Source organism: Schistocerca nitens, chromosome 4 (genome assembly GCF_023898315.1).
Source record: "Schistocerca nitens isolate TAMUIC-IGC-003100 chromosome 4, iqSchNite1.1, whole genome shotgun sequence".
NCBI classification, from domain to species: Eukaryota; Metazoa; Arthropoda; class Insecta; order Orthoptera; family Acrididae; genus Schistocerca; species Schistocerca nitens.
Genome location: NC_064617.1, coordinates 976,543,322 through 976,687,500, shown reverse-complemented (window position 1 = coordinate 976,687,500; position 144,179 = coordinate 976,543,322). Strand labels below are relative to the sequence as shown.

The 144,179-nt window shown below is 42.3% G+C and overlaps 1 protein-coding gene across 1 annotated transcript; it reads right to left on the bottom strand.

Moving 5' to 3' along the window:
* Nucleotides 1–48,311: 48,311 nt before the first annotated feature.
* LOC126252737 (solute carrier family 22 member 7-like) lies at nucleotides 48,312–139,044 on the bottom strand. The gene is made up of 9 exons (XM_049953640.1): nucleotides 139,036–139,044; nucleotides 138,656–138,915; nucleotides 107,852–108,094; nucleotides 93,834–93,991; nucleotides 92,387–92,555; nucleotides 86,546–86,767; nucleotides 68,157–68,371; nucleotides 61,046–61,233; nucleotides 48,312–48,500 (listed from the first exon to the last, which is right to left on the bottom strand). Exons 1-9 carry the CDS (start codon nucleotides 139,042–139,044, stop codon nucleotides 48,312–48,314), a joined length of 1,653 nt encoding a protein of 550 aa, XP_049809597.1.
* Nucleotides 139,045–144,179: the final 5,135 nt, after the last annotated feature.

The window sequence follows — 144,179 nt, the reverse complement described above, 5'->3', positions numbered from 1 at the left end:
GAGCAGCCATCTTGATTCATAACCACACATCCATCACCCATAACTCTCCCTGATTGGTCAGAACTGAGCCCAAAGCTGGAAAACCTCACACAGCGGCGTGACTAACAGGATTAAAGTCAGGGTCATGTGACCTCAGGAGCCACGCAAGCAATGTTCATGAAATGATCCTCAAAACAGTCTGACAGAAGTTGGTGATTTCTTTCGTTTGAGGTGGACGTCACCAAACCTATGAATGAGATTCGCGCCCAATACCTGCTCCCTTTGTGTCGCGCTTACCCGCGCCCGGGCCGTCCTAATGACACTAAACCACCTGCTCCTCGAACACAGGGATCTGCCCCCTCCCCCCCCCCCCTCCCCCCGGTACTAGGCACAGCCGCCCACTGTCTGATACACAAACACAGCCTTAGTGCCACTCCACTCTGGCTGTCGAAGAGTTCACATAGCGCGATTCGTGTATTTTTGACACAGTAGTTCAGATGTGGAATTTTCAACCACTAATCAGGGTAAGCCATGTTGCCACTACGAAGGTTATTCTTACATAGTGAAGAGAACTAAAGAAGGTGGGACAGTAGCGTGGCGCTGTTCAAGACAGAGAGCAAACCACTGCCGAGGAGTGCTGAAAACGAAGGATTCGGCAGTGCTTTTTTCAATCGGGCATCAATGTGGACCTCTGGATGTCGTTCGGTTGGAAGTAAGGAAGACTTTGAACTACGCAAAGAAGAGGGCAAGAGACGAAGAGACGTCTATTTCAAAAATATATTCAGAGGAGCTGGGTTGCCTGCATAATCGAGGCTATGGTTTTGTCACTGAAATGCCAGAGCAACAAACAACGAAGAGAGCTTTGTACTACCAGCAGGCAAAATCACAGGGAAATGAGAGAGGTCCATCGACAAGAGAAGAAATTGACCTAAAGGCAGATTTACTAGCTATGAACGATTGTAGCAGTTTTCTGTTAAGCGACGACAAACTAGGAGAGAGGATAATAGTTTTTAGCAGAAGGGCAGGAAGAGAGGCTCTAAGGACTAAACAAGACTTTTTTATGGATGGTACATTCAAGTGCTGCAGCAAACAGTTTTCGCAAATATACACCATTCACGCCGAATTTGGGAGTACAAATAATGAGACAAACATCTATGCAGTTGCCTTCACACTACTGTCAAACAAAAGAAAAGAGACGTACATCCGTCTTTTGCGAAATTTGATGGAAAAAATTCAAGAATGTAAACCTGCAATCGTGACCGTTGACTTCGAATCAGCTGCGATTTCAGCAATTAAACCGAGCGAGGTGGCGCAGTGGTTAGCACACTGGACTCACATTCGCGAGGACGACGGTTCAATCCCGTGTCCGGCCATCCTGATTTAGGTTTTCCGTGATTTCCCTAGATCACTCCAGGCAAATGCTGGGATGGTTCCTTTTAAAGGGCACGGCCGACTTCCTTCCCCATCCTTCCCTAATCAGAGCTTGTGCTCCGTCTCTAATGACCTCGCTGTCGATGGGACGTTAAACACCAATATCCTCCCCCTTCAGCAATTAAAGTTGTATTTCCGACAGCTGAAGTTCATGGATGTTATTTCCATTTGAAAAAGTGTCTCTGGAGAAAAGTGCAAGAGCTAGGACTTACACGTGAATACAAAGGAAACGAAGAAGTGACACAACATGTTCGCTTGTGTACTGTGCTGGCGCTTCTACTGCCTGAAGATGTATGTGATGGTTGGCTGGAGATACATTCACATACACCAGATATCCCCAAATTTTCTGAATTTTTGACTACTTGGTAGATAGATGGTTGGAAAATGAAGAAACCCTTATCAACCTTTGGAGTTGCTACAAACGGCGCCAGCAAACAACCAACTCTGTAGAAGGTTGGCACCACAAAATTAATAACATGCTTGCTAAACCAAATTCGAAAATTAATGACTTTATTAGGTGTCTGAAAAGAGAAGCAGGAAATTCAGCGTGCACCTTAATGAGGGCAGAACTGAGTATGGAAGATAAACGAAAAAAAAAAAAAAACAGTCTACATGAAACGTGATGAAAGGTTGGGAAAAATAGTAAAAAAATATGAAGAGGATGATGAGATCAAGGATTGCTTCAAGCCATATCCTACCTACAGAAACTTGACTGAATTTATCAGAAGATGTATATTGATACAATAGTGTTCCAATGTACATAGCAACGTATATAAAAAATAATAAAAATTAAAAAAATATTGATAATGGTTATAAGCTGATTTTAAACATGACTCAATGACTTTCGCTCTTTAGCCAGTCCAAAGCCTGGATAAAGTGTGATGGAAGTCAGATTATTTTTAAAATACAGTATATGTGTTTTACAATACACCAAAACAAAAGTGAACCCTTTTCAGAGTCACCCTTTACAATTATACTTCTCATTCAAGAGTTAAAATTAAGTGACATTACTAATCGCCAAGTATAGAGTCACTTGATATTTCTGAGTATTCAAGAAGAGTAGTTGTTATAATGAAAATGATGTTGATAATGACTGCTGAATGATACTGCAAGTGAAGCAAAAGAATGTAATCTCTTGTATTTACTACAGTTTGAAGTGGTGTGTGGTAGAAACTTAATTCTCTCTCTCTGTCTGACGGCTGAAAACCCCAACTCAGAAACCTCCAGGTAGCGTCCCTCAACTCTTTTGTCTGCCGGGCAAGGGGATTAGCGTACCCGTCCTCGTCCCTTTCTGGGCGCGAATCTCACTGGGCGCGTTTTTCACACACCGGAGGTCACCTGCGATGTGCTGTACACGATGAGACAGACGTTTATTATCGAACAGCACGTCTCCGTATCGTAGGCTGGAGAAAGAAAACTGCAGAGATACCAGGGACCCCTTGCCCTCCTACGTAAGCATCCGTTGTATAATAATTTCTCCAACATGCACCTAAACGGGGCCAAGTCAACGAGCAGAATGCACCTTCTCGTTTCCGACTCACTCTTGCACGGTAGACGGTGTAGAACTGTTACATTGGCATGACAAGACTCTCCACCACTGGCATACGTCACGGCAGTAAAGTGGTGTGTATATGTTACAGCCGGTTGACTGCAAACAACGCAGTAGAATGGATCGACGTGGGTACGTGACGTATTGAAATGTAGAAGCTATCGTCTTCGGACGTGCACATGACCGCACCTTGAATAGCCCTCCCGGCTAGCCGCGCGGTCTAACGCGCTGCTTCCCGAGTCGGAAGGCGCGCCAGTGCCCGGCACAAATCCGCCCGGCGGATTAGTATCGAGGTCCGGTGTGCCGGCCAACCTGTGGATAGTTTTTAAGGAGGTTTTCCATCTGCGTCGGCGAATGTGAGCTTGATCCCCTTATTCCGCCTCAGATATGATGATGTCAGCGATTGTTGCAGAAAGACTGTCTCCTCGTAGGCGTACACCATCATTACTCTACCGTGCAAACATTGGGGCTACACTCGTCGTTCCCAAGGGGGAGCACTGGGGGCCCAACTCTCACAATAACCCTGGGTTCGGTGTGGGGCGGCGGTGAAGTGGGTGTGGACTGCTGCGGCCTGTTGTGGGGTTGTGAACCATGGTGGGACGAAGCCTCTCCATCGTTTCTAGGTCCCCAGTTCAATACCCACACACACAGCTTGAATAAGTTACCCGATTTGTTTACGTGTCTCTGCTGATTGCCCCATATCTCTTATCAAGGAATGGTGTACTGTAACACCGGGAATGCGTATCCTCCAATTTCCATCTATTGTACTATAAAATTTTTTCCTTATTTTGTTACCTGAAGATATGACATTTCTGTGTCTTTATATATTGTAATTGTTTTGCTATATATATATATATATATATATATATATATATATATATATAAGCATTTATGTCGATGTATAATTGGTTTGTTTTGTAAATATTATTTGTATTTTTACACTGGGTCTGGCCTAGGGAAAACTATGCTATCGAACGATTACATCGATAGGTCGATTGGAGAACCAAAGTGTTTAGGATCTTTGCTAGTGTTAACTCTGCCGCATGGAGCGCGGGCAGAGAGGGTCTGGCTGGAGTAGGGTGGCGGAGCAGGTGTGTGGTGTGACGCTCCCGCGAGTTGCCCCGCTTTCGGGGTTTGGCAGCATGTAATTGCGCTCGACTTGCTATGATAGTTTCTGGTACGGTGTCGCGGACGGGAAGCCTTAGCTGGCGCACATCAAGAGCCTGTTTCACCTGGTGACAGTGTCGAGAAGAAGGCGCGGCAACATCCAGCTTCCATAACAGCGACAGCCGACAGTAAGTGACTGTCGTCACCTCCTCGATCGATGACTTCAAACCTTCAATCAACCGACAAGGAAGACTGGAAGCACGTAAAGTTTTAGAACTGTATGGCAGACCTCAGATTTTAAAATTGTTCCATTTTCCTCACAAAATTACAGCAACTTAGCATGAACCTTTCTTGCTCGTTGTCCCAATTGCATTACCATCAGGGTCCCTTCCTTTTCCGGAATGAACCCGAGTGTCGTTGAAATTCAAACGCCAGCATTAAAGTAAGATCATTCGATTTCACTGCTTTAATTTCAAAGTTCAGTTAAGGTATTCATAGCTGGCTACAATATTTAGATTACACAAGCACAAATTAAGAGTGCGAGTTTTGTTACCATATTTTTGCTTACCTGTGACTGCAGCTCAGCTTGGTACGTACTAAATTTTACTGTTGTTAATTGTTCAGAATCATTTAATTCAAGTTCAAAATTAAATCTCTTATTTTTAAATTGCGTAGATTCAAGTAGCTTTTGAAATGATTGTTGAGGTAGCCCAAGACTAACCTTATATTATTGAATTTCGTAGTGCTTCAGAAACAAAGCTAACTATTAATTTCAGTCACAAAATTAAATTTCAATTTTCCGGTTTTATTAATTCTTTTGCTAAATTAAGTCAGAGTGTAGCTAAATTTATTACTTCTGACAAACATTCAGTTTTCACATAACACGTGTCAACCTTCAGTTGCCACGCTTTTAGTGCTAATTATATGTGCAATAACCTTTCTTTTTCAGTTATTATAGTAGTTGTCCTAGGACTGGCGACTGTAAGTTTCCCCAAATCTCAAATATCTAATTAACGCCAGTTAATTGTTAACGTAACGACCGAACATTTACTTTGTTTATTAACTTTACCCTTTTCAAAATTAATTTCCACTAATTTCATTTGCATTTTTCCTTTTCATTTAGATGTAACCCTTCCTCCCTCTTTACTGACAGATTAGCTTCGGTGTCGATTGCTTTTCCCAAATTTCCATTAGGTACACGTGGTTTAATTTTTCACTGTCATTAAGGTCGATAAGTGAGTGGGAGGTTACAGTACCACACACAACTATGTAACGCGGTGTATGAGCAGTGGTCGCAAAAATATCCTAGTGGACAGGCATTTAGAAAGTGCAGCTAATCAAATTTTTACTGACATTAATAAGTGGTTCATAGCCAATTCACTGCCATTAAACTTTGAAAAGACCCACTATATGCAGTTCAGAACTTCCAAGAGATTTCTTTCTGGTGTGTGTATAAAATATGATGACATGGAAATAGGAGAAGTTGAGAGTGTAAAATTCTTGGGATTACAACTTGATAATAAATTCAGTTGGGAGCAACATACTAACGAACTGCTAAAGCGCCTAAACAAGTCTGTGTTTGCATTGCGAATGATGTCAGACATAGCAGATATAAATATAAAAAAACTGGCATATTTTGCTTATTTTCACTCCATTATGTCATATGGTATCATATTTTGGGGTAACTCCACAAACAGAGAAAAAATTTTTAGAGTACAGAAGCGTATAATAAGAGTAATGAGTAGTGTAAATCCAAGAAGATCATGTCGAAACCAATTCAAAGAACTGGGCATACTAACCACAGCTTCTCAGTATCTTTATTCCTTAATGAAGTTTGTTGTAAATTGTGGTGTCACCGCTAGACACCACACTTGCTAGGTGGTAACTTAAATCGGCCGCGGTCCTGTAGTACATGTCGGACCCGCGTGTCGCCACTGTGTAATCGCAATCCTAGCGCCACCACATGGCAGGTCACAATACACGGACTAGACCTCGCCCCAGTTGTACGGACGACATAGCTTGCGACCAGACCTACCAAGTCTTCCTCTCATTTGCCGAGAGACTGATAGAATAGCCTTCAGCTTATTCCATAGCTACTACCTAGCAAGGCGCCATTTGTATCAGTGCTTATAGCTTACTACTATTCAAGAGATGTATTCTAACAAGAGAATAAAGTTAAGTATATTATTCCAGCTACGTACTGTTCTTCTTATTCATTAATAAGTCTCATGTTCCAGTACTTCACGCCCGTCTGCGTTAGTTTAGCGTGCACTTTCAGCCACTTCATTCTACAAGGTGTTGGCCCAGCTGCCGACACATCATAAATAATACATCTCTTTTTCCAACTAACTGCTTAGTACACAGTATCAATACTAGGAATAAGAACAATATACATAAAGATTTAAAACCACTTACTCTTGCCCAGAAAGGAGTCCACTATTTAGCAACACATATTTTCAATAAGTTACCAGCAACCATTAAGAGTTTAGTTTCAGACAAGGCACAATTTAAACATAATGTAAAAGAATTTTTGGTGGCCAACTTCGTCTATTACTTTAATTTTTGACAATACTTGGGTGTAACAGCCAAGTAACTACCTACTGTGTGAATGATGGATTTATGGAAAGCAGATGCAAGTCTTAAGTCTGTAAATAGTGGAAGTATAATTTTAAATCTTGTACACAATCTGACTGTTCTTAACCGAGGATCACTGAAATGAATAATTTACTTTAATTTTTGACAATACTTGGTTGTAATAACCAAGAAACTAGCAAATGTCTGAATGATGGATTTATTGAAATCATATGTAGGTATTAAACCTGCAAATATTAGAAGTTTAAATTTAATTCATGTACATAATTTTACTGTTTATTGACTGAGGATCATTAAAATTAATGAAACTCAAGTTTTTCTAATTGCATTTTTGTAATTTGTTTATCTGACATGTTCCACACCCAGGAGGATTCCCTCTTTTATGGGTCTGTGGAATGAATAATTAATCTAATCTAATCTCTATATACGAAGACAGTAACTTGTTCTCGAAAGAACAATTACTGTTGATGACCGTGCAGCTTTTCCCTGGAATAAATGATGACTAACTGACAACCTCAGCTGCCGACAGGTGTTGTTGATATACCTGGATGTGGACAGCTGAATATGTGTGCCCCGATCGGGACTCGAACCCGGGATCTCCTGCTTACATGGCAGACGCTCTATCCATCTGAGCCACCGAGGAAGAATTTTTGGTGGCCAACTCCGTCTGTTACTTTAATTTTTGACAATACTTGGTTGTAACAGTCAAGTAACTACCTACTGTGTGAATGATGGATTTATGGAAAGCAGATGCAAGTCTTAAGTCTGTAAATAGTGGAAGTATAATTTTAAATCTTGTACACAATCTGACTGTTCTTAACCGAGGATAAGTCCCTGCAGTCGCGCTATTCATCTGTGTCCTCGGTGGCTCAGATGGATAGAGCGTCTGCCATGTAAGCAGGAGATCCCGGGTTCGAGTCCCGGTCGGGGCACACATTTTCAGCTGTCCACATCGAGGTATATCAACAACACCTTCGCAGACTGAGGCTTACGCCTTGCCCGTGAAAACGGTTTCAAGCCCAACAATAACTGCTGCTGTCGGTGAATACAGGTCTGTCTCAATCAGTCTCCGAGCGAACATTGTGAACGGAACAGCATGCGATGGACACTGGGTCGGGTAGCTTGCAAAAGGCTAGTGCTCATAGAGGCAGATAAAACGACACGTCTTCAGTTAGTCAAAGAACGCAGTAACCGGACAGCAATTGACTGACACCGATCTATACTGGTGTTAGAGACAAGACTGAAACCTTCCCGTCTCCTCTATACCTCTTTTGTTACGGGACCTTCCCTTCTACAATAACCTATGAAACCTTCCCTTAGGATTTCTATCTCTTGCTTAATGATAACAAATGAAATCTTCCCTTTGAAATTAATTCTCTTTCCCAATCTTCGCATAACAAATTTAAATGCTGATTATTAAAAGTTATTTTCTGATTATTTCGACGAAACATAGAATGTGTCGTCGTCGTGGCCCTCAGTCGTTACCTGCAATAACCCAAAACTGTTCCTTACCTTTTTTACTGTTACTGGATCGCCATCTGACTGCTACATCGAACTGCGACATGTGTATACTTACTCTGTTTTACTATACTCTATTAGCTGCTGGTGGGCTGTCATAATAAGTGGCTGTATTTATTACGAAAGCCGACGTTATTCTTTAATAGCAAAGCTGACGTTGTTCTTTAATTAATTTGACTGAAGTTACGTAATTCATAGTTAAACTTTTTCTTGACAACAATAAAATTTTGCAAAGTTTTACGTTGAAGGTTTTTGGGATGGACTATAATCAGTAATGCAATATTGCTGGAAAAAATTAATTATATTCTGAATGAAATGATTTTAAACGTTCAAATGGGACTTACTTTTTACAATAATCTTACAACTAGCAATGCGCAAACATACCTTGAGTAGTCTTGAGTTTCTCAAAAAAAAAAAAAAAAAATCAATAATATTAGTTCCTCTTATGATAATAGTTAGCTGATGTCTCTGTACATCCGTTTATAATCTCTTGTAAATCATAGCTGATGGCTGGCAGGCACACCGCTCCTCTCAACCTCTCGCTTCAGACGTGCTACCGACTCGCTTCACATCTCGCGTACGACTGACTTATTTATTTATTTATTTATTTATTGTTCCGTGGGACCAAATTAAGGAGAAGTCTCCATGGTCATGGAACGAGTCAATACATGAAATTATAACACGATATTAGAAACAGATAAAATGAAATATAAAAAAAAAACATATTCAGGTGACAAGTCGTATGTTTAAATGAAGAAAATCAACAATGTAACACTGGAATTTGCTTAATCTTTTAACTCTTCCAGGAGCTCCTCGACAGAATAGAAGGAGTGAGCCATGAGGAAACTCTTCAGTTTAGACTTAAAAGAGTTTGGGCTACTGCTAAGATTTTTGAGTTCCTGTGGTAGCTTATTGAAAATGGGTGCAGCAGAATACTGCACTCCTTTCTGCACAAGAGTCAAGGAAGTGCATTCTGCATGAAGATTTGATTTCTGCCTAGTATTAACTGAGTGAAAGCTGCTAACTCTTGGGAGTAGGCTAATACTGCTGACAACAAACGACATTAAAGAAAATATATACTGCGAGGGCAATGTCAGAATTCCCAGATTATTGAATAGGGGTCGACAAGAGGTTCTCGAACTTACACTACATATAGCTCGAACAGCCCGTTTTTGAGCCAAAAATACCCTTTTTGAATCAGAAGAATTACCCCAAAAAATAATACCATACGACATAAGCGTATGAAAATATGCGAAGTAGACTACTTTTCGTGTTGAAGTGTCACTTATTTCAGATACTGTTCTAATGGTAAATAAAGCAGCATTTAGCTTCTGAACAAGATCCTGGACATGGGCTTTCCACAACAGCTTACTATCTATCCGAACGCCTAGGAACTTGAACTTCGTACGAAAGCTCAAGTTCGGTCTCTCCCGCCCACAATGCTTTCTGGTGCAGACGATCCCTGCCAACATTACAAAATGTATCAATGCGCGGTCTTTCCCGCTCTTTTCTTAAAATGTACCCTTACGCGGTCTTTCCCGCCCTTTTAAAAATTATATCAATGTGCGATCTCTTCTGCCAACAATACTTTGGTGCACACATTCCCTGCTACCGCAATTATTTCCAACATGACAAATATTAATTATTCCTACTTAATCCTATTGATAAAATATAAACATCTTTAATAAATTGTGGTTTGACAATAGACAATAGAAATATACACGTCTTACAGGATTTCCTGTGAAGCTATTCTGAACGTATTTTCTGTAAATTATTTCGAGGAGATACGGTGCGCAAAACGATTAGGACATGAATTTGGTCGAGCGTATGACGTATGTAGTCCGCGATTAAGATACAATGGCGGAAAAAAATCGCAAGAACCAAGGAGTTGTGCGAAATAAACGAAAGTCGGTAGGCGTGTTTCTACATCTGAAAGACGATGCCTGTTGAGAATATCACGCCAGTCGCATAAGGGTGGCGCTAGTAGCGCGACAATGACGATGCAAATCAGGTTCGCTCTAAACACACGCTATAACAAAAGGAAAAAAAAATGGTTCAAATGGCTCTGAGCTCTCTGGGACTTAACATCTGAGGTCATCGGTCCCCTAGTTCTCTGGGACTTAACATCTGAGGTCATCGGTCCCCTAGACATAGAACTTCTTAAACCTAACTAACCTAAGGACATCACACACATCCATGCCCGAGGCAGGATTCAAACCTGCGACCGTAGCAGTCGCGTGGTTCCGGACTGAAGCGCCTAGAACCGCTCGGCCACAGCGGTCGGCTCGCTATAACAGTCGAGAGCGTTAGATACCTATGAGATTAGACGTGGCGACTCGATGTTAGTCAAGAATGCGTTTAAGGCGACAAAGACGCCTTTATCAACACCACACTGAGTTCTAAGAGGTCGTATGGTAGAGCTACGAGAAGCTGAATGTTCCATTTGCGATACTGCACTTAGGTTGCTGGCAGCGGCGGTCACGGGAATGTACGGTCACAAAGGACCTACAACTGGAGTTATCGCCTGTAGGCTATATCGCACAGCAGCAGGAGCAATCTCGTGGTCATCCCACATACGCCAACTGCAAATTTGTTCGTCAATCTCATGAGTCGACCTGTTGTGCTATCACTCATGAGCTGCACTCTGGGGTGTATTTTCCAACAGGATAACGCTCACCCACATACCTCTGTTGTAACCCAACATGCTCTACAGAGTGTCGACATGTTGCCCTGGCCTGCTCGATCACCAGATCTGTCTCCAATCGAGCACATACGGGACACCATCGGACGAAAACTGCAGCGTCATCCACAAACAGTGCTAACAATCCCTGTATTGGCGGATCACGTGCAACAGGCATGAAACTCCATCCCACAAACTGACATCTGGCATCTGTACAACACAATGCAGGCGCGTTTCCTTGCTTTCACTCAACATTCTACATCTCCATCTACATCTACATCCATACTCCGCAAGCCACCTGACGGTGTGTGGCGGAGGGTACCTTGAGTACCTCTATCGGTTCTCCCTTCTGTTCCAATCTCGTGTTGTTCGTGGAAAAAAGGATTGTCGGTATGCCTCTGGTGTTTTTGCGAGATATATGTAGGAGGGAGCAATATACTGCTTGACTCCTCGGTGAAGGTATGTTCTCGAAACTTCAACAAAAACCCGTACCGAGCTACTGAGCGTCTCTCCTGCAGAGTCTTCCACTGGAGTTTTATCTATCATCTCCGTAACGCTTTCGCGATTACTAAATGATCCTGTAACGAAGCGCGCTGCTCTCCGTTGGATCTTCTCTATCTCTTCTATCAACCCTATCTGGTACGAATCCCACACTGGTGAGCAGTGTTCAAGCAGTGTGCGAACAAGCGTACTGTAACCTACTTCCTTTGTTTTCGGATTGCATTTCCTTAGGATTCTTCCAATGAATATGGCATCTGCTTTACCGACGATCAACTTTATATTATCATTCCATTTTAAATCACTCCTAACGCCTACTCCCAGATAATTTATGGAATTAACTGCTTCCAGTTGCTGACCTGCTACATTGTAGCTAAATGATAAGGGATCTTTCTTTCTATGTATTCGTAGCACATTACACTTGTCTACATTGAGATTCAGTTGCCATTCCCTGCACCATGCGTCAATTCGCTGCAGATCCTCCTGCATTTCAGTACAATTTTCCATTGTTACAACCTCATTCTGGCGGATACACCGATTATTACTGTACCAGCATGTCAAATTCGCAATGGCTTATCTCGCGCTTACATTAACCTGTGATCTTGCAATGTTTACCACATAAATATGTTACCCAGACAAACGTATTACAGAAATTCCATTGAAACTTGGGACACAGGGAAGGCAGGAGAAGCTGTGGACGGGTATTTTTTGTAAAATCACGTACACTTTATTTTGAACCAATGGCATATAACGTTGACAGTAAGCAACAATTATCAACTTTGACTGTTAACACAATATCTAATTAAAAATTCTTTAGACAAATTGCGTTCACAGCTGAAGGCCTTATTGACCAGAAATTCAAATTATTCGTTGGCTGAAGGCCCCAATAGTAATAACTCAAAAAATTATATGGTGACTGAAGGCCTAGATAGCAAATTCTTACTAAAATATTGTTAAAAGAAAAAGGACAATCATATTAAGAGACAATATCTAATTAAAATTCTTCAGACAAGTTGCATTCATGGCTGAAGGCCTTGTTGTTGTTGTTGTGGTCTTCAGTCCTGAGACTGGTTTGATGCAGCTTTCCATTCTAATCTATCCTGTGCAAGCTCCTTCATCTCCCAGTACCTACTGCAATCTACATCCTTCTGAATCTGCTTAGTGTATTCATCTCTTGGTCTCCGTCTACGATTTTTACCCCTCCACGCTGCCCTCCAATGCTAAATTTGTGATCCCTTGATGCCTCAGGACATGTCCTACCAACCGATCCCTTCTTCTAGTCAAGTTGTGCCACAAACTTCTCTTCTCCCCAATCCTATTCAATACCTCTTCAGTAGTTACCCATCTAATCTTCAACATTCTTCTGTAGCACCACATTTCGAAAGCTTCTATTCTCTTCTTGTCCAAACTATTTATTGTCCATGTTTCACTTCCGTACATGGCTACACTCCATACAAATACTTTCAGAAACGACTTCCTGACACTTAAATCTATACTCGATGTTAACAAATTTCTCTTCTTCAGAAACGCTCTGAAGGCCTTATTCACCAAAAATTCGAATTATTTGTCGGCTGAAGGCCCCAATAGTAATAACTCAAAAAACAGTATGATTGCTGAACACCCAGATAGCAAATTGTTACTGAAATATTATAAAGAAAGGACAACTATATTAAGACATAATACCTAATTAAAAATACAAACTGCATTCATGGCTGAAGGCCTTATTGACAAGAAATCCAAACCATTTGGCGGCTGAAGGCTCCAACAGTAATTACTCAAAAACAATTTGACAGCTGAAGGCCTAGATAGCAAAATTCTTACTAAAATGTTATAAGAAAGGACAATCATATTAAGAGACAATATCTAATTAAAAATTCTTAAGGCAAATTGTATTCACAGCAGAAGGCTGTGAATCTGACCAAATCAAGAGAAAAGTGGGCCTCAGACAGTGTCCCAAGGATCAAGTCGCTCAACTTCGTAAATGATGAGACAGGCAGCCAAGAGTTGTATTCACTTAACTGGATGGCAACTCAAGCTAATGACAGATTAAACGCCGGCCAACACTCTTGCAACATCTACCTAACGTCTGATAACCAACACAACGATGGAATAACCCAGGCAAGGCGGAACCGACGGACAGCACTGCATCTTCTGAATCCGCTGCTTAGAACATCCAGAAGCAGAAGGACCCACTACGACCAAAGTAGTTCAAAAGAAAGAATTATCCGAACCACAATCGAGGAGGCTGTCGAACTACACGACTCACTGGACAGCAGGGTCAAGGCGAGGAAAGGTAAATGCCGCGAAAATACGCTAACCTCCAGGGCAGGTAACTGGAGCCTTAGCGGCCACTAGGCAGAAAAATACCGCTGGTTGAACTTCATCAACAAACATAAGGAATTCAATGATTAATAATGAAAGGTGGAGGGCGGGTAATTAATTTCGCCAACTCCAAACTCTCCACTCGGCGCACTTCGCCTCAGCGACCCTGCGAGCAGCAATGCGCGAACAAATGGCGTGATCTCAAAATAGTGGAGGTTTCACTACTGGATTAATGCTCACTTAACTCAAACCTCCTGGGTCCGGTGGAGAACGAGGTTGTCGCCCTCGCAACTGCAGCCCCTCGATCCGGCAGTGCCTGCGTGCCGCCAGCGGCCCAGGCATGTCCGCGCACTGCTCCGTCCCAACCGAACTGCCAACACACCCGTCCCAGAAAACACTTCACGTCCTTCCAAAGATAGTACCACTGTACTAGATATAGATAACGCTGCTGCTGCCACTCGCGGACAGGCAACTCTAGCAAACATAGTGGCCCCAGTAACACAAGAAGAAAACGAGACGCCACTTTCCCTATTACACGATGCCAACCTACCAACGGCGCCAACGCAAGCTGCACATGGCTCATCCATTATTCTACATTAATTACACTCCTGGAAATGGAAAAAAGAACACATTGACACCGGTGTGTCAGACCCACCATACTTGCTCCGGACACTGCGAGAGGGCTGTACAAGCAATGATCACACGCACGGCACAGCGGACACACCAGGAACCGCGGTGTTGGCCGTCGAATGGCGCTAGCTGCGCAGCATTTGTGCACCGCCGCCGTCAGTGTCAGCCAGTTTGCCGTGGCATACGGAGCTCCATCGCAGTCTTCAACACTGGTAGCATGCCGCGACAGCGTGGACGTGAACCGTATGTGCAGTTGACGGACTTTGAGCGAGGGCGTATAGTGGGCATGCGGGAGGCCGGGTGGACGTACCGCCGAATTGCTCAACACGTGGGGCGTGAGGTCTCCACAGTACATCGATGTTGTCGCCAGTGGTCGGCGGAAGGTGCACGTGCCCGTCGACCTGGGACCGGACCGCAGCGACGCACGGATGCACGCCAAGACCGTAGGATCCTACGCAGTGCCGTAGGGGACCGCACCGCCACTTCCCAGCAAATTAGGGACACTGTTGCTCCTGGGGTATCGGCGAGGACCATTCGCAACCGTCTCCATGAAGCTGGGCTACGGTCCCGCACACCGTTAGGCCGTATTCCGCTCACGCCCCAACATCGTGCAGCCCGCCTCCAGTGGTGTCGCGACAGGCGTGAATGGAGGGACGAATGGAGACGTGTCGTCTTCAGCGATGAGAGTCGCTTCTGCCTTGGTGCCAATGATGGTCGTATGCGTGTTTGGCGCCGTGCAGGTGAGCGTCACAATCAGGACTGCATACGACCGAGGCACACAGGGCCAACACCCGGCATCATGGTGTGGGGAGCGATCTCCTACACTGGCCGTACACCACTGGTGATCGTCGAGGGGACACTGAATAGTGCACGGTACATCCAAACCGTCATCGAACCCATCGTTCTACCATTCCTAGACCGGCAAGGGAACTTGCTGTTCCAACAGGATAATGCACGACCGCATGTATCCCGTGCCACCCAACGTGCTCTAGAAGGTGTAAGTCAACTACCCTGGCCAACAAGATCTCCGGATCTGTCCCCCATTGAGCATGTTTGGGACTGGATGAAGCGTCGTCTCACGCGGTCTGCACGTCCAGCACGAACGCTGGTCCAACTGAGGCGCCAGGTGGAAATGGCATGGCAAGCCGTTCCACAGGACTACATCCAGCATCTCTGCGATCGTCTCCATGGGAGAATAGCAGCCTGCATTGCTGCGAAAGGTGGATATACACTGTACTAGTGCCGACATTGTGCATGCTCTGTTGCCTGTGTCTATGTGCCTGTGGTTCTGTCAGTGTGATCATGTGATGTATCTGACCCCAGGAATGTGTCAATAAAGATTCCCCTTCCTGGGACAATGAATTCACGGTGTTCTTATTTCAATTTCCAGGAGTGTATTTTTTGCTGTTGCCATTTTTTTCCGCCAGTGTGTACACTATTGTTCTTATTCTTTCGACATGCTTTAATAATGAGGACAGTTCCCCACAGCACGTTTGAAAGCAGTGGCTTAGCGGTGGTGCATCGTGCTATGTCCAAGAGTGAACTGGACGAGCATAGCGAGTGTAAGAAACGTGTGCGTCTCTTTACTCTTTGTGTACGTCTCATGAATCAAGATGAGGCGTCTGCGTGATGCAGAACGTGTCCGGCCACTGGCATTACTACAGCAAGGTTCGATCATTCATGTAGTGTCTACAGAGCTTAATGTTGTTCGGAGGGTTTAAAAACTATATCGTGAAACAATTGCATACGCAAGTAAGCTAGCGCAAGGCCGAACATCGGCCGGAGACGACCGATGTGTGTTGTTCTATCCGTCTGCCTGAGACCTACAATATGGTGTAAGGGCAGCAACTGGTTACAGTGTCAGCGACCAAACAATACGGAACAGACTCCGAGACGCCGGTGGAAGACAAGGAAGACCTCATCACGTCCCTCGATTAACTGCTCGACACATGAGAGATCGACTTCGATTTGCCGAGGGACATAGGCGCTGGCAGCTGCAGCACTGCCGCAGTGTTTTGTTTGTAGACGAGTCCCACTTTCGTCTAACAAGGTGCGAAGTGTATGTCGTCTCCGTGGTGAATGTTGTAATGAAGCAGCAGTCCAGGCAACGTACAGATTTGGCTACGGCTGTCATGGCGTGCGGTCGCATCACAGTTGATGACCAGTCAGACCTTTGGACACTCAGAAGTCGACTTGGTGCTCAGAGGTACATCGACGACATTGTACTGGATCTTGCTATGCCCATTGTATTTTAATGGGTCCCCATTTTTTTCTGTAACGAGCCAATGCGACAGCGCTTTGAGCAGCAGCCAGCACGGGAACATTACAGGACCTCGCGATTGAAACATTTGGGTCGGCTACCCTGAGTCCTGACTTCAGCCCCTTGAGCGTGTATGCGTTACACTGGACAGACAACTTCTGACCCGTCCTGTAGCACCTCAGCCTCTTGAACAACAGACGTCCTTCTACATCTACATCTGCATCTATGTGATTACTCTGCTATTCACAATAAAGTGCCTGGCAGAGGGTTCAACGAACCACCTTCATGCTGTCTCTCTACCGCTCCACTCTCGAACGGCACGCGCAAAAAACGAGCACTTAAATTTTTCCGTGCGAGCCCTGATTTTTCTTATTTTATCGTGATGATCATTTCTCCCTATGTAGGTGGGTGCCAACAGAATGTTTTCGCAATCGGAGGAGAAAACTGGTAACTGAAATTTTCTGAGAATATTCCGTCGCAACGAAAAACGCCTTTGTTTTAATGATTGTCACTCCAATTCACGTATTATGTCTGTGACACTATCTCCCCTACTTCGCTATAATACAAAACGAGCTGCCCTTCTTTGTACTTTTTCGATGTCTTCCGTCAGTTCCACCTGATGCGGATCCCACACCGCACAGCAGTACTCCAGAATAGGGCGGACAAGCGTGGTGTAAGCAGTCTCTTTGGTAGACCTGTTGCACCTTCTAAGTGTCCTGCCAATGAATCGCAGTCTTTGGATTGCTCTACCCACAATATTATCTATGTGATCGTTTCAATTTAGGTTATTTGTAATTGTAATCCCTAAGTATTTAGTTGCATTTACAGCCCTCAGATTTGCGTGACTAATCGCATAATCGAAATTTAGCTGATTTCTTTTATTACTCATGTGAATAACTTCGCACTTTTCTTTATTCAGGATCAATTGCCACTTTTCGCACCATACAGATATCTAATCTAAATCATTTTGCGAGTCGTTTTGATCATCTAATGACTTTACAAGCCGGTAAATGACAGCATCATCTGCAAACAATCTAAGACGGCTACTCAAACTGTCTCCTATGTCGTTAATATAGATCAGGAACAATAGAGGGCCCATAACACTACCTTGGGGAACGCCGGATATTACTTCTGTTTTACTCCATGACTTTCCGTCTATTGCTACTAATTGAAACCTTTCTGACAGGAAATCACGAATCCAGTTGCACAACTGACGCGATACTCCGTAGGCACGCAGTTTGGTTAGAAGACACTTCTGAGGAACGGTGTCGAAAGCCTTCCGGAAATCTAAAAATATGGAATCAATTTGACATCCCCTGTCGATAGCACATATTACTTCACGAGTATAAACAGCTAGTTGTGTTTCACAACAACGATATTTTCTGAATCCGTGCTGACTATATGTCAATAAATCGTTTTTTTTCCGAGGTACTTCATAATGTTCGAATATCGTATATGTTCTAAAACCCTACTGCAAATCGACGTTAGTGATATAGGCCTGTAATTCAGCGGATTACTCCTACTTCCCTTTTTGGGTATTGGTGTGACTTGAGCAATTTTCCAGTCTTTAGGTATGTATCTTTATGTGAGCGAGTGGTTGTAAAATAACTGCTAAATATGGAGCTATTTTATCAGCATACTCTGAGAGGAACCTGACTGGTATACAATCTGGCCCGGAGGCCTTGCCTTTATTAAGTGATTCAAGCTGCTTTGTTACACCGAGGATATCTACTTCAATGTTTCTCATCTTAGCAGTTGTTCTTGATTGGAATTCAGGAATATTTACTTCGTATTATTTGGTGAAGGAGTTTCGGAAAACCGTGTTTAATAACTGCTTTAGTGGCACTGTCATCAGTAACTTCACCGTTGTTATCGCGCAGTGAAGGTACTGATTGCGTCTTGCCACTGGTGTGCTTTTTGTATGACCAGAATCTCTTTGGGTTTTCTGCCAGATTTCGAGACAGAATTACGTTGTCGAAATTATTAAAAGCATCTCGCACTGAAGTACGCGCCATATTTCGAACTTCTGTAAAACTTTGCCAATCTTGGGGATTTAGCGTTCTTTTGAATTTGACATGCTTTTTTCGTTGCTTCTGCAACAACAATCTGCCCCGTTTTGTGTACCATGGGGGATCAGTACCATCACTTATTAATTTATGTGGTATACAGGGTGAGTCACCTAACATTACCGCTGGATATATTTCGTAAACCACAGCAAGTACTGACGAATCGATTCCACCGACCGAACGTGAGGAGAGGGGCTAGTGTAGTTGTTTAATACAAACCATACAAAAATGCACGGAAGTATGTTTTTTAACACAAACCTACGTTTTTTTTAAATGGAACCACGTTAGTTTTGCTAGCACATCTGAGTATATAAACAAATACGTAATCAGTGCCGTTTGTTGCATTGTAAAATGTTAATTACATCCGGAGATATTGTAACCTAAAGTTGACGCTTGAGTACCACTCCTCCGCTGTTCGATCGTGTGTATCGGAGAGCACCGAATTACGTAGGGATCCAAAGGGAACGGTGATGGACCTTAGGCACAGAAGAAACTGGAACAGCACATTACGTCCACATGCTAACACCTTTTTATTGGTCTTTTTCACTGACGCACATGTACATTACCATGAGGGGTGAGGTACACGTACACTCGTGGTTTCCGTTTTCAATTACGGAGTGGAATAGAGTGTGTCCCGACATGTCAGGCCAATAGATGTTCAATGTGGTGGCCATCATTTGCTGTACACAATTGCAATCTCTGGCGTAATGAATGTCGTACACGCCGCAATACATCTGGTGTAATGGCGCCGCAGGCTGCCACAATACGTTGTTTCATATCCTCTGGGGTTGTAGGCACACCACGGTACACATTCTCCTTTAACGTACCCCACAGAAAGAAGTCCAGAGGTGTAAGATCAGGAGAAAGGGGCTGGCCAGTTTATGCGTCCTCCACGTCCTATGAAACGCCCGTCGAACATCCTATCAAGGGTGAGCCTAGTGTTAATAGCGGAATGTGCAGGTGCACCATCATGCTGATACCACATACGTCGACGCGTTTCCAGTGGGACATTTTCGAGCAACGTTGGCAGATCACTCTGTAGAAACGCGATGTATGTTGCAGTGCTCTCCGATACACACGATCGAACAGAGGAGGAGTGGTACTCAAGCGTCAACTTTAGGTTACAATATCTCCGGATGTAATTAACATTTTACAATGCAACAAACGGCACTGATTACTTATTTGTTTATATGTTCAGATGTGCTAACAAAACTAACGTGGTTCCATTTAAAAAAACGTAGGTTTGTGTTAAAAAACATACTTCCGTACATTTTTGTATGGTTTGTATTAAACAACTACACTAGCCCCTCTCCTCACGTTCGGTCTGTGGAATCGGTTCGTCAGTATTTGATGTGGTTTACGAAATACACTCCTGGAAATTGAAATAAGAACACCGTGAATTCATTGTCCCAGGAAGGGGAAACTTTATTGACACATTCCTGGGGTCAGATACATCACATGATCACACTGACAGAACCACAGGCACATAGACACAGGCAACAGAGCATGCACAATGTCGGCACTAGTACAGTGTATATCCACCTTTCGCAGCAATGCAGGCTGCTATTCTCCCATGGAGACGATCGTAGAGATGCTGGATGTAGTCGTGTGGAACGGCTTGCCATGCCATTTCCACCTGGCGCCTCAGTTGGACCAGCGTTTGTGCTGGACGTGCAGACCGCGTGAGACGACGCTTCATCCAGTCCCAAACATGATCAATGGGGGACAGATCCGGAGATCTTGCTGGCCAGGGTAGTTGACTTACACCTTCTAGAGCACGTAGGGTGGCACGGGATACATGCGGACGTGCATTGTCCTGTTGGAACAGCAAATTCCCTTGCCGGTCTAGGAATGGTAGAACGATGGGTTCGATGACGGTTTGGATGTACCGTGCACTATTCAGTGTCCCCTCGACGATCACCAGTGGTGTACGGCCAGTGTAGGAGATCGCTCCCCACGCCATGATGCCGGGTGTTGGCCCTGTGTGCCTCGGTCGTATGCAGTCCTGATTGTGGCGCTCACCTGCACGGCGCCAAACACGCATACGACCATCATTGGCACCAAGGCAGAAGCGACTCTCATCGCTGAAGACGACACGTCTCCATTCGTCCCTCCATTCACGCCTGTCGCGACACCACTGGAGGCGGGCTGCACGATGTTGGGGCGTGAGCGGAAGACGGCCTAATGGTGTGCGGGACCGTAGCCCAGCTTCATGGAGACGGTTGCGAATGGTCCTCGCCGATACCCCAGGAGCAACAGTGTCCCTAATTTGCTGGGAAGTGGCGGTGCGGTCCCCTACGGCACTGCGTAGGATCCTACGGTCTTGGCGTGCATCCGTGCGTCGCTGCGGTCCGGTCCCAGGTCGACGGGCACATGCACCTTCCGCCGACCACTGGCGACAACATCGATGTACTGTGGAGACCTCACGCCCCACGTGTTGAGCAATTCGGCGGTACGTCCACCCGGCCTCCCGCATGCCCACTATACGCCCTCGCTCAAAGTCCGTCAACTGCACATACGGTTCACGTCCACGCTGTCGCGGCATACTACCAGTGTTGAAGACTGCGATGGAGCTCCGTATGCCACGGCAAACTGGCTGACACTGACGGCGGCGGTGCACAAATGCTGCGCAGCTAGCGCCATTCGACGGCCAACACCGCGGTTCCTGGTGTGTCCGCTGTGCCGTGCGTGTGATCATTGCTTGTACAGCCCTCTCGCAGTGTCCGGAGCAAGTATGGTGGGTCTGACACACCGGTGTCAATGTGTTCTTTTTTCCATTTCCAGGAGTGTAATTCCAATCCCAAAGAAAGCAGGTTTTGACAGATGTGAAAATTACCGAACTATCAGTTTAATAAGTTACACATGCAAATTACTAACTCGAATTCTTTACAGACGAATGGAAAAATTGATAGAAGCGATCTCGGGGAAGATCAGTTTGGATTCCGTAGAAATGTTGGAACACTTATCTTTGAAGCTAGATTAAGGAAAGGCAAACCTACCTTTCTAGCATTTGTAGACTTAGAGAAAGATTTTGACAATGTTGACTGGAATACTATCTTCAAATTCGGAAGATGGCATGGGTAAAATAGAGAGAGCGAAAGGCTATTTACAATTGGTACAGAAACCAGATGGCAGTCATAAGAGTCGAGGGACATGAAAGGAAAGCAGTGGTTGGGAAGGGAATGAGACAGGGTTGTAGCCTCTCCCCGATATTATTCAATCTGTATATTGAGCAAGCAGTAAAGGAAACAAAAGAAAAATTTGGAGAAGGTATTAAAATCCATGGAGAAGAAATAAAAACCTTGATGTTGAAAGGTGGCTACACTGAGCCACAGCGCCAGAGATCGCGCTAGAGAGTATTGTTTCGCCGCCTCCACTGGCAGTGATTATTGAGATGTCGTAGTGGGCGGTGCTTGGGGAGAGCTCGTGGTAGTCAGTGCTTGTTAAGAACTCGTAGCAGAGAGTGTTTGTTGAGATGTGCTAGTAGGGAGTGCTTGCTGAGATGTGATACTGAAAAGTTCTTGTTGAGATGTGGTAATAGCAAGTCGGTATGGAGATATATTGTAATGATTAGAGTGATTTTGGTCAATATATGAAGGTAACGAAACTTGATTTATTTTTCATTATTTAATGTCGTAAATAATGCTTCATTACAACTTCAGTCAACAAAGCATCTGGCTTGTGTTCTGGGATTAGAGTGTAATTCTGGTTTTCTTGAGTAATTATGGTATTTCTGTTTCCTTTAATTAATTCAGTATAAATGATATTTAAAATTTCTTGTGTTGTTGAAGAAGAACCGTGCCAGATGCGTACATTGAGTCATACTCCCACACACAGAACAGTTACACTTGTGCTTTGGTTTCGTAGGTTTTATAGTTGCTGGGGACTTAATTAATTAATTGTGTTAATGAAAATTTCCATTTCATTCTTTGTTGTTGTTCTATGCAGTCAGATTGCGTAATAATACTAGTCAGGGCCAACCGTTTACGAGATTTCGTAATCGAACAGACAGCTACTAAATCAAAAAATTAAAATTATTTGCATTCTATTTTAATTAAGCCCCCATGCACGTGGCGACCCTGCCAGGATCGTCCCTTGGAATTCTTCTGATTGTGGAAATAGTAGACAGTAGGATTGTTGTAGTAATTTGTAGTTTAGTAATTGTAGTCTATATTGCATGTGTAGATTTGGTAATTGTCATTCTTCTGATGGTATTTTTTTTGCAAAATTTCATTTCTGTTGTCTTGTCTACGGGTTTGACAATTAGTGCAATTATTTCAATTGTTCGATTAATCGTGTTTGAGGGAAACATTTCATGTGAATTGTATTGTTGGAGATAAAGAATCATTGTGTGTAATTTCCGTACAGTGACGAGTTTTGTATGCTCTGTAAATGATTACGCGATCGATGAAAAAGGCAAAAATGATAGTCAGAATGACGAAATTGTTGACATGGCGAACTCGCCAACACAGGAGAACAGTATAATGAATAATGAAGTGGAAAACAATTTAATAAGTCGGGAAAATAGTCTGGAACCATTTCAAAATTTTTCTCAATCAGGAAATTCACAGAATACGAGATTAACGATAGAAGATTCTGAAATAGTATCGAACACAGATAGCTTTACAGCTATGACGAAAGAAGTTGGTTTTGCGGGAAATGTTAGGGGCGAAAAGAATTTCGAACCGGCTATTATGGAGCAGTTGATGAGTGCTATATTAAATTTGGGATCACAAATGGGAACAATGGAAACACGGTTAGACTTACAAATAGGAACAATCAAAACAGAGATGGGAACTTTGAGATCTGAATTAAAAACAGATAGGGGAACAATGGAGCAGTTTCGATCTGAATTTAAAACAGAGATGGGAACCTTGGAAACACGGTTAGATTCACAAATAGGGACATGTTTCAAAAATATGAAAGATGAGTTAAAGAAAGAAATCAGAGGAGAAGTACAACCGATTTTGAATTCTCACAATAATAGAATAATTGCAGTAGAGATTAGACAAAGGGAACAAGATAGAGAACAGGAAGAAAGAGATCGCGTGATAGTACAAAAATTTTCAGAGTTAAATTTACAACGTGCACATGATAAGGAAGAAGTATTTGAAAGAATCGAGGAATCCGTACCAAATGACTTAACGCAACAGTGTGAACAGTTAACTACTAAATGTGACAATACTGAAACCCGAGTCGCGACACTTACGGAAGACGTAAACTTATTGGAAAGAGATGAGGAGATTTCAGATAAATTGACAAGTCTTAGTTTAAAGGGGGACAGAGATTCGGATGATACAGCTCCATTGCCATTTGCAAAAACTGAAGAGTACCAGAACATAAATAAACATGTTGAAAATCAGGGAAAATTTAATGAACGCGTTAAAAGGGAAGTTGAGGCATTACGAATGCAAGTCAAACATATTGAAGGCGAAATCGTAGGAAAAGACAGCAAAGGAAATTTAGAATCACAGATAGCAGAGGGCTTTGAAGAAAATAATTTGTTCCATTTACGGGATGCAACAAGAGAGCGCCAGGCGCGCGAACTTGACAATAATCAACATTGGGACTGGGACAGACGCGGTAGGTCTTTGTCGCCACGAGGCGAAAACTTTGACTATAAACACTTTTTGACTGTTCGGAAATTTAAGATCTTCCGCAATTCTAAGAATGACATACATCCATGTGCATGGTTAGATCAATTTATGTATGCACTCCCACCAAATTGGCCACTAAGTCACAAACTGAAATTTATGTGCAGCTATTAAAGTCCTCAGGGGATTCACTACACTAAGTGAATATGTGTCGTAGCGATCACAGGGCCCCGAGCTGTAGTGGTGCTATTTCCCTTTTAGTTTTCTGCACCGCTGCCTACTCTTATACTATTCTTTGCATCTATAAAAAACAACTCTTCGACTATCCATCTATCTAGACAGTAGGTAAAGATTAAACGGATATGACGATTTTACCCAAAAGTGACTTTGGAAATTACCGTTTGGACTTACTATATTTTCTGCAGCATTCATTCGTAGTTTAAATGAAATTTTACCTGTTTATCTTCGTGACAATATTACTTCATATGTTGACGATATTCTTATTGCTAAACGTTCCTGGAGTGAGCACAACAAAATTTTGGATTCATTATTACGTATTTTTGCAAGAGTTGGCATTACAGTGAACTTGGAAAAATCTGAATTTGGTCGTTCACAGGTGAAATTTCTCGGTCACATTATTTCTACAGAAGGTATTCTTCCTGATCCAGAGAAACTAGACGCTATTCGTAATTATGCTGTTACTACCACAGAACGTGATGTTCGTATTTTCCTTGGTGTCTGTAATTTTCTTAGACGCTTTGTTAGATTGGATGATTTGGCCACACCTCGTTTACACATTTCAGTTATGCGCACTTTGGTCCCAGAAAATGCTTTCATAAATTACGAGAAAATTGCTACTTCAGTAATATGGAAAAACGTATTCGATCTGTTCTTGCCAAATGCAAATTATGTCAAAAGGCTAAGCCGCCAACTGTTTCTCACAGAGCACCGTTGTTTCCTATCATTCCAGCGAAATTAAAGGACATGGCTGCAGTCGATTTGTTCGGTCCAGTGGTTCGTTCTACTAATGGTTTTGCGTACATTTTCGTAGCAGTGGAATTGACATCAAAATATGTGTGTTTTACACCTTTACGCAAAGCAACAGCTCGTTCAGTATCTAACGCTTTCATCAAACATTTTCTTAAAGAAGTTGGTCATGTTGATAAGGTTATATTAGATAATGGATCACAGTTTCGTTCTAAAATTTGGCTTCGTACTCTACGGCGTCGTAAGATTAAACCAATTTTCATTTCACTTTTTCACCCTCAATCTAATGCTTCAGAGAGATGGATGAAGGAAATCAATAAATTGTGCCGTCTTTATTGTCATCAGAATCACAGAACATGGGATCAGTATCTTCATATTTTTCAAAACATTCTGAATGAACTCCATAATGATTCAACTTCTTTACCGCCTCTATTGATATTAAAAAACAAAGTACCGTCAAATCGCATTTCTGAAATTGTTCCTTTTCCGCCTACATGGAAACTGTGGCATTCCGAAGTTGTCAACCTGGCTCAACGAAATATTGCATCTGCGGCTGCTAGAAGAGAGAAATCAGCTAAATGTCCTGGTTGTTTAAAAATTTTGTCAGTTGGTCAAAAGGTGTTAATTAAGTCTCATCGTTTGTCTCACAAAGGAAAAGGCTTATGTCGCACATTTTTTCTGCTTTATAACGGTCCATATAGAGTTCGCAAAATTATTCATGATAACACTATTGAAGTAGAAACTCTTAAATCTCGGCGCTCTAAGGGAATACATCATATATCAAACGTTAAAATTTTTGTGGAATGACATACTTTAGAGAAACCAACAGCTACATGTAAACATGCGGAGAATACAAGGATACCGCGCTGTGTTTTGGCGGCGGCACATACTCAAAGCAACAGTCAGTCTGCGCGCCGCACAAGGCTGTCGTTGACCGCAAACAATTACTTCCTACGTCACGCGCCTACAGCTGATCGAGCGCTCAGTGCGAATGCACTGACAGCCGTAAACAAATACACAGTCTTAATTTCTCCGATTAAATTCAGTATAAAGCTATGGTGACTTCATAAATTATGTTATTAACGTTCAGTATTTTTCAGGATACGGTTGTGTAAAATATTTATGACCTTCAGGTAAATTCTGTGTGTGTCCGACGTTAAGACGACTTGCTATGGAGAGAATTTCCGGAAGAATGTAATTTCGAAGAAAAAAAAAGTAATAAATTAAAAAGGGTAACTATTAATTGAGTTTATTTTTCAGGTAACATATTTCCACTTAGGTACGTACTTTAGACGTAATTTGCTGCTCGCGATTACGTGATTCATACTTTGTGCTAAATTTCATGTTCTATGAAATTACTTGTGAAGCGACGTGCTTGTGTACATTTGCTGATTTTGACAATTATTGATTAATGAACAGTGTTGTTACTTATGTATATTATGCATCGCTTGGCTGCTATGCTTTTTCACTGATGTTATATTTTTTTATTATGTGCCTGCTGTGCTTATTTATTTAAATTGTAATTGTCAACTGATTAATTGTGCTGACTGTGGTTATGTATGTAAGTTCTACTTTGTGATTTATCTGCTTGCGCCTTCATGTTTACTTATTAAGATTACATATGAACATTTATTTGCTTATGCTGATATGATGCTAATGACCTGTTTATTATGTAAGATATATATTTGCTGCTTTGCGTATGGATTGCATATTTATACACATTTCTGTTTTGTTGTCATAACTACTCTTTAATTTATAATATAGCAATGCTGATGTACAGTATACGAACATAGAGTTTAGGTTACAATATGGTATTAATTATAGATTGTTCGCTTGGCAGAGCCTCGTTGTAGGGATTGTGCTGCATCCACTTGTTGACATTCTGTTCTCTACTGGTATATTTACTCGCTATTGCATGTTTTGCTTACGCTCAGTGCCTGATATTTTTAAGATAAGAAAATGAACTGCTATAATGCTACGAACGACATTAGTACAAGAAACTTCATAGAAGTCACATGAGATGGAGGTTTTATGGAAGCTGTATAAATTTATGCTAATAGGAAGGAAGCTAACGACATGACATACCAACACTAGGTTAGACCATTGACAGTTATTACACTGCATTTTCGTGAGTAACTGAAATAGGAAGTGACACTTGACACAAGAAATACTCCACATGTTTGCTTCTGTTTGCCATAATTTTTGAAGTGGTGTACACACTGAAATATCACGCTCATGAACACTTCGTAATCGTACTTAATTACTGAGAGTTATTCGAACTAAGTCTGTTAGAGGTCATGTATGCATTTCTTTTATTTAATGATGGACAAGGAACCAAAATGTATCTTATAATTTATAATGAGTAGAAAATTTGGGTCAGATGGATTACACAGAGGTTGTGTGTGGACACTGTGTCTTCGGATTGTATGGGATGCTGAATTGAAGTTTGCACTAGGATTTTGTCTGTACTTGTTCGAGGAGACTGACTAGAGGAAAGAGTTGTTATGGAAGTGAAATGATATTGGCAATGAGGTTTATATATATCGACGTATTGAAGAGGTATGATTGAGGTATTGAGATTATGTGAAGTTGATGATTATTGGAGTTTTCGTGGACAAGAGGTAAGGTAAATGATATTGATGATCGACGTATTGAAGAGGTATTATTGAAGTATTGAGATTATGTGATGCTGATGATTATTGGAGTTTTGGTGGATAAGAGGTGAAGTAAGTGAGGAGCATATTTTTTTTTGTTGGTCTATATGGAACAAGGAGGATAAAGATGGCAGACTAGAACACTCAAGTAGAAGGAAGATTGTCTACACACACACTTTGTCAAATCACTAAGCAGTATATACTTTTTTTTGAGAGAGGAAGCATTTGCATATTTTGGCTCACTGACAGTTGTTCAGCAACCGTACATTTTGATCTGGCTTGGCAAACATTGGTCTTGACATGATGACTATGACGTTGACTAACTATTATTGACTGTTATACATTGCTGCCACTACTACTTTATACACATGATGAACATAAAATTTTGACAGAATTGCATTTACAGAGTTAACACTATTCAACTACACAGTAGCACTAAATGTGGATGAAAGATGAGTGAGTGTGTTTTGTGTGTTTTCCTTTTATAATCCCAGAGAAGTGATCCCAACCTATCTCCTAAATATTATTTTACTTGTTGTTGTGGCTTGCACTGACACCCATAAATATTATAGGTTTACTGTTACTGTGTACTGTAATAGTTAATATGACAATTATCTGATATCATTTGTGTGTTTATTATTATTTGTATGATGAACTGTCTAATTAGTGATAGGGAATATTTTGGACTGTTATTTGCACTTTTTCTACATGATTGGTGCCACTAGGACATGTTTAATTTCTGCTGATGAACTGTGTGATTAGTGATAGGGAATAGTATGGACTGTTATTTGCACTTTTTCTACATGATTGGTGCCACTAGGACATGTTTAATTTCTGCTGATGAACAGTGTGATTAGTGATAGTGAATTTTATGGACTGCGGTCAGCACCTGGTCAACATTACTGGGTGCCACTGATGGACTGCTTCTACCGAAATGATATCACTTGTTGGTGTCGGCACCTGTTCAACATTGCTGGTGCCACTAATGGAACTGCTTCTACTGAAAAGATGTCACCTGTTGATATCTGCACCTGTTCAACATTGCTGGTGCCACTAATGGAACTGCTTATACTGAAATGGTGTTACTTGTTGCTGTGTGCACCTGCTCAACATTGCTGGTGGCACTGATGGAACTGCTTATACTGACATGGTGTTACTTGTTGGTGTCTGCACCTATTCAACATTACTGGGTGACACTGATGGACTGTTTCTACTGAAAAAATGCCACTTGTTGGTTTTTGCACCTGTTGACCATTGCTGGGTGCTACTGCTGGAACTATCAACTACTTGTTTTTTCTAAATCAAAAGCGTTTATGTGAATATTTGTATAAACCGATTTTTGTGTATTACTGTTTGTGAAAAGTTATGAGACTCTTACCTGCACATATTCGTCATTGCTGACGCTATTGATTGAATTGTTTAACCACATAATACTTGTGTAAACTATTATGTAAAGTCACATGTATGAAAGAATTTGTATTGCTTACTGTATTCTATATAATAGGTTACTGAAAGGTCAGTGCAAAGCCAAAATTTTATCTAGTTATATGATATTTACGCATTAATATTATCTTTTATTTTTGTCTGTATTTTTTTTGACGAATTTGGTGGTATTTTCACCACCAATGCTGGCAAAAATACCATCAAATTCTAGCCTGTGGAGGAAGGGCATATGAAAGGTGGCTACACTGAGCCACAGCGCCAGAGATCGCGCTAGAGAGTATTGTTCCGCCGCCTCCACTGGCAGTGATTATTGAGATGTCGTAGTGGGCAGTGCTTGGGGAGAGCTCGTGGTAGTCAGTGCTTGTTAAGAACTCGTAGCAGAGAGTGTTTGTTGAGATGTGCTAGTAGGGAGTGCTTGCTGAGATGTGATACTGAAAAGTTCTTGTTGAGATGTGGTAATAGCGAGTCGGTGTGGAGATATATTGTAATGATTAGAGTGATTTTGGTCAATATATGAAGGTAACGAAACTTGATTTATTTTTCATTATTTAATGTCGTAAATAATGCTTCATTACAGCTTCAGTCAACAAAGCATCTGGCTTGTGTTCTGGGATTAGAGTGTAATTCTGGTTTTCTTGAGTAATTATGGTATTTCTGTTTCCTTTAATTAATTCAGTATAAATGATATTTAAAATTTCTTGTGTTGTTGAAGAAGAACCGTGCCAGATGCGTACGTTGAGTCATACTCCCACACACAGAACAGTTACACTTGTGCTTTGGTTTCGTAGGTTTTATAGTTGCTGGGGACTTAATTAATTAATTGTGTTAATGAAAATTTCCATTTCATTCTTTGTTGTTGTTCTATGCAGTCAGATTGCGTAATAATACTAGTCAGGGCCAACCGTTTACGAGACTTCGTAATCGAACAGACAGCTACTAAATCAAAAAATTAAAATTATTTGCATTCTATTTTAATTAAGCCCCCATGCAATGTTCGCCGATGACATTGTAATTCTGTCCGAGACAGCAAAGGACTTGGAAGAGCCGTTGAACGGAATGGACAATGTCTTGAAGGAGGGTACAAGGTGAACATCAGCAAAAGCAAAACGAAGATAATGGAATGTAGTCGAATTAAGTCGGGTGATGCTGAGAGAATTAGATTAGGAAATAAAACACTTAAAGTAGTAAAGGAGTTTTGCTATTTGGGGAGCAAAATAACTGATGATGGTTGAAGTAGAGAAGATATAAAATGTAGACTGGTAAGGGCAAGGAAAGTGTTTCTGAAGAAGAGAAATTTGTTAACATCGAGTAAAGATTTAAGTGTCAGGAAGTCGTTTCTGAAAGTATTTGTATGCAGTGTAGCCATGTATGGAAGTGAAACATGTACGATAAATAGTTTGGACAAGAAGAGAATAGAAGCTTTCGATATGTGGTGCTACAGAAAAATGCTGAAGATTAGATGGGTAGATTACATAACTAATGAGGAGGTATTGAATAGAATTAGGGAGATGAGGAGTTTGTGGTACAACTTGACAAGAAGACGGGACCGGTTGGTAGTACATGTTCTAGGGAACAAGAGATCACAAATTTAGCATTCGGGCCCAGCGTGGAGGGTAAAAATTGTAGAAGGAGACCAAGAGTGAATACAGTAATCAGATTCAGAAGATGTAGGTTGAAGTAAGTACTGGGAGATGAAGAAACTTGCACAGGATAGGGTAGCATGGAGAGCTGAATCAAACCAGTCTCAGGACTGAAGACCACCACAACAACAACAACAACAAGAATGACAGGATAGAAGCAGTAGAGTATCTGAGGAGTCAGAGTCAGATAGTCAGTCCTGAGGACGCAGATGTGGACACAAATGGATAAAATTCAAAGACATCGTCAATACGCCTTAGACAATTACGTTCCGAGCAAAGTTTTGCGGGATAAGAAAGACACTGTGATTGAATAGCCGTGTAAGCTGCTAGAAATCAAAGGAAGCTTCATTATATGTTTAAGAAAAGTCGAAGCCTAGCAGACAAACAAAAGCAGAGCGAAGGGAAAATGAGCGTAAGGAGAGCAGTGAGAGAAGCTTCAATGGAATTTAAAGAGAAAATTTTCCGATCGGGCTGACTAAAACCTGTAAGAATCTTTGGTCTTATGCGTCCAAAGTACCTATGTATTTGAGTCGCTGGCACTGAAACGGAAGATGACAGAGGAAAGGCCGCAATACTAATTTCGGTTTTTCGCAACTGCTTTTTGGCGCCGAAGTGGCAGATATTTAAATAAGAAAGCAACTACAGTCCCTTTATAGTGGAAAAGCATCTGTACCAGACGAAATACCTGTCAGGTTCCACAGAGACTATGAGAAATAACTTGCTTTTCTTGTAGCAGTAGTTCGTCGTATTTCGCTGGGGCAACGAAGAGAACCTAGAGACTGGAAAAAAGCGAAGACCATTCCCATTTTCAAGAAGGATCGTAGGACAGATGCACATAATAAACAGGCCTATACGGCTGATGTCAGTTTGTTGTGGAATTATGAAATATGTATAAAACTGACATATTATGTTGTTTTTGAAGGGAAAAAATCTATAAAAATCATTATGGGCGGAAACAAATATTTTGCGATCTCAGCTCATTTTCTAGGTCAGTAAGATCCAGAGCGCGTAGACATAGGCGCCCAGGTTGATACCGCGTCCATTGACTTCAGGAAGGTTTTCGACAGAGTTACTCTCTGTCGGTCAGAGAGAAAAATACGAGCTTACCCCGCATCGGATCAGATTTGTGACTCGGCTCAGGACTTTTCTTTCAGATAGAAGTCAACACGCCCTTCCTAGCGGAAAGAAACAAATAGCTATGAAGGTAATTTCAGGAGTACCCCAAGAAAGTCTGACACGACCGTTTAAAGGTACCAAACACCTGAAAATTTGCGAATTACCGGGAAGACTGAAGAGAATGAAAGATTCGTGCAGGGTCTAGCAGTTGACCATGAACTTAAAAAAGATATATTGTGCATAAAATGCAAAGAAATCCACGACTGTCCAATTACTCTATTGGAGACGTATCACTAGAAACATTAACCGCCGTAAAATGTGTATGAGTTGTGATGAATCCCTCTTACATATCTTTCTTCTTTTCTTGACTGTTTATTTGTTTTGCCACAAAAAGGACTGTTTGTGAAGGTAGTAAGCCTCTTGAAAGGAAGTGAATAATATTATTCTCTACATTTTCGTGATCAATACCCCTATGCCAAGCCAGTTAATACGGGCAACAGGTAATAAAACAGAGAAATTAATAAGGTGGACATAGGAAAATGCTTGCCCTTTTTGTATCCCGTGATGAAACGTGTCCACCAATTTCTGGCTGACTCGTTTGATGCAAATAAGTCTCCACATTAAATTTTCACCAGTAATTTCAATGTGGGAACAAGTAGATATCAGTTGGTACAGAAGTAATTGCTATCTGACAAGTACACAGCACCCTCATGTAAAAAAATAAATAAAATAAAAACTTTGAGGTTTGCAGATGACATTGTAATACTGTCTGAGACAACTAAGGACTTGGAAGAGCAGTTGACCGGAATGGACATTGTCTTGAAAAGGGATTATAAGATGAACATCAACAAAATCAAAACGAGGATGATGAAATGTAGTCGAACTAAATCGCGTGATGCTGAGGGAATGGCAGCAGAATAACTGATGACGCCCCAAGTAGAGGGGATATAAACAGTTGGCGCAATGGCAAGAAAAGCGTTTATGAAGAAAAGATATCTGTTAATATCGAACATAGATTGAAGTGTTAGGCAGTCCCATCTGAATATTTTTATGGAATGAAACCATGTATGGAAGTGAAACATGGGCGATAAATAGTTTAAACAAGAAGCGAATCGAAGCTTCTGAAATATGGTGTTGCAGAAGAAATCAGGAGATTCGTAACTAATGAGGAATTACTGAATAGAACTGGGGAGAAAAGAAATTCGTGGCACACCCTGCCCAGAAAAAGGAATCGATTGACAGGACACATTCTGAGACATCAAAGGATCACGAGTTTAGTACTGGAAAGAAGTGTGTGTGTGTGTGTGTGTGGGGGGGGGGGTTAAAAATTGTAGAGGGAGACCAAGAAATGAATACAGTGAGCAGATACAAAATGATGTCAGTTGCAGTAGTTATTTGGAGGTGAAGAGGTTTGCACGGGGTTAGACTTGGCCACTGTTTCTATGTTTCGATACAGTGTGTCGATACGTGGAACTGTTTCAGTGTTTCGGGAAACTTCCGGAACGGCTGTGGTTCACTGTTTCGAAACAGTGGTGTTTCATTCCGCCGCTGTCTCGGATAACCGGACCAGATTCGATCTCGAGCCAGACACAGAAACTGTATCATTGTTTCAAAATAATTCTGTTCACCCCACCTGTGCTTGGAACGGACTAATTGTATCGAAACAGGGATATTTCATTCCGCTCTGTGTCGGACGAGATTCGGGCTCGGCACAGGTACTGAAACACAACATACCACTTCATGAAACACTTTTAAGAGTGTCGAAATCTTTTTGACAAGCAATAGCATGAAGCTTCAGATATCCGAAAATAAATCTTCGTTTCTAGCTGACTGTCCTATTCCGAAATGGCGTAATATTTGCTTTATAAACACTAACCAAACAATAACACAACGCATACTATTGACATTCAAAATAATAAATATGTGAAAATCATTCAGTTAAATTACACTTTTTTTGTAACATACGCTTCTCTGTTCATGTACAGTAATCACATTAAGAAACGCAAGTAAGCCTACAACGTTTTGAATAAAAAAAGGCGTAGAGTGACAGTTATTAGACATACACATAAATTAGATGTAGGTATAATTACAAGCAATCTGTTTGACATTTCACTGATAGTATAATGGTGAACGGGAAGGGCTGGGAAGCATGGTGAATGTATAGTAACGGGTCGAAACACCTGGCAAGACAAAATTTTTTTCTGTTATATTTTGTTATTTTTTCGAATTATTTGGGGTTATTTGTGAGTCTATAGTCACTGTGCCTATTATCCAGAATGATTCCCTTTGTGTGCGTGGAAATCAGCAGGATGGGTATATTAGCCATACTAACGGAATGTGGGAATCCCAGTAGCATATCCGTTGTTTCTGCAGTTTGCTCCCATCTCCAGTTCCGTTCGTGGCGGTTCTTCTGTCTTCAGCTATGGCTATCCTCAGCCAATTTAAAAGTACGAAAGTCACACGACAAGAAAGCAGCGCATTTGCTGCAGGAAATACGAAACTGCCAACACGTCTAAGTGATAGTTTCATACTTTCTGCGACATGATTAGTGCTCTCGCACCTCATTTCTGTTTATGTGGACACACTAATACAGTAGACATTCAAGATTATAAAATGTGTAGGTTTATTAGATTACAAAACACTAACTGTTTCACTGTTTCGAAACAGCGTATCGAAACATTACATTGTACTCTTTGATTTGTTTCGAAACAGTTCCGTGTTTCAGTTTGCCCATCTCTACACGGGATGAAGTTGGATGGAGAGTTGCATCAAAACAGTCTTCGGACTGAAAATCACAACAATGGAAATGATCGTATGCCATTGTTGGCCGGGAGGCCCCATTCGGGGGAGTTCGGCCGCCGTGTTGCAAGTCCTTTTTAGGTGACGCCACATCGGCGACTTGGGAGTCAATGATGATGAAAATGACGAACAAGTACACACAACGCCCAGTCCGCTGCCGGGAATCGAACCCGAGCCCCCTACGCGGTAGGCGGTAATGCTGCCTCTGCGCTACGGAGGTGGACATCACAACAATAAAAGTTACGCAATGCAGCGACAGTAGTGTTTGCACATTATTTCTTTGTCAGTTAATTTCGAAGTGTCCCAGAACCGGGGGTTTGGAGCGCCAAGGGGCGTTGCTTCGTCTTTGTCAGCGAGGCGTGAAATTTTCCGGACAAAAGCGACTGTGGGAAGTGGTGTCTTCTTCCGACGCATTTATGCGCGACTGTACAGCGTCTTACCTTTACGATACGCGTCTGAGGTGTGCTCCCACGTGACGCCACGGCGGCAATTTGGCACAAAACATAGCCATTGCACATTTCAGCTACTCAAAGCGCACTCTTTTGTATTTCCGTTGGCCTGGTCGGCTACATCAAATTTTCACTAGAGATGGGACATGCTAAAAGGCTAGTCTGCACTCATTCGTAGGACGACCACTGGTTCGGACCCCGACTGGCTGATGGCAGAAATGGAGCGCTGTTACACACACACCAAAGGAGAGTGGGGACTGCAGACGACAATTTACTCCTGTCGTATAGGACGACAGGCAATTACAGACTGTGACGTCTCTTCTCTCCTTCTTCACTCGCCGCTAGGAGACGCTACTCGTAACGATGTTCGTCCCCGTCGGTGTGACGTTGAACACCACCTGTAACTCTCGTACGAACACAGCTCCTCGCGTGGTTTAGAGATATTCTGTTATCTGCCCGCAACAGTTGAGGCGTAGCGCCGTATAACGATCCTGCCTTGGAGGCGGTTAAGTGGGAGATGTGTCTCAGAGCTGGATAGTGACAGATGGTGACGCGAGACTGGACTCGCACGTAGTTTATGTATCAGCCGATAGAGGACAGTATTGGATAGGGGGACTGTGATTTTAGTTTCGATTGTGCCCACTAGAGTGCACTAAATAGAATGTTTTCATAAACTGTTCTAGTATTTTCATAAAGTGTTGTTATGTCTTTTTGTGTAGGTAAATTGTTATAAATGTGTTTTAGCAGTATGAATGATGCGTGAATGTGGTTTAAGGTTAATATGAAGATAATTGTTTAATGAGTTATGTAGTAGGATTTAGTGTGGGAACATTTCGAAGAAGTATGGATATGGACAAAGGGGATTTTTGTAGAATAGTTTTGTAAAGTAAGTTTATGGTAAAGGGAAAGTCAATTCAGGTATAAAATAACAATAGTAAATAACTTGATGCATAAACAAAACTTCTGTGTATTAGATAATTACGTCGGTAAAAAGTGCTGTCGTGAGATTTACTATTTTGCGATTGGTTACAGATGAAAAGCGCGGATTGACGCGGGAGAATGTTGGTTTGCTATTGGCTGTTGAATAAACTGACCAATGGTAAAGCAATATTCTTGGCTCGCCTTTCTCTGCTGGTAGAGAAGACTTAGAGTGTTCTAGAGAAGGAGTCGAAGCCTAGCCATGAAAGAGATCGGACGTGTGCAGTAGTGGTTCTGATGGAAATGATAAGTTGCCGGATCTAGCAGTGTTTCATACATCAAAAGTGTTGGAAAGTGACGGCATAATTATTCCGATGTGTGTGTAGAAATTTCGGAATTTTTAAGTGAATTTTGTGACGAGAAAAGACATAAATTCCGCATGGCGTATTGAGCAGGTCGGTGGCTAAAAACTGTGACTGCTTTTGGTACCGACAGACTTAATATTTGGCGAGCATTCTCAATCAAAAACAATCAGTATTTGTGTAGCTATTACGTTTTCGGGAAATGCAACACCATAAACTTGCTAACGTGAGTGAAAGGGATTGTGAGTGACTGTGTTAAGACTAGCATGGGCTTGGTAGTGATACTTGTTCACCTAAGTTTCAGAATATATTAATTGAGGACAAAATTTCCAACCTTTCATTTCGTGTTTCTCACGAAACGTAGATTAGTGAGTTTAATTGCAGCCTGGTTCACGTCGAAGTACAGTAGGTTTCACTCGGCTTTCCTACTGATGATCTGCTGAGACAATGTTCACAGGTAGATGCAGGTCCGTCGTAAAGGGACGGAAAGAACGGCGCCGCCGCACAGTCTTCTCAGCTTGTGCGAACTGGTAAACTGCAATCGTTTATTTTTATTTTTATGCCCGGTTGGTTCCGTGATGAAATAAAGTCTTGATTCTCGATTTCATCATTACGGTCGTTTTTCACATCATACATGTTGGAACACGTGAGGCAATACTAACCTTACGACTTATCTTAGAAGAAAGATTAAGAAAAGGCAAACCTACGTTTCTAGCATTTGTAGACTTAGAGAAAGCTTTTGACAACGTTAACTGGAATACTCTCTTTCAAATTCTGAAGGTGGCAGGGGTAAAATACAGGGAGCGAAAGGCTATTTACAATTTGTACAGAAACCAGATGGCAGTTATAAGAGTCGAGGGGCATGAAAGGGAAGCAGTGGTTGGGAAAGGAGTGAGACAGGGTTGTAGCCTCTCCCCGATGTTATTCAATCTGTATATTGAGCAAGCAGTAAAGGAAACAAAAGAAAAATTCGGAGTAGGTATTAAAATTCATGGAGAAGAAGTAAAAACTTTGAGGTTCGCCGATGACATTGTAATTCTGTCAGAGACAGCAAAGGACTTGGAAGAGCAGTTGAACGGAATGGACAGTGTCTTGAAAGGAGGATATAAGATGAACATCAACAAAAGCAAAACGAGGATAATGGAATGTAGTCAAATTAAATCGGGTGATGCTGAGGGGATTAGATTAGGAAATGAGACACTTAAAGTAGTAAAGGAGTTTTGCTATTTAGGGAGTAAAATAACTGATGATGGTCGAAGTAGAGAGGATATAAAATGTAGACTGGCAATGGCAAGGAAATCGTTTCTGAAGAAGAGAAATTTGTTAACATCGAGTATAGATTTAAGTGTCAGGAAGTCGTTTCTGAAAGTATTTGTATGGTGTGTAGCCATGTATGGAAGTGAAACATGGACGATAACCAGTTTGGACAAGAAGAGAATAGAAGCTTTCGAAATGTGGTGCTACAGAAGAATGCTGAAGATAGGGTGGGTAGATCACGTTACTAATGAGGAGGTATTGAATAGGATTGGGGAGAAGAGAAGTTTGTGGCACAACTTGACTAGAAGAAGGGGTCGGTTGGTAGGACATGTTTTGAGGCATCAAGGGATCACAAATTTAGCAATGGAGGGCAGCGTGGAGGGTAAAAATCGTAGAGGGAGACCAAGAGATCAATACACTAAGCAGATTCAGAAGGATGTAGGTTGCATTAGGTACTGGGAGATGAAGAAGCTTGCACAGGATAGAGTAGCATGGAGAGCTGCATCAAACCAGTCTCAGGACTGAAGACCACAACAACAACAACATAGTGAGGATGAAACTTTTCTGCGTACTATGCCGTTGCTACGTCCAGATATTAGCAACGGTCCGACGTAACTTCAGAGATAACTTATGTTGGAGTAAATGTTTTATTAATACGCCGTAATGCTGGTTTAAACTAGTCACTTTTCACTGTCCATTATTCATGAGCTCACTTAGACACCTAAAATGATTAAAGAGCCAATCAACTTGCATTAGTACACATTGCATTGTCCGTTTAATGAGTTAGGCTACGCGTAAGATTTATCTTTTGACTCAGATTTTATTGTTCTTTCGGGTGTAGTGAAGCAGGGGATACAACCTGTCGGCTTTGACCAGTGACGTCAGAATTGGCCAGAGAGCATTTGTTACACAGATGAACGAGCTGACAAGAATCAGAAATAAAGGAATACAAGAGACGAAAAATATAGTTGACATATAGAAAGGCCAGTAGTATTTTCACGTTAAGGATATCGCGTGTTTGTATCGTATTATTTCTCTGGAAAATGAAAGGGAAAAAATGGATGGAAAATATTGGCAGCGTAGAATACATGACATCACATATGTATGAGTTGTATCTCGAACCTCATTAGAAGTGTATTGCCTAAGTACAGTAAGGGATACAAGTTTGGCGTAAGTTGATTTCTTCGTTTTCACTAGCATTAGTGTCCTGTTGTTCAGTTGAACTATGTATCCCCTGCTTCACTAAACCCTAAATGAAGCACGGGACGCAAATTTTACATGTGTTGTTTATTTCGCCTCCGCTATCACTAACAGCCTGTTGTTACGTAGATATTAATTCTGCCGATGCCAGAACGAGCTACGTACATAATATTTGTACCCCACACTTCCGTTGACCGCTGTATTTGTACACTGCTAACGAAAACGTGGAAATGGACGTACGTACATTTGCAACCTGTACCTCAGTTGAACTACGCGAAGAGGCAATAAGACGACATATATACAATTTGTATCCCGTACTTCACTATGGGGTACAGTTTTTTTCCGCCTTCGATGCTATTAGTATCCCATTCTGTACTTCAGCTATATAGTTGTACACAACATTTGTATCCTCTCCAGTTGACATTCGTGGTGTGGAGCCATGGTGAAGAACAGCTCGGTGACTTCCTAAGACACTTGAACAGCCTCCATGCCAACATAAAATCTACCATGGAAGTAGAAAAGGACAAGAAACTGCGATTTCTAGATGTGCTGGTGACAAGGGATGGCGAACACCTGAGACACAGCGTGTATAGAAAACCGACACACACGGACCGATATCTGTACAAACTATCAAACCACCACCCGAGCCAGAAAAGAGGCACGATTAATACGCTCGTAACGCGAGCAGGACGAATATGTGGGCCGCAGCACCTCAGACGAGAAATGCAACACCTGGAAAGTGTTCTGAGGAGCAATGGGTACTCCAAAAATTATAGTAGAAGTGTAACAGAGCCAAACACTCGTCGAAGTAAGGAATCAGAAAAACAAATGTCGGGTATGGCCTTTCTGCCATACATTTCCAGAGTGACGGACAGAATCGGCCGTATATTGCGCAAACATGGCGTAAAGACGATTTTCAAACCACAGAGTGTCTTAGATCGGCAAAGGAGAAAAGGGACCCACTTGCAATGTCGGGAATATACCGTTTACGTCGGAATGACTGGACGATCAATTGACACCAGGATCAAAGAGCATAAGCGACATTGCAGGTTGGGGCAGGTGGAGAAGTCGGCTGTGGCAGAGCACGCACTGAATGAGACCGACCACGTAATAAAATTCGCCGACACGCAAGTTCTGGCTGTAGAGAAGCATTATCACACGCGCTGGTTCAGAGAAGCTGTAGAATACAAAAACACACGAACAGTTTGAACAAGAAAGAGGAAAGCCTTAAGGTAAACGGATCCTGGCTTCCCGTACTGCAGCGAACGACCGTCGCAGGTAGCAAGAGGAGAACCGCACCGGAAATGACCGCGGAGAAGACCTCGGACGCTGGCGCGCCAGGTACATATAGTCTGCGGCCGCGAGCTCGCCTCCAGTTCACCACCGGCAATGGAGGGTGAAGCTTTGACAATGCCAGCCACTCGTGCTGGCGAAACGTCAGTAAAATCGTTAGATGAACGTCGACCGAAGAACCCGAGACAGAAGCCAATGGGCAGTTTGCTACTGGAATACTGTCCACTGGATGCTAGAACTTACACAACACACTACATTGTGGAGTCGTATGCCATAAGCATTTTACGAACTATGGAATGTTTTGCTAACTATAATTGTCCTATGAAGGGGTGACACAATTGTGCGTGTCTGTGAAGTGTAACGTCAAGCTCTCTATGTGTGTTTCGCAATTGTCACTGTTATGCTCTAAGTCGCATTCACTATTGCTTTGAAATTTACTTTATGCTAAGGGTTGCTACCGACAGGAAATTTTCGAGGAGAATATTCAGCAATTTCCTGTGTAGCTGAATGTGCTGCTAATCAAACAAGAGATAGCTCAGTAGGGAGTTTAGTTGAAGAGCAATGGACAACTTTAAGAAGGGCAACCACAGAAGTTGGAAAGAAACACATAGGTACAAATAAGGTGACACCGAAGAAACCATGGATAGCAGGAGAAATACTTCAGTTGATTGATGAAAGAAGAACATACAAAAACGCTCAGATACATTCAGGAACACAGAAATACAAACCAAAAAATGGTTCAAATGGCTCTGAGCACTATGGGACTCAACATCTGAGGTCATCAGTCCCCTAGAACATAGAACTAGTTAAACCTAACTAACCTAAGAACATCACACACAGCCATGCCCGAGGCAGGATTCGAACCTGCGACTGTAGTGGACGCGCGGTTCCAGACTGAAGCGCCTAGAACCGCTCGGCCACACAGGCCGGCAAATACAACCCACTCACGTATGAAATAAATAGGAAGTGCAAGGAATATAAGGTGAACTGACTGCAGAAAAATGTGATGAAATCGAAAATGAAATGATTGTCGGAAGGAATGGCTCACCATATAGAAAAGTGAAAAGAACCTTCGGAAAAATAAAAGCAAGGATAGCAACATTATGAGTGCAACGGAAAATCCGGTGTTAAATGTACAGAAGAGAGCTGACAGGTGGAAAGAGAACACCGAAGATCTCTATGAGGGGGGAAAACTTGTTTGATGGCGTGATAGAAGAAGAAATAGGAGTCGTTATAGAAGACATCAGACTTCCAATATTAGAAGCAGAATGTAAAGGGCTTTGGAATACTTAAAATTAAATAAAGCAGAAGAGATATATAACATTCCACCAGAATTTCTAAAATCATTGAGGTAAGTGGCAACAAAAAGACTATTAACGTTGGTGTGTAAAATACGAATCTGGCGATGTGCCATCTGACTTGCGGAAAAACAACATCCACACCGTACCGAAGGTTGCAAAAGCTGACAAGTGTTAGAATTATCCCACAATCAGCTTAACAACTGACGCATCCAAGTTGTTAACAAGAATATGCAGAAAAATGAAGAAGAAAATTGAGGATGTGTTCGATGACGATCAGTATGGCTTTAGGAAACGTAAAAGCACCAGAAAGATAATCCTGACGTTGTGGTTGATAATGAAAGCAAGATTAAAGAGAAATCAAGACAAGTTCATAGGATTTGTCGACCTGGAAAAAGCGGTCGACAGCCTAAAATGGTGCAAGATGTTCGAAATAACGAGTAAAATAGGATTTAGCTATAGGGAAAGACGCGTAATATACAATGTGTACAAGAGCCAAGAGGGAACAATAGGAGACAAGAACGAAGTGCTTTGAAAAAAAGGGTGTAAGACAGGAATGTAGTAGGCCTATATCGCTCTTTCTGTTGAATTTATACATCGAAGAAGCAATGATGGAAGTAAACGAAAAGTTCAAGAGTCGAAGAAAGACGAAAGTAATGAGAAGTAGCAGAAATCAGAACAGCGATAAACTTAACATAAGAATTGGGCATCACAAAGTAGATGAAGGTAAGGAATTCTGCTATGTAGGCAAAAAAATAACCAATGACGGATGGAACAAAGAGGACGTAAACAACAGACTAGCACTGGGAGAAAGGACGTTCTTGGCCAACAGAAATCTACGACTATCAAACATAGGCCTTAATTTGAGGAATAAATTTCTGAGAATGTACGTTTCGAGCACAGCGTTGTATGGTAGTGAAATATGGACTACGGGAAACGTGGAACAGAAAAGAAACGAAGTATTTGAGGTGTGGTGCTAAATGAGTAAGTTGAAAATTAGGTGGACTGATAAGGTAAGGAATGAGGACTTCCCCTGCAGAATATACGAGGTAAGGAATATATGGAAAACACCGACAAGAAGATGGGACCGGATGGTGGAACATCAAGAAAATAACTTCTATTTGGATCAGAGAGAGTTGTAGAGGGTAAAAAGTGTAGAGGAAGGCAGAGATTGGAAAACGTCCAGCAAATAATTGAGAACGTAGGTTGCAAGTGCTACTCTGAGGTGAAGAGGTTGGCACAGGAGAGGAATTCATGGCGGATCGCATCAAAGCAGTCAGACTGATGACTCAAAAAAAAAAAAAAATAAATAAATAAAAAAAAAATCAGCCCTACACCGTATACACGAACATTCACAAAAAGCTGTCTCAGTGATTTCTCGGGTATTCATTTCCAGGTGAGCCCAAACAACAACTTCTGATAAACTGCCATTTTGTTGCTATGCGTTGTTCAAGTGTCTCCTGGGGTTGACAACATAATTCAGTGACCACGTCATGTACGTAGTAGCAATACTTTACAAACGGAGATGTACCGGTAGTTTCAGCTGAACCTTAAGCTACAGAAACTGCTTAATGAAAATAATGCTAATGAGTGCTATGATGTGTCCGAATATGAATAAATTGTGTGTGTGGTGCACTCAGTATCTCTTACGTTCTGATTCCAGTTTCACATAAATTACAAACTTTACAACTGTGAAAAGACACTATTGTCACTAGCCTACACATGGAAATTTTGTGAATTATCGTTAATAAGAAATATAATCCTAAATATTAATTAACATTCCATAACATAGTGTGTATGTTCGGCAGGATAGCCGAGGGCGCTAATGCGCTGCTTCCTGGACTCGGGTAGGCGCGCCGGCCCCGGATCGAATCCGCCCGGCGGCTTAACGACGCAGGCCTGGATTTGGTTTTTAGGCGGTTTTCCACATCCCACTAGGCGAATTGCGCGCTGTTCCCCACGTCCCGCCTCAGTTACACGGCTCGCAGACATCTGAACACATTCGCACTATTCCATGGATTACACTAGACACAGAGCATTGGGGTACACTAGTTCTGTCCTAGGGGGTAGGGGGTGGCGGTAGAAAGGGCATCCGGCCACCCCTTAAATTAACCCAGCCAAATCCGTTTAACCTTGCCAATCCTGCGTCATTACGGGAAAAAGGCACAAGCAAAAGAAAGAAAGAACACAGTGGTACGTTATGTTTTCATAGGAACCTTAGGAGGTTAGGACACGGTTAAAAAGCAATTCAGACCAATGAAACTGGAGGTTTGACTAAAAATTTCATTTCAGCAAACAACTATTTTTCTCAAAACTTTGTTCCCGTGCTTTGGGCCCTTATGGTTCTCAGTCCCTCAATCAGTGAATCGATAGGACTGAAACACATTGTCACAACACTGTCAATGAAAGCTTGATTCATGCATGGAGGCACGCTCACGGAGCCCAGTGGTTCGTAGCGTCGTATTAACTTCAGAAGAAAGTATAAACCAGCATGCCACAGAGAAGCGCTGCAGTTGAATGCAACTGTACATAACGAAGGGAATGGATACCTGTGACCCGTGGTAAAAATTGCTATTTTGAAGAGTGCGCCGCAGCGCGTAGTGTGAAGCAGTCGCCCTCCGTTTCTGGTGGTGGCGCCACTGTGGCAATCGCAGCTTTGGTGTCTCCCTCTGGTGGGAAAGGTTGCCTGTTCACGTGCATTTAAGGGGAGCTATGAGCTCGCCAGTGGGTCAGTCTTTCGTCCCCAGCTTGCTAGTCTGTCTCTCGTCCGCATTTGCAAGGCACTTAGAGAACTCAGCGAGTGGTCGCCCGGTCGGGGCTTAGTTCCTGCATCTGAGTCTGCGCTTTAGGCCTCCAGTCGAGTTTGCTCAGGCAATGGTCATTGGCGGTTAGATCGATCGATTGGTCGGTCGCGCATTAAATTACACTTGTTTTCTGTGTGAGGTCACCAGCCGTTTTGCTTTGGGGTCGTCCCACCATTCTTCTCTGGTTGCCCACCAGCGGGAAGGTGGTTGTTTATAAATTGGGTGGTCCGTTTTCCATTGTGGAGTAAGGGCAGGTTAGAGCAACCTGCAGTTCGGGTTGTTCGGTAATTCCCTATCAATCTACCGTACGTTAGTAGCTGCCTCTGTCATGTTTGTCGGATTTGGTATGTTAACGAATTTATTGCTTGGAGTGTAACGGCCTAATACCTGAAATATGTTTTGATCCTTGGAAACTTTGATATTATTGCCTATGATCTTGAGAGGCGGTATCTGTGTACTGTAGAGCATCTTAACTATTGTTTGGCCAACCTTGTAGAATTTTACATAAGATTGCATTTCATGGGCTTTTATTTAAATGACCATTTTAGTACATAACGTTGCCACCCTTTCACCGTAAGACTTTTCTTAGAAGTTAAAATCAAGTTGCACTTTCATGTGGCAAGGTTAATATTTTAATTGTTAGTGTTCTGTACCATTTCCATCCCTCCTACGGGGGGTGCATAGTTTGTGTGCTTGTGTAAATTGTTAAAACTCTTGGTTTAAAGTTATCTGGTGTGTTGCAGATTTACACCAGTGTAGTCTTTCAGAGGTTGTTGTGAGCGGTCGTAACTATGGCCGTGACAAAAGGGAGCGGCTAGGTTCTGTGACTGAAAGCTCATACAGTCAAAACTTGTTTCTTTCTGCCTCTGAATAAATTGTAACTTTGATATTTAGAGGGTGCTTTCTGATTACAATTTTAAATCTGTTTCTTTACAAAAAATTCTTTTAGGCACTATTAAAGTGAATAAAATTCCCATTTGTTAAAAGGAATTTGGTTATGATTTCATCAGTTACTCCCTGTCAATTACTTCCATGCTTACATAGTGTGATTAAATATGTTAATGTTCTTGATGAATCGCTAGTAAATGAAATAAATTTTTAAGAATATTCTTTGAAAATAAATCACGGTTCAGCCTGTTTCAAAATAAAGGAAGTAAAAAGCGCTGATATACACTAACAATGAGCAAAGAATGGTAATGACATGCACATAACTTCAATACTCGCGGAATTTTATTACAGTATTGGACAATTTTTTGTCCTTTTTATTATTATTTGCAGCCATCGTCCGTCAAGACTCTACACATTATATCCCTGTTCTTCAGGAACAGCAGTCATAAAACATATAAATAGTTTACAAAAATTTAAAAATACGAAATATGTGCGTCTTTTTTAAATTATTAAAACAAGCTATTTTACATTTCAAATTGTAAATAAAATATTGTTTTTTTTTTTAATTTAAAAAAATGTTTTGAACAGAAGACTTCATTTCACTACAGGTACAGAAACAGTAGGTGAGGGGAAGACTGTTCCCGAAACAATGCGGGAGTGAAGAGGTGGGGAAGAGGGCCCATAGAAGTGGCGAGGAGCTACGAACTCCAGCGCTGACATCGAGAGCAAGAAGAGGATTCTGTGTGGCCGAGCGGTTCTAGGCGCTATAGTCTGGAACCGCGCGACCGCTACGGTCGCAGATTCGAATCCTGCCTCGGGCATGGATGTGTGTGATCTCCTTAGGGTAGTTAGGTTTAACTAGTTCTAAGTTCTAGGGGACTGATGACCTCAGAAGTTAAGTCCCATAGTGCTCAGAGCCATTTGGACCATTTGAAGAGGATTCTGTTAAAAGCTGGAAGGATGGGTAGATCTCTGGGCGAGATTTCCTGAGCACGTTATGGGAGGTGATTAAGTTTTGTTGGAATAGAATGTGGAGAGCATGTAAGTGTAACAGGCGGGGAGGGGGGGCGCAGGGGTGGGGGGAGGGGTAGTGGAGGGGTACAGAGGGCGAGGCGGGTTGCATAGCATTAGAGTAGTTTTGGAGTTAAGTGTTAAAGTTAAAAAATGCGAGGGGAAACTGGTATGAATGCAGACGACGTTAGCGTAAGAGGATTACTCGTCAGAGTAAGGCTTTGTTAGGAGTGCAATATGTAGTTTTAGTCCATTATGAGGTTTTTTTTTCTTTTTTGGATAGCGCAGTAGGTGCGGTTTCCGTGTCAGTTTATTTTGGCATGTAGCATTTACTAAATTTACTCCTGGAAATGGAAAAAAGAACACATTGACACCGGTGTGTCAGACCCACCATACTTGCTCCGGACACTGCGAGAGGGCTGTACAAGCAATGATCACACGCACGGCACAGCGGACACACCAGGAACCGCGGTGTTGGCCGTCGAATGGCGCTAGCTGCGCAGCATTTGTGCACCGCCGCCGTCAGTGTCAGCCAGTTTGCCGTGGCATACGGAGCTCCATCGCAGTCTTTAACACTGGTAGCATGCCGCGACAGCGTGGACGTGAACCGTATGTGCAGTTGACGGACTTTGAGCGAGGGCGTATAGTGGGCATGCGGGAGGCCGGGTGGACGTACCGCCGAATTGCTCAACACGTGGGGCGTGAGGTCTCCACAGTACATCGATGTTGTCGCCAGTGGTCGGCGGAAGGTGCACGTGCCCGTTGACCTGGGACCGGACCGCAGAGACGCACGGATGCACGCCAAGACCGTAGGATCCTACGCAGTGCCGTAGGGGACCGCACCGCCACTTCCCAGCAAATTAGGGACACTGTTGCTCCTGGGGTATCGGCGAGGACCATTCGCAACCGTCTCCATGAAGCTGGGCTACGGTCCCGCACACCGTTAGGCCGTCTTCCGCTCACGCCCCAACATCGTGCAGCCCGCCTCCAGTGGTGTCGCGACAGGCGTGAATGGAGGGACGAATGGAGACGTGTCGTCTTCAGCGATGAGAGTCGCTTCTGCCTTGGTGCCAATGATGGTCGTATGCGTGTTTGGCGCCGTGCAGGTGAGCGCCACAATCAGGACTGCATACGACCGAGGCACACAGGGCCAACACCCGGCATCATGGTGTGGGGAGCGATCTCCTACACTGGCCGTACACCACTGGTGATCGTCGAGGGGACACTGAATAGTGCACGGTACATCCAAACCGTCATCGAACCCATCGTTCTACCATTCCTAGACCGGCAAGGGAACTTGCTGTTCCAACGGGACAATGCACGTCCGCATGTATCCCGTGCCACCCAACGTGCTCTAGAAGGTGTAAGTCAACTACCCTGGCCAGCAAGATCTCCGGATCTGTCCCCCATTGAGCATGTTTGGGACTGGATGAAGCGTCGTCTCACGCGGTCTGCACGTCCAGCACGAACGCTGGTCCAACTGAGGCGCCAGGTGGAAATGGCATGGCAAGCCGTTCCACAGGACCACATCCAGCATCTCTACGATCGTCTCCATGGGAGAATAGCAGCCTGCATTGCTGCGAAAGGTGGATATACACTGTACTAGTGCCGACATTGTGCATGCTCTGTTGCCTGTGTCTATGTGCCTGTGGTTCTGTCAGTGTGATCATGTGATGTATCTGACTCCAGGAATGTGTCAATAAAGTTTCCCCTTCCTGGGACAATGAATTCACGGTGTTCTTATTTCAATTTCCAGGAGTGTATATCGTCCATAAATTATAATCTAATCCAGGTCAGGCTTAATTTTCGTGTTACTGTTTACAGATTAGAAATAGGGCTCGAAGTGCACTGTTATTCGTTCATAGCAGGCCGAGCAAGTCATGTGCACCGTCAGTAAACAGAAGTCGAAGGTTGCCAGCATCGCATTATCATTCCTTCTAAACTAAAAGGAACTTCTGGAACTCCTTTATCCCTTGGCGTACTCTGGTGTCGGTTTGGGTTTCCAGCTCCAGTAGCGCTGTCCTCTGCCAAAGACGGCACCGTCCCTTAACGTCTCCGGCAATCGCTGCAGCGCAGATTCTGGCAGGAACGACACGGAAAACGCCACCACCAAGTTCAGGGCTGCGAGGATGGCGAAGGGAAGTCGCTTGTCGTCCTGTGCAAGGAAAAGATATTTGTAAGTAGTGAGAATGGAAGACGCCAATCACAGATATGTTCGCACGTGAATTATTACGACTCTAAGACCTCCTCGCTAACCACCCAACAGAAAGCCCGCACCAGACTGTAATTACAAAACCTATTAACTGAGCAAAAAAGTGATTGCACCCCTGCACTATCCCCCACATTCAATTAGATTAGATTTACTTTCATTCCAATTGATCCACAGTGAGGAGGTCCTCCCGGATGTAGAACATGTCAGAAAAACAACAATACATCACAAATATTAACAACTCAGACAAATAAACTAATGTACCATTCCACAGGCCCCAAGTGGAATGATCGTCATTTTTTAATGAGCAATATATGAAAGAATTCATTTTACAAATACCAATGCACTGAATGTAATATAAAAAAGTTTTTTTTATTTATTTATAAGGTAATAAACGTATAATACAACTACTATAATACTTATTTACAATGAACACATTACTGCACTGAAATTGTGCACAAGTTATATTGTACTTATATATAATATATACACGCACACAAATCAGTTGGTTCTGCTGAGAAATTCATCAATGGAGTAGTAGGAGTTGTCCACCAATAAATCCTTTAGGCTTCTCTTAAATTGAATTTCATTGGTTGTTAAGCTTTTGAAGGCTACTGGCAAGTTATTGAAAATGTGTGTTCCTGAATAATGCACACCTTTTTGTACAAGACTAAGTGACTTTAAATCCTTGTGAAGATTATTTTTATTTCTAGTATTGATTCCATGAATTGACCTGTTGCTTTGAAAAAGTGATAAATATATTGGGAAACAGTAGTTAGTATCCCTAAACAGGCTTCTGCAGGATGTTCTTGAGTTCACAACACATTTAACTCTTACTGCACGTTTTTGTGCCTGGAAAACTTTAGCTTGGCTTGATGAATTACCCCAAAAAACAATCCCATATGACATTGTGGAATGAAAGTAAGCATAGTATGCCAGCTTTTTCATTTTTATATCACCTATGTCTGACACAATTCGCATTGCAAATAGAGATTTGTTAAGATGCTTCAGCAGTTCTGTGGTGTGCTTTTCCCAGTTGAATTTATTATCAAGCTGTAATCCCAAGAATTTAACACTGTCAACTTCTTCTATCTGCTTGTCATCATATGTTAGGCATATACTCGTGGGACACCCTTTACGAGTTCTGAACTGCGCGTAGTGAGTTTTTTCAAAGTTTAGTGTCAAAGAATTGGCTAGGAACCAGTGATTAACGTCCACAAATATTTTATTAGCCGATTTTTCTAAGACTACACTTGATTTGATATTTATTGCAATGCTTGTATCATCGCCAAACAAAACGAACTTGGCATCTGGTAATGTTACTGATGAAGGGTTGTTGATATACACAAGAAAAAGTAAGGGCCCTAAAATGGAACCTTGTGGGACCCCACATATAATTAGTTCCTAGTTGAATGATGCCTGATAGCTTGATATATGTCTCTTTCCTAATAACACACTTTGTTTCCTGCCAGAGATATAAGATTTGAACTATTTTGCAGCATTTCCTGTTACACTGTAATATTCTAAATTACTTAAAAGGAAATGCCTTTGACAAATCACAAAATATACCAGTTGGCTGCAATTTTTTATCTAATGAATTAAGCACATTTTCACTGTAAGTGTAGATAGCCTTCTCAGTATCAGAACCCTTTAGAAATTCGAACTGTGACTTTGACAGTATGTTATTTGAGATAAGATGGTTATAAAGCCGATTGTACATTAATTTTTCTAAAATTTTTTGAGAATGCTGGCAAATGTGAAATTCGACGGAAATTTGATGCTATTTCTTTATCTCCCTTCTTAAACAGTGGCTTAACTTCAGCATATTTTAACCATTCAGGAATTATTCCACTGATAAACGACTGGTTACACAGATAGCTTAATATGTTACTTAACTTAGAATCATATTCTTTAATTAGCTTTGCTTATATTTCATCACACCCACTAGATATTTTTGATTTTAAAGATTTTATGATGGATATTATTTCTGCTGGGGTAGTGAAGGTCAAATTCATATTATGGAAGTTACTTGAAATGTCTGGTCTGAGGTATTCCGTAGCACCATCTACAGAACCTGACAACCCCATCTTTTGAGTAACAGAAATGAAATGTTTGTTAAAACGTTCTGCGACACTATACGCATCTGTGACCAATGTATCATTTACTCTTAATGCTATTTGTCCCTCTTCATGTCTGGTTCTACTGGTCTCCTCCTTCACTATATCCCATATTGTCTTTATTTTGTTATCTGATATGACTATCTTTTCCTTGTAATATATTTGCTTTGATGTCCATATTACAGTCTTTAATATTTTGCAGTATTTCTTGGAATGTGCTATAGCATCAACATCGGAACTGTTTCAGATTGACAGATACAGTTTTCTTTTTGTTTCACAAGATACCTCTATTCCTTGAGTAATCTGTGGCTTCTTTATAGACTTTGCTCTAACCTTGGTAAGTTTTTGGGGAAAACAGTGTTCGAATAAGGCAAGCACTTTATTAGCAAAAATGTTATATTTTTCATTCATGCCATGAGCACTGCAAACATCAGTCCAGTGAATGTCTGTGAGGAGTGTCCTAAAATAATCAATTTTTGGCTTATTGATTACCATCTTGAGATCAGATTTAACAAATTTTATATCCTATCAGTGTTAACATTTAACAGAAGGAACTGCATGCCATGCTCTGAGAGGCCATTGATTATTGGTTTTGTAATATAATTTTGTTCATTGGACTTATTATAAAGATATTATCAATGGCTGTTTGTGAGCAATTGGCTACCCTAGTGGGAAACTTTACAGTGGAAATTAAGTTGAATGATAGTGTTACTAACTCAAATAAGAGTCTTTAAGGAAATCTACATTGAAATCACCAGCAACCACTATTTCTTTGTTTTTGAGTGTTAAATGGGCCAGTACAGCTTCAAGGTGGTTTACGAACAGATTAAAGTTACCTGCAGGTACTCGATATACACTTAATATTATGAAGAATTTTTTGTGAAATTCTAATTCTGTTGCACATACTTCCATATGTTGTTCTAGGCAAAATTTATCAATGTCTATGTTCTTAAATTTATGACAGTTCGTGATGAATGTCGCAACTCCTCCTTTCTCCATTTCTGATCTGCAAAAGTGAGATGCTAACCTAAACCCTGTAACACTTAAAAGTTCTATACCAGTGGTCACAGGATGTTCAGAGAGGCAGATTATGTCAGCTGGGTTTGAAGACTCTAATTCATCTATGCAGATAATTAATTCATTAATTGTATTTCTTAGTCCTCGGATATTTTGATGCAATAAAGATAGCTGACATTTCACATTGACTGAGTTAAAATTGGATAGAGTTAAAATATCTGCTGACTGCTGAAAATTCTTAACCAATGGCTGTTTATGCTGATGTAATAAGCTAGAATTATGTTTTTTGGTTTCTTTCTCAAACTGGTTTGTCTCAGTCCTAACCTCTCTTAAAATTTGGTTTCTTTCTGACCACACTGCCCTAAAAAAGGGTCTTTTCTGAACCTTGTAACCACTGGTATTTTATCACTCATGACAGTGCCTCCCCCCTTTAACTTTCCTGCTATTTCCCCAGCCAGTTTACCCTTACCCTTCCTGTTGAGGTGAAGGCCATGCCTATAATATCCCACCTACTGATAGAATCAACAGGAACCACACCAATGTGTGACCCTGCACCAGACATAAGCAACTGTTTCAACTCCTAATTAACTCTCTTGACAGAAGAGTTCAAATGAGGTCGGTCATGGCGCCCAAGAACAGATACAAACTCAACACTAGTATGCTTCGATGCTGATGCAATCTTTGCCAGGTCACACTCTATACTGTAACCAGGATCTCTGTGAATACTATTACCTGCCCAACCCACTATAACCACGCTGTCTTTCTTAGTGAACTCTTTGCAAAGTGATCCTAAATCCTCTGTCACGTGCTCCAGACCAGCACTAGGTTAAAAAAAAATTGGTGACCTGGTATTCTGACCCTAGTTCATCCTGCAAAAGTTGGCCAACACCTCTTCCATGGGAACTATCTAACAGCAACTCTTTCTTTCTCTTTCTCTCTGCTTACCCTACTTTCTTACTTTTCAATTTGCTGCTGAAAGTTTGTTGTGCCCTGTCTACACCTGCAACTGCTTGAGGCTCGCCAGTTTCTAACTGAAGAAAAAGGTCAAATCTATTTTCCACATTCACCACGAAGCTGTCAGATAAAGTTCTAGGCCTGACCATGACCATGATCTGGCCATGATCTGACCTACAGTCTGCTATGCCAGTGTTGCATGGATGTACTGTCCACCAACGTCCTACTACTCCCTCTAAATCCTTGAGCGTCATGCACTCTGTTCTGACTTTCAACATCTGTTTAGTTTCCCTCATGTGGATCCTTTACCCCCTCATCAAATTCGCACCTCTCCTAACATACAATAAACACCTAATCAGATCCTACACTATCTGAAAACTCGACTTCAGCATTTGTATACTCTCTAATTTGAAATCTTGCTACGCCTTCGCACCTACATCGACATGCAGTTCAGTCCATACAAACAGGAGCTACTTTGAAGATATCTGAACCAATAATAGGACATATTTGCAATTTTAGGAGATGATAAATACCATTGAGAGATCACATACATACATTCACACAAACTCCTCACAGCAAATGCTGGAAGTGTCCTTCACCAGCATAGATGTACGAGTGCACTCTTTTCGCCGTATTCCGTGGCATTGTGTGAAGCGTATTCTCAGCAGTGTTGTTTATTTCGTGTGTCCTGGCCTGACGAAGTTATGCTGTTGTGCGTGGTCTGTGGCTGTACACTCAGCTTTTAGGATACCGCCACAAGCACGGGAGAGAGAGTGGGGTGGGGGGGGGGGGAGGCGGTTGTTGGGTCATCATGGACACTTGTTACAAGTTACATGGGAGCGCTAGGCGTGCGGCACGCTGCTCCATCCTGTAATTAAGCTTTTATGTAAGTTCGATGTCATCCAGCTGCTCCACAAATGTATTGAAGATGTCCGTATAAACTGTAGAGTCTTCAGTCATATCAAAGAAAATGGGGCCATCACTCCTGGAAGCTGACACTGACCTTTTCATCATGCAGTGGTGTTTCGTGGATGATATGGGGGTTAACACCAGTTAACGCGTGTTGATGTAGCCTGGAAGATGCAACCATGCCTCGTCTATAAAGTAAGGTATGCAGAGGCTGTTGAATAAGAAATCCCTGAAACCACATTCACGTGCAACAGAGTCAAATTTCTACGTTCTGTCGCGTGACTTCTATAAGGTAACGAGCTGCAGAAGTTCATCACGAGTCTGACTTATACTGCGCGCGGTATTTTTATTTTTAAGCCAGAGCACAATATCCGCTTTCCTGGTGTTTGTACTTCGCGTTTTTTACAGCTGAATGATAACAGGCATGGTAATTACAATGACCGACTTCGAAACAACGTATGACAAGAATTGTCCAGTGAACCACTTTGAAACTGACAACGTTCTTTGCTAATGGTAGTCACTGCTGTTGTTCTTACACCCAATTATAAGTTTACTATCAACAACAAAACCAGAAAAAGAAAATAACTGCATCTCATCAACCACTAACAAATATTATGTTAAATTTAAATGTGCTGTTTAACATGAAGTCGTTTGATTCTTTTATTTGCTGAAATACTTTTATGTACAGGTCCTGTTTCACATACCTCTATTATTTGGACTTATTCCTAAGTAATGTTCTACCACATATAACAGGATTTACATGTCTGATGATATGTACATCATAAATATTGCTTCAAAACTGACTGGTTAATTAATGAGTGTGTTGAGTAAGCAATTGCACTGTATTAATTCTGAATTGAGGCAAAATTACACAACTTACAGTTGGCCATGTGTTAATTTCATATACAAAGCTGTATATTTACCTACTAAAATGTACTTTAAACAACGACAATGATTAGCTTGATTGTTATATTTATGGATGCAGCGAATATTATCGAGAGGTTTGTTACTGTTTATGATTATGAGCAGGCAACTTCATTGTATACTAAGATAAACAGGTGCTGCAAAGATGTAATAACTGCCAAAGAAAATAAATTGCTGCTAACCTTTCCTACCTTACCAGACACTGAGTCCAAAGATTAAAACAAAAAATGTCACCTGCTTGTAACAGGAATTTCTTTGACCAAGACAATTTGACACTTAGCCAACTGTCATTCAGTCAAGATGGTATACTCAGTAATGAAACAAAGCAGTAGGCTCTGCCAGAAATATCGAAACTTTAACAATGTGACTAATAGTGTATTTTAATGTGTCAGTACGCCATCTTAGGCAATTTATAAGACTTGTAAGTAAGCATTATAAATATGGATTCTTATACGGTTACACCACTTGTTATGTATTTCACTCTTATTGTCTAATCTGCTCTCAGAAAACACTTGATAATAGCACTTTGAAGTCGAAATCATGATTGTGTAAGTGTAACTGTAACACTGTAAATAAACACGATTCTAATGGCGGTACTGACTTTAAAGAAGTACACTCCTGGAAATTGAAATAAGAACACCGTGAATTCATTGTCCCAGGAAGGGGAAACTTTATTGACACATTCCTGGGGTCAGATACATCACATGATCACACTGACAGAACCACAGGCACATAGACACAGGCAACAGAGCATGCACAATGTCGGCACTAGTACAGTGTATATCCACCTTTCGCAGCAATGCAGGCTGCTATTCTCCCATGGAGACGATCGTAGAGATGCTGGATGTAGTCCTGTGGAACGGCTTGCCATGCCATTTCCACCTGGCGCCTCAGTTGGACCAGCGTTCGTGCTGGACGTGCAGACCGCGTGAGACGACGCTTCATCCAGTCCCAAACATGCTCAATGGGGGACAGATCCGGAGATCTTGCTGGCCAGGGTAGTTGACTTACACCTTCTAGAGCACGTTGGGTGGCACGGGATACATGCGGACGTGCATTGTCCTGTTGGAACAGCAAGTTCTCTTGCCGGTCTAGGAATGGTAGAACGATGGGTTCGATGACGGTTTGGATGTACCGTGCACTATTCAGTGTCCCCTCGACGATCACCAGTGGTGTACGGCCAGTGTAGGAGATCGCTCCCCACACCATGATGCCGGGTGTTGGCCCTGTGTGCCTCGGTCGTATGCAGTCCTGATTGTGGCGCTCACCTGCACGGCGCCAAACACGCATACGACCATCATTGGCACCAAGGCAGAAGCGACTCTCATCGCTGAAGACGACACGTCTCCATTCGTCCCTCCATTCACGCCTGTCGCGACACCACTGGAGGCGGGCTGCACGATGTTGGGGCGTGAGCGGAAGACGGCCTAACGGTGTGCGGGACCGTAGCCCAGCTTCATGGAGACGGTTGCGAATGGTCCTCGCCGATACCCCAGGAGCAACAGTGTCCCTAATTTGCTGGGAAGTGGCGGTGCGGTCCCCTACGGCACTGCGTAGGATCCTACGGTCTTGGCGTGCATCCGTGCGTCGCTGCGGTCCGGTCCCAGGTCGACGGGCACGTGCACCTTCCGCCGACCACTGGCGACAACATCGATGTACTGTGGAGACCTCACGCCCCACGTGTTGAGCAATTCGGCGGTACGTCCACCCGGCCTCCCGCATGCCCACTATACGCCCTCGCTCAAAGTCCGTCAACTGCACATACGGTTCACGTCCACGCTGTCGCGGCATGCTACCAGTGTTAAAGACTGCGATGGAGCTCCGTATGCCACGGCAAACTGGCTGACACTGACGGCGGCGGTGCACAAATGCTGCGCAGCTAGCGCCATTCGACGGCCAACACCGCGGTTCCTGGTGTGTCCGCTGTGCCGTGCGTGTGATCATTGCTTGTACAGCCCTCTCGCAGTGTCCGGAGCAAGTATGGTGGGTCTGACACACCGGTGTCAATGTGTTCTTTTTTCCATTTCCAGGAGTGTATATTACGACTCTGGCTCCACACTATGAAAAAATTATTATATGCATGTTACACACAGCTACGTAGATCTTGATGTCAACGAGAGAATGACCTATTTCCACTATTACTAAACAAATCCACAAGCAGTTATAAATTATTTATTGGCCATTCCATATAAGGGTGCTAAAACAAATACCCAGTAGGTGTAGTTTTAGTGATGGTGTTCTAAGAGCTGCAGTGAAGGTTGTACACGTTGCTGGACGGTGAAACATCGTAGGTACGTCCATTAATCGTTGAGCCTGTAAAGCATGCTGAAAAAAATAATACCCGTAGTTGTACTTGCTGCTACCAGTTGAAAATATGGCACTGTAAACAGTCAGAATGTGAAATGTCTGATGTTTTGACGTCAGTATGGTGTACGTCACTAGGCGATACGTTTTGATTTCTTTTATGAAGTTACTGTTGGTGTAAAGGGTGTATGAAACGCAATGGCCGTTGAGAAAAAGACGTACACTGCTGGCAAAGCTGTTTTATCACAACGACAGCAACAACATCGCTGCAGGGTGGGTATATCGCCGACAGGAACAACTGCGAAGAGGCCCCATGATATTATATGGGCTAAGAAATACGATCAATTAACCTGAAGAAACAGGTGAACAATGGTGGTGCAGATGGGAAAGGGAAGCAGCCCATTCCCATGGCAGTTGTTGATGAAGTGCAGCACTCGCTTTAAAATTTGCATCCACCGCTCAAGTTATCACAGAAAGTGTCTCTTTCCTGGTCATTGTTCTAAAGATTTTCACTGGTACCCCTACGAGATTCAGAATGTGCACAAAATGAAGATCCAAGATAGGCTACAATGCCGTGACTTCGCCTTTCGTTTTGTGGCACGCACAGGACTGGATGACATGGGGCTGGGGAATATTCTTTGGATGGACGAAGCACATTTTACCCTTCTTTTTCTGGACCTACATCACATTCTGGCTGCTCTATATTTTCACCTGTGGCGGAAAGTGAAACTTTTTTTTAGCACACCCCGCGAGCGCACCAGCTAATGGATATACGTACGATGTTTCAACGTCCTGTGATGTGTATAGCCAGCACTGCAGCGCTAGGAACACTGCCAGTTTAGTTACGACCACCAAGTATTTCCCCAAATGTACAGAATTTCAATACAGCTGAACTATCAGGGGCTGTACAAACAACTCTCTGACCTTCAGGAAAATAGAATACTCCGAGGATCGTAAATAATGTTTCATTTTCCATCCCATCCAGGGCAATATGACAGGTTTTAATTCTACCTTGTCAGATGTGGTCCTTATTTTTTACGCTGGTTTATGAAAAGTATCAACGAGAGAGAAATACGTCTAAGAGAAAAATACAGATATTTTTTTGGAATTTATCCGTCGTATTGGAACTACACTCCTGGAAATGGAAAAAAGAACACATTGACACCGGTGTGTCAGACCCACCATACTTGCTCCGGACACTGCGAGAGGGCTGTACAAGCAATGATCACACGCACGGCACAGCGGACACACCAGGACCCGCGGTGTTGGCCGTCGAATGGCGCTAGCTGCGCAGCATTTGTGCACCGCCGCCGTCAGTGTCAGCCAGTTTGCCGTGGCATACGGAGCTCCATCGCAGTCTTTAACACTGGTAGCATGCCGCGACAGCGTGGACGTGAACCGTATGTGCAGTTGACGGACTTTGAGCGAGGGCGTATAGTGGGCATGCGGGAGGCCGGGTGGACGTACCGCCGAATTGCTCAACAGGTGGGGCGTGAGGTCTCCACAGTACATCGATGTAGTCGCCAGCGGTCGGCGGAAGGTGCACGTGCCCGTCGACCTGGGACCGGACCGCAGCGACGCACGGATGCACGCCAAGACCGTAGGATCCTACGCAGTGCCGTAGGGGACCGCACCGCCACTTCCCAGCAAATTAGGGCACTGTTGCTCCTGGGGTACCGGCGAGGACCATTCGCAACCGTCTCCATGAAGCTGGGCTACGGTCCCGCACACCGTTAGGCCGTCTTCCGCTCACGCCCCAACATCGTGCAGCCCGCCTCCAGTGGTGTCGCGACAGGCGTGAATGGAGGGACGAATGGAGACGTGTCGTCTTCAGCGATGAGAGTCGCTTCTGCCTTGGTGCCAATGATGGTCGTATGCGTGTTTGGCGCCGTGCAGGTGAGCGCCACAATCAGGACTGCATACGACCGAGGCACACAGGGCCAACACCCGGCATCATGGTGTGGGGAGCGATCTCCTACACTGGCCGTACACCACTGGTGATCGTCGAGGGGACACTGAATAGTGCACGGTACATCCAAACCGTCATCGAACCCATCGTTCTACCATTCCTAGACCGGCAAGGGAACTTGCTGTTCCAACAGGACAATGCACGTCCGCATGTATCCCGTGCCACCCAACGTGCTCTAGAAGGTGTAAGTCAACTACCCTGGCCAGCAAGATCTCCGGATCTGTCCCCCATTGAGCATGTTTGGGACTGGATGAAGCGTCGTCTCACGCGGTCTGCACGTCCAGCACGAACGCTGGTCCAACTGAGGCGCCAGGTGGAAATGGCATGGCAAGCCGTTCCACAGGACTACATCCAGCATCTCTACGATCGTCTCCATGGGAGAATAGCAGCCTGCATTGCTGCGAAAGGTGGATATACACTGTACTAGTGCCGACATTGTGCATGCTCTGTAGCGTGTGTCTATGTGCCTGTGGTTCTGTCAGTGTGATCATGTGATGTATCTGACCCCAGGAATGTGTCAATAAAGTTTCCCCTTCCTGGGACAATGAATTCACGGTGTTCTTATTTCAATTTCCAGGAGTGGATAATCCAAACTTTTACAGTTTTTGTCTCAAATTCGTAATTATACTGGTTGAAAATTTACAACAAAGTGATTTCTGAGACATATTCGATCTGTCGTTTTGATTTCTTCACATTTTGTATTAGGTTCATTGTCAATGGAGACCATTGTTTACCTCATGTTAAGGGAATGTAAGCGATAATAATTGCATCAATCTGCTATATCTATATTTATATGAACATCCCAAAACGATATTGTGGTGTCACTCTCTCCTGCTACAGTTTAGAATGGCGCTCCGGCAGAATTACTGCCGATACATCTCGGTATGAACTTGAATACAGTATATCTGATTTTAACGCAATGTTCTTTTTTTTCACGAGATTTACACTATCCTACCAAAAGTATTCCATCACCTATAAGTGGAAGTTAATAATGGATGTGTCCTCCCTTCACCCTTTCCAATGAGGACACTTTCAATGAGTAGTTTGAACGTATGTGGAGGAATGGCAACCCATCCTTCCTCAATAGCCGAAACCAGAGAAGATCTGGAGCGAAGTCGAAGAACTATCAGATTCCAAAAGTGTTCTGTTGAATTTAGGTCTGGACTTTGGGCAGGCCAGTCCATTTCAGGAATGAATATCTACAAACCATTGCTTCACAGACATTGGTTTATGACAAGGTGATTTGTCATGTTGATCCAGTCATTGTTTCTGAACTGTTGCGCTACTGTACACCGTATATAATGGTGTAAAGTGTGTTCATATCCTTTTGCCTTTACCGTTTCCTTAAACGCAGTAAGGGGACCACACCATAACCCCAGAACCCCCCCCCCCCACCATGTGGTAGCACCACCTCCTCCATACTTCAGTGTTGGCATTAGACATTGACGGCAGATAATGTTCTCGAGGCATTTGCCAAACCCGAACCCTCCCATCGGATGGTCACAGGGTATAGCGTGATTCACCACTCCAAATTACACGTCTGCAGTCATCCAGTGTCCAGTGGCGTCATTCTTTACACCACGTCAAGTGTCGCTTAGAACTGATTACATAAATGGATGGATTATGAACACCTGTTCGATAACTGTATTCCATTCTTTTGACTCCATATGTACCGTCAATGTGCTAGCTGAATTGCTGAAATCACTTTTTGAGTCCCCAGTCAGTACGTCCACCGATTTCTTTCGACCACACTCCATAATGCTCGATGGTCCCTGTCCATCAGTATATGATGTCTGATCTGTCTGATTTTGGTTTAACTGTGATCGTTCCTTCGCGTTTCCACTTCACAATCACATCACCAACAGTCAACATAGGCAGCTTTAGAGGAGTTGAAATGTCCCTGATGATACGCTACTCAGGTAATAGCCAATGACTGTCCACAATCGAAGCACTGAACTCTTCTGAAAGTCAAATTCAGCTGTTACTGTTTCTCTACTGACAACACAAGACTCCTCGCCTCGTTTTATATTGGCGCGTCTGCTTCTCGTGACATCTAGGGGTCAATTTCGCATTACAGAGGGAGTGTCCCGAAAGTTCAGATAGTGTGTGTCGGAGGAACTAATGTTGTACTTGACGCTTCTTCGATCATGTGCTCTCAAAATTTTAACGTACCTCTGTATGGTCCAAAACATCTCTCCTGCAGCGTCTGCTACTGAATTTGGATGAACAACCTTGTAATCGAGCAGTAAGGCTTGTTTTTCCACCTACTGATGTGCAACATCTTACATTTCACGTACCATCAAAGCCAGGTAGGGCAGCGAAGACATGACAACCCCGGCGACTGCCCACTCGACACTCGTGGCGATCTGCCGGAGACACGTGGGGTGCACCTCGATGCTCTGCAGGTTCGCCATGCCCACGTTGGCAACGGTGCTGAACTGCATCAGCATGGTCGCCATCACGATGGCCGCACCCGCGACGTGCGCTGCACAAAACGGGAATTTTTGTATGTTCAGTTCTGAGGAAGAGACATACATTTACTTGCCAGCAATAGATTGAGCTACCGTATTAACATTTTGATCTTTCCCTGGACCAGCGATTTAACAGAAACACCACAACCTTACTCTAACAGAGTGGAAGATACACTCCTGGAAATGGAAAAAAGAACACATTGACACCGGTGTGTCAGACCCACCATACTTGCTCCGGACACTGCGAGAGGGCTGTACAAGCAATAATCACACGCACGGCACAGCGGACACACCAGGAACCGCGGTGTTGGCCGTCGAATGGCGCTAGCTGCGCAGCATTTGTGCACCGCCGCCGTCAGTGTCAGCCAGTTTGCCGTGGCATACGGAGCTCCATCGCAGTCTTTAACACTGGTAGCATGCCGCGACAGCGTGGACGTGAACCGTATGTGCAGTTGACGGACTTTGAGCGAGGGCGTATAGTGGGCATGCGGGAGGCCGGGTGGACGTACCGCCGAATTGCTCAACACGTGGGGCGTGAGGTCTCCACAGTACATCGATGTTGTCGCCAGTGGTCGGCGGAAGGTGCACGTGCCCGTCGACCTGGGACCGGACCGCAGCGACGCACGGATGCACGCCAAGACCGTAGGATCCTACGCAGTGCCGTAGGGGACCGCACCGCCACTTCCCAGCAAATTAGGGACACTGTTGCTCCTGGGGTATCGGCGAGGACCATTCGCAACCGTCTCCATGAAGCTGGGCTACGGTACCGCACACCGTTAGGCCGTCTTCCGCTCACGCCCCAACATCGTGCAGCCCGCCTCCAGTGGTGTCGCGACAGGCGTGAATGGAGGGACGAATGGAGACGTGTCGTCTTCAGCGATGAGAGTCGCTTCTGCCTTGGTGCCAATGATGGTCGTATGCGTGTTTGGCGCCGTGCAGGTGAGCGCCGCAATCAGGACTGCATACGACCGAGGCACACAGGGCCAACACCCGGCATCATGGTGTGGGGAGCGATCTCCTACACTGGCCGTACACCACTGGTGATCGTCGAGGGGACACTGAATAGTGCACGGTACATCCAAACCGTCATCGAACCCATCGTTCTACCATTCCTAGACCGGCAAGGGAACTTGCTGTTCCAACAGGACAATGCACGTCCGCATGTATCCCGTGCCACCCAACGTGCTCTAAAAGGTGTAAGTCAACTACCCTGGCCAGCAAGATCTCCGGATCTGTCCCCCATTGAGCATGTTTGGGACTGGATGAAGCGTCGTCTCACGCGGTCTGCACGTCCAGCATGAACGCTGGTCCAACTGAGGCGCCAGGTGGAAATGGCATGGCAAGCCGTTCCACAGGACTACATCCAGCATCTCTACGATCGTCTCCATGGGAGAATAGCAGCCTGCATTGCTACGAAAGGTGGATATACACTGTACTAGTGCCGACATTGTGCATGCTCTGTTGCCTGTGTCTATGTGCCTGTGGTTCTGTCAGTGTGATCATGTGATGTATCTGACCCCAGGAATGTGTCAATAAAGTTTCCCCTTCCTGGGACAATGAATTCACGGTGTTCTTATTTCAATTTCCAGGAGTGTAGATTATGTGCTCCATTTGTCTGTGAATTTTGCAAACTTTGTTGGTGCAGTTTCGGTTTTAGCTTTTTGTGTTACTGTACTTCTGAGGTAGACATGTAAATCCAGCCTGACATGCACATACATAGGTGTGAAGAAACAGCTGATAAAAAAACCCATCCTGTAATTCGTGATACATGCAACTCCTTTTGACCCTTTACTTCATTTTTATACAGCTTTCAGACATACGTTCATAATTTAATGGCAACAGTTGAAATTTGATCAGTATGGTTTTGTTAATCAAATTTCAAATCCAGGATTCCATTTTCTCTTAAATGCCTGGATTCCTGTGTTGATATAATACACCTCTTCTTAAACCAGTTTGTTCGAAATTGCTCAATATTTTTGTTTACATTTACATTATATTCTGTCTGGGTTATTGACAGTCATAGTATTATATTTCTGTGTGAACAGTTTACGCTAAAACCTAAAATCAAAGCTAGTGCACCATTTTACTTCTCCTTTTTTTACTTCAACCATTTTCGCTCTTGCTAAGTGAAACTACAGTTACTTCATGTTTTTAAAAGCTCCAAACGCTGAGTAACAAGGACTTAAAGGTACCATAATTACCTTAAAATAAATAGTGTGTTCATTGGACTAGGCAATTAATTGATAAGTATACAACCCATAAATTTCTTATACTTGTATCGCAACACATCATGCAATTTAACAATAATGACTGGAAGATACTATCCTTAAATGCATATCTGACAAGTGTTTGGTACATTGCGAATAAATCAACCTATGATCGAATAATGTATCAATACTATAAATTCTGCACATATTCTAAACAATTTTCAATATTAAAAAAAAGATACAAAGGCATCAATAGTAACATTTATTCCTTGTAATCTTTTTGTGTGGTTCTGTCATATGTTATCACAATTTTTCGTTTCAGCACACACAGTAATAATGTGTGTCTATAAAGCTAATTACTTACTGTGATATAACATATAACGCATGTTTTGCATCTTCTGACAGTAAATAGTCTTAGTACACACCTGGAAATTGAAATAAGAACACCGTGAATTCATTGTCCCAGGAAGGGGAAACTTTATTGACACATTCCTGGGGTCAGATACATCACATGATCACACTGACAGAACCACAGGCACATAGACACAGGCAGCAGAGCATGCACAATGTCGGCACTAGTACAGTGTATATCCACCTTTCGCAGCAATGCAGGCTGCTATTCTCCCATGGAGACGATCGTAGAGATGCTGGATGTAGTCCTGTGGAACGGCTTGCCATGCCATTTCCACCTGGCGCCTCAGTTGGACCAGCGTTCGTGCTGGACGTGCAGACCGCGTGAGACGACGCTTCATCCAGTCCCAAACATGCTCAATGGGGGACAGATCCGGAGATCTTGCTGGCCAGGGTAGTTGACTTACACCTTCTAGAGCACGTTGGGTGGCACGGGATACATGCGGACGTGCATTGTCCTGTTGGAACAGCAATTTCCCTTGCCGGTCTAGGAATGGTAGAACGATGGGTTCGATGACGGTTTGGATGTACCGTGCACTATTCAGTGTCCCCTCGATGATCACCAGTGGTGTACGGCCAGTGTAGGAGATTGCTCCCCACACCATGATGCCGGGTGTTGGCCCTGTGTGCCTCGGTCGTATGCAGTCCTGATTGTGGCGCCCACCTGCACGGCGCCAAACACGCATACGACCATCATTGGCACCAAGGCAGAAGCGAATCTCATCGCTGAAGACGACACGTCTCCATTCGTCCCTCCATTCACGCCTGTCGCGACACCACTGGAGGCGGGCTGCACGATGTTGGGGCGTGAGCGGAAGACGGCCTAACGGTGTGCGGGACCGTAGCCCAGCTTCATGGAGACGGTTGCGAATGGTCCTCGCCGATACCCCAGGAGCAACAGTGTCCCTAATTTGCTGGGAAGTGGCGGTGCGGTCCCCTACGGCACTGCGTAGGATCCTACGGTCTTGGCGTGCATCCGTGCGTCGCTGCGGTCCGGTCCCAGGTCGACGGGCACGTGCACCTTCCGCCGACCACTGGCGACAACATCGATGTACTGTGGAGACCTCACGCCCCACGTGTTGAGCAATTCGGCGGTACGTCCACCCGGCCTCCCGCATGCCCACTATATGCCCTCGCTCAAAGTCCGTCAACTGCACATACGGTTCACGTCCACGCTGTCGAGGCATGCTACCAGTGTTAAAGACTGCGATGGAGTTCCGTATGCCACGGCAAACTGGCTGACACTGACGGCGGCGGTGCACAAATGCTGCGCAGCTAGCGCCATTCGACGGCCAACACCGCGGTTCCTGGTGTGTCCGCTGTGCCGTGCGTGTGATCATTGCTTGTACAGCCCTCTCGCAGTGTCCGGAGCAAGTATGGTGGGTCTGACACACCGGTGTCAATGTGTTCTTTTTTCCATTTCCAGGAGTGTATTTCTGTTTAAGTGAAGCCTCAAAGAAAATGGGTTCCAATTTTCAGATGTTATCTGATAAAATTGATTAATTTTGAGTATTCACCTAAGATGACTGTCATAGCAAATTGAGTGGGGTAGTTCAGATTTTCAAACAGATGCATATTACAAGAAATCTTCATTTTATTATATGTCGTCATTTACTCTTCGTTACTACCAAAATAGTGCTTAATTTGTAAAGTTAGTTTGTTCATCTCTTGTAACTGAATTTCTTACTGTTTATTCATGTGTAATCATAGTAAACATCATCAGCTGCTTACAACAAAAATAACTTATAATTATAAGTTTTCGTACATTTTCTCAGCAAGGATTTTTGGGTTGAATCCATGTTTCCGGGCTTGTATTTAATTATGAACTGCCGATGGTCTCCACTTTCAAAACAGGTTAGATTTTGCAGCTATATATTGTACCTGCATCAACAGTTACTCTCACAAATTCCATGTTCCCATGATACTGGACTAGGAAATTATAGGGTAGATTATGATAAATGAAGCTGTTAACCCGTCCCTATCAGTTCGAATAGATCTCGTTCCATGTACTAAAATACCTGTTGCCCAGCAACAGACATCAAGTAGAAGTTGTAAACCACTAAGACAACCGTCTAGCTCCACCAAACGGTCTTTTACCCATAACTGGTATGTCTTTACTTCTATTTTTTTTGCCCTATTTTTGTTCTCCCCCATCGATGAAGCAGCTGAATAATCACTTAGCGATTACTTGCTTCATGATTTAGATTAAATTTCAGTAGATTTGCGTTTATATAACCGTGAATCATATCGTTGGCATTTTTGCTGTTCTCATGCTGATTAAATTTATGGACTAGCTATGTAGCTGATAGCTGTACAGTGCATTAATCAGTATATTTGAGTATTTGTTGAGTTATGGCAGTATATTGTTTTCTCGTTTGTTATATTGTATCCCCCCTTCTATCCCATTCCTGATCAATTCGATTACCTGCAGTGACTTATTCCTGTAAATAGGTAACTAAGTAATTTACCCCTTGCTGAAAGCAAAATGTCTACTATTCCATTAAGCCAAGGAGAATCAACGGCAGTACAACCCTTCCACCCTACGAAATTTGTGATGGGGATGGCATTCTAAACCTTAGAATTTGTAACAGCGCATATTGGCCATCATCGCGCATTACTGTACATGGCCATTTATTATTGAATTTCGTCAATATCTAACCTGCGGTTCTTAATTGCCACAGTCTATGAGCAACAGAGAAGCGAACATTCCTGGATGTGCTCCATCTGTACTGATTAGAGATGGGGGATCCGCTCCTGAACTGATTCATAGAGTTGAATCTTTCGAAGGAGTGAACAATCAGTGATTCATAAAAAAAGAACGGTAGCTCCAAACGTTTCCCACAGCAGAGAGAGAGAGAGAGAGAGAGAGAGAGAGAGAGAGAGAGAGAGCATATCAGAGGGGCCACTGCTGGTCAGAGCACACTGCACGCCACACAACACAGCCAGCGCCTGCCTCTGCCCTGCTTCTGCCTGCATTGTGCAGTGCCCCATTGGATTTTGTGTTTCACATATGCCGTGCCGTCTCTGTGCTTCCTCTGCCGCGTGCACCGTGCAGTGTCTGGAGCAGCTTAACTTAGCATCGCGCTCCGTCGGCGATCGTTTCAGTCGCACGTCCTGCCCTCTGGGCGGTTGATGCGAGCAACAAGACAGAGAGCCTCCTAGCGGAGAACATAAGAACTACTTGCAACAACCTGCTTGCAAGGGGACGGACGATTTGTCTCGGAGCGGGTGACTGGTGGCCATTCACCGCTCCCCCCCACCCTCGGAACTCGCCCGCTCAACGCTCACCCCACCATTCTCGACTCTAGCCAGAGCGTTGAGCAAAGCAACTCAGGTGTCACTCTAGTCTCTGCGGTCTTAGCTCACGCAGTAATACAGCTCGCGGCTCGACCTGCTTGACTCAGCGACTCTGCATCGGAGTTCGTCTCTACTGGATATTGTTCCTCGTAGTAATACCACTATGTATATTACATTATTATGTTATGTATACATTATTTGTTTTTATTCTATTTTTATTTGTTTAAACTGATCAGATTAGGTTCCTGACGACTCCTCTTACTATACGATTTTTATTACGGACACTCGAATGTACGCTTTAATTACGAGCGAACCGATAAACATATCGCAAAATGTGATACACCAATATATTCCTTGTTTTATTCTGCATAAGACTATATGCAGCACTTTAGTCTTACAGTCAAATTTATATATATTTTTTTCTTATTCTGGTACGGATTTTGCGATTTTAGGCATCTTCAGAAGGAAACGTTCACTTTAAAAATATATGGCTTGCGATGTATTTGTACGAGGTTAATGAAATTTTAATACATTATAGCCAAATATATTGTTAATTTAAATCTCACGTTACAACATTTTCCGATCACCCAAAAAACCACGATAGTGCAAAATAAATCAATAAACAAAAACTTTGTCATATCGTGGACATTTCAATAAACAATACAAAATTCTTACTTATTATCTGTGTTACTTCACAATAGGATCAAATAAGATCAAAATACAGGTATAGTACTGGAATAGACCAAGTTTAAAGGGCAATGTGCCTTCCATTTATTTCCTATTGTGAATGAGTGGTGAGTCATGAAATCGAGCTAGTTCATTTCAGGGAGTGAACAGTTCTGATCCGATCTCTGAAAAGAACAGTTTTGCCCATCTCTAGTACTGATCTCATAGTTGACCCACTTGGTTATCACAGCAGTCTTCTCTGACTATTGACATCTAACTGATCTATCTTACGATTTTCATCCAATTTTTAGATAAGATAGAGGCTAAATCAGCAGAGAGGCATGGTCGCAGCTCACCAGTCAGCAGGTAGAAGATGAAGGCACAGGCCGTTGCAGCCAAGAGTGCACTGGCCACGCCGGGCCAACGGCGACCGAACCTCGCTCCAAAGTAGTTCACCAGGTAGTAGGCAGTGAACTTTGCCGCCCCCTGCGCCACTATCCCCAGGAAAGGGTTCGCGCTCAGTCGGCTCACTGCTATCACCGGTGAGTACATTGTCAGCAGGTATACCGACCTGGTAACGACCAGAAATGCGCACACTATTCCATATCCACTAACATATCAACATGCACAGACTCCTTTAAATGGGCTTACGACACAGTCTTTATTGTAAAGTCTGATTAGAAATTGTCATTAAGCTATATCTGTACCAAAAGTGAACTTAAAAATACGATTTTACCATCATCATACATAAAGACTTACAAAACTTGTACATTGGTTTTAGGTACCCTTGATATCAGATCCATGTAAAGTGTATGACAGATAGATGGCCACTATGAAGCTTCTTTCCAAACAAGCCCTCTTGATCTGATGTTCTTAGTAGCTACAGTAACGTGGATTGTCAGTTCTATTAATTTAAGGCCGCTCTATTTCCTAATACAGGGTGTTTCAAAAATGACCGGTATATTTGAAACGGTAATAAAAACTAAACGAGCAGCGATAGAAATACACCGTTTGTTGCAATATGCTTGGGACAACAGTACATTTTCAGGCGGACAAACTTTCGAAATTACAGTAGTTACAATTGTCAACAACAGATGGCGCTGCGGTCTGGGAAACTCTATAGTACGATATTTTCCACATATCCACCATGCGTATCCACCTTTGACAACGTGTCTGGCGGAATGGCTTCACATGCAGATGAGATGTACTGCTTCAGCTGTTCAATTGTTTCTGGATTGTGCCGGTACACCTGGCCTTTCAAGTGTCCCCACAGAAAGAAGTCACAGGGGTTCATGTCTGGCGAATAGGGAGGCCAATCCACGCCGCCTCCTGTATGTTTCGGATAGCCCAAAGCAATCACACAATCATCGAAATATTCATTCAGGAAATTAAAGACGTCGGCCGTGCGATGTGGCCGGGCACCATCTTGCATAAACCACGCGGTGTTCGCAGTGTCGTCTAAGGCAGTTTGTACCGCCACAAATTCACGAAGAATGTCCAGATAGCGTGATGCAGTAATCGTTTCAGATCTGAAAAATGGGCCAATGATTTCTTTGGAAGACATGGCGGCCCAGACCAGTACTTTTTGAGGATGCAGGGACGGTGGGACTGCAACATGGGGCTTTTCGGTTCCCCATATGCGCCAGTTCTGTTTATTGACGAAGCCGTCCAGGTAAAAATAAGCTTCGTCAGTAAACCAAATGCTGCCCACATGCATATCGCCGTCATCAATCCTGTGCACCATATCGTTAGCGAATGTCTCTCGTGCAGCAATGGTAGCGGCGCTGAGGGGTTGCCGCGTTTGAATTTTGTATGGATAGAGGTGTAAACTCTGGCGCATGAGACGATACGTGGACGTTGGCGTCATTTGGACCGCAGCTGCAACACGGCGAACGGAAACCCGAGGCCGCTGTTGGATCACCTGCTGCACTAGCTGCGCGTTGCTCTCTGTGGTTGCCGTACGCGGTCGCCCTACCTTTCCAGCACGTTCATCCGTCACGTTCCCAGTCTGTTGAAATTTTTCAAACAGATCCTTTATTGTATCGCTTTTCGGTCCTTTGGTTACATTAAACCTCCGTTGAAAACTTCGTCTTGTTGCAACAACACTGTGTTCTAGGCGGTGGAATTCCAACACCAGAAAAATTCTCTGTTCTAAGGAATAAACCATGTTGTCCACAGCACACTTGCACGTTGTGAACAGCACACGCTTACAGCAGAAAGACGACGTACAGAAAGGCGCACACACAGACTGCGTTGTCTTCTATATCTTTCACATCACTTGCAGCGCCATCTGTTGTTGAAAATTGTAACTACTGTAATTTCGAAAGTTTGTCCGCCTGAAAATGTACTGTTGTCCCAAGCATATTGCAACAAACGGTGTATTTCTATCGCTGCTCGTTTAGTTTTTATTGCCGGTCATTTTTGAAACACCCTGTATATACATTACTTAAGTTCATGACCGAATGTAGCCTTCGCATCCAGACCATTTTCAAGTAGATTTGAAAATGATGCTGTTGTAAAGCATCTGTACAGGTGTCGGTCTCTAACTGGTGGGGGGGGGGGAGTAAGAAGGGAAAAGTCACGTGACAAGGTAAGCAAGCCGCTCCCACGCCTTCTACACGTACTTCAGTGTATGCACTAAGATCGAGAAATAGACTGGTGTAAATGAGATAGGAGAACGATAGGTGTTTCCCTTCTTTAGGTAACAATAGCGCCAAATGGTGGCGATACAGGTGATGCTGCATCTCTGCAGGCACAGATGAATGGACGCTTGAGGGTGCGACCACACGACGACGTAATCATGGCAGGAAAATGACGTCATGACAGATCATTAGTGGACATTAAAACAGACGTTGAGCGCCTGCACACTTTCTGTCAGTCACCGTGACCTGTTGGTGATGCATGCCAGCTCATCTGACGCGCTCTCTTACGAGAGCTTGCAACACTACAACCCACTACCTCACGTACATTTCAGCTACCTTGATTTCTCGATTGCATAACCATTTTTGTAAATACATTTATTAATGAATTTTTTCATTTATTAGTGTTTATGAAAATTTTATTTTTTGTTGATAGGATAAGTAACAATTGTTCGTGTCAAATCATTGTAGTAAATACGCTGACCATGTCAGGGAAGCTTCTATTGTGTAAAGCACAGTAACAATATCGTCGTTGGCAAGAGTGCGCAGTGGTGAAGGCAGAGAAGTAGTTGCGAAGCATCTGTCTGGAGGAACGGACGTATTTGTTGAAGTGCAAGCGCCAGAGTGTTTTGCGTCGAAAATGTTGTGATATGTGGCCAGGCAAATTGTAAGTGGTCGAGCAAGTATGTGGGCACAATACATGGTCATAAGAAGATTTTCGAAGCAATGAAGAATATTGTGTGGGCCAGATTTATTCAAGCTGCACACTAATCAAAAAGAGCCTGTTGTCGATCATGGAACTCATAATAAGCACTACTTTGCACCACAGGCAACGCATAGCGAAGTGAGATCCTGCAGTGTTTCGTAGATGTGTAATTCGCATGCTAGCATCTTAGGAACTTCTTGGAACATTATACATCATTTAGTCAAAGAATGAACTTGTCGAGAGAAACTTCATTGACACTAGTCATCACTTCACCACGATTCCAAGAAAGTTATAAATGCAAAAAAATAGTCAAAAGAAGCCAGATGTAATTAAATTTACTGTTTATTTTCAACCGAGTCATTATTGCAACAAAATATAGTAGTACCGACAATTGCTCATATAGTGTTGCACTACTAATGCAGAAATTAAAAGTGATTTTAATTGAAATACAGTTTCTATGACAATAATATGGTGGATTTTATGTAGTGAAAGTAGTTTTAGAACTTTATGTTGTATTTTGTAAGTGATATTTTATGCACACATCAAAATAACACTGCTAGTGAAAAACAGGTATGGCGTTGCGATGAATGAAAGTTTTTACTGCATCTATTTTATATACCATCAGCTGTAGAGTAAAAAGTAAAGAATAATAAACAGTTTTTAACACGAAGGATATTTTCAGGCAGACAGCATTCTCGTGAATTGCGCAACATTGAAGGAGTCAACCGCCCCTTACATATGGAGAACAATATATCTTTGCCTCATGCAGCTCGCAGTAGGTACTATCGATAGTCGAGAGCCGAGTGCGCCAGAAAGTAGTCAGTGTTGAGACGCCGAAAAAGTAAGTTGTTGACTACTAAACGAGCAGGGCGGATTTCGGCAGGATGGGTGACCGCATTTACCATTGTTTAACGGCTGTGTGTGTCACCCAGCGCCGTAGGCGTGACCTCCAGCAAATACGGAAATGGCATTAACTGAGTGACATGTTGGTATGTTTAAGTGTTCATTTGCATACCGTTACTACACGATTACCGCACCGGGCACCAACGATTTGAATTGCAGTGAGGATTGTGCAGTTGGTGCTACATGGAGGATATTGGTGTGTGACGATATTAATAGGCGACCTTTGATGAGTTAACCGTTATTATTTTGTCAGATGAAGAGAGTAACTTCCTCATTCGTGCTGTTTAGACAATATATATAGAACCCTAACAACAAAGTATGTACCGATTATTGCTACCTGACATTCAAATTGACTTTGTTGGATTTGATACGAAACAACTCCTGTTCAAATATTAACGGATCAGCTTTTATCAGCTGCACACGGTCGAACTATTCTAAACTGTTAGGCTGTTATCCACAAGTCAATAACGATGAGTTCTAAAAGGGAGTGTTTCATTGTGGCATTCTATGAAAGGACAGTGTGCAGTGCGATAAGAGATGGAGAATAACAACAAATGGTTCAAGTGTGCTTATCGCGAAAGAACATTGGCAGTATTAAGAAAATCTCCAAAAGTTTAAATGGTAACGAAAACTTCTCATTAATTTACGTATGTATGAACAATTGAGAAATTTCGTGAAAAACCATCTTCGATAAACGGTACTTTGTAATGGTTTTCATTGTGAAAATGCATAAAAAACTTCGGACACTGTATTACGATGTAATTGCAGGATAATAGAACGTTCTAACACCTAATAATTAAAAGCAATTGGCAGTATCAGACGACAGGGACAGTGTTAATAAACTCTACTGTGGAGTACAAGCACGGAAATTCGTGTGTAAAACAGTGCGAGGTTAATATTAACGAGAGACACGGGTAGAAATTATCACGACGTAACTGCTCGCGTATTCATTACAAACGTGTCAAAGAAGTATTGTGCTCAGTCTTTACGCACGAAACCGGCTGTAAACCGTTTTAAAATCTCGAAAATTAATGTGGACCCATAATCTTATACGTAGGCAATAATGTACGGAGCCCAGCAGCCGCGTCAAAGAACGTCAGTCAGGAAGTAATTCGACACAGCACCAGTTACAGTCACGTGAGAGTTTCGACGGCGTAGACATGCTACACCGAGCAGCCACCAACACGCTGCCGAAGTTGCATCTCGTGGAGAAGCTACTAAGTATCCTGACTGCAGTGCCACCTGGCCACCGATCAGCGAACTTCGACGACAATGTCTATACAGATTACAGCAGGCGGCGGGCAGCCAGCGTCGCGTCAGCCAAGTCACCGCATATAACGAGCCAATGGCATTGACACCAGCGGCAGCGACTAGAGGTGGCAAAAAATAACTTAACTGATAGAAATAACCGATTACTGAGAAGTAATGGTTACTGCGATAACCGCTCACCTCATACTGGCAGGTATTTCAATAACTGCCAATGGTGCCTCGCGCCATCTGTTGACCCGAAGATCTTACTACGCTTGCGCGTCAAGTCATCGAAGGAGAGGGATAGACCATTTTGAGGGTGTTCTCTAGGTCATGGAAATAACTATGAGACTGCGCGCCATCTGTTAATAGAACTGTGTACTATTTCGTGCGCCATCACTACTTTCAGCACAAACAGTTAAATGAAGTTAATGTAAGAGTGGTGGCTAACAGGGGCTGCAGTACATGCATTGACATGTATGGTCGTTCCCTTGAGCCACCGCCTTGTTTGTCAATTTAGTTTGGGCAGGTAGTACAAATACAGTTACCATAAGGAATTAGAGCGACTATGGAAATAACTATGAGGTCAGTATTTATCTCCGGTAGTTATTGTTATTTGCTCACAGTTCTACTTCTCTGTAAGTTAACGGCTACCAGTACAGGTAAACTGGAAGTTAGTAACTGTGTTCCTGACTCTAGTTGGAGGTCATAGAGCCCGGTGATATTTGCAGAGAGGATGGTTACTGGAATGAACAAATACTTTCATACTGCTATGGAAATAGCCAGTGGCTATCGGAGAGGACAAAGTATCACATAAAACATTTGAATATAATACTTATTATCCTCATCATTTGTCAGGAGATTGTCAAAAGACATGAATGTTTTACAGTAAACTGGAGTTGCTAATGTTTACAGGATTAATACACTGCCAGAATAAAACATAGTTATGCATGTTTAATAAATTTATCAGATACAGGTACCTTATCTTGACTGCTGTGAACAAGTGCTGTCAAAACTGAAACATAGCAGAATTTTTACTTAAGCTGGTCTAACAGTCTCTGTTAAGATATTCATCTACAGAGTAGAACGAGTTGCCTATCAAAACGTCTTTCAAACTCTCTGTAAACTGTGCTTTATCTCAAACCAAGTTTTTATTGGTTGCTGACTTGCTAGCAATTTATTGAAAGTGTGTGTTCCTGAATATTGGACCCCTTTTTGGACCAAGGTAAGTGATTTTAGGTCTTTATGTAGATCATTGTTCGTATTCCTAGTACTGATATTATGTATTCAGCTGTTGGTTCGAAATACTTGCAACAAATTTCATTAAGGAATAAATATACTAGGAAGCAGTGGTTAGAATACGAAGTTCCTTAAACAGGTTTCTACATGTTGTTCTTGAATTTTTACCACAAATGATTTTTATTACACACTTTTACATGCTAAAAACGTTTGCTCGATTTGTTGAGTTACCCCAGAATATGATCCCTTATGACATAATAGAATGAAAGTATATAGCTTTTTTTATTTTTATATTTATGTCTCCTACATCTGACATCATTCTCACTACCAATACAGACTTGTTTAGGCGTTTCAGCAATTCTGTGGTATGCCCTTCCCAACTGAATTAATTATTGAGTTGTAATCACAGAAATTTAACACTGTCAAACTTTTCATACACATGTTGTAGCTGAAGAAATCGAGCAGTTTTCCAAATCTCAACTAAAACTTGGATAGCGTAGAGGAGTAAACGAATCTATCACATTATGTATATTTTTGTATTTTATTACAAGGCCATACACTTATTCTATTAAGTAAACAGCACAAGCTTTGAATTCAACCTGAATTATTCAGCTTACATATTACTTCATACTTAAAAATGCACATTGTTAACATTTAACTTAAACAGTGCTGTGGCGAAGTACTGCATTTTGTGCTGCAGCTGTGAGGATAATATTTATAATAGCTACTGTGATAACATACTTACATATGATATGAAACACTAATAATCGTTCGAACATCAAGTTAAATCTACCCGCAGTTAATTAGCTAAGGTTATCGCACGATTCGTACGACATTCCTGCCATTTCGCTCTACTCACAGTGATACTGATAACTAAACTGATGGATTCCACTTGTGTCGTTATTTAACTGTAACCCCATTGGAGTATTCAGTAGTAAAAAATAACTTGAAACTTATTTATAACTGTTACAATAACGGTTTTAAAAATATAACTGGAACTGTGATAACGGTTATTCCAGCCACCAGTTAACACAGCACGCAATGAATATTGAATTCCGCAGCAAGTATTAGCGTCATGCAATGAGTCGAGACAACCTGCTGGCGCAATAATAATTTAATTAGGCTATCTGCAGAGCATATAATCACATTTTGTAACGCTACAAGAATTGTATAGTAATTTTTCCTTCCATTTCGGTATTTTCTGGCTCGGCAGTAGTTTGTCTATGTATGCATATATTTTAATGTTTTCACCAGCAGGACAGCTGCGAATACATTTTAAGACTTATGCTATAGCATTAATTGTTGATTACAGGTTTCATAAGTTAATTGGTGGTGTTATTTGATTTTTGATGCTTTGGTGTGAGGTGATGAATATTACCATTGGTGTTTAATTCAGATAAGTTGGTGAAGTTTTTTATATATCCAGTGCAAACAGGTACTGTTTCTGTTTTGAGCTAGTTGAAGTACTGCTGTCATTATTTTGTTTTAATTGTCAGGTGAAGAGTCTTAGGTTACCCAAGGGTTAATTTATAGTGTTGCCTGTATGTAATATATGTAACCAAACATGTCTACTGAAATCAAGTAGGAGATTCTGGAGGTAGAATCTGGGAAGAAGGAGATAGGACAGGAGGATAGAGTTGATTCAGGAATCAGTGGCTGTGGACTGTCAATAGAAAGCCCATTATCTCATTCCACCAATAACCTCAAGATACCAATTAAACCTGTAGTAAACATTGTAGTGGGCAGACAGAAATATGTGCTACTGGCGATATTAGAAAAAATTAATGCCAAGATTCAAGCCACCAATTGGAAAATGGAGGATACCAAGCAGGAAACCAAGGAACACAGTAAAATGACCCAAGAAAAGACTGAAGCCACTAATAAGGAAATCAGAGCCACCAGTCAGAAAATCGAGGGAACCAATAGAAAAACCCAAGAAAAGATTGACATTGTCAATGAGGAAATTGAGATGACACTACAAGAGCATGAACATTTTAACAGACAATTACAGAATTATAAGGAATAGGTGAGGAAAGACTGCAAGGAGGGAGAAGGCAGATTCCAGCAGGGCATAAACCTGCTCTAAAAAGATGCAAAGAAGATGGGAGAAGAGATAACTGAGAAAGCTCATGAAGAGGTTCAAGAAGTTAAAGAAGAATTAGGGGGAAAGATCGAAGGGATAATGCAGAAGCAACAGCAATGTTAAGTAGCTATTTAGGAAGTAGGCAACAAACAAACTGAATTAGCTCAAAATATACAAAGCGCAATAACATTGCAGAGGGGCGAAGATAACAGGAGGATTGCACAGGACATACAACATTTACAAAGCGAAATCCAACAATTAGAAACGAAAACTGAGGAGACTGACAGAAAAATTGGTTATGCAACACTAGCTATAGGAGAAGGTAAAGTGATAACATTCATGTTTGGTGATAATCGTCATCCACAAGTTCATGTGGGACAAAAATATAAGTCAAAGGGAGTGCTGCACCTGAAGATTTTTATGAAATGGTTGAGAGACATTTTTCCAACACATTTTCGAGACAAAGACAAAATTCGGTTTGCAATAGATAGAATGGAGTGAAGAAAAAAATAAAGTTAGTAGTTATGAGCAGTTTAAAGGACAATTTCTAAAGAAGTACTGGTCAAAGTGTTCAGAAGTTTAAAGATAGAGAAGCCCTGATGGAGATACTGGAGCACACATGTGGGTAAGAGAATAATCAAGCAGGTGAGCAGGGCCAAAAAGAAGACAATTACCAATGGAATCAGTGTAATAATCAATCGTTCAACTGAGGAAGAGGAGACTATCATGGAAGCAGGGGCCATGGAAATGGACATCAGTTCCAAGGCCTTTCCAGAAGAGATGAAAATACAAGGGAATACGAAAGAGAAGGTGGCAGGCGAATAAATAGTGAGGCCTAAGATCAGGAAGAAAGGAAAAAGTAAACTAGACCCCACTCCTGATGAGGTCCAATTGTAGTCAGGATAAAGATGTGTGGACTAGATGTTGATGCCTTAGTTGACACTGGGAGTGAAGTGCGTGCTATGTCTCGAAAGCTATATGACCAGATACTGAATACTAACGCCACCTTACGTAGTTTTCACATAAATGATGTCCGAGTTGCAAATGCTGTAGGTGCCAAAAGTAAGCCCATTAAGGAATAAGCAATGACTGGGTTTGAAGTAGAGGGAGAAGCATATACAGCGACATTTTTGGTGATACCATACAGTTATTTTGGGAATTGACTGGCTAAATGAAGTAGAAGCAATCATAAATTTCGATGAATGCACGCACAGTGAGTGTAAAAGGACAGGACAGGAGAAATGAGAGAACTGACCTTGGTAGAAAGTTAGAAGTCAGAAGAGTTCTGACAGGTGAATTTGTGTTATGCGGTGGGCCTACAGAAGAACAACCGGTTGATGAGCAAGTATTGATATTCTACGAGGGATTAGCACAAGCAGATCAACCTAGTGAAGATGCTATAGGCAAGAAACTAGAATATATGACACATTTGGATGAAGAGATTTGGAAGAGGTTACCAGAGATCTCACATAAGCACAGCAAAGTTTTCTCTCAGCAGCCAGGAATCATGAAAGAGGTAGAATGTAAATTGAAAGTTAAGGAACACAAGCCTTTCAAAACAATACTCCATCCCTCACGCTAAATGGCAAGCAGTAGAAGAGGAAATACAAAGAATCGTTGACCTTGGGGTTATTGAGAGAACCAAGACCAATACAACAGTCCATTATTTGTGGTAGACGAGAAACATGGGAAAGTGAGAATAGTTTTGGATGCATGTACAGTAAATAAAATCATTGAACCAGATCAAGACAAGCCAAAAACGATAGAAGAATTAATTCAAAGGTTTCGGGGTGCAAAGATACTTAGTAGCATTGACTTGCCCACAGGATACTGGCAAATACCTCTGACCTCTGAGTCATGTCAGGATACTGCCTTCATGTAAGCTGGCAGAAGTTATCATTTTAGAGTATTGCCATCTACATCTACATCCATACTCCGCAAGCCACCTGACGGTATGTGGCGGAGGGTACCTTGAGTACCTCTATCGGTTCTCCCTTCTATTCCTGTCTCGTAATGTTCATGGATAGAAAGATTGTCAGTATGCCTCTGTGTGGGCTCTAATCTCTCTGATTTTATCCTCATGGTCTCTTTGCGAGATATACGCAGGAGGGAGCAATATACTGCTTGACTCCTCGGTGAAGGTATGTTCTCGAAACTTCAACAAAAGCCTGTACCAAGCTACTGAGCGTCTCTCTTGCAGAGTCTTCCACTGGAGTTTATCTATTATTTCTGTAATGCTATCACGATTACTAAATGACCCTGTAACGAAGCGCACTGCTCTCCTTTGGATCTTCTCTATCTATTCTATCAACCCTATCTGGTACGGATCCCACACCGGTGAGCAGTATCCAACCAGTGGGCGAACAAGTGTACTGTAACATACTTCCTTTGATTTCGGATTGCATTTCCTTAGGATTCTTCCAATGAATCTCAGTCTGGCATCTACTTTACTGACGATTAATTTTAAATGGTCATTCCATTTTAAATCACACCTAATGCCTACTCCCAGATAATTTATATAATTAACTGCTTCCAGTTGCTGATCTGCTATATTGTAGCTAAATGATAAAGGATCTTTCTTTCTATGTATTTGCAGGACATTACACTTGTCTACATTTAGATTCAATTGCCATTACCTGCACCATGCGTCAGTTTGTTGCAGATCCTCCAGAATTTCAACACAATTTTTCATTGTTACAACCTCTTAATATACTACAGCATCATCCGCAAAAGCCTTGGTGAACTTCTGATGTTATTCACAAGGTAATTTATATATGTTGTAAATAGCAACAGTCCTACGACATTCCCCTTTGGCACACCTGAAATCACTCTTATTTCAGAAGACTTCTCTCCATTGAGAAAGACATGCTGCATCCTGTTATCTACGAACTCTTCAATCCAATCGTACAATTGGTCTGATAGTCCATATGCTCTTACTTTGTTCATTTAATGACTGTGGGGAACTGTATCAAACGCCTTGCGGAAGTCACGAAACACGGCATCTACCTGGGAACCCATGTCTATGGCCGTCTGAGTCTCGTGGACGAATAGCGCGAGCTGAGTTTCACACGATCGTCTTTTTCGAAACCCATGCTGATTCCTACAGAGTAGATTTCTAGTCTCCAGAAAAGTCATTATACTCTAACATAATAGCTGTTCCAAAATTCTACAACTAATCGACGTTAGAGGTATAGGTCTATAGTTCTGCACATCTGTTCGACGTCCCTTCTTGAAAACGGGGATGACCTATGCCCTTTTCCAATCTTTTGGAACGCTATGCTCTTCTAGAGACCTACGGTACACCGCTGCAAGAAGGGGGGCAAGTTCCTTCGCGTACTCTGAGTAAAATCAAACTGGTATCCCATCAGGTCCAGCGTCCTTTCCTCTTTTGAGCGATTTTAATTGTTTTTCTATCCATCTTTCATCTATTTCGGTATCTACCATTCTGTCATCTGTGCGACAATCTAGAGTAGGAACTACAGTGCTGTCTTCCTCTGTGAAACGGCTTTGGAAAAAGACATTTAGTATTTAGGCCTTTAGTCTGTCATGCTCTGTTTCAGTACCATTTTGGTCACAGAGTGTCTGGACATTTTGTTTTGATCCACCTACCGCTTTGACGTAAGACCAAAATTTCGTAGGATTTTCTGCCAAGTCAGTACATAGGACTTTACTTTTGAATTCGTTGAACGCCTCTCGCATAACCCTCCTCACACTACATTTTGCTTCGTGTAATTTTCGTTTGTCTGCAAGGCTTTGGCTATGTTTATGTTTGCTGTGAAGTTCCCTTTGCTTCCGTAGCAGTTTTCTGACTCGGTTGTTGTACCATGGTGACTCTTTTCCATCTCTTACGACCTTGCTTGGCACATACTCATCTAATGCATATTGTGCGATGGTTATGAACTTTGTCCACTGATCCTCAGCACTATCTGTACATCTGTACTTGAGATAGAACTTCTGTGTTGAGCCATCAAGTACTCTGAAACCTGCTTTTTGTCACTTTTGCCAAACAGAAAAATCTTCCTACCTTTATTAATAGTTCTATTTATGGCTGAAATAACCGATGCTGAAACCGCTTTGTGATCGCTGTTTTCCTGTTCTGCATTAACTGTTACTAATAGTTTGGATCTGTTTGTCACCAGAAGGTCTAATATGTTATCGCCAGGAGTCGGTTCTCTGTTTAACTGCTCTAGGTAGTTTTCAGATAATGCACTTAAAAAAATTTCACTGGATTCTTTATCCCTGCCACCTGTTATAAACGTTTGAGTCTCCTAGTATATATCTGGTAAATTAAAATCTCCACACAAAACTATAACATGGTCGGGAAATCTACTCGAAATATTTTCTAAATTTTCCTTCAGGTGTTCTGCCACAACAGCTGGTGAGCCAGAGGGCCTATAGAGACATCGAATTGCCATGTGTGAGCCTGCTTTAACCGTTACCTTTACCCAAAGTATTTCACATTTCAGACCTCCGTCAATTTCCTTTAATACTATTGCACTTCTTATCGCTATAAACACGCCTCCCCCTTCACTATCCAGTCTTTCTCTGAGGTATACATTCCAAGCCATTTGGGCTTAATTTATCGGTCTTGGAATTTGTTAGAGCATTGGATAATATTTTGGGTGAAGAATTACTTAAGAAGTTTACTGTTAACGTAGATGATATATTAATTGCAACTGAGACATGGGAAGAACATTTAGAGACACTTGAGGGAGTCTTGCAGGCGTTTGAGAAAGCTAGGGTAACAGCAAACGTGGGTAAGACAGAATTTGGTAAATGCCAGATAAAATTCTTGGCTTCATAATTACGGAAGAGGGTATTTATCCTGATCCAAGTAAACTCGAGACAATTAGGCAATTTCCAGACCTTTAAAAAGGCAACTGAGAGCATTCTTCGGCGTATGTGAGCTCTATCGAAAATTCCTGAAAGAACCTGTACTCACTGCCCCAAAATTGAGAACACTTGCCGACCGGTGTGGCCGAGCGGTTCTAGGCGCTACAGTCTGGAACCGTGCGACCGCTATGGTCGCAGGTTCGAATCCTGCCTCGGGCATGGATGTGTGTGATGTCCTTAGGTTAGTTACGTTTAACTAGTTCTAAGTTCTAGGGGACTAATGACCTCAGAAGTTGAGTTCCATAGTGCTCAGAGGCATTTGAACCATTTGAGAACACTTACTAAAGCCAAAATGACCTGGCATTGGAATGATGAATGTCAAGAAGAATTTGAAAGGATTAAAGAAGCATTGTGTAATGCAGATATATTATGCCATCCTGATTTCTCTAGAGACTTTTATTTGGGAGTGGGTAGCTCAGATTATGGACTAGGCATACATTTAAACCAGATAGAGAAAGAAGGAGAGAGCAAGGTTATAAAGCAGAAGCTTGAATGCATGGCAAAGGAGATACAGCATTATGGAGGAAGGGGCACTGTCTATTGTGTGGGCTTTTAAGCGATTTCGTTATTATCTAACAGGATGACATGGAAAGGTGGTCACGGTCCACAAAGCCCTAACATTCTTAACCACAAGTAAACTGAAACACAGCTGGTTGATAAAATTGCATTGCAAGATCATGAATGCAAAGTGATATACAAGCCAGCCAGGTAAGTCATGTACTGTACCTGATGCATTATCAAGGCAGCCACTCGATTCTTGGGGAACAGGTGTGAGAGGACCAGAAGACGGAGAAGTTCAGGTAAATTTAATGAAGGGAGTACAGCATGAAGATTTTGTGAAGAGGTTCTTGAGGAACACACGTAGAGAGCAGAACCAGGACGAAAAACTGAAATTAATCAAGAATAAGTATAGATGTGCTGGTAAAGAAAAGATTAGGATATACTGTTATATCCACCAGGGAATACTGTACAAGGGAAAAATAGAGGATGAAGAGAGCTGGAGACTACGTATACCAGAGAATATAATAGACAAGTTAATCTGGTAGACACTTTATAGCAATGCCCACTATGGACCCAAGAAACTCCTTGAGAAACGGAAATTGGACAGCATCTTCAACATATACGCATAAACACAAGTTGCTGAGCACTTGTGACACCTGTCAGAAAACTAAAACTGCCACTGTTCAACATAAAGGTTACATGCATCCAGGCATACCAGAATCAATTAGAGACATCGTGGCAGTGGATCTGTTCAGTCCCTTGCTTGTGGCAAAAAAATTACGCCCAAATTCTAGTTGCAGAAAAATTAGTATCTAAATTTGTGAAGTTTTATCCATTAAAGAAAGCAACCAGCAAGGTCATAATTTATGAGTTTGAAAAAGATCGCTTTAGCAATGCATGTACACTGAAACGAATCCGAAGTGATAATGGATCCCAATTCCGATCCAAGAAGTGGAGGGAAATGTTGAATAGGCATCAAATAAAACAGATCGCCATCTGTAGATACAAACTGGTTTCGAACCAGGCCGAACGGATGATGGAGTTAAATCGTTTGTCTCTGACCTATTGTCACAAGAAACATGGTACTTGGAAGGAATACCTAGAAGAATTCGAGTGTATTTGGAACCACCTAACACATGATTCGAAAGGATTTGCACCATGCGAAATCTTACTTAATCAGGAACCTGACTGTTTTTCGTGAGTTGGTGGAATATTCACAAGAAGATAACCAAATTTGGGAAAGGAAACTTGAACTAGTAGAAATGAACCATGAGAGAGAATGTTAAATGAGGCAGGAAAGACATGATAAATCGGCGAAACCTGTAAGCTACAGGGTAGGAGACCTAGTGTTGGTGAAAGTGCATGCTAAATCCAAGAAGACAGATTCTGAAATACATAAATTTAACCATGTATATGAGGTACCATATAAAACTGTCAAGATCGAACACCACAATACTGTGGAGTTGGAATATGCTCAAACCGATGGAGTGCATGGCAAGGAACATATTGAAAATATAAAGAGCTACTATCCATGTGAAGATTGGGGCAATCTGAAGGAGAGAAGTAATCAGGACGATGAAGTAGGGCCTAGACAGCCACAAACATAAGTGTGTATGGATGATTTTGGTTATTATGTGTGTTTGGAGAATAAAGATCTTGAGAACTGGTGTTCAAGTGTCAGTTGTCTTTTTATTTACTATATTTGTTTCTATTCTGGATTATGGGTTTTCATGATGACAAAAGACTTAACCATATTTAAGGGATGAATTGCATGTAAGAACTGAGACATAGTTATCCTTTGTAGTGTGAGAAGTATTAGTGTTTAGAATATTGTAGAGTGTATTAATATGACATAGATATGGAGCATTCTATGAACTGTGGGAATAACAGACGCTCAAAAGCAGGAAACACAATTTGTAACAAATGAGAAAGACATTTCTTTAGAGATTTATCTTGTGATGACCACACTAACGATAGATTTATATATACATTTGTGAGTAGAGATGAAATTATTGTCATTTATCTGCATTTGTATTAAGTAGGTATTAGTCTAATTAGAGATAGTTGTTTCCTGTGGTGTGTGATGCTAATATAGTAGGATTTTCGTTGTATTCTGCACAGCAAACCTCACAGAGATGAACCAAAATGAAAATAGTTTTGTTACAATATGATTCAATAGACATGCAGCGTTGTATAGTTAATAAATTATGGTAGTGAGGCGTTTTGTTATAATCTATATGTGATAGTATTGTTTCAACAAATTACAATTTTTAGTTGTGTCATTCGTATAGTTTGTAATTGAGCTGTAATCTGTTTTGTAGGGGCAGTTTACAACCGGAGTCAGAGGATTTACCATTCAGTTTGTAAATTTCATTGTTCTTGAATGTATATATTAATTCACTTTCTATCACTGTTAACTCTATGTTCTTTTCTATCTCCAGTTTCAAAGAGGTCCATTTGGCATTTGGGGGGGGGGAGGTGGGGATGTAATGGGTCAACTGCCCCTTACGTATGAAGAACAGTAGGTACTATTCATAGTCGAGAGCCGAATGCACCAGAAAGTAGTCAGTGTTGAGACTCTGAAACAGTAAGTTGTTGCCTGCAAAACGAGCAGGGCGGATTTCGGCAGGACGGCCGACCGCATTTACCATTGTTTAATGGCTGTGTGTGTCACCCAACACCGTGAGCGTGACCTCCAGCAAATACAGAAATGGCATTAACTGAGTGACGTGTTGGTATGTTTAAGTGTTCATTTGTGTACCGTGATTACACAAATAACTGCACCGGGTACCAACGATTTGGATTGCAGTGAGGATTGCACAGTCAGTGCTACAAAATGCATATTGGCGTGTGACGATATTAATAGGCGGCCTGTGATGAGTAAACTACTATTATTTTGTCAGATGAAGGGAGTAACTGCGTTATTCGTGCTGTTTAGACAAAATAATGGAACCTTAAGAACAAAGTTTGTAACAATTATTGCTGCCTGACATCCTAATTAACTTTGTTAGAGTTGATACAAAACAACTCCCATTCAAATATTAACTGATCAGCCTTTATCAGTTACACACAGTCAGATTATTCTAAACTGTTAGGCTATTATCCACAAGTCAATAACAGTGAGTTCAAAAAGGGAATGTTTACAAACATAGCACAGTTTTCGTAAAATTTTACTAGTCATTGATTGTTATTGGTGACCACTATGGTAACTAACACCATTGCATTCCCAATTGACATCTTTTGTGTTCATGTCACACTTGTTTTTCACATGTCAGCTAGCATGGGTAGATTTTGTCAAGTTGATGTTTTGTCTTCGACACAGAATATTCAGGTGATTTGAATGACGTTACACTCATTTACTAAAATTTTGCTCATTTTTGGAGCTGGCGACCGTTTTATTCTGCAATTTAAATTCATTCAAACCATATTATAGGATTTAAAGTTATGGCTAACTACAAAGGTGTTTTTATTTATTACCATTTTTTTACATTTCGATCATTGTTTACATAGTAATAAATACTCTTGCAATAGCAATCAGATTGTACCTGTCTGTACTCAATCGCTAAGCATTAATCATCGAATTTCATACCTCGTTTCCACCAACAGTGGAATCTTATATGCGTATGTCAGAATTAAAACTGATCGAGTGTAACATCAAGCACCAGCACGTCAGTCTAGAATGATACAGCAGAGAGGACTGTGAGACGACATCAGCCATAGCACGCTCACTAGGATGACACAGTGACAGGAGCAGCCCCTACATGAAGAGAGTATAAGCGCCACTCTGCATAGCCACAGACTCACTAGAAGACGGGCTGTGATCCAAACGATTAGCCGTGACTTGTGATCTACACAAATTGCTTGCTTGGGAGTTGCAAATAATCAATGTCCTTCGATATATATACGTGTCGCCAATTGCTTGCGGCACCTCTTTGTGACAAAGGTAAAGTTAAGTACTGTCAATTTAATTTACTGTAGTAAACTCCATTAATAAGATTTGCTTGAGTTGATGTCTAGGTATCCGAGAAAACAGCTTCCTAGGCACCCTGTATTAGACGAATGGGTGGACACGATAGAAACCTTACATGCACAGTATAGTATAGATACGTCATAAGCTGACACATCACATACAGCGCTGTCAGCTGCTGTTGTGCTGCTTTCTGCGTTCCACCTTCACACACTGCCTATGTGACAGTGGCCACACCATGGCATTGCTGACTGTATTGCTGTATGGAGGCATCAGTCAATAAATAAAGTGCAGATTGCTTGTGCATTGGTAACTCCACGAACGCCACAATACTGGAGAAAACATCAGACATGCAGCACTGTAGTCAGAAGTTGTCACCTGGTGACAAAACATAATTTTGGTCATTTTTGGTCCCGAATAGACTGGAAGGACATTAGGAAGGTTTCACAAGTTTCGTGACACCTTTGCCTTCCCCTTGAACTAGAAGTTTAAAGAGGCTGCAGAGAATGTGTACCACCCATAAGCTGCTAGGTTCTAGTAGAACAAAGACGAGTTGGAAAATTCACCTGGCAACAATGAGGAGTGTTGTGTTCCTGACGAGGTTAAAGCTGGAGAAGATGCCGAGGAAGCCCCTCCTGTCTGTCTTGCTCTTGCCCACGGTCTGGATCACCTGCAAGGCGAACGGAGGCACCGTGGAGCCATTGGTGGCTGCTATGCGCCGCAGAACAGCCAGCGCCTCCTGCTCGCGACCCCTGCACGCCAGCCAGCGTGGAGACTCGGGGAACCAACTGTCACCAAAAAAATACAAGTCTCCTGTAAGTACTAATCACAGTAGTAGTTGTAGTTGTAGTAGAATATTGGTCCACTTATCAGCTTTACAACAATATTAGAGCTGTCAGCTTAATACAAAGAAAAGACACAATGAAAACTTTACTTATACATTCGGACATTTAAATGGTTACATTTCGAGCTTAACAATAATTTATCGATAGTGCACAATATTCTTTAGTATTTTAGTATGTTCATACTCGAAACAAATTAAACTTAATAGGGAAACGAATATTCCATTATGACACACACACACACACACACACACACACACACACACACACATATATATATATATATATATATATATATATATATATATATATATATATATATTCCAATTCACCTTACAACTTTCGTTATTCCTATGCACTTCAATCTTTGAATCTTTGTAACTCTGAAAAACTGAGTAGATATTCCTGAGCAATAAAATGTATATTCAGATGAGGAAGTAGTGATGGGAACAACTGAATCAAAGGAATCGATTCAGTTGGTTGTTGGAAAACAATGCATTCCATTTTGAGTGTGAACATTCCATTGTTATGCCACTATTTAACCCTTATTGTTGACTCAACTCTGTTATCACTTGTCGTCACCGTTGTTGTCGTCCCGACATCTGATTTTTATTGAGTGCATTCACTAACTATTAGTTTGGCTCTTCATCCATGTTTATGAAGAGGCATTTTCTTAATAGTGAACTCTGTGTTTGGTTTCAGAATTCCGAAATGCTCAGTGGTGTGAGGATGGAATAAACCTTATGACTGATTAGAAAATGATCCTCAAGGCAGACTCAGTGAGATTTAAAGTCTCTGCAAAGATGATTCATAGTCTGAATCTATATTAATTAAAGAAATACAAAGAAAATTAACAAATACTTCTCGCAAAAAAAGCTTCCAACAATTGACATTATATGTTTTATGTTCATGTCACCTCAGCATGTACCAAAATAGGATGATTGCTGATTGGTGCAAACCAGAGGAAATAGAGTTTCAGTAAATTTAAATAAAAAAAGTGATTGTTCATTTAGTTCAACATAAATTTATCTTGTAGCACCAATCATTAACCAATTAAAATCCACCAAACATCCATATTTAATACCAGAAGGACGAAAAATGCATATTTAAGTAAATGAATACTTAAATTTTAAAAATGCTTCATTTTAAGAAATATACTTTTTTCAGCTTTCCTTGAGATAAATTACATTACTTTTCTCTAAAGAAGTTGGCAAAATTAGTTGTGATTCATGTATAACCGAAAAGACCGAAAGAGTATGCGCATGAAATCTCTCAAACGCAGAGACTGAGTGAAAACATTAATATGGCTGATGTAACCATCAGAGACTTGTCAGTCAGCTGCCTGACATTAAGTGAAACAACTCAGACATTGAAAGTGAGTGAAAACAGTGATAAAGCTTACATGGTCGCAGAGACTACATTCAATTATTGGTTGTTTCATTTGACTGAAAAAAAACGACTGAACAAATAATTGTAGACTGGACAATCGGTTGTTAAAACCAGTTGGTTGTCCCCCCTCACTATGAGGAAGAAGAAAAATTATTACTATTACCACACAGATCTACATGTAAGATTTTCCAGTAAGAATGTGTATTATAGAAAGTATATTGTAGAATGAAGTGGGTATTGTATTATAAATATGTGTTACATTTTTACAAACGATTGTTCTACGTTGTCTAAATAACCCATTAAGGTATAATAGGAATTATTTAACAAATGATCTATAAATGTCATATGAAAATTGTTAAAGTTAAATGTGAGTCTTGTCCTGTGATGATAGACAGATTGTTGGTGTGATAATTACTACAATTTTTCTCAGTGTGCATAATAATAGGTTCGAAGCGATCATGTTCAGCAATCAGAAGAACACACACACCGCGCTAGTGATTGATATGCTACCAGAACGTCGCAGACAGTTTAAGATAATCGGATGTTTTGTCTGTTGTACCGATAGACAGATTGACAGAACCGAACGACAAACGGCCACCAAGACAGTGGAATAGAGCTAACGGAACTTGAGAAATCGAGAAATCGGAGTCTGCACCTCTCAGGGCCAATAAAAAGCAGAGTACTCAACATAGCGCAGCATGCCTTTGCTACTGGAAACCTTATCGGTAAACGCCCCAGTCGGAATTGACGTGTGGAACAAACACATACTCACTGAGGCCCACAATCGAATCAGACACTCACTGGGTTGGACACCGCCCACCAAACTGCGTTTAATCTGATGGGACGGTGAACCAGTAAGAGACGCTAGATTCCCAACCCTCCGGGACCAGGCGGAACATTCTTCCAGGGCAGTTTTAACCCATCAAACACAACTTTCACACTTGTTGCCTAGGCGCCTCAAGCCTACATCAGACAAACGATTCTCGAAATCATATGGACTAGATAGTGCGACTGCATTTCGGTCACACTGCTGTCTGTAAGATAAATATTTCTTTCAAATTACAATTAAAGGGTTTTTACCCATTACAATTTGTGGAATAATTACAAAATGTTAAATTCTTATGTTTTATATGGAAAGGACAGGGACCAGAGCCACCACCTTTACTGAAGACCAGCGACAGCTAGAAGACACAATTTTCGACCACTATTAATGTAAATGTAAAAAGAAAGGCAAGAAAAAGTTGTATGACTTGAACTTGTACGATCACCTTTTGGTGTTGCAGTTCTTCTTATTCCCGTGCTTGCTAAGAAAGTTGGATGACGAATTCCTCCTAATGCAAGATACCTTTTGAGTTTTGTTTTACCCAGACATGTTTCAGCACTTTTTGTGGTATCTTCAGTGGATTGCTTTATTTCCTTTCTCGCATGAAGCTATTGAATGTTAATGTTGGTAGCAGTGAGTCGGCTACACAATCTGCAACTTGTCATGGCTTTGATGTTTTTGTCCCCTTTGTTTGTGGTATGGTAACATGCTGGTTTCTACCACTTCTGTCATTTCACAGGAATTTTCTGCGATTTTTCGAACTTGTTCAGTATTTTCGCCGCCATACTAAGTTGTATATTGTGTACCAGCACTAACATTCAATAGCTTCATGTAAGAAAGAAGATAAAGTAATCCACTGAAGATAGCACAAAACAAGTTGAAACATGTCTCGGTAAAACAAAACTCCAAAGGTGTCTTCATAAAACGGAATTCCTCATCCAATAAACTTTTACGGTATTCAGTTACCGTTTATATTTTGTCCCAAAAGCTTAACGTGCATCACGAAAGCAGAACGTTGTTACTGAGTTTATAATACTGCAAAATCTAAAAATAAATATTTTATCTTGCAAACGTGAAGAAGTTAAATTATATGAACAACGTATTTCACCAAACATCCAGTTTTTGTCTTTCAGAGAAGTAAAACTGAAAAATTGAAATAAGAGTGTTTTTACAAGTTAAGAGATAAAGAGCATGAGCTAGGGCTAATCGTCTGCATATTGTGGAAGTACCTGAAGCATAAAATATTGAAAAAGGTTCAAACAGTACAAATTTTATTTAAAGAACGGAAACGGTTGTACATCAGAGCAGACTAAATCAAAGACTACAAATTATCAATTTAATACATTTTTTGAAGTTGAATAACATCTCTGGGATTAATTATAAAACACAACGCTGTAGTACCGAAAAGAAAACACTGCTCTAATGCCTTTTTTATTACGTCGTCCTACAAACTGTAAAACTATCGTAATTGTAATAAAAATCATTCACGGTAAGTATCTGCTAACAAAGAAAGATTATACATACTGTAGCCAAATATATGTGCAAGAAATGTGATGTTCGAGGTTCGCCAACATACGGTATCGTAAAACAAGGCGTATCATGGTAACTATCAAGTGATCCACCCTAGGATAGAAACTGGTCTAGATGGAATTCAAACCCATCTCGTAAGTACATCATTACAATATTTTACAAACAACAAGAATGCTATCCTCAAACATTGGTATTTCCTTGCACGTTGGAAACTGGGCAAGGTCCTGATGTTCAGTAAGTCAGGGAAAGACGACTCCATCCCACAAAATCACAGGCTCATCATCCTGCTGAGCTCTTTCAGTAGTGTTGTTGAGTAAATAATTCAGAAACTTCTCACTGGCACTGCATCAGTAACCTGAGCCCAGACAAACTCCAATTCCAGAGTCACCTCGCCACAACACAATTTCTCCGCACAACACACGACAATAATAATAAAGAACCAGAGGCACTGTTTTCCTTGACCGCAGAACGTATTAGCCGTAACAGCTTCATTTGCAAGCTCGCTAGAATTCCGCACAGGGTCATGTGTGTCACTCACTCACAGGGGCTTCAAGAGATTTGGGGTAAACAATCAACACTACATGGTAAACAGGAGGGAGCACCTCATGGCAATATACTGGAGTTCCACGCGTTAAGCCTCCACGACAATGTGATAGCAGCCATCCACACAAATGACATAGCTACCCTAGTACAGTACTGGAAATGACCAAACATCATTTCAGCTTACAGACAGGATTGAAAACTCTCAGGCATTCGTTGGAGAAATGGTGAGTTTAGTAAGTGGAAGTTAATTCTGTTTACAAGTAGACCGCACCCCGTCCCCTCACACACACACACACACACACACACACACACACACACACATATATATATATATATATATATAGTGCAGGGCCTGAAGATCTGTTGGTGTTCGGTATTCCCAGACTGCTCCTACGTACGTCATCAGCCTTATAATGAGAGTTACATACACGTACTAGCCATGCTGCCATTCAGTGTACTTTGGCAGTTGAGCATTGGGTAGGAGGAATTAGAAAAGTCTGACTTAAACTCTGGTTTCAATTTCCTCCAGTCCAACTTAACGCCAATGTAGCTAATTCTCACAGAAAAATGTTTGTGTAATGTGATTTATCTACACTATATATATATATATATATATATATATGTATATGCACAAACAGTGTAGATTTTTATCTACACTGTATATATATATATATATATATATATATATATATATATATATATATAAACAGTGTAGATAAATCACATTACACAAACATTTTTCTGTGAGAATTAGCTACATTGGCGTTAAGTTGGACTGGAGGAAATTGAAACCAGAGTTTAAGTCAGACTTTTCTAATTCCTCCTACCCAATGCTCAACTGCCAAAGTACACTGAATGGCAGCATGGCTAGTACGTGTATGTAACTCTCATTATAAGGCTGATGACGTACGTAGGAGCAGTCTGGGAATACCGAACACCAACAGATCTTCAGGCCCTGCACTTGATTAATTGCGAGCAATGTCCCACGACACACACACACACACACACACACAACAACGGACCACTCGACTGGTCAGTGATATGAGACACTCGAAAGCTCTAAGTAGCTCGCTATGTGCTTCGCATCACACCTTTCTACTGTACATGCTTCTCGCTCAAAAATAATCTGTGGTGAACTTCTGTTCTTGCACAAGACACGCTGACTAAACACAAGCTGTACATTTTCGTCGTCCTTTGTTCATTCATCTCAAAATCATAAAATTTTAATATTCATTGCATCTTTACACATCCCCATGTATCGTTTATTTTGCGTACATTACCTGAAGAAGAAGAATAGTATAAAACAACTGAGGGCAGCAAACGAGAGGGAATAGTTCCAATTGGGCAGCGCCCAAGACACCAGACCAGCAAGCATCATTCCAACGGCCGTGCTGCAGCACCCATAGCGGTTGACTGCAGTGCGGTGCTTGATATCAGTCAGCTCCAAACCTGAAACACGAGAAATCATCGTCAAATGCTTTCAATATTATGTATCAAATAACACAGACTTCACTTCAAAAATGTTTCGGAGAAGATTCTATAGTGCACTTGCAGGACAGCACTATGTATGGTTCCACAATAAATAACTTTTAATGAAAGCCTAAAACTGTAAACGAGCAGTGTTTGCTAAACCAAGCCACTTTTTCTACTCCATTGTAGTACGAATGGTGGTGTTGTTGATGTTGTTATCAGTCCAGAGACTGGTTTGATGCAGCACTCCACGCTACTCTACCCTGCGCAAGCTTCTTAATCTCCAAGTAACTTCTTCAAGCTACATCCTTCTGAATCTGCTTAGTGTATTCATCTCTTGGTCTCCCTCTACAATTTTTACCCTCCACGCTGCCTTCCAATACTAAATTGGTGATCCCTTGATGCATCAGAACATGTCCTATTAACCGATCTCTTATTCTAGTCAAGTTCTAGCACAAATTGCTCTTCTCCCCAATTCTATTCAGTACCTCCTCATTAGTTACACGATCTACCCACCTAATCTTCAGCATCCTTGTGCAGCACATTATTTTGAAAGCTTCAACTCTCTTCTTGTCTAAACTAGTGATCGTCCATGTTTCAGTTCCATACACAGCTACACTCCATAGAAATACTTTCAGAAACGACTTACTGATACTTAAATCTATAGTCGATGTTAACAAATTTCTCTTCTTCAAAAAGGCTTTCCTTGCCATCGCCAATCTACATTTTATATCCTCTCTACTTCGACCATCATCTTGCTCCCCAAATAGCAAAACTCATCTACTACTTTAAGTGTCTGATTTACAAATCTAATCACCTTTACACTTGGTGTGCATGATTTTTCAGGACCACTTGTGTATTATTTATTACAGGTAGCTTGTCATCTGCAACCAAACAAAATTTCTCATCAACATCGTTTGGTTGCAGATGACAAGCAACCTGTAATAAATAATACACAAGTGGTCCTGAAAAATCACGCACACCAAGGTATTAACAAAAAGAAATGAACTATTGTTTGAACTAAATATCCACATAATTTTGTAATCATTTAGTAAACGTGTTCACATTGCAGAATAAATAAAACGGAAACCCACTGATGATGGCACAGTGGTGCAGAAACATGTTTGGGTACTGAGAAAAAACGGTGTTTTGCATAACTGGCGGACCTCACATATTACAATTCTGGTTTAATATTCCACTGCATTGGCTTGTTGCTGAGATTGTTGTGAAAGTTGAATCTATATTTTTAACACTTACCAACAGACAAGACAGATTCTGTCAAAGGCCCAGCCGCAGCTGACACGAGGGATACTGCCAGGATGAAGAGGGGCAACACGTGTGGAGCGAGGACGACCAGCAGCCTGCTGACCACGTGGGCTGACAGGCACAGCAGCTGCTGGGGGCGTCGGCCATACCTGTCGGCAGCAAGAGTCAGCTCAACCTGCGTGTCGAGGTGCTGGGCAGTCCAGCTAGCTGATAAAGTCCCATGATCATGTGCAGGTTCAAAGTGGCTCTGAGCACTATGTGACTTAACGTCCGAGGTCATCAGACGCCTAGAACTTAGAACTAATTAAAGCTAACTAACGGAAGGACATCACACACATCGATGCCCGAGGCAGGATTCGAACCTGCGACCGTAGCGGTCGCTCGGTTCCGGACTGTAGCGCCTAGAACCGCACGGCCACTCCGGCTGGCCGATCATGTGCTGACACTTATTAACATAAATATTGCTTTTATTTGTTGATGAACTTTGTGCTTGGGACAGAATAGAGCAGAAACTGGAGTAACCGTGACCTTAGATGGTTTACAAGTGACTGTTCACACTTTCGACACTGCCCGTACGCCGTATGGGCGCCCGTGTGTTGGCTGTGGAGACGGCGTCCTTATCCCGTGCGGGCACAGCTTTTCCATTCGCTGAAATGTGTTTCCCCACGTACTACGAAACTTTCGACTGTTGGATAGCCGTAGCAGTTCATATTTTATCCGCTAGATGCAGCAGGAATCGATTTACAGGTGTGCCTTTACTGAAAACATTGTGGGTTCAAATGGTTCAAATGGCTCTGAGCACTATGGGACTTAACATCTAAGGTCATCAGTCCCGAAGAACTTAGAACTACTTAAACCTAAGGACATCACACACATCCATGCCTGAGGCAGGATTCGAACCTGCGACCGAAGCGGTCGCGCGGTTCCAGACTGAAGCGCCTAGAACCGCTCGGCCGCACTGCACATTGTACGAACATCAGAAGATACTACCTGTGGGAACTCTCGTGAAGAACAGAAAGGGCCTGCCAGCGAGCTTCAAAGCAAAGTAAGTTAGTTTTTATCCTTTTTTAAAAAATAAAACAAGCATATATTCCAGACTCAAATGGCTAAATAACGTGTTATACATTGACTCTCCGCAAAACATCAGGCAACCACCAAAGAGATTCTGTATGTTCAAAAGAATATTTTACAAGAACAATAGAGCCAAACATTATCGTAATCTAACGTGGACAAGACTAGTGTAGACTGTGTCATTCAGCTTCACATCTACTGCCCATTCGCAAGAAAAACAATGATGTGGCAAAGAAGCTTTTCTTTCACTTTCTCTTAAAGTCTGCTGTGAATGATTGGTTTTATTTTGTACAAGGATGTTACCGGGCAGAAGATATCTCTAGTGGAATTTGTAAAACGAAGTTAGCATACACTCGTTAGCTGCGTGAGCAGACATTTGATCATTGGAAGCAACACCAGCCACCAGTGTAGATAGAAATTTTGGTCGTCATCTTCCAGAACAACAAAGGAAACGCCCCGCGCATCAGTAAAGTTTCCTTTGACAAAGGAAAGAGAGAGACTGGCAAGTGGATAACGAAAGAAACCAGATAGTGGTACAAACACTGCAGTGTCTAACTTCATGTACCACCACGTGTGTAAATTACATATAAATTACAAGTGATAATTTTTTGTCGTACAATGTAAATATGCAGTTGTTAAGTTATATTTTTCTTTTTATTTGTGAACTAATGTGAAACTTTTTCGAGTGAGGAGGGGGAATTTTTTCGTGTTCTTGGAAACCCTAATATATCAGTACTAATGCGAACACACACACACACACACACACACACACATATATATATATATATATATATATATATATATATATATATATATATAGGGTGTCCCATTTATCTTGGCCACCCTAAATAACTGTTTGTGCAGATGAAAATTACAAAATGTTTCAAGCAAATGTGCTTTAGCCGTCAGGGAGGACATCAATCAGCACGATTGCCTTTGTTGTAGCTTTGTTTTTTACAAACATGTGAACAGTAGTATGACTTTTTTGAATGGCACCCTGTATTTTTTATTCGGTAATTCATTTCCTTTCCTAAAGACCTATTTAAAAATGTATCACAGTGTACGATTCACAGAAACACAGCGTTATTAATTACATAACACAACATTGGCGTTGACGCTGCCAGCGTTTAGTGCAGGTACTCGAGGTAATGGAACACATCCACGTTCTGACGTTGATACAGGACAAACGTAAACATAAGTAGAATGCACACCCATCATTCTGTCAACCATCGTCGGTTGGAGAGTTGTGTGAGTAGAATGTACACCAACGAAGAGAAGGTAGAAATGCTACTCATATGTGGGGAATGTAAGTTAGCGGAACAGTAATTGCAATACTGTTTTCTTATGTACGGGTACATTTAGTACAGTAGTGTAGTCCTTTTAAATACTGTTGTGTAGAGTAGGCATACAGTAAAGGCTGTCCTTCCTACAAACTGCATCGACAGATGTTTCTTTTTTGTAGTTGTAGAAGGTAAGCCAAATGCTACGCAGGCAGTGAACTGTACAGAGCGATATCCTGACAAGAAAACACCTTCCCGGTGGATGTTTTCTCGTCTTGTGGCAACGCTTCAGGAAATGAGAAGTTTCAACCCACGACAACGCAATCGTCGTAGCACTCGCACACACGAAGCTGCCGAAGTTACTGTTCTCGCTTCCGTTGCTATGAATCCACATGTGAGCACACGACAGCTTGAACACGAGATTGGCATTCCTAAAACCAGTGTGCATCGTATTCTTACACGTCACCGGTTCCATCCTCACCGTGCACACCTACATCAAGAATTGCGTGGGAATGATTTCCGGAATCGTGTACAGTTTTGTCAGTGGGCACAGCAGCTAATCCTGGCCAACCGCAACTTCTTCTCCAATGTTCTATTTAACGATGAATGTTCCTTCTCAAACAAAGGACAGGCAAACACAAGAGACATGCATTATTGGTCCAGCGACAACCCACGATGGCTTAGACAGGTGGAACATCAGCATCGATGGTGAGTTAACGTCTGGTGTGGGATGCTCGGTACTACAATTATTGGCGATTATTTCATCAATGGTAGTCTAAACGGCACAGTGTGTGTCAGCTTCCTCAGATCAACATAATGCCTTGCGTGCACGTATTGTTCTGAACCGAAGGTATCCTGCCAGATGGATTGGTCGAGGAGGAACAGTTGCTTGGTCTGCTAGGTCTCCTGATTTAACTCCTCTGGACTTTTTTCTTTGGGGATGCATTTAACACGTTGTCTATTGCGATATTCCAACAACTTCAGAGGACATGCAGGAACGTATCATGCTTGCTTGTAATTCTCTTCAGCTGGCAACACCAGAAGCAGTAAATAATTCTTTCATTCGACGAGTGCACCAGTGTATCAGTGTCCAGGGTGACCACTTTGAGCACCTTTGAATGTTCTACTCCTGGGCAATGGTACAGGAGAGTCAAAGTCAATTTTGTGTTCTGATTTTACTTGGTTTTCCCTTGTTTTCTGACAACTCTAGCAAGTGGACGAGTTTGTGACCCCAGGCTCAAAGTCAGTGTTGTGTTATGTAATTAATAACGTTGTGTTTCAGTGAATGGTACACTGTGATACATTTTTGAATACGTCTTCAGGAGGAGAATTGAATTACCGAATAAAAAATACAGGGTATCATTTAAAAAAGTCATATCGTTGTTCATATCTTTGTAAAAAACAAAGCTGCAACAAATGAAATCATGCCGATTGATGTCTCCCTGACGGCTAAAGAACATTTGCTTCAAACATTTTGTAATTTGCATCTGGACAAACAGTTATTTAGGATGGTGAAGATAAATGGGACACCCTGTATATAAAAGCAAGCGTATTTTCTAAACCGTAATGTATGGGGTTTAAAATGATGTATATATATGTACCTCTGAGATGCTTCATTAATGTGTAATTATTCTTTAAATTTACAATATAATCACCAGTTCATCTGAAGAGGAGAGTTATCAGTGCTGAATGTGTTAAATGTAGTTACAAAACGCCATGCACGAGGCGAAACATGAATGAAGAAGAGCTGAAATGGTTCAGGAGATGAGGCATGCGACCCGTTTCATAAAGTAGACACCGTTGAGGAGAAAATAATTCAATTTCTCACCTTCGTCAGTCTATTCCGTTTCCTCACTGCCCGTGCTCAACAATACAATCAGCAGCTCATGGTCTCGTGCTTCGCAATGCTGACTCTCGATCAAGGGGCTCTGTATTCGATTCCTGGCCGGGTCGGGGATTTTCTCCACTAGACACTGGGTGCGCGTGGGCTGCCCTCATAATTATTTCATCATCATCGATGCGCAAGTCGCGGAAGTGGCGTCGAATAAAAACAAATACTTGCGCCTGTTGGCCGAACTTCCCAGAATGGGACTTCTGGCCAACAGTGCTACACGCACATTTCATTTCATTTCAACGAAAATAAGCAGAATACCCAGTAGAGCTTACACCTGAAATTGCACTGATGGACCAAAGCATTATGACCAGCTTTTTAATAGTGTCTTGATCTCCCTTTGGAGCTCATACATCAGCGATTATGCATGTCATGGATTTGCCCGATAGCATCCGAAATATATTCCATCGAGCTCATGCTCAAAATGAGTTCATCATGCTTCTCAAACCACTGCAGTATGATTCTGGCCTTGTAACACAGACAGTTATCCTGGTGGAAGATGTTGTTGCCACCCGGGAAATTAAGCGAGAAGGGATATAGGTGGTCCACAGCACTAAACATGCAACCCACATCTGCCATGATACCTTCGACAGTGCCACAGGACCCATGAAAACCCAGATCAGTGTCCACTTTAGCATAATACTGCTTCCACCAGCCTGCATCCATGGGACGGTATGTTGAGGATGTTGGTGGAGTAACTTGGGAACACATAGAGGTCACCTGCTACAGAGAATCCATGTTCAACCACGTGCGCTACATGGTATGCTCCAAAACCTTGTGTCTGTACCACCATTGTACTCTGTCTTCAGATCTCCCGCAGATCGCTGCCCATTCTTTTTCATGGGCAAGCTTCTGATGATGATGATTTTTGGTTTGTGGGGCGCTCAACTGCGCCTGTACAAATTCCCAACCTTTGCTCAGCCCAACCTCACCGCTTTCATGAATGAGGATGAAATGATGAGGACAATACAAACACCCAGTCATCTCGAGGCAGGTGAAAATCCCTGACCCCGCCAGGAATCGAACCCGGGACCCCGTGCTAGGGAAGCGATAACCGACCGCGAGACCACGAGCTGTGGACACAAGCTTCTGACCTCCTTGTTCTGTGATAAGTTACAGACATTCTAAAGCTTGTCGCCTGCTCGTGGTTCCACAGTCGTTCATCCATTTTCCGTAGATACTCACGACAGTAGCACGTGAACAGCTGACCAGCTACACCGTTTCCAAGATGCTCGTTCCCAGGTGTAGTGTCACAACAGTCTGCACTTTGCTGAGCCACGTATGTCAGTGGATTTCCCTATTTGCGCCCCACTTATACTGAGGTGAAAAACGTCATGGGATACCTCCTAATATCATGTCAGACATGCTTTTCCCCAGTGTAGCGCAGCAACTCGGCGTGGTATTTACTCAAAAAGTCGTTGGAAATCAACAGTAGAAATACTGAGCCATGCTGCCACTATATATATATATATATATATATATATATATATATATATATATATATATATATATAACTGCGAAAGTGTTGCCGGTGCAGGATTTTGTGCACAAACTGACCTTACGATTATGTCCCATAAAAGTTCCATGGGGTTCATGTCCGGCGATCTGGGTGGAGAACTCGCTCGAATTGTCTGCAATGTTCTTCAAACCAATCGAGAACAAGTGTGGCCCAGTCACATGGCGCATTGTGATCCGTAAAAATTCCATCGTTGTTTCGGAACGCGAAGTACATGAAAGGCTGTAAATAGTCTCCAAGAAGCCGAACACAACCATTTCCAGTCAATGACTGGTTCAGTTGGATCATAGGACACAGTCCATTCCATGTAAACACAACTCATACAAATATGAAGCCACCACCATCTTGGAGAGTGCATTGTTGACAAGTTGGGTGTGTGGCTTCGTTGGGTCTGCTCACACTCAACCCTAACATCACCATTTACCACCTGAGATCAGGACTCATCTCACCAGGCCAAGGTTTCCCAGTCGCCTACGGTCCAACCGATAATGTGACCACCCCATGAGAGCCACTGAAGGCGATGTCGTGGTGCTAACAAAGGCACTCGCGTCAGTCGTCTGCTGTCTTGATCCATTAACGCCAAATTTCACCGCACTGTGATTTCTGCGATTATTTCACGCCGTGTTGCTTGTCTGTTAGCACTGACAGCTCTACGCAAACGCCGCTGCTCTCGGTCGTTAAGTGAAGGCCGTCGGCCACTGTGTTGGTGAGAGGTAATGCCTGAAATGTGGTATTCTCATCACAGTCTTGGGACCTCGGAATATTGCAATCCCTAACGATTTCCGTAATGGAATGACCCATGCGTCTATTTCCAACTACCATTCCGCGTTTAAAGTCTGTTAATTCGCGTCGTGCGTCCATAATCACAGCGGATAGTTTTTCACACTATCATCTCTGTACAAATGACAGCTTCGTCAATGTTCTGACCTTTTATACCCAGTCTATGCGATACTACCGCCACCTGTATGTGTACATAACGTACGCCCACGACTTGTTTCAAGTCAGTGTATGTACGAGGGGACTCGAAAACGTAAATTACGCATTATTTCCGCAGGTCAAGTAGCTTTTGTTGAATGCCGCACTACACTTCGAAGTGACTCAGATAAATGACAGTATTTTTCCGCATAGTTACCAAATCTCTGCACAACAACCGTCGGAACATTTTACCAATCGTTCAGTTCCTTGACGATAGAAATCCGCTCACTGGCCCTGCATTCATTCAAGAATCACTATGTGAAAGTTCTCTCAGTTTAAAAATTCCCCCCCTCCCCCCTCCCAGACGTCTTTTCAGCTTGCTGAAAAGATGGAAAGATCTGGACTTCTCGGTCAGCATCGCTCATGTCTGTGCGGCATTGGTCAAATTTTTTGCGGCATTTCCTTGCTGATGGGCGAGACATTGCTTGTGGTCCATATAGTGCCAGAATTTCACAGTGAATCTGTATGCAATTTAGGCCTTTTGTGCACAAGATTCGTTCTCTTCCATGTACTTGAACTTTGGAGTACATTTGTAGATGTCGCTTCAGCTCCATCGTACACTGTGATGCATCGGTTACCCGTACTGCAGCACAACTCTGTCGACAGGAAACCCAGAACTCTCAACTGACTATGTTTTTTTGGAAATTTGTGGTAAGTTTCCATGGGACCAAACTACTGAGGTCATCGGTCCCTAGGCTTACGCCCTACTTAATCTAACTCAAACTAACTTACGCTAAGGACAACATGTGACGGTACGTCACATTAATGGACATTTGGAGAAAGGGAAAACAAGTTTTTGTTATGAGACGAGTGAAACATAAATTATTTAAAGACTAAGTACGTCTGCGCGATGTATAACAAATAGTAAAGAAGGTAAGTTATAATTATCAAAACACAAATATCGATGTAATTAACAAAACACAGTTTGTTAGTATAATCTCTGTGTAATATAGGCCATGAAGATCAGAGACAATGCTTTGATTAAATCAGCTCTCCTGTTTTGTTTCGTCTAGCGGTAGACCGCCATTGTAGTGCTGTTTGATAATTAACTTAAGTTTTATCTGTATTTTTGAAAGAGTGTATTATGGACTTAGTTGTCACCTCTCAAGAGCGCAACCATTAATTATAATTAACGACATTTTTACAGAACTTCGTAGTGCAGGGATCTCATCTCCCCTAGCAGGATTTAGTCGGCCATTACGCTGACGATTCATGTTATTAAAAAATGCGAGAGACTTCTCAATTTTGATCTTTCATTAATTTCAAAGTTAAAGACAGGAGTGATAGTTTTCATTTACTAAAACTCACAGCACTGAATGAGTTCAGTATGTTTCATTTTGGCCGCCTAACGCCAGATGAGATTCTCTCCAGTTTCGCCTTGCAAATAATGAACAAGAAATATTGAAAATCATTACATTCCGCAATATCTCAGTTAATCTTTGTGTAGTTTGGTATATAAATAACCAGTAGCCCCTGAGACCCATGTTAATAATTACAGTTTGCGTAAGAATACGCAAATTTTCTTTTCTAAATAACAACGCTCACGTAAACTATTTATTAGAAGGCGGTGAATTGCGCGTTGTGTTTAAAAAATATTATATCGTACGTACTTCGGTGCAGCTGATGTCCGTACGAGTGTTATCGCGGTGTAAGTTAACAAAAAGTCTCATGCTAGCCCACAATATTTAAAGCTACCCCAACCAAAATCATAAAAAATAATTATAAAAATAAAAATATGTAATTATCCAGTGATAAAGCGCCCCCACACCCACACACATACATATACACTTATACGGTGATAAACACACACATCCATGCCCGAGAGAGGACTCGAACCTCTGATGGGCGAAGACGCGCGAACCGTGGCAAGGCGCCTAAGACCACGCGGCTATCCATCGCGGCACTACCGACTATGTGACATTCTTGTTGCACAATGGACTTATTGTGAGGCGACATGCGTAATTTATTTTCTGAAGTTCCTTTGTGCTCTCGTTACAGCTTCTAGTGTCGGCATCGCCTCAAGGCAGCATTCAATCTCGTGGTCGGTGGTGGTCGTAACTGTTGGGTCATCACTGTAGGTTCAACCCGTGATGGGTTATCTCTCTACTTCTCGTTCTTCTTTATCTTTTGTCATTAACCAATAGCGTTACACTGAGATGGCAAAAGTATTGGGATAGCGATATGCACATGTAGATATGGAAATAATATGGTGTACACAACGTATGAGAGGTCAGTACTTCGCCGGAGCTGTCATTTGCACTCGGGTGATCCATGTGAAAAGGTTTCCGAACGGATTATAACCGTACAACGGGAATTAACAGAATTTGAACGCGGAATGGTGGTTCTGCCTAGATCCATGAGATATATCACTTCGGAAATCGCTAGGAAATTCAATATTCCGAGCTCCATAATGCCAAGAGTGTGCCTAGAACACCAAATTTCAGGCGTTACCTCTCACCGAGGAAAATGCAGTGCCCGAAGGCCTTCACTTAACAACCGAGAGCAGCGGCGTTTGGGTACAGTTGTCGGTGCTGACAGACAAGCAACACTGCGTCAAATGACGACAGAAATCAATGTCGGATGTACGACGAACGTAACCCTCAGGCCAGTGCGGCGAAATATGGCGTTACTGGGCTATGTCAGCAGGGCCTTCGAAAACATTGGTCGGACCCTAGACGACTGCAGAAAACAGTCCAGATTTCACTTGGTAAGAGCTGATGGCAGGGTTTGAATGGGACGCAGACCCCATGAGGCCGTGGACGCAGTTGTCGACAAGCTACTCGTGGCTCCATAATGGTGTGCGCTGTGTCTGCATGGAACAGACAGGATCTGCTGATCCAACTGAACCGAACACTGACTGGGAATGGTTATGTTCGGCTACTTGGACACAAAGATGGAATTTTTATAGATGACAATGAGCCATGTCAGCGGGCCAAAATTGTTCGAGACTGCTTTGCAGAACATTCTGGACAATTCGAGCGAATGATATGGACAGCCAGATCGCCCGACACGAATCCTATCGAACATTTATGGGGCTTAGTCGAGAGGTCACTGCGTGCACAGAATGCTTCACCGGCAACGCTTTGGCAGTTATGGATGTCTATAGAGGCAGTGCAGCTCCAGGAGACTTCCAACAACTTGTTGAATCAGTGCCGTGTCGAGGTGCCCCACTACACGGGGAAAAAGGATGTCCGAATTGTTTTTAGGGGCTATCCCATAACTTTTATCACCTCAGCTTATAATTATCGGCATGAAACTCATCATTCCCATTAATCCATTAGCTAAAAGCCACAGAATGTCGTAGATAGATATATCTGTCGAATGCAGTGACAGCGAGCGAATCATGGGCGCATATATGTGTGACACCCACTTGCACATATCCTGTTAGCTTCCCCCGGCCATACAACTGGCTTACCCAGTGAGCTACAGTGGTACCTACAGCTCAATGTGAACCCTCGAACCACGGCGCAATTATGCGTATTTTGTAAATGCAAATCACTCCCAAAAGTGAAAAGTATCAGATAAATATTGTGGGACTGACCAGGTGCCAAACCCATGCGCTTTGGGTCAGTAGTATGGCTCTCAACCACTGAGCGACCGAACCTCACAAGTGTATATTAATAGCGTATTGTTGTTGTTGTGGTCTTCAGTCCTGAGACTGGTTTGACGCAGCTCTCCATGCTACTCTATCCTGTGCAAGCTTCTTCATCTCCCAGTACCTACTGGAACCTACATCCTTCTGAATCTGCTTAGTGTATTCATCTCTTGGTCTCCCTCTACGATTTTTACCCTCCACGCTGCCCTCCAATGCTAAATTTGTGATTCCTTGATGCCTCAAAACATGTCCTATCAACCGATCCCTCCCTCTAGTCAAGTTGTGCCACAAACTTCTCTTCTCCCCAATCCTATTCAATACCTTCTCATTAGTTACGTGATCTACCCACCTTATCTTCAGCATTCTTCTGTAGCACCACATTTCGAAAGCTTCTATTCTCTTCTTGTCCAAACTGGTTATCGTCCATGTTTCACTTCCATACATGGCTACACTCCATACAAATACTTTCAGAAACGACTTCCTGACACTTAAATCTATACTCGATGTTAACAAATTTTTCTTCTTCAGAAACGATTTCCTTGCCATTGCCAGTCTACATTTTATATCCTCTCTACTTCGACCATCATCAGTTATTTTACTCCCTAAATAGCAAAACTCCTTTACTACTTTAAGTGTCTCATTTCCTAATCTAATTCCCTCAGCATCACCCGATTTAATTTGACTACATTTCATTATCCTCGTTTTGCTTTTGTTGATGTTCATCTTATATCCTCCTTTCAAGACACTGTCCATTCCGTTCAACAGCTCTTCCAAGTCCTTCGCTGTCTCTGACAGAATTACAATGTCATCGGCGAACCTCAAAGTTTTTACTTCTTCTCCATGAATTTTAATACCTACTCCGAATTTTTCTTTTGTTTCCTTTACTGCTTGCTCAATATACAGATTTAATAACATTGGGGAGAGGCTACAACCCTGTCTCACTCCTTTCCCAACCGCTGCTTCCCTTTCATGCCCCTCGAATCTTATAACTGCCATCTGGTTTCTGTACAAATTGTAAATAGCATTTCGCTCCCTGTATTTTACCCCTGCCACCTTCAGAATTTGAAAGAGAGTATTAATAGCGTATTAACACCGTTAAATTAAAATTAGGTGATAATTTCATGGACAGTGTAACAACTAAAATTTAAAGGTTTAAAATTATTACCTGAAGTGAAATGAACAACAAATATGCTAGTAATTGCAATATTTGAAGCCTCTAGAACCTTGTCATCAGGCTATCGACCAGTGCTGCCCTCGACACCCATTGGTCGTGATTGTTCCTATCCCCTTTCTGACCTTAATCAAGACGGACGCTCGACCGTCTTTGACTGGATCCCAGGTCACATCGGGGATCCCAGTGAACGAACATGCTGATCTGTTGACTAAGTTAGCTATCAGGATGACGACTTTGGAGTTGAGGGTGCCGGAACTGGGCCTGTGGTCGACTACCCACCACCAGTTGAACACTGATTGGTGTGCCCTGCTTTCTTCTAAAAGACTGCGAGAAATAAAGGCGACCACGGCCATGTGGCAGTCTTCCCTTCGTGCTTCTCACGGAGAATCTGCCATTCTCTGTGAGCTTCACATTGGCTACGCTTGGCTGACCCAAGGCCACAGCCTATGGCGTGAGCATCCACCCCACTGTCAGTGTGGTGCCAATCTGATGGCTGCTGAGTGCCTACATCCTACTGGAATGCCCTAATCTGCCCCCCCTCCCCCCCCCCCCCCCACACACACACAGACACAGTGAAACCCTAAACTTGTTGATATGCTGCCTCTGGTGCTAGCGGATGACGTCGGAGTCGCTGATCTGGTTTTAAATTTTAGCAGTGAAGGTGGTTTCTACTCGTCTCTGTGAGGAAGAGCATAATGGCCTCGTCATTCTCTTGAGGGGTTGGAGGGATTCCCCGTAGTCTGCTCGGACCCAGGGGGTACGTGGCTGCCCTTGATCGGTGGCCCAGCCTGGCTTTTGGCCTTCCCACATTTCAAGTTCTTACTCTTTTACTCGTATGTCGTTGGTTTACTATCTCGTCGTCGCTGTTGTCTTTCCTGAGGTTTTATAAACTTGTCTGTGTTGCTAGTTTCTGTTGTGATAATAGAGTGAGAGTAAAAAGCCAATCGCATGCAGAGGGTGCGTCTCCCATTACATAACATATTTTGGGGGCCTCCAACTGCTGTCTGGGCGGAGCAATACAGCCACTTTCTCCGACCTACACTTCACTCACTTCTACTTGCTTGTATCTCGAAATTTTATTGATTCTCAGTTACAATGGGTTCATCAGGATTTGTCTTCTGTGTCCTTCCTCTCTGAGGAACCACCCGGCTTGACACACATACGATGGAGTGACTGATAACCTCGTAGTTTGGTCTCTTAAACTCCATCAATCCAAGGGACATCACAGTAAAAGCAAAAACAGTAGCTGGTTATACCATAAAAATCTTTTTAAGGATTTAGTTTCTAAGAACTAATGGAGCACATCAAACAAATTTTTATCCACATTAAGAAATCGTCAGTTGGTACTGCCTTAAAGTTCTGGTTATGATTACAGAACACGAACAAACTTTATTTACATATAGCAGGAAAAAATGAATCGAAAACTCAAAATAACCCTTTCAACCTGGGAATAAATATGTTATAAACAGCCCAAGGCAAATAAGTGGACAACTAAAACCATAAATTTACAAATACATCTTACATAATTATCCTATATATTATATTTCCTTATAGAACAGAGTATGGATTGGTAGAAAAAACTAATAGCAAAACATTTGGTTGGCTGTGATCCAGCAACTATCAGCTATTTAATTACAGGACGTATATACACCCACTACGATTGCACAAAATTTTGTCAACTGACCACGATTTCGATTTTTCATCAGAAAAGGAAGTTACATGGAATACATGCAATCACACCATGGTTTCTGTTTGGCGAGAGCACTTTTGCTCAGACGTTTTAAACCATGGTGTGATTACATGTATTCCATGTAACTTTCTATTCTGATGGAGATTGCCCTACTGCAATCGAAACCATGGTCAGTTGACAAAATTTTGTGCAACCGAAATGCCTGTATATATGTCCTGTAAATTAATAGTGAAAAATTGATTCTGTAACATACTGTCACAATGCAATACATGGTACTGGAATATCTTAAATCTTAGGTCAATGATGTGTAATATTAATCTACTTTCAGCTTCTTGAACTTAACTTAGTATTATTATAGAAAAGTGTGAACGATAGCTGTGTGTGTGTGTGTGTGTGTGGACACAAGAAAGCGCTGTAAAATCGTTATGCAACTAAACCCTTAAGTAGCTTTGGCTTCTATGTACGAATAAGATTATCTTTAGCTTTTCTCTATTTATTAACATAAATGTCTAGTACTACTGAAAAAAATCCATGGTGCATTAACAAGTAACTGACTTCACCACAGTGCGTGCAGAAAAAGACATATAGGAACACGTCGACGACAATGATAATGTACTCTTATTATAGTGACTGAAACGGTAGCGACTTGTGAAGAATGTACCACGTATTTGCCGTTATTGAAAAACCGATCAAAACTTCTAAAAATACCTCAACTTCTTATTTACTAAAAATAATCAGTTTGTCTTTTCGTGAATTAATCAAAATTATTAAGTGATTCATGATGGGTGAAACCAGCGATAAAAAAACAGCTACGCACATGTCGCCTATGTAGCCAAACAGTAGCCCCAGGGCCACTCCAATAATCTGTGAGTAGAACAAGACGTCATTGACGGCCTGCTGGTTGTCGCAGACCCAGTTCATCTGTGACGTCACCGTCAGGGAGAACCAGGTGTCGTCGTACTCCCAACCGTGCTGGCACTTCACAGGTTCCCTGCTGCCGCCGGAGTCCGTCACATCGCTCTGGTTGTACATCAGGCACTTGCTGAACGAGGCCCCTTCCCTGTAACAGGGAGGAAATAGCGGTAGGGCATAAGAGAGGAACTCACTGCGTACTCATGTGACGCGAAAACAGTGGAAAACTAAATATCCGAAATAATTACATCCAGACAAGTAGAGAGATTCTTGATATTACTGAAGAACTTTTTGTCGTGTCGTATTAACACGCGACTGTTTCGTGACCTTGAATTGTCTCTATACGCTGTGAAATGCACAAATGTTTTGAACAGTGGCACATACGAAAATGTCAATGTATGTGGGCAGAGATGGGTACTAGCTTGGGTAGCCACAAGCAATTGAACGTATTTTCTAAGTACACAAAGTCTTAATATTAGCCTTGATTCTTTTTTTTTTTTTCAGCCCTCGTACACGATATTTTTCAGGGGAGCTTAAGAATACGCCTGAAGTAAATGGCCTTTCCATTGTGATTGAGTTGATGGAGCAAGTTCAAATTTGTTGCAGCGCAAGCACCTAACCAGAAGCCGAAATATAATAATGGACGAACAAGCCACGACGAATAGTTCCTTAGCATTGGGAGCAGCATCATTCCTTCTGCACCGATGTACGTATCTACTGGACGACATGAAATTTATGACTCAGTATGCTGACAGATGTCTGAGAAAAGTTCCAATAGGCATTACCGGAGAAAACAAAAGCATTTCATATACAGTCCTAGAAGGGAAATGTTACATGATGAAGCACCATTCCGATGTATATGAGACTGTGGAGATGTTCATCACATGACGAGTTGTTAAATGATTAAACTTTTATTCCTCCCGGAAATGGTGTAAATTAACAACATCAGTTTGCAAAAACAGACGTAATGTCTTATGGGATAACAGCAATCAGTGATTTTATAATGTTACTTAAAATCCGTCTTGATTGCAAATTTTTTTATTATTTATTTATTCATATGACCGGTTTCGGTTCATTCAGAACCATCTTCAGATCTGATATTTCAGTTACAGGAGTAACCCGTCCAAATCCAGCAACTTTCACATGCTACGTCACATAAAATTTAATGTGACGTAGCATGTGAAAGTTGTTGGATTTGGACGGGTTACTCCTGTAACTGAAATATCAGATCTGAAGACGGTTCTGAATGAACCGAAACCGGTCATATGAATAAATAAATAATAAAAAATTTGCAATCAAGACGGATTTTAAGTAACATAACAACATCAGTATGAGGTGTGACACCCGTGGGCCCCAAGACACATTTGTGTTTATCGTGTTGTGGAAGCAAACAGCCTCCTAATATGGCCTTGGGGAACCTCTTGCCATGCCTGAAACACATGGTGGGTCAGTCACAAAAGTTGCTGGCTAGAAGCCCGTAGGAAGTATACGTCATCCCGTCGTGTTTGAGACGTTCCCTGTAGCTGACAAATCAGAGGACTGGTCAAACCATTCAGACATTCGTACATTTCTCAAAGTGTTTATGGTGGGAACTGCAATGTGGGGTCTCGAATTGTCCTGAAACATTGGGACCCTGATCATTAAAATTATGACAACATGATTTCAGACAATGGAAAATCCAGGATGGAATGTAACAATACGAGAGAACGAAAGTTGCTACTCACCATATAGAGGAGATGCTGAGTCGCGATAGGCACAATAAAATGATTTATACAGTCATAGCTTTCGGCCATTAAGGCCTTTGTGAGCAGTAGATACACATACACACACGCACACACACACTCTCACGCACGCGCAACTTGCACACACGTCTGCAGTCTCAGAGAGCTGAAACTACACTGCCAAGTTTAGTTTCTGCTCTCTGAGACTGCAGACGGGTGTGCAAGCTGCGCTTGCGTGAGTGTGTGTATACGTGTGTGTATGTGTGTCTACTGCTGACAAAGGCCTTAATGGCCGAAAGCTATGATTGTGTGAATCTTTTTATTGTGCCTATCGCAACTCAGCATCTCCGCTACAGGGTGAGTAGCAACTTTCCTTCTCTCGTATTGTGACAACATGATTTACTATTTATGGTACAAACTGGCGAGCATTCAGGCCCCCTTCAACAATCAGTCCTGTTGTTCACATCTAATACCTCTGCATACCGTGATTCCCCCCCCCCCCCCCCCCCCCCCATGAACCATGGACCTTGCCGTTGGTGGGGAGGCTTGTGTTCCTCAACGACACAGATAGCCGTACCGTAGGTGCAACCACAACGGAGGGGTATCTGTTGAGAGGCCAGATAAACTTGTGGTTCCTGAAGTGGTTCAGTAGTTGCTAGGGCAACAGTCTGGATGATTGACTGATCTGGCCCTGTAACACTAACCAAAGCGGCCTTGGTGTTGTGGTACTGAGAACGCCTGAAAGCATGGGGAAACTACAGCCGTAATTTTTACCGAGGGCATGCAGCTTTACTGTATGATTAAATAATGATGGCGTCCTCTTGGGTAAAATATTCCAGAGGTAAAATAGTCCTCCATTCGGATCTCCGGGCGGGGACTACTCAGGAGGACGTCGTTATGGCGTTCTACAGATTGGAGCGTGGAATGTCAGATCCCTTAATCGGGCAGGTAGATTAGAAAATTTAAAAAGGGAAATGGATAGGTTAAAGTTAGATATAGTGGGAATTAGTGAAGTTCGATGGCAGGAGAAACAAGACTTTTTGTCAGGTGAATACAGGGTTATAAATACAAAATCAAATAGGGGTAATGCAGGAGTAGGTTTAATAATGAATAAAAAAATAGGAGTGCGGGTAAGCTACTACAAACAGCATAGTGAACGCATTATTGGGGCCAAGATAGACACGAAGCCCATGCCTACTACAGTAGTACAAGTTTATATGCCAATTAGCTCTGCAGATGATGAAGAAATTGATGAAACGTATGATGAGATATAAGAAATTATTCAGGTAGTGAAGTGAGACGAAAATTTAATAGTCATGGGTGACTGGAATTCGACAGTAGCAAAAGGAAGAGAAGGAAACGTAGTAGGTCAATATGGATTGGCACTAAGAAATGAATGAGGAAGCCGCCTGGTAGAATTTTACTTAGAGCATAACTTAATCATAGCTAACACTTGGTTCAAGAATCATGAAAGAAGGTCGTATACATGGAAGAACCCTGGAGATATTAGAAGGTTTCAGATAGATTATATAATGGTAAGAAAGAGATTTAGGAACCAGGTTTTAAATTGTAAGACATTTCCAGGGGCAGATGTGGACTCTGACCACAATCTACTGGTTATGAACTGTAGATTAAAACTGAAGAAACTGCAAAAGGGTGGGATTTTATGGAGATGGGACCTGGATAAACTGAAACAACCAGAGGTTGTACAGAGTTTCAGGGAGAGCATAAGGGAACAATTGACAGGAATAGGGAAAAGAAATACAGTAGAAGAAGAATGGGTAGTTTTGAGGAATGAAATAGTGAAGGCAGCAGAGGATCAAGTAGGTAAAAAGACGAGGGCTAGTAGAAATCCTTGGGTAACAGAAGAGATAATGAATTTAACTGATGAAAGGAGAAAATACAAAAATGCAGTAAGTAAAGCAGGCAAAAAGGAAAACAAACGTCTCAAAAATGAGATAGACAGGAAGTGCAAAATGGTTAAGCAGGGATGGCTAGAGGACAAATGTAAGGATGTAGAGGCTTATCTCACGAGGGGTAAGATAGATACTGCCTACAAGAAAATTTGCAGAAAAGAGAAAAACTTGCATGAATATCAAGAGCTCAGATGGAAACCCAGTTCTAAGCAAAGAAGGGAAAGCAGAAAGGTGGAAGGAGTATATAGAGGGTCTATACAAGGGCGATGCTCTTGAGGACAATATTATGGAAATGGAAGAGGATGTAGATCAAGATGAAATGGGAGATATGATACTGCGAGAAGAGTTTGACAGAGCACTGAAAGACTTAAGTCGAAACAAGGCCCCGGGAGTAGACAACATTTCATTAGAACTACTGTCAGCCTTGGGAGAGCCAGTCCTGACAAAACTCTACCATCTGGTGAGCAAGATGTATGAACAGGCGAAATACCCTCAGACTTCAAGAAGAATATAATAATTCCAATCCCAAAGAAAGCAGGTGTTGACAGATGTGAAAAGTACCGAACTATCAGTTTAATAAGTCACAGCTGCAAAATACTAACGCGAATTCTTTACAGACGAATGGAAAAACTGGTAGAAGCCGACCTCGGGGAAGATCAGTTTGGATTCCGTAGAAATGTTGGAACACGTGAGGCAATACTGACCCTACGACTTATCTTAGAAGAAAGGTTAAGGAAAGGCAAACATACGTTTCTAGCATTTGTAGACTTAGAGAAAGCTTTTGACAATGTTGACTGGAATACTCTCTTTAAAATTCTGAAGGTGGCAAGGGTAAAATACAGAGAGAGAAAGGCTATTTACAATTCGTACAGAAAGCAGATAGCAATTATAAGAGTCGAGAGGTATGAAAGGGAAGCAGTGGTTCGGAAGTAGTGAGACAGGGTTGTAGTCTCTTCCCGCTGCTATTCAATTTGTATATTGAGCAAGCAGTAAAGGAAACAATAGAAAAGTTCGGGGTAGGTATTAAAATCCATGGAGAAGAAATAAAAACTTTGAGGTTCGCGGATGACATTGTAATTCTGTCAGAGATAGCTAAGGACTTTGAAGAGCAGTTGAACGGAATGGACAGTGACTTGAAAGGAGGGTATAAGATGAACATCAACAAAAGCAAAACGAGGATAATGGAATGTAGTCGAATTAAGTGGGGTGATGCTGAGGGAATTAGACTAGGGAATGAGACACTTAAAGTAGTAAAGGAATTTTGCTATTTGGGGAGCAAAATAACTGATGATGGTCGAAGTAGAGAGGATATAAAATGTAGACTGGCAATGGCAAGAAAAGCTTTTCTGAAGAAGAGAAATTTGTTAGCACCGAGTATTGATTTAAGTGTCAGGAAGTGGTTTCTCAATGTATTTGTAGGGAGTGTAGCCATATATGGAAGTGAAACATGGACGATAAATAATTTAGACAAGAAGAGAATAGAAGCTTTCGAAATGTGGTGCTACAGAAGAATGATGAAGATTAGATGGGTAGATCACATAACGAATGAGGAGGTATTGAATAGAATCGGGGAGAAGAGGAGTTTGTGGCACAACTTGACTAGAAGAAGGGATCGGTTGGTAGGACATGTTCTGAGGCATCAAGGGATCACCAATTTAGTACTGGAGGGCAGCGTGGAGGGTAAAAATCGTAGAGGGATACCAAGAGATGAATACACTAACCAGATTCAGAAGGGTGTAGGCTGCAGAAGGTACTGGGAGATGAAGAAGCTTGCACAGGATAGAGTAGCATGGAGAGCTGCGTCAAACCAGTCTCAGGACTGAAGACCACGACAACAACAACCGTGATTCCAGGAACCGGAGGGATATGGGTGTTGAAACTCGCTGCCCCTCTAATCCACCCCTTCGTCCCCCTCTGGCCCCCTTTGCTATACGTGTATGTATTCTTAGTCAGCAAGGTCTGAGACGAGTCAAGACTTGTTCTGAATCTAAATGGTATAATCGGTAGTGACAACATGATTATGTAAGGGGGCGGGGCTGGGCTGAGTTGTGTGAATCTCCTTACATTAAGGTCCCAGACAAGTCGAGACTTGTTGATGTATTAAAACTTGGAGGTTTCTTATTTCTCATTTTACAGAGATGCGGGCTGCACACGCATCAGGTTGATGTCAGACTGTGACAGCAGTGCACCCGCAGGCTGCCAAGAACAATTACAGAAGGAATAGCCTATAATGATTAGGGCGTTTCGGAATAACTGTCCCCTTAACTTTTACGTTAATTTTAAACACATGTTTTCTTTGTGTAAACCAGTGTTGCAAAAGCTTTCAATATGAATTTGGCAGTAACAAGGCGGCAAACAACCGCATGTTTTATTTGCCATATTTGAATGATCGCCATAAAAGCAATTTTCGTTGTAAGGAACAGAGAAGTGTGACGTCAGCACACTCTGTAACGGAGACGCGTCAGTGGCGCGGGGTCTTTTGTGCCTCAGCTGTGGCCCCGGCTTGGGTAATGAGTTCGGGATAGGCAGTGCTGTAGACAGCTTTTGTGCGACGTATCGGCCGCTCCGTGTGTGAAAGACCAAGTTTTATGCCATGTGTTGAACTCTTAAGTTAATTCATCATTGACGGGTGATACGTGTAGTCAGACTGCGAAAACTCTACATAGGTGTCAAGACACTGAAGCGACCTGAACCATTACATTTTGCAGTGTCGTGATGTGCTGCTGTGAACAAAACTCTTTTTAAAGCAATTGGTTGCTAACTAGCGGCGCTAAAGAGAAATTGAATAGATAGTGTTTGACCGTTTTATTACCGATTTTCTATGAGTGCAGAATTAAGTGAGGGCCTTTAATTTCCGATTTTTCTGAAGTTACGACGCTTCCGGACTTCGAAACTGAGCGCCCGAGTGTAATGTTTCCTTGGTATGGTAGTTCTCTTTGTTCATATCAGATGTGCTGCTAGCTTCACTGCACACATACGTGACTCTTGCTGACGGACTGTTCTTGTTAAAACTCTTTCTATCTTATTTCTTCTACTGTAAGACCGCCATTTGCAAATGAATTCTACTTGATTTGTTAAAATAAACTGTGTTAAATTTCAATAACTACTTGTCATCTCCAGTTACTTAACTACCTACATTACTAATTTTATTTGCAGATGTTGCCGTATTTTGTAATTACCATCGCCCTCTAGATAAGTCAGTAAAATCTAAGGACTCTACAGCCAAGTTGGCCAAAGGGACGTAAACGAAGCACTATGTTGAGCCTAAAACCTAGGAGGTTGCACATTTACCCGACCCTGTACTAATTCTAACGCAACTTTCAGCACTAATTCTATTAGTCGAAGCTGCTGCTGGAATTGGCTTAGCATCTCCATGATGCTTTTGCGTTACTGAATTTATAACGAAATGTGCTGCTTGTAACCTCACCCTACTTATCGACCTTGATGACAGTCAAAATTAAACCGCGTGTACCTAATGGAAATTTGGAAAAAGCAATCGCCGCCGAAGTTAATCTGTCGGTAAAGAGGGAGGAAAGGGTTACATCTAAACGAAAGGAAAAATGCAAATGAAACTAGTGGAAATTAATTTTGAAAAGGGGTGAAGTTAATAAAGAAAGTAAATCTGCAGTCGTTACATTAACAATTAACTGGCGTTAATTAGATATTTGAGATATGGGGAAAATTACGGTCGCCAGTCCTCTGGACAACTACTATAATAACTGAAAAAGAAAGGTTATTGCACATATAATTAGAACTAAAAGAGTGGCAACTGAAGGTTGACACGTGTTGTGTGAAAACTGAATGTTTGTCAGAAGTAATAAATTTCTCTACACTCTGACTTAATTTAGCAAAAGAATTAATAAAACCGGAAAATTGAAAGTTAATTTAGTGACTGAAATTAATAGTGAACTTTGTTTCTGAAGCACTACGAAATTCAATAATATAAGGTTAGTCTTGGGCTACCTCAACAATCATTTCAAAAGCTACTTGAATCTACGCAATTTAAAAATAAAAGATTTAATTTTGAACTTGAATTAAATGATTCTGAACAATTAACAACAGTAAAATTTAATACGTACCAGGCTGAGCTGCAGTCACAGGTAAGCTAAAATATGGTAACAAAACTCGCACTCTTAATTTGTGCTTGTGTAATCTAAATATAGCTATGATTACCTTAACTGGACTTTGAAATTAAAGCAGTGTAATCGAATGATATTACTTTAATGCTGGCGTTTGAATTTCAAAGAGACTAGAGTTCATTTCGGAAAAGGAAGGGACCCTGCTTGGTAATGCAATTGGGACAATGAGCAACAAAGGTTCATGCTAAGGTGCTGTATTTTAGTGATGCTAATGGAATAGCATGAAAAGCTGAGGTCTGCCATACAGTTCTACAACTTTACGTGCTTTCAGTCTTTCTTGTTGGTTGATTGAAGGTTTGAAGTCGTCGATCGAGGAGGTGGCGACAATCACTTATTGTCGGCCGTAACTGTTGCAGAAGCTGGATGTTGGCGCGCCTTGTTCTCGACATGGTCACCATGCGAAACAGGCTCTTGATGTGTGCCTGCTAATGTTTCCCGTCCGTGACACCGTGTCAGAAACTATCATAGCAAGTCGAGCGCAATTACATGCTGCCAAACCCCGAAAGCGCGGCAACTCGCGGGAGCGTCACACAACACATCTGCTCCACCGCCCTACTCCAGCCAGACTCTGCTCTGCCCGCGCTCCACGCGGCAGAGTTAACACTACCCAAGATCCTAAACACTTTGGTTCTCTACACGACCTATCGATGTTATCGTTCGATAGCATAGTTTTCCCTAGGCAAGACCCAGCTTAAAAATACAAATAATATTTGCATATATATACAAATTGTAAAAGAATTACAATATATAAAGACACCGAAATTTCATATCTTCAGTTAACTAAATAAGGAAAAAAAAATTATAGTACAATAGATGGAAATAGGAAGATATGCACTTCCGGCGTTACATGCTCTTCTTTGGGTCTACTCTGGTTTTTGTATCCATCATATCTGGTGCAGGTCACAGACTTATGAGCAATATTCAAATATTGGTGGAACGAGTGTTTTGTAAGTTATCTTTTTAGCGGGTGGCTGTACTTCCTAGGTTCCTTTTCAATGAATCTGGCTGTAGTTTCCCTTATCTGCGATTAGTTTTCTATTGTCGCTCCGCTTTAAATCGCTCCGTACTCTAACTTCTAGATATTTTATTGACGTAACAGCTTCCAGTGATTATTCTGCAATCGTGTAATAATACAATAATTTACCTTTCTCCCTATTTATGCACAATACGTTATATTTATTTACCTTCATGGTAAACCACCAATCTCTCCACCAAACGTTGATCCTCTAGAGGTCTTCCTGCACTTCGCTCCAATTTCCTAACGTTTTGTCCTTCCCGTACACAACAGCATCATTCACGAAAAGCCTCATGGACTTCTGACGTTATCGATTAGGTCATTTCTATACAGGTGGTTTGTATCCCGGAAACGACGCATACTACGAAAAAAATGTTCTTGTTGAAAGTTGACATTGGTAAGGCTGTGCTACAACTGGCCACCTCCTAACCACACTTCATACATGGATGGGATCAACTTTGTATTTTCAGATCGGATATCCCCATTTTTATTACATATTCGGATTATTATGTTGTGTTCCCGTGGTGTAGGAGTAGCGTCTTAGATTAGTAACCACTACGTCCTCGGTCCCTTATGCGAAACTCTCCACCGTTTAAATTTTGATCAATAATCAGCATTGGCGACTGAAGACTTACGGCATAAGAAGTCACCCTCCTTCTCCCAACGGCCTTGTCAACAGAGCCGGAGGAACGGACAGAGGTTCAGGGCACCCTCCTGGCTTTGGGGTGGGAAACTTCCCCTAAAGGAGGAAGAATCAGCAGTGATAAACGGCATGAGGATGAGGAAGGCGATGGAAACCACTGCATTAAAGACACATGACATGTATCCACAGGACATGTGGCCTGTAATTAAAAAGGGTCATGATGATCTCTCCAGTGGCAAAAGATTCCGGAATAGTCCCCCATTCGGGTCTCTGGGAGGGGACTGCCAAGAGAGAGGTGACTGTGAGAAAAAGATTCAATAACTGACGAAAGGATAACGTTCTACTAGTCGGTGCGTGGATTTTCAGAAGTTTGGACGTGGTAGGGAAGCTAGAAAATTTGAAAAGGAAAATGCAAAGGCTCAATCTAGATCTAGGAGGGGTCAGTGAAGTGAAATGGAAAGAATACAAGGATTTCTGGTCAGATGAGTATAGGGTAATATGTAGCAGCAGAAAATGGTTTAACGGGAATAGGTTTCGTTATGAATAGGAAGGTAGTACAGAGAGCGTTTTACTGTGAACAGTTCAGTGATAGAGTTGTTCTTATCAGAATCGACAGTAAACCAACACCAACAACCGTAGTTCAAGTATACATACCGACGTCGCAAGTTGAAGGTGAAGAGATGTAGAAAGTATATGTGGACATTGAAAGGATAATACAGTGCGGAAAGGGAGATGAAAATCTAATAGTCATGGGGGACTGGAATGGAGTTGTAGGGAAAAGAGTAGAAGAAAAGGTTACAGGAGAATATGGGTTTTGGACAAGGAATGAGAGGAGCAAGACTTATTGAGTTCTTTCGTAAGTGTCTGCTACTAATAGCGAATACTCTGTTGAAGAATCACGAGAGGTGGAGATATACTTGGGAAAGGCTGGGTTATACGGGAAGATTTCAGTTAGATTACATCGTGGTCAGACAGAGATTCCGAAATCAGATACTGGATTGTAAGGCTTCCTCAGGAGCAGATATACACTCAGATCACGATGTAGTAGTGATGAAGAGTAGGCTGAAGTTTACGAGATTGGTCAGGAAGAATCAACACGCAAAGAAGTGGGATACGGAAGTACTAAGGAATGACGAGATACGCTTGAAGTTCTCTAAGGCGATAGATACAACAATAAGGAATAGCTCAGCAGGCAGTACAGTTGAAGAGGAATGGACATCTCTAAAATTGGCAATCACAGAAGCTGAAAAGAAAAAAAACCTAGGTACAAAAAAGGTAATGCAAAGAAACCAAGGGTAACAGAAGAAATACTTCAATTGATCGCTGAAAGAAGGAAGTACAAAAATGTTAAGGGAAATTCAAGAATACAGAAATACAAGTCGCTGAGGAATGAAATAAATAGGAAGTGCAGGGAAGTGAAGACGAAATGCATGAAAAATGTGAAGAAATCGAAAGAGAAATGATTGTCGGAAGGACTGACTCAGCGCAGGAAAGTCAAAACAACCTTTGGTGAAATTAAAAACAAGGGTGGTAACATTAAAAGTGCAACGGGAATTCCACGGTTAAATGCAGAGCAAAGCGCGGATAGGTGGAAAGAATACATTGAAGGCCTCTGTGAGAGGGAAGATTTGTCTGATCTGATAGAAGAAGAAACAGGAGTCCATTTAGAAGAGGTAGGGGATCCAATATTAGAATCAGAAATTAAGAGATGTTTGGAGGACTTAAGATCAAATAAGGCAGAAGGGATAGATAACATTCCATCATAATGTCTAAAATCTTCGCGGAAAGTGGCAACAAAACGACTATTCACGTTGGTGTGTAGAATGTATGAGACTGGCGACATACCACCTGACTTTCGGAAAAATATCATCCATACTACTACGAAAACTGCACGAGCTGAGAAGTGCGAGAATTATCGTCCAATCAGCTCAACACCTCATGAACCCAAGTTACTGACAAGAATAATATACAAAAGAATGGAGAAGAAAACTGAAGATGTGTTGCATGACGATCAGTTTGATTTAAGGGAAGCTAAAGAAACCAGAGAGCCTATTCTGACGTTGCGGTTGATAATGGAAGTAAGACTAAAGAATAATCAAGACACGTTCTTCGGATATGTTGATCTAGAAAAAACGTTCAGTAATGTAAAATGGTGCAAAACGTTCGAAATTCTGAGGAAAATAGGGGTAAGCTGTAGGGAGAGGTGGGTATGGACAATACTCAAGAGGGAATAACACGAGTGGACGACCAAGACCTAAATGCTGGTATTAAAAAGGTGTAAGACAGGGATGTAGTCTTCGCCCCTACTGTTCAACCTGTACATCGAAGAAACAATGATGAAAATAAAAGAAAGATCCAGGAGTGGAATTAAAAATTGAACGTGAAAGGATGTCTATGATGACATTGCTATCCTCAGTGACAGTAAAGAAGAATTATATGATCTTTTGAATGCAATGAGTGCTGAATATGGATTGAGAGTAAACTGAAGAAAGACGAAAGTAATGAGAAGTAGCAGAAATGAGAACAACGAGAAACTTAACATCAGGATTGATGATCATGAAGTAGATGAAGTTAAGGAATTAAACTACCTAGGCAGCAAAATAACCGATGACGGACGGAGCAAGGAGAACATCAGAAACAGACTAGCACTGGCAAAAAGGAGATTCCTGACCAAGAGAAGACTACTAGTGTCAAACATAGGCCTTAATTTGAGAAAGAAATTTGCGAGAATGTACGTCTGGAGTACAGCATGGTATCGTAGTGGAACAAGGAACAGAAGAGAATCGAAGCATTTCAGACGTGGTGATAAGGACGAATGTTGAAAATTAGGTGGACTGATAAGATAAGTAATGAAGACGTTCTGCGCAGAATTGGAGAGGAAAGGAATATGTGGAAAACACTGAGAAGGAAAAGAGACAGGATAATAGGACATCTGTTAAGACATCAGGTAGTGATTTCCATATTGGCAGAGGGAGCTGTAGTAGAGGAAGCCAGAGATTGGAATACATCCATTAAATAATGGAGGTCGTAGCTTGCAGCTGCTACTCTGAGATGAAGAAGTTGGCTCAGAAGAGGAATTAATGGTGGGCCCCATCAGACCAGTCAGAAGACTGGTGACAAAAAAAATCAGATTACACACCAAAAAGTATGCACATTTTAATGAACCATTGTTGTCTATTCGTGATAGGTGGCGCTACCGTGACATTCCGCAAACTCGTATTTTGTTCGTTAGATGTCTGTAGCGAAAGGCTTCCGAAAGTCAAGTAACATGCCTTAGATAGTATTAATGGTTTTCTTACGCTTCCTTATGGACACCTAATACCACTTTACTTTCTGTTAAACTTTCACGGTCCAATACAACGTATTGACTTCTATTAATTAAAAATTCTTCGACCAGTGGCATCTTTGTGAGGATATTCCTTAAGGTTATATTTTGGTTCTTAGTCGAACATATGGTCCGGTTCCGAACTCCTTTCGGAAATCTGTGTGAATAAAATCAGCTGTGTCGTTAGTTTCAAAGCCATTCAAAGGTGAGCTACTTTCAGCTGAATGTTTTTTGCTGAAGCTCCCCTGATTCTTTCTGAAAAGTGTCTTTCCTCCAATAACGTCATATACGATGAACAACTTACTATTCGACATTTATTGATAAGGGACGTCGCAGTCCATTTTGCTTTCATATCTATATTGTGTTTAGCCTTGGATTCTACTGGGGGCTTGAATAATAGGTTTTCTCGAAATTTTTTCAGGCCACTCGCGGAATCCTTACGTCAACAATGCCACTTAGCGATATCTTCCTTCTTATCAACTTGACCGACTGGTGCGCGTCTGAAGTTGTTGTGTCAAAAGCAAGATAAAAAAAGGAAAATCTCTAAAAGCGTACTTCTTGACATTTTGTAATTGTTTGTTCCCTCATTAAGTGGTTCCCGACTGAACACTGCTCGAGGTAGTGGAACGTTTAGCGTTTTGTAGTTGCATTCGACTTCTCATAGAAGCTAAGTTAAAGAAAGATAAACCTACGTTTATAGCATTTGTAGACTTAGATAAAGCTTTTGGCAATGCTGATTGGAATACTCTATTTTAAATTCTAAAGATGGCAGGGTAAAATACAGGGTGCGAAAAGATATTTACAATTTGTACAGAAATCAGACAGCAGTTGTAACAGTCGAGGGGCACGAAAGGGAAGCTGTGGTTTGGAAAGGAGTGAGACAGGGTTGTAGCCTATCCCCGATGTTATTCAATCTGTATATTGAGCAAGCACTAAGAAACAAAAGAAAAATTTGGAGTAGGCATTAAAGTCCAGGGAGAAGAACTTAAACCTTTGAGGTTTGCCGATGACATTGTAATTCTGTCAGAGACAGCTAAGGGCTTGGAAGAGCAGTAGAACGGAATAGACAGTGTCTTGAAAGAAGGGTATAAGATGAACATCAACAAAAGCAAAACGAGGATAAGGAAATGTAGTCGAATTACATCAGGTGATGCTGAAGGAATTAGATTAGGAAATGAGACACTTAAAGTAGTAAAGGAGTTTTGCTATTTGGGGAGCAAAGTAACTGATGATGGTCGAAGTAGGAGGGATATAAAATGTAGACTGGCAATGGCAAGAAAATCGTTTCTGGAAAAGAGAAATTTGCTAACATCGAGTGCAGATTTAAGTGTCAGGAAGTCCTTTCTGAAAGTATTTGTATGGGGTGTAGCCATGTATGGAAGCGAAACAGACGATAAATAGTTTAGACAAGAGGAGAGTAGAAGCTTTGGAGATGTGGTGCTACAGAAGAATGCTGAAGATTAGGTGGGTAGATCAAGTAACTAATGAGGAGGTACTGAATAGAATTGGGGAGAACAGAAATGTATTGTATAACCTGACTACAAGTAAGGATCGGTTGGTAGGACACTTTCTGAGGCATTAAGTGATCACCAATTTAGTACTGGAGGGAAGCGTCCAGGATAAAAACCGTAAAGAGAGACTCAGAGATGAACACAGTAAGCAGAATTAGAAGGATCTGAGTTGCAGCAGTTACTCGGCGACGAAGAGGTCTGCACAGGATAGAGTAGGATGGGGGGGAGGGGGGGCGGCATCAAATGGGTCGTTGGACTGAAGACCACAAGAACAAGAACAACAGTTGCATGACATGGCGAAGGTTCAAATTCCCATCTAGCTATCCGGGTCTTGGAAGAAGTCCATCCCACGCCCGGGTTCCCGGGTTCGATTCCCGGCGGGGTCAGGGAATTTCTCTGCCTCGTGATGGCTGGGTGTTGTGTGCTGTCCTTAGGTTAGTTAGGTTTAAGTAGTTCTAAGTTCTAGGGGACTTATGACCACAGCAGTTGAGTCCCATAGTGCTCAGAGCCATTTGAACCCATTTTTGAAGAAGTCCAGATGGTTTAACTTTTTGTCGACGACGAGGTTGTTAGAGACGTAGTGATTAATCGTATTATGGAAGAAAAGGAAAGGAAATCAGGCTTAGCCATCCAAACGAACGATCCCAAATTTTGCCTTGGGTGAATTAGGGAAATCACAGGTAACCTGAATTTGTATTACTGGGCGGAGGTCAGTCTTCCCAAATACGAAGGGCGTTCAAAACGTTTTGCACAGTCGTCTCTAATTTTTTTATTTTTTGCAGGAGGAGAATGACATTTTTTGTGAACATGCTTGGAACATCTAGCTGTAAGTTTGTGTATAAAAGCATTTTCTTTTATTTACAGGTAAGCCATAATGAACCGTGGAGTAGGTGTCAGGTGTCAGGTGTCAGGTTGCGACAACGGTCGGTGATGGACTTCCTCTTCAAGAAGAACGAAGACTCTGCCACATCGATTCACAGGAAGTTGCTCCCTGTTTATGGGGAGGACACAGTGGATCGCAGCAGTATCCAGCGGTGGTTGCAGAGGTGTAAAGAAGGTGATTTCTCGCTACTGGACAATCCAAAATCCATCGATGGCAGTGTGTGATGTGAATAAGGAGACCATTGATCAAATCATCCAAAATGACAGATGTGTGACGACACGACAGCTTGCTGAAATGACTCGTTTGTCATTGGGTAGTGTGGTATCACAGTCACTAAGGTACAGAAAAATATGTGCACGTTGGGTGCCTAGATTACTGACAAGAGAAATGAGGAAAAATGTGTGCGAGGCTCTCAGGAAGACATTCACTGAAGAGTGGAAACAGTGTTACCCAGGATGAAATATGGTTGTTTCTGTCCGAACCTGAGAGCAAAACCCGATCCATGGAGTGGCGTCATCTGGGTTCCCCTCAGAAGAAGAAACCAAGACTTTCACGAACAGCAGGCCGAAAGGTGATGGCCTCCTTCTTCTGGGATCAGTGTGGTGTCATTTTCATTGACTTTTTGGAACCTGGCTCCACAATTAACTGGGACCGTTACTGTTTGTCATTGGACAAGCTGCGACGTGCCATCAAGACCCACAGACCACAGCTTTAGGGTCAGCTCGTCAGACTACACCATGACAATGCCACACCCCCATACAGCCCTTATGACGCAGGAGAAAATCAGGGAAATGGGTTGGAAAATTGTTCCTCATCCTCCCTAGAGTCTGGACTTGTCTCCTTATGATTTTTACCTGTTTGATCGTCTGAAGGCCCACCTGAGTGGTAAAACATTTGATAGTGAGAAAGACCTTATTTCCTGAGTCAAACGATGGTGTAAAAGTCAATCCCCAGAATTTTACCAACGTGTATTTACATCATGGAAAGAACGTTGGGCCAGATGCGTCACAGCTGGTGGAGTGTACCTTGAGTAGGCTCAATGTATAGCTAAATGTTCCAAGTATATTCACAAAAAATTTCGCTCTCTTCATGCAAAAAATTAAAGAAATTAGAGACGACTGTGCAAATCGTTTTGGACGCCCTTTGTACGAGTGCACCGTCTCATCACCGCACCACCTCAATCGGACCCTGGTTTAATTAAATCGTTTATTCCTCCACCCTAGTAGCTCTGATGAGCTTTTTCCGTCATGATGTGAAATCGTAATCTTCCTTTTCGACTCCGCACGGTGTTTTCGTGTGAAAATGATGTCTGACTTGCTCCCATCATTCCCTCATTATCATAAGAATTGAGTGTGGAGGTAAGCTTCCGTTTTCTGTTTCTCCAGGACAATCACAACGATAATGAGCTCTGGGCTACGGGACAGACGGACTTCAGTAATGTTGGTCTGTAATTCTTTGTTTCCTCCAAGAATCTGACTCATTATCACGTCAAAGCCTACTCAAGCAAGTACACCAAAAATGAAATAGAATATCAGACGAAATTGGTGACTGCATTGAGGATTTCTTGATAGTCGGGTCTCTGGATGTTGTCTTGGATGGAGAATCATACACAAAGTAGAAGTACCTCCAGGTGTGCTCAAGGAAATATGTTAAGTCCGTTGCTATTCTTGTTGTATATTCGCGACCTCACACTCGCTCACTGGCCATACCGGACTCTAGAGTCCATTACCGCAGCAAGGTATTTTCGCCACCTGTCCCTGTCTTGGGCTATTTCCTTCCATTCACCTTCAATACCCAGGCTCCTCAAATCAGTCTTCACATTGTCCTCCCATCTACGCCTCGGTCTCCCCACAGGACGTTTTCCCTCTAGGTGCCCTACCAGTACTCTGCGCGCTGCCCTGCCCTCATCCATTCGAGCTACGTGACCCGCCCATCGCTGCCTACGTCATTTAATAATACTGATTATGTCAGGGCTTGAATAGAGTTCGTGAAGCTCTTCGTTATGCAGTTTTAGCTACTCTCCGCTAATGTCATCCCTTTTTGCTCCGAAAATGTTCCTCAAAATTTTGTTTTCAAATACTCGAGACGGCTTTTCATTTTGCACAGTGAGAGACCAAGTCTCACACCCATACAGCATAACTGGTGGAATAATAGTTTTGTATATTCTAATCTTTAAATTCCTAGACAATATCCGTGATGAAAGTAATCTATTCAGTGAGAAGTAGCACGCATTTCCCGCCCGTAATCTCTTCTTCAGTTCGGATTCAAACTCATTTCTCGAAGTGATGTCCACGCCTAGATACTTAAATGTGTTCACTTTTTCAAACTGCATGTCTCCAACTCTCAATATTTCATGATCTACTGCTGTTGGCATTCTAACAGTAACCAGGTATTTAGTTTTGTCTTAACTTATCCTTAGAGCTACATCTTCACTAGCCTTGATTAACGCATTCGCATTTGCTGTTACAGATTCTTTCCTATCGCTAATGATGTTTAGATCATCTGCATACCCTAATATCTTAATATTTCCATTTAACTCCACACCCTCTGAATTATCTGCTGCCATTTGCACAATATATTCGCGTCCTGGAAGACAATATAAATAGTAACTTCACATCTTTTGTAAGTGATTCGTTTATCTGTAATGAAAAAAACTGCACGAACAGTCAGATCTAGGTATGGGAAAAACAGACCAGTTAAAACCGATCCTGGTATTTTAGTTTTGGATAACCAGTATTTTTTGGTATTTCTTTGGTCTCTGTTATAACAGGCGTTTTTTATTTTTCACTAATAACCGAGTAAAAAAATCGAAATATCTGTTAGCCATAGAAGCAGTGCTAAAATTTTTTGTTTTTTAATAAACATTTTTAAAAATGGAGTAATTTTTATTCGCACAATTTGCACTGGTTTAGAATATTGGTTATTTTGGAAAACATCAAAATTTCTCAATCTTAGTTAGATGTTGTTGTTATTGTTGTGGTCTTCAGTTCTGAGACTGGTTTGGTGCAGCTCTCCATGCTACTCTGTCCTGTGCAAGCTTCTTCATCTCCCAGTACCTACTGCAGCCTACATCCCTCTGAATCTGCTTAGTGTATTCACCTCTTGGTCTCCCTCTACGATTTTTACCCTCCACGCTGCCCTCCAATACTAAATTGGTGATCCCTTGATGCCTCAGAACATGTCCTACCAACCGATCCCTTCTTCTAGTCAAGTTGTGCCACAAACTCCTCTTCTCCCCAATCCTATTCAGTACCTCCTCATTAGTTATGTGATCTACCCATCAAATCTTAGTTCGATATCTACATTTATTACAGGAAATAATAGGAATAAAATACCGAAAATCGGTTATTTCAGAAGACGGTTATTTTCAGCGGTTTTAATAGATTAAACTGCGTGGAAAAAACCGATATAATCGAAAACCGGTTATTTCGATAACCACTATCCCTAGTCAGAGCTTGATAAGATTTCAAGGCCGTGCAAGGACTAACAACTTGCTTTAAAGGTACAGAAATGTGAATTTTTGCTTTTCACAAAACGCAAATAGTCCAATCCTACGACTACAGTACAAATAAATACAAATGGAATGACATCAAAACCTCAGTTGTATGTGAACCAGGTGGTGTACATTGGTTCATTCGTATGATACTGGGAAGATTCAACGGGGATACAAATGAGACTGCTTACAAAATATTCGTACGTGCAGAATATTGTTCAACTGAGTAGGACCTATACGAAATACGACTACAGGTGTTATCAAATGTAAGGAAATAGGGCAGCGCAAATGGTCACAGGTTTGTTTGACCAACGGGTCATCCGACAGCGTCATTGAGATGGTGAAAAACCTGAACTGACAGACTGTAATGTCGTTGCCCGCCCCATCGCAGTATAGACAGTCGCCTCACTCGCCAGCGCGGAGAGTGACGTCATTGTCAGAGATAAGGCACTGGGTATACAGAGCTGAACAATTCGCTATTTTGAATCCCAATCCGAAAACAGTGTTGTGTGCTTCGCGTGGCGTAGGAAAGTGAATCAACGAACTCTGCTTAATTTTATTGTTCCACAGCGTCAAACGGTTGAGTGTGCAGCTCCAAATTGCTCAAATAATAGCAGAAATGGTCGCTCTAAGTTTTATCGGTTTCCTTCAGATATAGATCGGCGTAAAAGGTGGCTTGTGAATTCAAGGCGTAAAGATTGAACAACAAAATCGAGCGGCTACTTGTATAATGTAAGTAAAATGCTTTTTTCTTTGTTTTAAAAATAGATGTGCTCACAGAACGGTGGTCATGAAATTATATTTGTAAGATGTGTGTTTATTTATCTTGCTGCAGATTATGTTTACATAACATGACGTAATATTGTAAGTTTAAAGTAAGCTACTTTTCTTGATTTTATTTACAACTAAGGAGCTGTTAATTTTATAGAAAGAGTAAATTAATAATGCTTTATCGCAGCTTATTGGTAATAACAAAATATTTGCAGTTTTTTTCTTTTTCTACTTTTTAAATAATTTCTGACAGATTTCTTTTAAAGCTTTTGAAATACTCAATAAAATTCGCATCAGTAATATACTTTTGGTACTCATTGTAACACTCCCTTATATTCTGTTATAGCCCGTTCGTCCGGGGATCTGAATAGCAGCCCAAATTAAGTAATTAATTAATGTGACCGTGTACCTAATGGGGCTGGCAATCGGAAATGGGCTGCTACGGAGTTGTTACATTCCATTCCGTCCTTCTCAAATGCTGTAATAATGAACTGTCTGTTGGCAAGAAGAACAACAAACGCAGCTTCATTAATCAAGACCTATATTCTTATCAGAAACACAAAGATAAGGAGACAGCCACTGCCTTCGTCCTACACTGTTAATAACGGCTAATCTCAGCACAGGTTTCTTCGTTATTCATAATCGTCACACGCAAAATCCAATTACTGTAATCCAACACTGTAATCCAAATAATGCCGGCGCGGTAGACGCGGAATCTCAATAACGGCACATAAATATCACTGAATCACTCTGTTAATTATACTTTCTCACTTTCCCCTATAATACTAACACAAAGGGGTTAAACCGCGGCGATGGCCACTCCCTTTGTCGGTAATTTGCATTATTTCAACTGCTGGCTTCTGCACAGCTTTGTTTAGGAATATCATCCGCTGCTTTCAAACATTGCCTTTGTCTAGCATCCTTGCCGCTGGTATGACGTCATTGCTCAAAGCTGACGAGTGGAATCAGACACTAGAATTTATCCGCAGTTTTTATGCCTGTTGTGTTCCATTTTAACGTTATTCCGTAACTGTTTACGAATGCAACTCTTACTTAGCGTAAACTTACGTGGATATACCACATATAAACCAGAAAATACAATATTGGAGACGTATTTCAACACTATTTGGTAAATATGTAGTAGAGCAACGTATGATTTGCGTGGAACGTAAGTGAATGTGTCATATCTCGAAATACTCGTCTAATCACCTACTTTAATTTGCTTGCATCTTAAAGTCAAATCTGAGCGAATACATTTACTACGCTGTAATATTATCTGCGCAAGGAATGTACATTTGATGAATTTAAGATTAGAGTTTTAAACGAGCACCTTCAACGTGGTATTCAAAATGGTGGATTGTTTAGTTTATACTATACAGTGCTTTAGTTAGTGCCTTAGCGGTGGACGCTACACATAGTGCCGGAGTCGTGGCGTGCGAAAACGGAAATTCCAGCACTTTGGTGAGATATGGTCAAGGCTTTCACCGTAAAGGCCGTGTGTTTTACAGTTTTTTCAACAGTACCAGCGAAGTATTATGAAAGGTGCAAGTTGCACAGTCCTGTGCCACATCGTCAAGGTAACAGCCAGCCGCGTCGCCACTGTTACGGAATCAGCAAGCATGCACTTGATCCTGATTCGGTGATTATTCTGATTGAAGGGGACTTGTCACCTGTGTAACTGAATTTTACGAGTGGACACTTGCGTTAGCATATCGCATCGATAGATCAACAGCCAGTCACGCCGCGAAACGGTTGTGTGTGAACTCGTAAAAAACATTAGCTGAACACTTTGGATGAATTAACATTAATGGCGAGAAATGTGTCGACAGCGATTTTGTTTGTTTACGGAACTAGAAGTCGAATAGAGAGGCTGTGCAGTACAACTTTAGGGTATACTGTACTGCAAGTACACCGTGTGGCAGATACACTCCTGGAAATTGAAATAAGAACACCGTGAATTCATTGTCCCAGGAAGGGGAAACTTTATTGACACATTCCTGGGGTCAGATACATCACATGATCACACTGACAGAACCACAGGCACATAGACACAGGCAACAGAGCATGCACAATGTCGGCACTAGTACAGTGTATATCCACCTTTCGCAGCAATGCAGGCTGCTATTCTCCCATGGAGACGATCGTAGAGATGCTGGATGTAGTCCTGTGGAACGGCTTGCCATGCCATTTCCACCTGGCGCCTCAGTTGGACCAGCGCTCGTGCTGGACGTGCAGACCGCGTGAGACGACGCTTCATCCAGTCCCAAACATGCTCAATGGGGGACAGATCCGGAGATCTTGCTGGCCAGGGTAGTTGACTTACACCTTCTAGAGCACGTTGGGTGGCACGGGATACATGCGGACGTGCATTGTCCTGTTGGAACAGCAAGTTCCCTTGCCGGTCTAGGAATGGTAGAACGATGGGTTCGATGACGGTTTGGATGTACCGTGCACTATTCAGTGTCCCCTCGACGATCACCAGTGGTGTACGGCCAGTGTAGGAGATCGCTCCCCACACCATGATGCCGGGTGTTGGCCCTGTGTGCCTCGGTCGTATGCAGTCCTGATTGTAGCGCTCACCTGCACGGCGCCAAACACGCATACGACCATCATTGGCACCAAGGCAGAAGCGACTCTCATCGCTGAAGACGACACGTCTCCATTCGTCCCTCCATTCACGCCTGTCGCGACACCACTGGAGGCGGGCTGCACGATGTTGGGGCGTGAGCGGAAGACGGCCTAACGGTGTGCGGGACCGTAGCCCAGCTTCATGGAGACGGTTGCGAATGGTCCTCGCCGATACCCCAGGAGCAACAGTGTCCCTAATTTGCTGGGAAGTGGCGGTGCGGTCCCCTACGGCACTGCGTAGGATCCTACGGTCTTGGCGTGCATCCGTGCGTCGCTGCGGTCCGGTCCCAGGTCGACGGGCACGTGCATCTTCCGCCGACCACTGGCGACAACATCGATGTACTGTGGAGACCTCACGCCCCACGTGTTGAGCAATTCGGCGGTACGTCCACCCGGCCTCCCGCATGCCCACTATACGCCCTCGCTCAAAGTCCGTCAACTGCACATACGGTTCACGTCCACGCTGTCGCGGCATGCTACCAGTGTTAAAGACTGCGATGGAGCTCCGTATGCCACGGCAAACTGGCTGACACTGACGGCGGCGGTGCACAAATGCTGCGCAGCTAGCGCCATTCGACGGCCAACACCGCGGTTCCTGGTGTGTCCGCTGTGGCGTGCGTGTGATCATTGCTTGTACAGCCCTCTCGCAGTGTCCGGAGCAAGTATGGTGGGTCTGACACACCGGTGTCAATGTGTTCTTTTTTCCATTTCCAAGAGTGTATATTAATTACGTAAACGCTCCTGTCGGAGCACAAGAAAAGACGAATACGATCCTCTTTAAAACACTCTGGCAGAAAAGTGGGAAACCAATTACCTCAATCCTCATTCCGTTTTCCACGCCAAACATTTTGGCATGTGGACGTTTTCGCGCTCTTTTAACACAGAGCGTTCTAAATCGTCTTACACAGTCTCTCTAAGCCATCATACTTAGCATCTCTCTCTCACTGCCACAGTCTACACACGTCTCTCACATTGTCTCCCTTTTCACCCATTGGTTTACAGTATACCCTACTGCCACTGTCTCCTCACTCAGTTACACTGTCCGCAACTCATGGTCTAGTGGCTAGCACTGCTAGATCACGGGGCCCCAGGTTAGACTCCCGGAAGAGTTGGGGATTTTCTCCGCCCAGGGACTGCGTGTTTGCGTAGTCCTCATCATTTCATCATCATTCATACAAGCGGCGAGACTGGACTGAGTAAAGATTGGGAATTTGTACGGCGCTGATAACTGCACAGTTGAGCCCCCCACAAACCAAAAATCATCATCATCATCATCAGTTACACTGTCTCCATTTTTCTTTCTTTCTCCCTGCAACTGTCCCCGCCATACTCCGACAGCTCAATAATTTCAGGGGTCTAACGAAACCCTATACTAACGTGTTTAAAATTTCAGTCCCAAATGCGCCGTCGCCCGTACATGCGTGTTAAAAGTCCGCTGGTCTGAAAGTGTTCAGATTCCCAGGCCTATGCATGGTCTCCGCTCATCTGTATTTTTCATTTCCAGTGTCTTCTTTCTCTTCTTCTCCCACTGCTTCTATCTCTATCCAATCGCTTTCTGTTTTTACTGACACTGCCTCTCTCCTCTCTCTTTTGATGCCACTGTTATTGTCTTCGTCCACCTCTCTTTCTCTTACACTACCACTTTCTCTTTCCCACCGTCACTGGCTCCTCTCTCTTTCTCTCCCACCGACACTGTCTCGTCTCTCTTCCACCGTCACTGTTTGCCTGCTACTCTGTTTCAGCACAAAAAAGCGCGAATATGTCAGCATGCCAAAATTTTTGATGGCGGAATGACGTTTGAGGTGACTGGTATCGCACATCTTCTGTAAAGTATTTTAAAGAGGAACATAGCCGCCTCGTTTGTGCTCCGACAGGAGTATTTCTCCGCTAGCACTTCTATTCCTTGTTAGAGCAAGGTATGCTGGTTATATAAAACCAGTTCCAGAGGTCAGTGAACCTTTGACAGTTCATTGATATACACACAACAAAAAGTTTTGCATCACTCTGGTTCCCAGAACTCCTGAAGATAGACGTTGACGGTGGATATTGTATCACAGACACAGTCCCTTTGACTGTTCAGAGATGCCACTAAACGCGTCCAAAGATGTAAACAAGCACGCATCAGCAGCGCCTATTAGGCGCAGGGGGTCCGACAGCCGATCAGTTCCAGTCATTCCACCAGGAAGGAGGTACCCGGCTCGTGTTGCCTATAGTTCAACCATGGCTAGACGGTCAATACGGCGATTTGATCGCGTCCGCATTGTTACTTTGTGCCAGGAAGGGCTCTCAACAATGGAAGTGTCCAGGCATCTCGGAGTGAACCAAAGCGATGTTGTTCGGTCATGGAGGAGATACAAAGAGACAGGAACTGTCGATGACATGACTCGCTCAGGCTGCCCATGGGCTACTACTGCAGTCGATGACCACTACCCACGAATTATGGCTCGGAGGAACCCTGAGAGCAATGCCACCGTGTTAAATAATGCTTTTCGTGCAGTCACAGGACGTCGTGTGGAAATTCACTCCCGACGTCCATGGCGAGGTCCACCCTTGCAATCACGGCACCATGCAGCACGGTACAGGTGGGTCCAACAACATGGACCGTTCAGGATTGGCATTCGTCTTCATGGACAACAATTCGAGCCCCCGTCGTGCACATCATGCGAGTGACTTCCTTCAGGATAACTACATCGCTCGACTGGAGTGACCAGCAAGTTCTCCAGACATTAACCCTATCGAACATGCCTGGGATAGATAGATGTAAAAGGGCTGTTTATGGACGACGTGACTCATCAACCACTCTGAGGGATCTACACCGAATCGCCGTTGAGGAGTGGGACAATTTTGACCAACAGAGCCTTGATGAACTTTTGGATAGTATGCCACAACGAATACAGACTTGCATCAATGCTAGAGGATGTGCTACTGGGTATTAGAGGTACCGGTGTGTACAGCAATCTGGACCACCACCTCTGAAGGTCTCGCTGCATGGTAGTACAACACGCAATGTGTGGTTTTAATGAGCAATAAAAAGGGCGGACATGATGTTTATGTTGATCTCTATTCCAATTTTCTGTACAGGTTGTGGAACTCTGGGAACCGAGGTGATGTAAAACTTTTTTTGATGTGTGTAATTCGACAAATTTAGATACATTGACACATATAGACAATGAGAAAGCATAATATAAGTTTAACACAAAATAGTTTGACATTTTTCTTGGATTCTTTGCGCATTTATAGCAGATCACCGAAATGTCTGGCTCATGGTATCTTAAAATAGAAAAAATGTTATTAGAAATATTTTACTTGCAATGTTTCGGGGTTTTCTTTTCAGTCAATTTTTGTCATTGCAGTAACACTTTGGGCGTATTTGTACAGGCGTGAAGTGTTGTTTTTCCTGAGACAAGGCGTCGCAAAGTTTTGTTGGCGAAAAAATGCTGGCTAAAAACATTGTTTTGTGACCTCAGAACTTTGTGGTGATCCTAGAGTTTTTTTCCATGTGTTAAATACGTGAGTTAAAGCTCACAAGAGATATTACCTCCATATTTTACAAGCGCAAGTACGGTAACTTTGAATCTCTGGATCTTGCTAATGGTTAGTGATACTGAAGAAAACTGCAAGGTTCTGAATAACATCATCTTAAAAACATATGATAAAAATTTCGACTATTTGCCATTAATAGAAATTATGGAAGTCGATATCGCCACAATTGGCGCTTTTGACACCCAAAAATCTTTTTTTTAATTTTAGGTTTTCTCAGGGACTGCCCATGAACAAATGGTGCTTTCTAAGCCTCTTAAGGTCCACCCTAGACCACACCTAATGTATAAGAACCACGCGATATGTTCAGTTTTCCTGGGCTGGAGGAAATGTGTAGTTTAAATTTTGACTCTGTACTGTAGAATAGTCTTATATGCAGCAGAAATTCTTAACCTAGTACGAACAGGAGTACGTAAGAGACTAGAACGCGTGGAACGAAAAATTCTCAGGAGAACAGTGCGACCTCGAAGAACACAAGGTAGTCAATTTAGAAGACGAGAGAACCATGAACTATACACCAAGGTAGAGAGAATCTCGGACATCAGCAGCGAAAGGAGGATTCTGATCTTTGGACACATCCACAGAATGGACCATGGGAGGTTAACACAGCAAATAATTTTCTGGTGGACAAGAGAACCAAAGTACACTGGGTCCAAGAGGTGCAAAGGCGTCTAGAAGAAATGGGAATACAGAAAACAGATAATACAAAAGAGTAATTTTTAAATAAAAAATCTAGGCTTTCACAGGTTTCGAAGACGAAACTAGACCCACAGCAAAGTCATAAGACAGAAGACAGAAGGTTGCAAAGCACGAGAATAAAAGAATATTGAACAATGAGATAGCCCAGAAGAAAAGATACTTGACGCGAATTAACGTTGTCCTCAAATGGCCAAAACGGAAAGAAAAACAAGAAGCGACAGCATGTCCGTTATTCCCAAAGTATACAAATGGTCTCTAGGCTTAAGGTTATCCAGAACACTTGACCCCTTGTCTCTGTGACCAACAGAAGCAGAGAAATTACTCTCCGAAAAGTGCGAGTTGTCATGCACGCACTTAGTTACACCTTTTGTGTGAACAGTGCAGCCCACATTGCACTGGTGGAACAAATGTGAGTGTTTACCAGATGTTTGTGGTTCTGGCTATGTGTCTTGTATGCTCCCTCAACCTGCAGCTAATTAGCAAAGAAACATTTCAGATCCATCTTTAGTTGGTGGTTGGAATAAAAAGGGAACAAGTGCAGAGAGGAGATAGGTACGTGAGATCTACACGCTCGGTCATAGAATATTGTGGCCATGTGCATGTGCTACGTAACGTGGTGTATAGTCTCTGTTTAGCTCCACCACCCCTCGCACGCAACCCACCCCCACCCCCGTCACAGGCCGCTTACAAAATGCTTAAAGATAAAAGTCAACTATACCCTACATCCTATTTACTAAGTTTCAAGAACTATTATTAACTGACAAACCAAGGAATGTACCATACCTCCTACGTATTTTGTACTTCGAAGACAATAGAAGACTAATTACAGCGAGCATAGAGACAACTAAGCAATCACTTTCCCGTGAATGGAAAAGGTAAACATCTTAACATGTTGTACAACCGTGCGTTTCACGGTGGTTTGCAGAGTGTGTATGGAGATGTAGATTCTGTACACCTGTTTTGTTACTGAGAGATTCTTGGTACAGATAAGCAATGAAAAGGAGCACTTTCCACAGTATATTCGGTGTAAAAGCTAATAGCAATTTGTAATTAACAATAACAACAGTCAACATTAAAAAACCATTCGAATTATCATAAAAATTATAACAACTAAAAAGTCAAGAACGGTAAGGTGTTTCCAGAAGCCGCATAGCAGTATGAAAAGTACTTTATACGAAGCTACCGGTTTCACGTCAGACGCATTTCAAGTTCATCTGCCAAGAATACAAATCATGAGTGAAATTTTGAAAGGGTAGGAATAAATCACCTTGATACAGATCAGTGGTTTTTGGAAATACCCCACTATTCTTGACTTTTTAATTGTTATAATTTTTGTGATAATTTGAATGGTTATTGAGTGTTGAGTATTGTTATTATTATTCACAACGACTCTGAGCTATAGTTACTTTCCGCATAAAGTTGTTTGTAATAGAAATTTTTCTGGAGCTATCTTCGTAACGAATGGTCTAAACTGCTTTTCAGTACTGGTAGTGCTTATTTTCGTGCGTACGATGGTCAGACAACATTACATTAGAAGTGTCGTTACGGCTGAACTCATTTTTAAATTTGGAGATTAATGTTCCCACTTTCTGTCTGCTGTTTTCATTTTTGACACTAGACTCTTGTGTGAAGAACTAGGCAGAAGCTCTGTATCCAAACGTTGCCTTTAGAGTGTGTCATAGAACCGTAACTTCTCTGGATTTTCTGATAGATTTTTCTCCAAGATCTTATTCTGAAAGTAGTTGCACCCTTTGCACATGTCCCGTGTTTCAGTAAGCAAGCTGCGCCAACAGTATATTACTTTTTAATATTGAAAGTGCAACGTCTTCTGTTTACGCTACATATTCCGAATGATAACGTTACACCAGGATTGGTCTGTGCCATCTTTTATCATTTTATGCGGTACGCACACCTATAATAAGCTGTACTTACTGTGTTTCACCTACCATGGAATGAACAGGCAACTGTAGTAGATGAAAGCCAAAATTTGAATGACAATATACACAACGTTGGTGTAATACCCTACAACATACATTATTTATTTCTCAAACCGGTTTTCAGCTTTTACGTGATCATCAGGTACAAAGTTAAAGTATGTGATACAGTGAAATTTTGTTGGATCGAATACACTCCTGGAAATTGAAATAAGAACACCGTGAATTCATTGTCCCAGGAATGGGAAACTTTATTGACACATTCCTGGGGTCAGATACATCACATGATCACACTGACAGAACCACAGGCACATAGACACAGGCAACAGAGCATGCACAATGTCGGCACTAGTACAGTGTATATCCACCTTTCGCAGCAATGCAGGCTGCTATTCTCCCATGGAGACGATCGTAGAGATGCTGGATGTAGTCCTGTGGAACGGCTTGCCATGCCATTTCCACCTGGCGCCTCAGTTGGACCAGCGTTCGTGCTGGACGTGCAGACCGCGTGAGACGACGCTTCATCCAGTCCCAAACATGCTCAATGGGGGACAGATCCGGAGATCTTGCTGGCCAGGGTAGTTGACTTACACCTTCTAGAGCACGTTGGGTGGCACGGGATACATGCGGACGTGCATTGTCCTGTTGGAACAGCAAGGTCCCTTGCCGGTATAGGAATGGTAGAACGATGGGTTCGATGACGGTTTGGATGTACCGTGCACTATTCAGTGTCCCCTCGACGATCACCAGTGGTGTACGGCCAGTGTAGGAGATCGCTCCCCACACCATGATGCCGGGTGTTGGCCCTGTGTGCCTCGGTCGTATGCAGTCCTGATTGTGGCGCTCACCTGCACGGCGCCAAACACGCATACGACCATCATTGGCACCAAGGCAGAAGCGACTCTCATCGCTGAAGACGACACGTCTCCATTCGTCCCTCCATTCACGCCTGTCGCGACACCACTGGAGGCGGGCTGCACGATGTTGGGGCGTGAGCGGAAGACGGCCTAACGGTGTGCGGGACCGTAGCCCAGCTTCATGGAGACGGTTGCGAATGGTCCTCGCCGATACCCCAGGAGCAACAGTGTCCCTAATTTGCTGGGAAGTGGCGGTGCGGTCCACTACGGCACTGCGTAGGATCCTACGGTCTTGGCGTGCATCCGTGCGTCGCTGCGGTCCGGTCCCAGGTCGACGGGCACGTGCACCTTCCGCCGACCACTGGCGACAACATCGATGTACTGTGGAGACCTCACGCCCCACGTGTTGAGCAATTCGGCGGTACGTCCACCCGGCCTCCCGCATGCCCACTATACGCCCTCGCTCAAAGTCCGTCAACTGCACATACGGTTCACGTCCACGCTGTCGCGGCATGCTACCAGTGTTAAAGACTGCGATGGAGCTCCGTATGCCACGGCAAACTGGCTGACACTGACGGCGGCGGTGCACAAATGCTGCGCAGCTAGCGCCATTCGACGGCCAACACCGCGGTTCCTGGTGTGTCCGCTGTGCCGTGCGTGTGATCATTGCTTGTACAGCCCTCTCGCAGTGTCCGGAGCAAGTATGGTGGGTCTGACACACCGGTGTCAATGTGTTCTTTTTTCCATTTCCAGGAGTGTACTTTAAACTAGTGCATCTACAGATTATCTCCATTTCCGAAGTTAGGTTTAGAAATAAAACATCAGGGATTATTTCAGTGTAAATGCGATGTACGACCATTTAATCAAGGTAAAACATGTTACAAATTAGCTGTATACAAATTACAACAGTTGTTCATAGAAGAAAATAAATTCAACAGTAAAATTTGTTTACATATTCCAAAGATGTGCCTGAAATAAATAATTTTGTCTTTAATAGTTCCTACATTACTAACAGATAAGTTTTATTAGAGAAATTAAGCAGGTGAGCCAGTCATATGTGATTACACAATATATTTTTTCACACAACATAAGAAATTATAGTAACTGAAATAGAGGAAAATGGGGTGCGTGAGTAAGGGGTGGAATTTACCACGTGGCCTGGATGGGGTTATGAGGAACATCTGCAGTTAGTAGTGGCGAGTAAGGGAGCTGCGCCTGGTCATTCAGTACTAAGCTTGGCGTGATGGACATATGTTCATTAATTTAATTTACTCGAAAAATGTTCGTCTTCCTTCCTTTATTTTATCTCAGTTAAATAATCTTATACCGCATTTACACTGAAACCGTCCCTCTTGTTTTACTCTTAAACTTAACGTTAACATTTTTCATCTCTGGAAATTGAGATACTCTGCAGATGTACTAGATTAAAATGTCCAATAAAACTTCACTCCACCACATACCTTTGTACCTGATGATTGCATAAAAGGCAAAAAACGATTTGTGAAATAAATAATAAATACTATATAATACTGCACAAGTATCGCGTGTGTTTTCATCCATAAAGTATTAAAGATTCTACCAAGAACCGATGGAACATTCGATCGATGAAACCTAAAGTATTTCCCACTACAAACCTCGGTATGGTGAGGTTCTTCCACTGCTCAACTGAAAGGTTGGAGAGTTCCCTGCCAGGGACGTAGCACCAGTGATCAGGAGTCTGCATAGCCAGGTAGAACATGTTGACACTCATCAGGTCGAAGCATGAGGCAAAGCAAACGAAAACGATGTTCAGCCTCATCTGGAACTTCCCCCTGGACCCAATGGCGTCCAGGACCTCCTCGAATGCTGGAGAAGCCTTTGTTTTTGTATTGCATTCTGGGATTCCAGTCCTCTCCTGAAAATGAATAACGAAACAGCGGTGTTACTATCGTCCTCACTGACAGGGAGCGGTAATGAGTCGCCAGCAAGACAGGCAGACATTTATTTTTTGTTTGTGTCTACAAAACTTATTTACCTGCAGCATCAGGCAGCGAGTGCCACAGTCTGCTGGTAGAGCATGTGGGCAATAGTTTTTTGTGTCTGTAGAGTTATCTGGTCCTGTTTCCAATTACCACAGCAGCAAAAGTTACCAGTCTCATTGACCCTAATTTATTTCGAAATATTTCAATCAGTTTTATTTATTTAAGTTTTTTATTTTTGTGTATAATCGCTCAGTCCATTTTATTGCTGTTTTCTCTTACAATTCGTGGTTTCTTTGTTTGTTGAATTCAATTCCTATGTGCATGTGATTAACTTGTGTCGGTATTGGGTGTTTGAGATATTACTAGTACATCCAGTAGCGTATATGCTCTGTGAGTTCAGTGTTGTGTCGTTACTATTTCGAGATTAACAACGACTGTGCAGCAATACACTCTAGGACCAAAAAAAGAAAAGAAAATGAAGAAATGATGCACCACGGAGAAATTATCCAAATGGGATGGAAATTAGTAGGTATGGTGTACATGTGCAGACTGCAAGCAAACAGGTCATGAGAAACTGGATGCTTCAATATCACGTTGGTCCACCTCTGGCCCTCATGCAAGCAGCTATTAGGTTGATGCATAAGTTCATAGCATTTTTCTGTAACTTTAATGAACACAACAGATACATATAACAAAAAAAAATGTGTGTGAAATCTTATGGGACTTAACTGCGAAGGTCATCAGTCCCTAAGCTAACACACTACTTAACCTAAATTATCCTAAGGACGAGCACACACACCCATGCCCGAGGGAGGACTCGAACGTCCGCCGGGGCCAGCCGCTCAGTCCATGACTGCAGCGCCTTAGACCGCTCGGCTACATATAACAGAGACTTCAGTCATCAACAATAAATTCTCCTTCACCATTTACAATAGTCTCCTAATGCTGTAGTAACTTATAGCATGTTGAAGTGAAACCTCATTAGTGAACAGTACATTTGAGTAGTAGAGCAAAGCAGCCATCAGCGCATTTTGTTAGTGCGGGTTGCCTACCTGAGAGGCAGTTATGCACTCAGGGGCAAACCTATCGTTCTCCTTTGAGGGACAGGTACTTAACCTATTGTTCTACTTAAAGGATCCTTCATTTTGATTGACAGGAACTTAACCTATTGCTTCCCTGCCCCCTCCAACTCCCGTCCCTCATCAGGAAACCTCACCCTCGCTGCTACAGGTACACTTTCAGGTCTGAGTTATTGGATAGCCCCTCTCACTCTTATCAATTTGATTGACTACTTAATTAAACTAATCAATTAATTAACTTCTCCCCCTCTGGTAAGCCCCCTCCCCTCCCAACATCTCTCCCAGAAATCGGCAGGAAAAGAGACTCAACTGATCGGTGATTTGGAGCGAATGCGGTTGCAGTGTGTGGAATATTGTTTAAACACTTTAGAAAAAGTACAGAATATTATTTAATTATTTATGGCAGTGTACAGAATATAGTTAATTTATTTAGTTAAAGAATTTGTCCAGAAATCGATTGCTGTGTATGGCATATATGGAAATTGGTGGAGAGGAAGGATCTCATAACAGGAAATTAAAGGTTATATTATTTATTTACAAAGCATTCAGTTTGTGGGGGATGGATTTCTCTTGCTCATCATTCTCTGGTGTTTGGTAACAAGTAGGTCTTGTAATAAGCAATTACGTGGGGCAAACATGTTGCATAACCTAATGTTCAGCACTGTACTCTAGGTGCCTTAACCTAATGTTTGGCCCTTTGTCAGCACTTAACCTATTGTTATGTTTAGTGGTTTTCCATATCACCCTCATTTCCTTAAACTATTGTACCGCCCTTGATACCAAATTAAGTAATTATTCATGTCCTCTCACCATTTTCTGATACACTTTTCGAATTTCAGATGGTTTTGAACGCCATTTATGGCGCGCTTCTTTGTCACCAACCCCATTAAACTATTGTACTGCATTTTACATAAAACTTATTCAAATTAATGTAGTGTTCTGCACTTAACCTGCTGTTCTGCTCCATGTCGCCCACTCACACACATCCTCCCCTTCACTATTGTACTGCTAATACTACGTTGATACGAAAAATATTAATTAAATCGATATTAAAATTATATATTAAAATTATAGTGATAGTGCTTCTCTACAGCCAGAATTTCCGTGTCGGCTGTAGAGAAGCACTATCACACACGCTTGTTTAGAGAAGCTGTAGAAATACAAAAACAAGCGAACAGTTTGAACAAGAAAGAGGAAAGCCTTAAGGTAAACGGATCCTGGCTTCCCGTACTGCAGCGAACGACCGTCGCAGGTAGCAAGAGGAGAACCGCACCGGAAATGACCACGGAGAAGCCCTCGGACGTTGGCGCGCCAGGTACATATAGTCTGCGGCCGCGAGCTCGGCTCCAGTTCACCACCGGCAATGGAGGGTGAAGCTTTGACAATGCCAGCCACTCGTGCTGGCGAAACGTCAGAAAAATCATTAGATGAACGTCGGCCGAAGAACCCGAGACAGAAGCCAATAGGCAGTTTGTCAACAAGTGGCCACGAAAGCCTTAACAATTTTGTAAATCGATATTCTTCACATGTATGGGGTAGTTTTTTTAGTTCGAGGCATCCTATTAGTGCGTGAAATCGATGGAATATAGTGTAAAGAAAATATTGCTAATAAAAAACAGATCCCACTGCCCGACGGCGACGCCAAGGTCAGGGTGCACCGGCAGTCCCCACGAAGTGACGATACAGCAATCAGCTGCCGAGCCACACACAGGTGTCCATTCGGGTCCCTCAAGCACGAGAAGGCTGCATCTCTTTCATGCATGACACCCGAGAAATACCTGTCAAAATACGTGTTCACCTAAGCACCATTGCCGCCGTGATGACACATAGCTGCGGTGCGGATCCAGTGTCGAGAGAGATGTTGCAGTGCTTCTCAGAATAGCACATGGTGTATTTTTCCTTGCAATCCTTATGGGACAACCCATCTGTCACTGAATTTACCCATCAAACCGCTGCTGCTGCCAGTGTGGGAGCACTGCCCACCATTATTTCCTGCAGACAAGACTTTCAGCAGCAAAAAACTGTTTTGTACACATCGCCATATTGCACTGACAGTTAAACGTCACAAAAGTTGTCTACAGATCATCAAATACATACAAGACTCACAAGAATATTGGGAACCAGGAACATAATTACCAGTGTAACTACAATTAAATATTACGATTGCTTCTGCAGTCTGACACCGATAGATGTACCGGTAATGTCTCCTCTTGATGGCTGTGGTACTGGAACGGATCTGAGTACCTATAGGGCACATAATTTTCCACATAAAAATCTCTCATAACCTTGCAGCTATGCATGTGCTGAATCTATACGTCCCTCATGATAGGACACACACTTATTTTCTCTGGTCATGCCCAACATAAGCCACAGTAACATTACACTTCAATATGTACACATTTTACACAAACAGTGCAGTTACCATTTATATCTGTACAGCACCCGAAAACGTTATGGTATACCTACACTCACACCAGCTATACGTCTCTATTCTCCTCAGTCCTAGGAAAGTATCTGACAAAGTCTTTGAATCAGTGCTTCTGGAAGGTGCTGCATCCTGCCAAGATTCTCTCAGACAACTGTTATGAAGGACAGGCATCCGGCACTATGCGGTAATGAATACCGCACCTGCGGACGTAATGCTTGGAAAGACACCACCGTTGCGGGTTGGTGTACTGAATTCAACATCACTATCGATAGAACAACGATGAAAATGCGAGGGTATGCTTAAGGGTGCAGATGAGGGGATGTATTGTCACAGCCGTATTACCTGTCTTGTTTGTACACTTAGCAGATCCAGTTGAACACTTGCATTGCTATATTGTGCAGCTGTTTACGAAATGAATCTATCACCACTTACGTTCGGATGTACTCCTCAGTGCATTGAAATCACAATTCACCATGTTGAATGTGTCCTTCCCTTACGACTAGACATACAAAATTTTCTTTTACATGAATAGTAGTTTGATTACGTCCCACAAACATCTGGTGATATGTTGGAACATAAGCCACACTCTCTTTATGTTCAAGCAGCAGCATAACATTTTTGATTATCAGTTATGGGTGTATAAAAAAATTATGATACGTCCACACTTGCACCAGCTGGGTGTCGTTTTCACACTGCAAAAAGCCTCCTGCCATCACATACTTGTCGATGAATAAAGGATGTAATTATAATTTTAAAAAGCCCTAGAGTCTTTTCAGTTTATCGATTTCACCACTTACACGAAAACTTTTTGCATTCCATGCATAGCTTCCACCACCCAGGTCACACAATTTTCCCCTGAGTAAGAAATCATTGTGAGCCATTGAGTAACTAGAAACTTATCCCGTCTGTTAAGACCTTTGCGTGAAAACTCGGAAACAAATGACGAAACTGATATTTTCACTCGTGAATACCGATGTCTTCCCCCATGAACCATGGACCTTGCCGTTGGTGGGGAGGCTTGCGTGCCTCAGCGATACAGATGGCCGTACCGTAGGTGCAACCACAACGGAGGGGTATCTGTTGAGAGGCCAGACAAACATGTGGTTCCTGAAGAGGGGCAGCAGCCTTTTCAGTAGTTGCAGGGGCAACAGTCTGGATGATTGACTGATCTGGCCTTGTAACATTAACCAAAACGGCCTTGCTGTGCTGGTACTGCGAACGGCTGAAAGCAAGGGGAAACTACAGCCGTAATTTTTCCCGAGGACATGCAGCTTTACTGTATGATTAAATGATGATGGCGTCCTCTTGGGTAAAATATTCCGGAGGTAAAATAGTCCCCCATTCGGATCTCCGGGCGGGGACTACTCAAGAGGACGTCGTTATCAGGAGAAAGAAAACTGGCATTCTACGGATCGGAGCGTGGAATGTCAGATCCCTTAATCGGGCAGGTAGGTTAGAAAATTTAAAAAGGGAAATGGATAGGTTAAAGTTAGATATAGTGGGAATTAGTGAAGTTCGGTGGCAGGAGGAACAAGACTTTTGGTCAGGTGAATACAGGGTTATAAATACAAAATCAAATAGGGGTAATGCAGGAGTAGGTTTAATAATGAATAAAAAAATAGGAGTGCGGGTTAGCTACTACAAACAGCATAGTGAACGCATTATTGTGGCCAAGATAGACACAAAGCCC

Coding starts and splice junctions, on each gene's coding strand:
- LOC126252737 (XM_049953640.1), bottom strand. Junction 108,095..138,655: donor AAGAACCTCACCATACCGAG/GTTTGTAGTGGG, acceptor TCCCTGTTACAG/GGAAGGGGCCTCGTTCAGCA. Junction 61,234..68,156: donor CATCTTCTACCTGCTGACTG/GTGAGCTGCGAC, acceptor CGTTTTGTGCAG/CGCACGTCGCGGGTGCGGCC.